At 36.5% G+C, this 111,166-nt stretch overlaps 4 protein-coding genes across 7 annotated transcripts; 1 reads left to right on the top strand and 3 right to left on the bottom strand.

The window, feature by feature from the left end:
* Positions 1-3,629: 3,629 nt before the first annotated feature.
* Positions 3,630-10,006, bottom strand: gfi1ab (growth factor independent 1A transcription repressor b). Of its 2 annotated transcripts, XM_059341902.1 has the most exons (7): positions 9,975-10,006; positions 6,918-7,229; positions 6,185-6,370; positions 5,344-5,723; positions 4,915-5,052; positions 4,636-4,801; positions 3,630-4,454 (listed from the first exon to the last, which is right to left on the bottom strand). In XM_059341902.1, the coding sequence occupies exons 2-7, from the start codon at positions 7,027-7,029 to the stop codon at positions 4,276-4,278; spliced, it is 1,161 nt and encodes a 386-aa protein (XP_059197885.1). In that variant the 5' UTR covers positions 7,030-7,229; positions 9,975-10,006; the 3' UTR covers positions 3,630-4,275. The 2 variants fall into 2 exon arrangements, with proteins under 2 accessions (XP_059197885.1, XP_059197884.1); XM_059341901.1 differs by lacking the exon at positions 9,975-10,006 and having other exon boundaries at positions 6,918-7,373.
* A 231-nt stretch (positions 10,007-10,237) lies between these two features.
* evi5b (ecotropic viral integration site 5b) lies at positions 10,238-69,934 on the bottom strand. 3 transcript variants are annotated; one of them, XM_059341898.1, is made up of 20 exons: positions 69,729-69,934; positions 60,108-60,340; positions 49,360-49,549; positions 44,762-44,986; positions 42,832-42,906; positions 42,593-42,718; positions 42,350-42,493; positions 38,939-39,028; positions 38,586-38,683; positions 37,292-37,352; positions 37,147-37,200; positions 35,422-35,454; positions 33,931-34,083; positions 31,378-31,509; positions 29,744-29,884; positions 28,381-28,539; positions 27,402-27,548; positions 26,769-26,864; positions 17,551-17,646; positions 10,238-12,027 (listed from the first exon to the last, which is right to left on the bottom strand). In XM_059341898.1, exons 2-20 carry the CDS (start codon positions 60,257-60,259, stop codon positions 11,749-11,751), a joined length of 2,451 nt encoding a protein of 816 aa, XP_059197881.1. In that variant the 5' UTR covers positions 60,260-60,340; positions 69,729-69,934; the 3' UTR covers positions 10,238-11,748. The 3 variants fall into 3 exon arrangements, with proteins under 3 accessions (XP_059197881.1, XP_059197882.1, XP_059197883.1); XM_059341899.1 differs by lacking the exons at positions 60,108-60,340; positions 69,729-69,934 and adding an exon at positions 54,733-54,863; XM_059341900.1 differs by lacking the exons at positions 33,931-34,083; positions 35,422-35,454 and having other exon boundaries at positions 69,729-69,933.
* A 9,071-nt stretch (positions 69,935-79,005) lies between these two features.
* On the top strand, positions 79,006-86,818 carry LOC131978059 (large ribosomal subunit protein uL18). The gene is made up of 8 exons (XM_059341564.1): positions 79,006-79,115; positions 79,598-79,667; positions 79,753-79,868; positions 80,174-80,308; positions 80,900-81,102; positions 84,222-84,399; positions 85,616-85,704; positions 86,660-86,818. The coding sequence occupies exons 1-8, from the start codon at positions 79,113-79,115 to the stop codon at positions 86,757-86,759; spliced, it is 894 nt and encodes a 297-aa protein (XP_059197547.1). The 5' UTR covers positions 79,006-79,112; the 3' UTR covers positions 86,760-86,818.
* Positions 86,819-88,593: 1,775 nt separating this feature from the next.
* Positions 88,594-104,002, bottom strand: LOC131977961 (divergent protein kinase domain 1A-like). The gene is made up of 5 exons (XM_059341446.1): positions 103,864-104,002; positions 90,628-90,762; positions 90,389-90,496; positions 90,127-90,303; positions 88,594-89,606 (listed from the first exon to the last, which is right to left on the bottom strand). The coding sequence occupies exons 1-5, from the start codon at positions 103,915-103,917 to the stop codon at positions 88,794-88,796; spliced, it is 1,287 nt and encodes a 428-aa protein (XP_059197429.1). The 5' UTR covers positions 103,918-104,002; the 3' UTR covers positions 88,594-88,793.
* Between the last annotated feature and the right edge of the window lie 7,164 nt (positions 104,003-111,166).

Here is a 111,166-nt window from a genome sequence, read left to right as displayed (position 1 = left end):
ACCGCTCCTTGCATGGTGTGTTCACTTGTGTGTAAAAAAGGATGGGTCCCATTGTGGGATTAATAAAGTAATCTTTTTCTTCTTCTAATACGGCCATAAAATACAGAAAAACACCATATTATGGGTTGTCCTTTCTGCCACCCATTAGGCTCCGCCCACAAAATACATCATCATTGTTGGTAAACAGTAAATTGGTCTATTGGGAATTGATGAAGGGGTAGCTTATGTGAACCTGTCAGACAGAGCTGAGGGGGAACCATAACAAATTAAGTCCAGAGTGAGAGTTAATCTAGAAGATGCAAAAGGAGAGAAAAAAAAATCAAAATCAAACATTAAAGTGTGTCTCTAAAATCTCTCTTTTATTATTCATGTTAAATTTGACATCAATAATGAAACATCCAAAACCACAAAACCCAGACACTGAACTTTCTAATTGCACAACTATGTCTGTCAAGAGAAATTAATCCAGTCGTACCTCTGGCTGTATGCATGTGTGGTTGTGTGTTTTTTCAGTGTGTGCACTTACGGAGCAGGATGCAGGCCTAGATTTGAGCCTTTAGACTGCAGTGCTCTGATTACTCGCCCACTCGAATCGATCGAGCCGTATTCTATTCATATTTGATATGCCTCGGGGCAGTGGGGTAATGCTTTAAAAAATCCAGCCGTGCCCTTGGAGGAAATCTGGTCAGGCTAATGGCTCATTTGGAGATTTTTTTTGCCTGGAAAGCTTCTCTCTGTGATTGTGCTCGAGGAGCCTCTCAGAGGGAATACGTTCTGAGACATGGCAAATGATTCTTAATAACAAAGAAAGTTATAAGAGGAGTTTAATGTCAAAAGTTCAGCTGTCATTTGGCTCTTCTGAGACATCAACCTTGAAGTGACCCACCTGCCCGTTACTTTTGAGGTGCCTCAGAGTACTATGCTCCTTTTTGTTTCACTGATTTATCTTTAAAGTGTATTTTTATTCAACCCTCTGGAGTCCATCTATTTTTGAAAATACATGTGTTTTATTTACAGTAATAACTTAATTTATATATGATATGGAGACAAGCTGAGAAAGCCAGTTAAAGTTCAATCATAGGAGCTTTCACAGTGTGTCATTTATGTTTCTAGACCATTTTTAAATTGTGAATTTTCTTTCCACAATGAAAACTATTACTGTTTTTAATTTACATGCAAATAGACTGTTTTGTTGTTTATTTCTTTCTTTTTTTCTTCTGCTGTTTTTGTGTGTATAAATGGTTTTAAAAAGTAAATAAAAATGGTACATTTCCATAGACACCTGTGTCTTTTGTTTGTATTTTCGGTTCTTGGCAGCTTTATACTTTGGTAATTAAAATAATGATATAATAAATGACAAATCTGACTGATAACCAAGTTTGTGTGGAGAAAAAGGGGCCATGCATGTGATGTAAGGACAGACTGAAAGATGCTAAACAGAGACAGAAATTAATGCACAGGAAGTTGACATATTTGAACCAAAATCTCCTGGACTTGAGAGGTTTAAAGAGAATAAATGACTCACTCCGTGCAGCGAGGTGCACAGTTCCATTAAATCTTGCTTGAAATGAGCTCGCCCTTTCCCTGTTCTCCTTTAGTCTGTTCATCTTGGGGTTTAAAATATTCAGTATTTTCGCAGGCCTGGATGTTGTACGATTTTGAGGGAAGTGAGGCATAAAAAAATCCTTGTGAGTCAGTGATTTCAATCAATGTTGAAGGAAGACGACTAACTGATTGTTCCTCTTTTTTTCTCTTTTATCTTTGTTAAGACTAAATGTGAAACAATCAATTGAGGATTATCTTTTTTTTTTTTTTCAGACGTAACCTGATTTTTTCTTGCATCCCAGTAGCTCAACAAATACATTACAATCACCGAAGACAATTCAAGAGCCTTCAGTGTATATTTTATCTGAGATTAAGCTCCAGATTTAGTTTTAGGATTGACTGAGGCACAAAACAGTGCTTCAGCCTCTGATAACAATCCACATTCACTGTTGTTTGTCAAGATTTTACTTTAAAGTGGTAAGGAAAAAACACTAACATTAATCACAGAAAAAAATAAATAAATAAAAAAATAAAGATTTGTCTTCTCTTCAAAAGACAAATTTGTTTTTAATCCTGTGATGACAGTAATTATTAAGACAGCTGCTGTATACACAGTGGCCCATAAAGTTGGAATAAAATATTTTTTTTTACCTCTTTCCATGAAATGATTGTGACAACGTGATTTATTCTTGACAGATAAAGTTTATATCTTCTCAAAACTTTATTAATCAATCTCTTCCAAACAATGAAAATGAAACCACAATTAACAGAGGATTGTGTCTGAAAACACGATTATTCCAACTTTATGGACAGCTGTGTATATGATTTAATATATGATATGCAGATGTATTTAAGCATATGTTCAGATTGTCTATATAATATATATTAACATCTGTATGTAAGTAAAGATTTTATGTACCCATATGTGTTGTATATATGTATACACACACATATATATATATATATATATATATATATATATATATATATATATATATATATATATATATATATGTATACATATATATATATATATATATATATATATATATATATATATATATATATATTTATGTATATTTCACTCAACATTTATAATGCAAAAATTGAAATACATTTTGTAAGTATATATATAAAAACACTTCTGTGAATAAACTCTCTTCTAGCAGTTTTATGTAGAGTATAGAGTATGGATTGATGGCATGATGGTGATTATGTAAAAAATAACGATATCTGGAGGTAAAATTTGTTTTCTGAAGTTGATTATTTTGTGTCATATTCATGAATTATTCTTCTAATGATTGAATGGAAGTTAATCTCATCCCATTAGATCTCTTTACCACCATACTTTGTGTCACTGCCCAGATTTGACCACTTTGTTGTAATTTGTTTATCTTTTGTGTCACTATAAATCCTGGAATGAACCACAGATTAAATTCATTTCTGCTCATCATTTATCCCAGAAATGCAATAAACTGTTTTAACCTCCAGCCAGCAGCAGCAGCACCCCCCTCACAGCTGCTGCTGCTTTCTGACAAAACTCGTTTTTTTTATTTTTAAATAACAGCCATGAGGGTAAAAAGCATCTGGTTAACGGTTAAATCTGCTCTGACTGTTTGGTGTTCAAACACATGGCAACAGTGGTCAAAACAAACAGGAGCCGCGTTTTGGCCTCTGGGCATTCCCAATCACGGCAGCAGCGTGCGTAAAAGTCCCGCCCCGAGTTTGTTTAATTCACCTCAACATTTATAGTGTAGTGTTATTCTGTAGGTGGAAAATCATAATATAACTAGAGACAAATTACTGCCCAATGATAATAATAACAACAGATAAGTATAGCCTGTGGAATTGCGCATAATAAATTGCGGGTACTTGCTATAATTTGGGGAATCGAACCTGAATTAAATTAGATAATTCAATAATAATAATTTAATACATTTAGACTGATTTTATTAGTCACTTTAGATTCACACATTGCCTTTATTTTGAAGTATTTTTTGTTCTTTTATCATTCCAAGATTAGAGTTTATTGCATTTTAGTATCAATTAAAAAACAAAACAACAATCAGGGAGCAAAATTGTTTGGAAAAAAAAGTATATTTATTTGACAAATTCCGACAATGAAATGTGCAAAATGTAAAAGCTGCAGATGAGAAGTTGGTGATAAGGCAGTAACCCTCCTGTTTATTAAATCACACAGGGTGAGGAGGCTGTTTTGCCAGCATGTCTCCGCACTGAAAACAAAAAAACCACCTCTGTTCTTTGGAGAAGCGCAGATTTTCATCTCTGTCGGCTTTATCGTCGATCCGGTTATTTAAGTGTGAGCACAAATATTTTGGGTTTAAAGCTGAAGCTGAGTCATGTCAGCCCACATACAGACACGATACATGCTCCATCATATCTGCATTCCTCACAGCTTATCTCTGGTTCTCTGGGCCTTTAATAATTAGTGTTGATGTCTTCTCATTGTCTGTCGGTTTATTCGTGAGACATAAACGTTTTCTTTATTAAAATAAATAAATAATCTGCCAATCGGCTCAGATAATTATATATATTTCTAAAGCACTTTACAGCTAAAAGTGGATCAATGTTGATCCAAGAAATGTCCTCAAGCTTCGCCATTGGAAAAAGAAAACTGTCTTCTGTCTAAAAAGTCTTTGTCACATGTCCTCACTCTTTTGAAGAATAATGATATAAATACTCAGATTATATGACATGATGTGCGCAGCTTCATTTTAGTCCGTGCTGCGTCTCTTTGTGTCTCCTCAGATCCACTTTCCTCTGGAAGCCTTTCCCGCAGAGGTCGCAGCCGAAAGGTTTGTATCCGGTGTGTTTCCGGCTGTGTGTGATGAGGTTGGAGCTCTGGCTGAACGCTTTCCCGCACACCTGACATTTGTGTGGCTTCTCACCTGAAAAACACATTTATTCGGGTTATTTTTTTATTTATTTTTTTATCGAACTTGAGCTAAATAATACAGAAATTAAGAAGATTTTGCACTTTTACGCACAAATTACGCACAGATTATTTAAGGAACACTTTTTAACTTGTGCCACATGTTTTGCAACATATTGTGCCTTTTCTCCACTTGCCTGTGTGGATGAAAGTGTGTTTCTTCATGTCTGACTTCTGGTGGAACCTCTTCCCGCAGTACTGGCAGGGGTAGGGCCGAGTGTCGGAGTGGATGAGCAAGTGCGTCGACAGAGTTGACGACCTCTTAAAACTCTTACCACAGATCTTGCAGTCGAAACTTCTTTCCTGAAACGTGAGCAGAAGCGTCATGATTTAGAGTCAGCGCTCGCATCCTGACAGGAAAACAAGCTGACAACAACAACAAGCGCAGCCAGAAGAGGTGTGAACTGTGTGGTTACCTGCGAGTGCACCGCTTTGTGCTGCTCCAGGCTCACTGCGTGGCCAAAGGTTTTGCCGCAGATTTCACACGCAAATGGCCTCGTGCCGCTGTGCGATCTGCGGACGTGTACTTCCAAACCGTGCGGAGTAGAAAACACCTGGTGGAGACAAAGAGATAAATTATAGAAGTTGTGGAAATAACAGCAAAGTTAAGATGAAAATATCGTGTTTTGGTTAAATAAATAGCTCCAGATGTGAAATCTCTTTACATAACTATTTATCACAGAGGTCAGAGGTCATCCTCAGTATGTGTGCGTTTTCTTAAAGCCACTGTGATCATTTTGATTTTGAAGAAACGGTTTTTTAAATGCATTTTAGATGAAAACCACCTATAATGTGGCCCATCCATTTATTTATCTGATGCACAGCACATGCGTCTCCATCCTCACCTTACTGCACTTGATGCACTTGTAAGCGCCGTTCAGGATCAGACTGGAGCACAGCAGGTCAGACGGGCTCTTCACGGTGTGCGCTTTTCCGTGCAGGCCTGAGTCCGGAAACAGCAGAGCAGCAGCGTGCCTCCGGTAGTCCCCGTAAGTCTCCTCACCCAGAGTCCGCTCCGCGTACAGGGCCGAGTGAGCGCTGCTCCTGTCCCCGTAGAAGGCCAACGCCGCCGGGCCCCTGTCCGCCTCCACACCGGGGTGGAGGCTCTGCTGCACCAGGGGCCTCAGCCCCGTCCCCGGGTAGCTGCTCCAGGCGTACGGCCGGAAGGGGATGGTGAAGGGCTGGGTCTCATCCACCAGAGGGGACAGGGATTTCTCCGAATCCACTGCAGGAGGGTAGCAGATGAAATTTTAATGAAACCAGGTTGAAGCACAGGGCCCGACGGGACACCAGGAGTCAGGCAATGTTTTTACACAGGATTCACACACGATGATACCACATGCACGATAATAAATCGATGAATATTGGGGGAAATGGCTTAAAGTTTGCTCAAGGCCCAACACTCTTTTATATGTAGCCTACATTCACGAATAACCAACTTAACTCCATATGACAGAAATAGATTTATTCTAATTAGGTGACAATATATGAAGCAAAACTCTTCATAGTATAGTCAGCAACATATAGGTATATTTTTGTTATTCATATATGATCATAACTCACCACACAAGCTATTAACCTATTATAGTTTATAAAATATGCTCAAAAAAGTAAATCTTATCATATGTTTCTGATACACACAATGCAATAACAATAATAATATTCCTCTTTGTGCCTAGTGTGTACCTGGGGACGCAGAGGGGGACGGAGGCCTCCAGAAGTCCTCATAATCCGGGGAGCGACCGCACAGACTGTCGGCGCAGCTCAGAGGAGACTTCGGGGAGAATTCAGCCGCGTCAGCCAGGTTAGAGTCCGGAGACAGGCCGTACCTGTCCACAGACAGGTCCGGGTCCTCCTGGAGCTTATCTGCTTCTAAGAGGACACACGGAGGACAGTCAGGAACCGAAAGGAAGCGAGGAAGTCCTTGTGTTTTTAAACGCACTGGGCAACTGCAATGTTAGGATACTATTTAGGATTAAAAAACTATAATAAATTACAATATTTTAGGAGACTTGTTAAAATATTACAGTATTATTTTGCAAAATGACAAAATGGTAGGCCTATATTACCTATTTTCTAGCAAAAACCTATACTTTATTATTAATAAAAACAATAGTATAGGTTGAAATAAACACTTTAGCCTACATATGTTTGGGGAAAAAATGAGTGATTTTTCGCTAGTTCGAAATCTGGATGTGCCAAATATAGATCAGAAAGAGAAGAAAAAAAGAAAAGAAAAATACTAATTTAAATCTTAAATTAAGTTAGTTTTCCCTTTTGTTTCATAATAAATCTGCTGACAAATATCTGCAATAATTACCGTAACATGTGTAGTAGCCTACAGTGGTACAAATGTAACATTTGAAGACACATTTTACGCATTAAGTAATATTTAAAAACGGAATAATTTTGCACACACCTGAACAAATGTGCGCCAGAATAGTGTCCAGCTTGCTGTAGTCATCCTCCAGACTGCGGGGCTGGTGGTAACTGTGCGCCTTCTTACTCTTCACCAAGAAGGAGCGAGGCATCTCTGAGCCGAGAGCAGACAGACAGTGACAGTAATCCAGCAGTAGAGACGCGGCTTCTCGCTCTCACTCTCCTCTGTTAGTGACGAGCTGCGGATCCAACTGCTTTAACTGAGTTCAACCTGGCCACGGAGCATGCGCACAACGCCCGCCCCGTCTGCCAGGTGTTGCACAGTACAGGTGTCACTGCAGGGACTCCTCCGCTGCAAAAAATATCCGTCCGCAGTGTTTTTAGTCAGCATGAAGGGAAGTCTTTTCACCTTTACGCGGATTCACTCATTTCTGGACCAAACACGACGGAGTGATTGACCTTTGTTCTGTTTGTTTTTCAAGAAACAACTCTGGATTTATCATTTCTCAGACAATAAGTCAGTTTGAAATCCGGACTTTTTCTGCAGCGTGGAGACCACCGCCTGGAGCTGCTGCTGGTCCCCCCTCCGATCAGACTGCGGCTCGTGTCTCCAGCAGAAGTGATACAGGCCTTATCAGCGCCTTACTCAATCTGACAGGAGAGGAAACGCGGAGGCGCACCCCAGGGTGTCTGTTACTGACAGCCTGCTTGTGGTAAAATAAAAAAGGGGCGGAGAAACGATTAATATAGATCATCAGTTAGAAATACACAAATTCAACATTCCGGCCGGTGCATCCATGCAGGGCGGACAGGAATGTGTTTGCTGGGATTTTTTCGTAAAACACAATTGAATAAGATAATATATGGGCAATTATTAAGTTTATGACTCCTTTTAGTGGAATAACTACTTCTCTTGAGTGAGAAAATGAATCAAAGAGCACGTCGAAGTTCCTTTTAGTTTTCTTTATTATCAGATCTCAAATTACACGAGGAGAAGACTTGTCAATTTTTAAGGGCTGCTGAAAAAAGGTGTCTCGAACTCCAATATAGTCCTGAGTTCTCTCCCTTTTCTGTCTGTGTCTGGGCGTTTTTAAACAATTTTGTAAACCACAATTGTAACATCCCACACCTCCAACGTATGGGGCAGGTTTTCCGTGAATGTGCACGCTGCTAGTTCTACTTAAAAGGATACAACTTATACTGTTTATATTCTGCCCCTAAACGCCTCTAACATCTGACAAATCCCAGATCCTACAGCACGTTTTTTCTGTTTTAAACCAGCGGTTACATGATCAAGAGGTCATACTGAGGCCTTTTAGTAAAACAGATCACTTATGATTCAAGTGACAGAAAATATACCACATCCTCACATGAAACGCATATCATTTTTGGCTTATTTTGGGGGTGTGGTGGAGCTTTGTCCCGGTCTGCTGCTCATTCGGCCCGGAGGCTCTCATTATGTGACAGACACTCGCCGTGCTCGCGCCCGCGGTCACAGTTTCACGTTACCCTGAGCTTTGTGCTCAAAAGGAAGAAGCTCAGAGCGGACAATTTGTTTTCTGTTCGACCAGGACGCAGATTAGCGCGTTAAGCGTCATTACGCACCGGACAATAGGATAATAGGAGTCGTGCGTCCTGGTGCCTTTTATCCACTGCAGGTGCCACAAGGGAATCCCAAAACTATTGCAGAGATAATGTGATTATCATAAGGCATAAATTAATTATTCATATTTAATTGAAAGTCAAGGTTTATGATCAGAATTTTCTATTTATGAGTTTTAATTATTTTAGTTGAGTGTCCAAATTTGTGTCAAAATTTAGATTTTTTTTTTCATAGACCACTCATTTCACGGACTCATTACTAGATCAATTCTCCTCTAAAACACAGTATTGGTTTCTACCTGCACGAGGCGCGCTCTAACAGCTGCAGAGGCAGCTTCACTATCACAGCAGCACGTTTCTGCTGCAGACAGCAGCTCTATCAGTAAGGGCAGGAAATCAAAGCGCCACATGCGTCGGCTCGATTAGACAGCACACACACACACACACACACACACACACACACGGTCGAGGCTTCCGGACACAGTGCGGGTGAAGATATGAAGCTCTAACCGATAAAAGTAACAGCAGGCCGGCCCGGCTGCCCGGACGGAGCCGATAGGCCTTTTGTAACGCTGAAATCCAGCGGCCAACAACTGCATCCTGTCATGTCACAGTGAAATACAACTGAACGAATGGCACAATTAAATATATAGAAAAAAAATAATAAGAATAATATTAACAATAAGCCACATACTCACAACAACAATAATAGCAATATACCTAATATTAAAAATAACAATAATATGCCTAAAACTCACAATAACAATAATAATATGCATAATGCAACAATACTATAATAAAAGGCCTAATACTCAAAATACCAATAATATACAATCACTCACAATAATAATTATTATAGGCCTAATACTCACAATAACGACAATATTGACACCGATAATAATTATAATAAATATACTATTATTATAATTGACCTAACATTCACAAAAATAAAGGACTTAGTGTGTTTTACCTGCACAAGTGTTTGTCTGGAAGTAGCTTTTTGTGTGGCTGTTAACACTGCATAGTTTAAATTAAGAGCATCATTTATGCAAATATTTCTACTGAAACTTAACCTTAAAAACACCTCCAAACATGAAAACACTAAATGATTCATGCCAACCCACACTGCACTTTAAATGTGCTCTGTAATGTGGACATAGTTAATACAAGTCTGTTTAAACAAAGGGAATTCAATTTCAAATTAGTATAATAATGATTGTAAATTAAAAAAACAAAAACATAAACGCAACAGAAAGAGACAAACATGAGCTGAACTCAAGTTGTTAGCTATTAAATTTGAATAAACTGTCACTGCTCTTCACTGCGTCATGCATGTTCAAAATATCAAGCATCATCAATCACTGCAATATAAAATATATAATTAGAATGAACTAACAGTATTTTGACCATCACAGCTAAACAGACTGTACTAATGTCTAGTAAAAAAAAAAAAAAAAAAAAATCACATTCATCTGCATTTATCAATAATACAAACCTGGTTAATGTTTGAGAGTGCCCGAAGAGAAACAGAGAAATGCTCTTTTAAAATGTGGTTTTCTGCATGAAATGATTGGTAGTTGAGGCTCGGCTCTGAAAACCGCGAGAAATCACTTCCTGAAAGCAGTCAATCTAAGCACCAATCTTCACAGAGGAAGGCAGCGCTGACACACACACACACACACACACACACACCCCCCCTCCCCCTCATGTGCTCACACTCACACTGTCTCAGGTTAAAAACGCATCAGTCGTGGAGTTTATCAAACGTTTTATTGTGAACTCATCACACACACACACACACACAACAATCTCATTTAGTCTCCAGAGTGTGCCGACTGCTCCATAGTGTTGCCTTGTGTGTCCTTTTACTGCACTGCAGACTCAAAAAGTGCCATAACGTGTTCCTGTCCCCGTCGTTCATCAAAGGGACATCAACTCAAAGTCAGAACCTTTTTTTTCTTTTTTTCTTCGGTTTCCTGGACGTGACAGACAGCACAGACGGCTGCGTTCGCTTCCACATCAGGAGTTAGTGTTCAATACAGACATTCAGAGAAATTCTTACACATCTGGGTTCCTTGCGCGTGAAATGGAGTGGAACTGGCCCGTGGATGAGCACGATGCAGAATATAGTGCTTGCTTTGGTAACACCTTACGGCCCCGTTTGTGTTGTGTTGTCTCCCAGGTTACGCTCTCTATAGGACCGTCATCCATTTCTGTGCAAATTTGTGATACACAAAACCTTTTGATAGACCATTACTCATGTTTGACTCATCAGCAAATCTTCTCAGAGCTGAATCCACTTACTGCGAGGGCTCATTTTGAAAGTAAAGTCTGGATGCTTTCAGAGAAGTCAGTGCGACAGTAGTTAGAAAATAAACCTGTTTCTGCACTAATAGTGAACCACTCTGAAGAAACAGCTTCTAATGACGCTTTTTTTGCTTTTTCTCTTAACAGTAATTCACCTCAACATGATTTGTCACTTGTGTTACCGTCTTTAACTAACTCATAAGTCCCTTTTTTTTATTTACTGAATTTAACAATATATTCTAAACATCGGATATGCAATAGATACATATTTTCAAGTTCGAAAGGAATTGGAAAAAAAAACAAAAACATAATACACATTTACATATCTACAGGTATGCAGATGTCACATTGACCTCGTGGTGAAAGGCGTGTGGCATGTGCTAAGGCCAAAGAGTCGACATCACCTCCATCCAGCCAGCCAGCGCTGAGCGAGCTCATCAGTACAATAGATATATATATACACACACACACACAGCACGTACAGTATACAGTCCTGCCTCTGCATGATGGACACTTAGTAGTAACGGCATCAATACATGTTTGATGTTCATTTATAAAATGTTTTAAAAGTATAAAAACACACTGGATGAAGTGTGTAATGTAGCATAAAAGGTTTTATTGCACAGTCTCTTTCTCTGTGTGGTACCTGCAGGAGGAGGAGGAGGAGGAGGAGGAGGAGGGGGCCTTCCTCCATCCCTCCATCCCTCCATCCTCCGTCCCTCCATCCGTCCTCCCCATAGTGGCCCAGTAGAGTTTGATACACTCCACACTGATGCTCTGCTTTGCTGCCCTCAGGAAGAAAACAAAAACTACGAAAGGGAGGTAAACGACATAAACTAAATCCATAAGTGTGATATGAAATGATGATGCACTTCCTGTCTGAGAACTCCAGATCCAGACTTCTCCTCTGAAATGGCTGCTGGGAACACCTTCCTCCTCCTCCTCCTCCTCCTCCGTGCTGGTCACACTGTAGTGGACTTGTGGTTGGCGCTCTGAGGGACGGAGAGCCGCAGGGCCTCGTCGTCGTCCTCGTCTTCGCTGTCGGTGTCCACCAGGTTTGGCCTCAGCCTGACGCGGCCCCCGCTCCTCTGCTGGGCGTCCTGGAGGGCGGAGCTCTTGACTCCGTCTTCATCTGAAGACTGGTAAGACCCGTCATCGCCCCCCACGTAGTGGTTGACGATGTGGATCCCGTCAAAGGTGGGCTGGCTGGCCGAGCCCCTCTGTCCTTTTAAGCAGCGAACCTGTGAGGAAGCACGATGAGCGTCAGGAGCGACACAAAGACGTTTTTATTCCGGCATGCAAAACTCAACGACACACACATCTAGGCCTGTCACCATAATATCAACTTATCGTTTGATATATAAAAATGGACGTGATAGTTTTTTTCTGGACTCAATATCGTCACACTGTTAAAATAACAGACATAAGTCATTTTTCGTCAAAATTGGGTTTTTTTTGGCTAAATCATCTCCTCATAGCCACCTACGGTAAAATCACCTACATCCTCAGTTGATCAGATCATGTGATTTTGCCCCTTTAAGATAATGGCCTATGTCAAGTGTTTGACTTATCCCTAATAGGGCACTCGTTTGAAATACTTGCAAATTCCAAATTTCAACCCTAGAGAATATTGGAGGATATTACATACAGCCAGAATGTGTAAAAAAAAAAACATACAAACCCGGGGGAGGGGGGTAATATTTTGAGAGAATAAGGTGTCAAATCTATGAGAAAAAATGTGCAGATTTATGAGATTTAAAGTGGTGAATCTGGGAGAAATAAGTTGTTTTTTCCCTACTTTTGTCTCGTAAATCTGCGACTTTTTTTGAGCAGATTTGCCACTTTAAATCTCTTAAATCTGCACATTTTTTTCTTGTAGATTTGGCACTTTAATCTAGTAAATTTGTTTTGGTTGTAGTTTATTTAGTTATGTTTTATTTTATATTTTAATATTTCTTTTCCACTTTTCAATTCCAATGTTCAATATTCTCTAGATGTAAAAATTCATTGCTGTTGAAAAGGATGAACTTAATATGCTCTAATATGGTTATAAAACTAAAACTAAATCAATACGATGACACTAACGTTTATCGTGATAGTTTCTGGGAAGATATATCGTCCTAAAAAATGTGTTATCGTGACAGACCTGCACACATCTGGGGGAACAAACACTAACAGATATGACATCAACACAACACAACACTTTGGGATTCAACAGTAGAGGGCCGTCCACACCAACAACAATAACTATAATAATGTGTCCTAAATACCATCCATTAGCTTACAGAAAAGGGGAAATCAGAACAGAAGATACAAAGCACTTGATTAAGCGTTTATCTTTTGTTATTCTTATGAAAAAGACGATCAATAACAACAATAAGAAAACAAGACGAGGTCAAAAGCTAGTAAAGGTGTGGGGGGGGGGGGGAAATCGATTCAGCATAGTATCGCGATAATTTGTGTGGCAATATTATATCGATTCATGGCCACCAAGTATTGATATTAAGTGTTTATTTAGCGTCTGTATTTTCACAGTTTTTGTGGTCCTAGCGGGCTCAATTTTGGGAATATACTGGATATACTGGTATCATATCAAACTAGAAGATCTAAGGCACTATGTGTGTCAGGATATTGTTTCGGGAAGTTGTCAAAATAACGCGCTGGTGTGGACAGCACTGGAACAAATAAAAGAATATGTCTTTCACAAGTCCAACATGCATGCAGCAATTCCCAAAAAAAAACATGGGGGAACAATGTTATGAGATATGAGTTGTGTCCCGTACTACATCAGTATGCAGTAAGTACATAAGTCGATTACATTGTATACTGTATTTGTTCCCAAGAAACCAGTATCATTTAACACTGTGTTGCAACAGGAAGCGATACAAGAAAAAAGTCTGTACATTATATTTGTAATAATTCATTTTGTTCAGCTGCATACAGACGTGACATGTTTGGGGAGTTACCGTCAGTGTGTACAGAGCTTCTGTATGGTGGTTTAACGGGTGTAACAGTGTGGGAGACACTAGACGCTTCTGAACGCCTCTGCTGTTTGTCAGAGGTGGAAGTTAACCCATTTAGGCCTAAAACGGCTGTAAAAAATGCCTGTAAAACCTCTGGGCGATTTTAAAATAACCCCCTAAAAACTGAAGTTTTTCTGGAAATTCAACAGAAGTGTCAACACTTCCTACTAAACAATAGATTTTTCAGCCTCTGTAGCAGATAGAAATGAAATTCAAAAAGTATCTGAGAGCTTATACCCATGGCTTTCATGAGAAGTTGAGTTTATTTGCCCAAACCTTCAATTTTGTGTCTTTTTTAGTCATTTTCTGTCTTTTTTTAGTCATTTTTTGTGGGGTTTTTGTGTCTTTTTTTGTCATTTTCTGTCTTTTTTAGTCATTTTCTGTCTTTTTTAGTCATTTTCTGTCTTTTTTTAGTCATTTTGTGTTTTTTTTTTTGGTAATTTTGTGTCTTTTTTTTGGTGATGATTTCAAAGTTCTGGAAAAGTCCCATGTTGCATTGTGACACTCCCACATGTATTCTGATGCATTTCATTGGCCAAGAGACCGAAAATAGGTGGAAAACACTACAAATACTACAAAAACGACGTATCCGCTTTCCCGGCTTTAATGGTTAGAAAAATGCAACAGCGCCCCCGGTTTTAATGGTAGAAATGCAGTAATGCTTTCCCGCCTTGTATGGGTTAACCCAGACCTGCAAGTTTTTTCTCTTCTGTTGACCTTTCAAATACATTTTTTACTTTGCACCTTTCTCTTGCACCCTGACAGAATGGGCTCACTGCCCTTTGTGACAGATGGACTTCCTCTGCACATGTGGGTGGCTGTTTTTTTCCCTCCATAAGCTACAATGATGAGCAGTGAGACTGTTAAGGTTGCACGAGATTCATGCTGTTAGGGCTTTTTAACAGCTACTTTTGGTTTTACAAGTAAAAGTGCGATAAGGATGAGAACTAACTGGTTCATCTGATCAATGTTCATCAGGTTGCAATATAGTGCAGTGTTAGGGATGTCATGACAAGCAATACTTCTGGACCAAGTCTATGCATAAATTCTGAAAACGTGACCGTACTTATTTTTTTCTGTATCTGAATCTGAATGAAGTGAGCTCTGTATGCTGCAGCAGGGAGAGTATGAAACTAGATAATCGTTGTGATGCGTTAAAAAATTGACGCATTTTAATCATACTTATTTTTGCACCGCGGAACGTTTCTCAACGGATGAGTTTCAGGCGGACCAATTATACTGGAGCACCAACTAGCGTTGATGAGTTCAGACAAGAACAAACCACAGTGAACATGAAGGAAGAAGCTGATGAGACGCTTTGGTTGGCCCCGTGGATGATGGGACATTTAGTTACTAAAAACCAACGGATGGAAGCGTCGATAAGAGCATGGTTGTGTTGCTATGCAACAAGGAATTCACATATCACCGCAGCACATCCAGCCTCAAGTATCACCTCAATGCAAAACATAGAGCAGCTAGCGCTAGTGTGGTAGCTAGCATGGATTGTGTTTTACTTAAAAAAACAAAGTATTCTAGTTTACAGAAGGTCTACCTACCTATAGGCTACCTGGATTTATGAAATGTACTATATTTATAAATATGCTATTGCTACACTTAATGGCAAAAATTGCTCTGGTCTGTTGGACTTGAACAAAAGTAAACAATATTTTTGTTGCTTCAGCTTATGTATTCAGTCATTATTCAATGGTATACTAAAAATCCATGTGAAAAAAATGACTTCTCACTGTTCTCAGGTCAAATATTTATATGCGATTAAAATGCGATTAATTTCGATTAATTAATTACAAAGCCTCTAATTAATTAGATTCATTTTTTTAATCGAGTTCCGGCCCTAAATAATACATTCAATTTTTTATAGCGGTTTTAAAGGTATTCAAAGTCGCTTCACATAACAGGAATTAGACACACACAAACACAAAATGCAGAAGAAAACAGAACTAAACAGAGATTCGAGTTCAGGTCTTGTAAGCTATTTTGAAAAGGTGGGTTTGGAGTTGGTTTTTGAAGACGTGGATGGAGTCAAAAATGGGATTTATTGTTTTGTTTTTTACTAGAATTGAATAAGGGAATGGAGAATGGTGAAATTTCGCTGTTATTTTAAAATTTCTGGTCTCATGACCTCCCTAAGTAGTGCACCGTTGCTTCTCTACTCTTTCCCACGGGAACATCCAGGACCGCCTCCCACACTGTGAGTTAAACAGAGCCAAATGAAGCAGGATTGGGGTGCACATGATGATACATGAAGTTGCATCTGTACCAACTCACCTGAGTCGGCCTGCCATGCAGCAGCCAGACATGTGGGAAGAGACGCATTCAGAGCAGAAGGAAGAAGACAACAAAAACAAGCCTAGTCTACTTGCACCTGTCTATATTTGTCCCTCTGCCTTCCTGTTGTCATTGTGCAAAAAGGAAAATGTGATCTAATCAACATCTCTCTGGCTGCAGTCAACATTTCCAGCCATATGAAGCAGGTTAGTTTGTGAGGGAGGAGGATGGGAGGAATAAAGCCACTTCACTTTCATGTTTGCTCACTGCAGACACTTCGGCGACCATGATTCATCGCTGTCTACTCTTAACCCAAAATGACCACAAGGTAAAACCAACTGAGGGGGGGAATGACTCTTTCAGAAACTTGCAGTTCATGCAGTTCAGTTTAATCACAATTCATCATCTCTACTGGACAAGAAGTTTGTTTCATGCTCGCTTTGATTCAGCAACATTTCATATTCTTCCTGTAAGTAGTTTTATCTGCTGGAAGACAACAAGGACTTCTCTCTGCACTTTAACCCTCTGGAGTCCATCTATTTATTAAAAATACACGTTTTATTTACAGTAATAACTTTATTTATATATTATATGTAGACAAGCTGAGAAAGCCAGTTGAAAGTGCAATCATAGGAGCTTTCACAGTGTGCCGTTTATGTTTCTAGACCATTTTTAACATGTGAATTTTCTTTCTACAATGAAAACTATTACTGTTTTTAATTTACATGCAAATAGACTGTTTTGCAGTTTTATTATTTTTTCTGCTGTTTTTGTGTGTATATATTGTTGTTGTTTTTTTTTAAATGGTACATTTCCATAGACACCTGTGTCTTTTGTTTGTATTTTGGGTTCTTGGCAGCTTTATACTTTGTTAATTAAAATTAAATGAAAAATCTGACTGATAGCCAAGTTTTTTGTGGAGAAAAAGGAGCCACGCATGTGATGTAAGGACGGACTGAAAGATGCTAAACAGAGACAGAAATGAATGCATAGGAAGTTGAGAAATTTGAACCAAAATCTCCTGGACTTCAGAGGTTTAATGATAAGAAGGTTCTCAGTCAGACCTTCATGCACAGTATATGCATCACAAACTGTAATAAAAAGGTGAATATCTGAGAGGCTTTCACTCCTCTGCTGTCAAGTAAAATATAAGCTATTCGTGTTATGTGTTTTTCAGTTATAACATCTGAGCTGAAACATTGTTATCTGTCTATGCCTGGTGAAAACCCTTTTTTAGAAACATCTGTCAGGTTGTGCAGGAGGTGTTTGGTGTAACCTGTACACAGGAAGTCTCTGGGTGTAGTTGACACTCTACTAATCTGTTAGCCTCAAAGAAAAACCATATCTGAGGGAATATTGTGAAACCTTCTGAAATGCTACATCAAAGAAAAAACAACAACAAAATCAGAATCTTTACAAGAAAGGGACGTGCTGCTTGTTTTTCACAAGTCTCACCTCGTGTTTCAGCTCTGCGATCTGGTCTTTGAGGTCGCGAATGTACTGACTCGAGTCTGTGTGGTTCAGCTGGCCTTGGACCTTTCCCTCTTCTTTCTGTTGGTAGAAAAAAGATGAATAAAAAAAAAAGATGATTGCAGCAGTTAGTGATATGCATGGTTTTCCTTAATACTGAGGAAAGTGAAGATGTATTTTAGCATTTGCAGAGCTGCTAAAGAGCATTTTAAGCACTTTTCAAGCACTTAGAATGAACATAAACTAAAGCGTTTTAAGAGTTATCATCACATCTTAAATGTTACTATGAATGCAGTTGCGAAAATATAAAGTTTCCAGAAATGGATGGATATTTTACCAGCTGTGTATATTAATTTTGTGTGTTTCTATTAGGGTTGTCAAAAGTATCGATACTCAGAAAAGTATCGATACCAAAACGTTGTATCCGGATACAATACTCATTTTCAAAAGTATCGAGTATCTGAAGCTTGTTATCATAGTTGATCTTTTTGAACTGTTTTTTATTGGTGGTATCGAAAATGGTATCGAGTATTGAATATTTCCCTGAGTATCGGTATCGAGTTCAATGGTATACTAAAAATCCATGTGAAAAAAATTACGTCTCACTGTTCTCAGGTCAAATATTTATATGCGATTAAAATGCAATTAATTTCGATTAATTAATTACAAAGTCTCTAATTAATTCTTTTAATCGAGTCCCGGCCCTAAATAATACATTAAATTTTTTTGGCGGTTTTATAAAAACATAAAAGGACTTAGACACACACAAATACAAAATGCAGAAGAAAACAGAACTAAACAGAGATTTGAGTTCAGGTCTTGAAAGCTATTTTGAAAATTTTAGTATCGTGACAACCCTAGTTTCTATCATTTAATGGTTGCTAACTTACAAGGCAAGGGATCAACAGAGGACTTATGTAGCTATTAGCTAACTTAGCAGAGGCGCTGCTTAGCAACAGGCAACGCAAGCAACTGCTTGGGGCCCCAGGCCAGTTGGGGGGGAAGGGGGGCAACAAACTTAAAAATAACGCAGTAGAAATACGCAGTGCAAAGTTTCCAGTGTCTGTAGGAGATCCCCCTTAGTCAGATCAGGTTAGATCAGAAGCCTTTATTGTCATTGCACAGGATAGTACAATGAAATTTGCCATCAACCCGTCCAAAACGCATAAAAAAACAAACAATATGACAGGTGGACAGGACAGGAAGACAGAGATGAAGAGAAAGAAAATACAGCACAACGTGAGGAGAGGAAAGGAGGAAAAAACAATGAAAAGGTGAAGTCGCTGCATGATTGTGTATGTAAACAAACGTAACATGTTTTAATTAATTAATCCATTATTATAAAAAATAATGTTAACTTTTCTACTAAAAAATGCTTGCATTACGTTTTTTTTTCTGTTGGTGTTAGTTTATTTATAATATAAGGGTAATGAATGCTGGTTTGACGTGCAAACAGGCAATCGGACCAATTAATTTCAAATTTATTGCGTAATATTATTAAATATTTATTAAACTATTATTATAAACTATTATAAACTATTAAATTATTATATTTTTGGAAATATAGGGATTTTTTAAAAATGGATTGAATTACAGCTCACAGGATCATAAAGTTGAGATAAGATGTATGAATACATGCACATGTACATGTTTGTATGTAAAAAATTTAAAATGTTTATTTGTATTGTAAGGATAGCAAGTGAAGCTGATTTTTTTGGTAAACTGACCTTTTCTGATTAAAAATAAAAGAAAATGCACATACTTAAAGAAAGGGAGTATTTTCTATTTCTAACCTTGAAAAACAGTGTTTCAAATTAAGCATGTTTCAATCGCTTTTTTTTGTCTCATTTTTCTCCTCTCTCCTGTAATTATGATTATTAGTATTATTGTTACTCATGCATGCTCTTTTAAAAAAAAATATTATTAGTATTATTATATATTTTTTATTTTATTTACATTTTAGTACGACCGCTTTCTCTGCCTAATAATGATACATAATATTTATTATCATATATTAATACTTAATTGGTAGATCTACAACTGAAACACACATGCACACACACACACACACACACACTGTCTGTCTGTCTATGTCACTGTATTGTATTATTGCACAATAATAAAAAAAAAAATTAAGCATACCATTAAGCATAACTTTCAAACCCTCGTACGAGCCCGAAAGCATGTAGACATATGTGATTATTGCCCAGGGATTAATGGTTGTCAACTACTGCACAAGCAGGACACACACCAGCGCCCCACCACTACTAAAAAAAGCAGCATTACAAAGTAGCAGCTGTCAGGGGAAACACTAAACATTGTCATTGATGCTTGATTTCCTCCTGGGGCCCTGGGGAAGAGGCTGCATGTTAGCTTCAACAGTTAACAGCCCATGTGATGTTTACCTTCCTCAGTGAAGACATCTGCAGGCAGCGAAGACAAAAAACACACAAGCTCTATTTCAAACCTCAATCACAACCCTTGAACCTGACAGTTTCACAGTGAGACCAGTGAAAGAAGGGGTGGGGTGTCGACGCTGAGTCTTCTCTACACCCCAAAATACAGATGAGGGCTTCTGATTCCTGTGGTAAGGTGGGGCTGAATATAGCAGGTCTCAGTAGGCGTTTTTTTTTTTTATCTAAACGAGTGAGATTATTCCAAGAATGTATTGTTTTTGAGGTTTCGCCACTCCAAAACACTGCAACGATAAAGGGGCAGGCAGTTAATGAGACTTCCTCCTTCCTTCCTTGTTCAGCTGTGTGAATCAACAGGTGCCAGGACATCAAATGTCTCACGTCCCTGCACACTTAAAGTCTGTTAAACTTTGTTTAGTTCCAACGGAAGAGGAATAGAATGAAGGAAAAACAGGCTGTTAATAAGTATACTACGTTTAATCAAATGAATGAATGGCGTACTGCAAGTTAAATGTGTTTACTTCACCTACAGAGGGGTATTTAGCTCAGAATTTTTAGCAAAGCGAGAAAACAATTTTGGTGATCCATTTTCTGATCTAAATTCTAATTCTAAACGGGGGAAAAAACATGTATTTGCCAGGATACGTTCTTTTTTTTTTCTATCCGTGAAAAATTCATAGGTGGGAAAAATAGTTTTTACCAGAAAATCTTTCTAAGTTACTTTACTTTACTTTGTGAAAACATGTAGGGATGCACATTTTCATCAAAATGTTATGTAAATGCATTGTATATATTTTTCGATATAGTTTTTGACGCAATGCTGAAAAACCAACAGGCTAAAAGAGTTATGGCAATATTTACATGACATTTTCCCTTATTGTAAAATGCTTTTTAACTCAGTTTTGAACGGTGGTATATAAATAGAGTAATTATTTGGAATGGATGTTCTGACCTTTGCATATGGGAGCAAAGCTGGAGCAAACTATAGAGGTTCTGTTTTGCTAACATGAGTTTGGAGTATGCCAAAATAGGCTTTACCATGTGTTTAATTCATATTTGCTACTGGCTGAAATAAATGCTAATTTGGTGAACTCACTAAATAGTTCAAGATCATGAAGTCTTTGTTGTTGTAACACTTATTTTAGCCACAAGGGGCTTCCCAATATTCTAAGGACTTTTAGCCAAAAGAAACACATGACAGTAATGCTGTATAACTTGTGAATGCAGAATCTACCATCACCGGTCACTTTATTATGTACACCTGTTCAACTGCTGGTTTAGCTAATATCTAATCAGCCAATCACATGGCAGCAACTCAATGCATTTAGGCATGTAGACATGGTGAAGAGGAGCTGGTGAAGTCGAAGCGAGCATTGTAAAAAGAGGAAGAAAGGTGATTTAAGTGACTTTGAACGTGACATGTTTGTTGGTCTGAGTGTTTCACAAACTGCTGATCTAACGACCATCTCTAGGGTTTACAGAGAACGGTCCCAAAAAGCTAATAAAGTGGCTATGTACCTTGCATTTAGAGTGCAGAGAGAAATTAAAACTCCCCTGGAAGAAAATATGAATGCTTTAATGTCCTATTTAGAATACGGGGTCTTTACATCACAGTGTGTTATAAAGTCAATGAATCAGTGTTTGTACACTTTAGCAGTGGTCAAATTCAAGCACTTTTCAAGGACTTTCAAGGTCCATTTTCAAGCTTTTCCGGTACCTTACACCGGTTGTAAGTTGCATGTTTTAGATGAGTACTTACATACTAAAAGGGGGAGATTTCACTGAACCATACCAACAGCGATGGTATTACACTTTTAGGAGGAACGGTCTTCATTTCAGATAGGCTACTCATTATTTTTACATTGAACATGTGATTATCTATAGTCTATAGATGGATATAGTCAGATTGCAAGAGAAATACAGTAAGAATTTCAAGCATTTACAAGCACTTTATCCAAAATCCAAGCACTTTTTAAACTTTGAAAATACAACATTTAAATTCAAGCATTTTCAATTATTTCAAGCACCCGTACCAACCCTGATAAATGCTTTATAACACATTATGGTGTGGTACTATGCTAATATACAGACTTTTTAAGTCTTTATTAATGTTAATATTTGCCAACAATTGTAACTTTTCTTAGAAAGACATCCATTGAATTATTAATTATATTTCAAGGTTCATACACTTTTTGAGTGGTCAAATTCAAGCACTTTCAAGGTCCATTTTCAAGCTTTTCCAGGACCTTTCAACGGTTGTAAGTTGCATGTTTTAGATGAGTACTAACATGCTAAAAGGGGTAATTTCACTCAACCATACCGACAGCGATGGTTTTACACTTTTAACAACCAAAAGTACAGTTTGCTAATCTCAATATTCAATTTGTTTTTCATTGAACATGTGATTATCTACAGTCAGATTGCAGGAGAAATACAGTAAGAATTTCGAGCATTTTCAAGCACTTTATCCAAAATCTAAGCACTTTTCAAACCTTGAAAATACAACATTACAATTTAAGCATTTTCAAGGATTTCAATCACCCGTACGAACCCTGTATTTGCTTTCTTTGTTTTTATACACCAGCCTCTACATATCAGAAGAATTGGACGTAGCCCCCATGATGTCACCCGTTAGTTCAGCCTCTTGTGACTAAAGTAAATTCTGGAACTTCTAAAAATGATCCAGAAACCCCCTTTCTTATTTTTTACCGGTTCTTAAGTCATAACTACCGGTACTTAGAATACACTACACTGGAATAGTTTTCTTTCTCACTTGCCCCGCAGGGCTGCTGTACTGATAGATGAGGTCATCAGCGGTATCACAAACATCATCATCACCTTGACCACATTTCGAGATAATACGCAAAATCATGGCTCATGAGAGAAATTCAAATGAAATGCACCAGAATATTAATTGACAGCATGCGTCACCATGGTTCTGTGCATCGCTGTTGTTATGGCAACAAAAATCATCAAAGACATCTGTGAAGGATGTGTGGAAAAACTATGATTAAAGTTTGCAATATTACTATGAATACATTTTCAATACCCTGATGTGAGATTACAAATAGATAGAACACAGATTAAACGTGAAGATGTCCTGAGTGGGCTGCAACATTGAGTATAAATCTCTGAGCATGTCAGATAAACCTCAAAATAAACCATGCATGTCACCTTTGGTAGAGTCTCTGCTTCAAGTTGAGAAACCACTTCCTATGAGCCCAGAGACAGTGGAGCTGTGGCGTTTAACAGAGGCCATGACAGCAATAATGAAAGAGTCCTACACAGAAAACCTTTCTAGACATCAGAGTTTCACTCACAATGTTTTCCATCATTACTCAGTAGTGGTTATCACTCATTTGTATATCTCTCTAATCAAATCTCTGCAGGATTTTGTGTCTTAACGAAGGTCGATTGCACACTTTAGTGTTCATAGTGACGGCTCTTGAAACTGTCTGTCTCCTAAACTCAGAACTAAGACTCACACAAAGCTAATCTGATCGCACGGTGACCTCTAACATCATAACGCAGCTGCAAACCGTCACCACCAACATGCGTCACAGTATCTCTGATGAAGAGGGCAAAACTGATTTTTTTTAAAAACTTTTGTCTGGTTATGCAAAGTGTTCACCCACAACTTATAGAGCAAGTAACCAAACCACAGACCAAGAAGCCAACAGTGGCCCGGTGCTCAGCTCAGAGAGAAGTTTGATTTAACATCCTGCTCCCGACAGAAAAAGAAAAACATTTTTTTTATCTAAACGTGTATGTACCTTGTGCAGCACTTTTGCTTGATGCAAATGGTGTAAATAAAGTGTAAGGGTTCTGCTCGTAATTGAGTTCACTATGCAGATTCGAAAGAGCATGAGGGCGGTAGTGGTAAATTTTGGTGTTGCATGTTTTGCTCTATCACTTAGTAACAAACCTCAGACCACACGGTGTGATTGTGTATGCCTGAACGGAGAAGAGGGGGGAGGCTCTCTGTAGGCGTCATACTTATAAATAGTCTCCATGTTAAACACTTTAAACTCTTTTATTACCACTGCATAAACATTTAATAAATGCTTTAGAACACGCTAATACAGGCATTTTAAGTGTTTACTAATGCACATTATTTGTCAACAATTGTAACTTTTCTTACAAAGACATCCATTGAATTATTTAATATATTATTGCTTTATTTTCAGTCTTTGTTTTCATGCAACAGCCTCTACTTACGACTGTATCAGAAGAATGGGACGTAGCCCCTAAGACGTCACCTATTAGTTTGTGGAGCTTGAGTTTTGCATTTTTAGCGGTTTCCTTCTTGCTTTTTTGGAGCCAGAAGTGACCATATTTGGAAAAAAAAAGGGGCAGTGGTGGAAGAAGTATTCAGATCCTTTACTTAAGTAAAAGTACTAATACCGCACTGTGAAATCACTCCACTACAAGTAAAAGTCCTGCATTCAAAACTTACTTAAAACTTAGCAAAAGTACAAAAGTATCAGCATCTAAATGTACTTTAAGTATAAAAGTAAAAGTACGTATTATGCAGAATGGCCACACCCAGGTTGTCAAATATATTTCAAATATATTATTAGATTATTATTATTATTATTGCTGCAATTATGTAAGCAGTGGTTTATTTTCCCAAGCCAGGGCTCATTTCAACCACAAAATATACTGTTATGTGGTTTAATTTAATAAAGTGTCCAATCACTTTAAACTGATCATGTTTTTTATGTTAAATCTCGACCTGAAAAGTAACTAAAGCTGTCAGCTAAATGTAGTGGAGTAAAAATAGTAAAATATTTGAGTCAAAATGTGAAAAGTGAAGTCCAAAGCCACATAAAATGGAAATACTCAAGGAAAGTACACGAACCTCAAAATTGTACTTAACTATCAGGTAGCACTTGTGCTAGCTCGGTTAGCAGGGTAAAAAAACAACAACAGCTGAATCCTTACAGTGTCTCTTAGTACAACCGAATGCTGAATAAGAGATTTTTTTGATGAACTGAAAATGGGTCAAAGCGCTAAAATGAAGCGTGGTTAACACCAGAACTGGACTGTGGTAGCAGCTTGTCAATAATAAGGTTGCCCCTCCCTAAACCATACCCTGTTTTATCATCTATTTTACTCTAGACAGGACCATAATTTACCAAACACACATCATGCTAGGACTTTAAGTGAGTAATTGAGACCATAAACTCATTAGAAGAATGTTTACTGAGGTAATAAATGAAAAAACAAGCCTTTCTGATTGTTTTTTTTTACATCATGTCTGTTATCAAAGGGACTACTGAGTGTTGGCAGTGTAAGAGCAGGCCTTTATTTGTTTTAGTCACCCTTGTTGTGTGTAGCGTTACATTTGTTTAGGGATAAATACTGCTTTCTTCACTCCTGCTAGTTGAGACTTGTTCATACAAAGAGTAAGCTTCTGCCCAACTTCATTAAATGATGTGGCATGTTTGAAGCTTTGTGCTTCAACCACAGCTCTAAAATCACATGTATATACATCTTGAATTGGCACAAAACTGAGATTTCTAGAGAAGCTCCAGTCCAGACAATCTTTCCTCAGGACATCATCATCTAAAACTAAAGTTTAGAACTGTCAAAAAAGATAACACACATCTGCTGTGGCTTTTATCCTACCATGTATAACGTCTGCAGCTTAAAGCAAGTTAAAATCTAAAAACAAATTCATGACTGAATAAGCAACAGTCAAAGTTAGAAATAACCTCAGCTCATCTGTGTCAGCAGGACTGCGTGTGGTTAGATCAGATTTGATTGACAACAGTGTTTCCTTGGCAACAGAAGCAAAAAAAACCAACACATTAACTGCTATCAGATTCAGATTTCTATATCCTGCAAAATTCTGATTGGTGTGTGGAAATATGTGAAACCATCTGTTTTTATTTGCATTTTTTTAAACCAGTGAGAATAACTCAGCTTTTCTTCTCTTTTCTCTAAAATAACTACTGTAGTTTTAAGGTTAGGTATGTACCGTTGGGAGCCCATCACCTATAGTAAGACACTAAGTACATTAGCCGGTCTCACATTAGTCAGTCGCATTCGCCGGTCGCACAATAGCCGGTTGCACATTAGCCTGTCGCACATTAGCCGGTCGCATTAGCCGGTTGCACACTAGCCGGTTGCACATTAGCCGGTCGCATTAGCCAGTCACATTAGCCAGTCGCACAATAGCCTGTCGCATTAGCCTTTCGCACATTAGCCAGTCGCATTAGCCGGTCGCACATTAGCCTGTCGCATTAGCTGGTCGCACATTAGCCTGTCGCATTAGCTGGTTGCACATTAGCCGGTCACATCCGCCGGTCGCACAATTGCCTGTCGCATTAGCCGGTCACACAATAGCCTGTCGCATTAGCCAGTCGCTGAGGTCAACCTGACAGGGCGCCATATTAACCCGATGAAACAACGCATATCGCCACCCAGTGTTGAGGAGGAGGACACGTTCCCGTCAGTTATTTGATTTTCTCAGTTGCATGTAAACTGGGACAAGGACAGAAGACCTATTAGACGCCAATATCAATTTTTATGCATAGCTTGATTAAACTGTGCATGTAAACGCACTGACTGACTGAGGAACATTCTGTCCAACATTGACTTCCATCAATGAACATAAGAATATAACTCAGCTCTGGATGGGACATTTCTGTGTGTGCGTGTCTGGGGGAAGTTTTATTATCTTAAATGTGGTTTGTGAAGGTGTTGAGGAAATCCAGTGTTTGATGCAGAGGCAGAAGTGTGATGTTCGAAACAAACATAGCAAACAATGTGTCGGGACTTTACCTGAATCTCAAGCTCTGAGATCTGTTGCTGGAGTTCAGCCATTGCAGCAATGTTGTCGGCTTCCCGCAGCCTCACTGCCATCACCTCTTCCTTACTCTGCAGAAAAACAAAAGCAGCAAAAGAAGCTGGAGACAGTTCTACCAAAGCCCCGGGGAGGAGAGGAGTGATGCTGAATGGCCAGTATAAAAATATGCATTGTACAATATTTATCTATTTTTGTATGTGTGAATCTTGCAGGGGGAAATTCCTCAGAGATAGAGGGTGTTATTGCACTGTAGACAGCAGTTTAACAGAAATCTAGCAGCATCTGCAGACCCATCAGAAATAAACACAACATGCTGCTTCCTGCTTCTGGATCTCAGACAAAACAGATTACACATGTAAACAAAAACAAAAAATATAATGTCTTATTTTAAGATTACGATTGTATTAAGATTCCCTTATTAGTCCCACAATGGGGAAATTCAACCTGTGCATTTAACCTATCCTTTTCCAGTAAACACACTATGCTTAGGAGCAGTGGGCAGCACATTTCTGAGCTTTTCTAACATAGTGATAAACTTTAAATGTTTTATATTCAATTAAAGCCACTTGTAGTGTTTTGTACCCATGCACAGTGTGTTAGGTATGTACCTTGCACTCAATCTCAGCTTGTCTCCGCTTGATCTCTTGCAGTTGCGAATGCAGATCTTTATTTTGCACCGTCAGTGTTTGCACGCACTCCTGGAGACCGCGACTCTCCTGCTCCGCCCGCCGCAGCTGGTTACTGTGAATTTGATTCTGTGAAATCACACAAAATAAAAAAATATATAAATGATCAATTTAATTAAAAGAAATCTGAATTGCTAAATCAGATGATGATAAGTGCCTGCACAGTAAAGTTTCTGAAAAGTTTGGACCAGGTGACTGCTGCCCTCTGAAGGATGCTGTGTGACAATACAGGATGCAACACAACTTATTTACTATTAATTAGACAAATTGTAGCTACATCTCACTTACTAAGTATCAATACACCAATCAATCAATCCACCAGACTTTATTTGTATAGCACTTTTCATGCAAAATGAATGTAACACAAAGTGCTTCATAAAAAAAAGGAAAATAATAATAATAATAAAACATAAAAACAAGCAAACACCCTCCGCCCATCGCCCAATAAAAATAAAATAAAGTAAGGTAAGATAAAATAAAAACAAAAGTAAATAATAATAATTATAATAAAAAGTAATAAAGCTCGATAAAAAGATTAAAAAAATAATAAATAATAAAAAAAATATAAATAAATATATATATATATATATATATATATATATATATATATATATATATATATAGATATAGACGAATAAATAATAGCAAATAAATAAATAAAAGAGAAGATGTTGTAACAATAAGATGCATGAGCAGAAAAATATTTGAAAATGGTTCAAGTAAAAGCCAAATTAAAAAGATAAGTCTTAAGTTTGCTCTTGAAAAATATGAACACAATACAATACACAATACCTTTAATTTAATGGGATTAATAGCATTATAACGACAGAAAAACTAAGAATCTGCAAATGCAGTAATCAATGAATAAATCAGTGGTTGGGAAGCTGCTGTGACTTCTAACCTGTGTCTCCAGCTCTAGCATCCTTTGCCGCGTCTCTCTCAGCTCTGCCTGGGCCTCGGCCTCGCGCAGCCTCACACTCATCAGCTCGTCCTGCAGCTCACTTAAGGCGTTCTTTCTGGGGCTGTCCTTCCAGCGACCGGCGGTACGAGCCAAGTGACGCTGAGGAGGAGGGGATGCGGTCCGTCACATTTGTGTTACTCATTCAATAAATAAACTCGGGCTGCACGATTATGGCCAAAACGATAATCACGATTATTTCGATCAATATTGTAATCACGATTATTAATCACGATTATTCATCATGTTAGGGAAAACATCTGCATTTTTATTGCACTACTTTTAAACAAACAATAGGAACAGTTTTTAGTGTCCAGTGCTTGTTGTAAACAAACAGAGATCGCCAAGTGAACACCTCCTGCAGCAGCAGCTCATACACACTGTACTGCTACAGAGATAACTGTTAGCCTTTTTAGCAATTTGCAGACTGGACGCTAAGGGGGTTCACATCCCCTCCGGCTCTGCAGCTGGGAAAGTCTCCAATAACACCAGAAAAAGTGGATTTGTTGCCAGTCGCTTTTTTGAAAAATAGTCGCTAAGGGGGTCTGAAAAGTCGCTAAATATAGCAACAAAGTCGTTAAGTTGGCAACACTGCTTAGCCGGCTTTTACAAATGGCTCGTGTTGTTGTGGCATCGAGTACTATGTCACATCCTGCTTAGCGATCTATCCCAGTGATCCCCAACCGGGGGCCGACTCCCCCCAGGGGGGATTTTAAGGGTTGTAATCAATCTAATGGGTTAAATATATACATTTATACCTATAAATTTGAAAAAAATCTACAAGCTCACAACAAGCTCATGCAAGTTTGAATGTCTGCTTTTTTTAAGTAAGTAATTTAGCATACAAGTGTAAATGTAACCTCTTCAAACCGAAAGTCCACACAAACTTGGTGTCCCGTGAAAGCAGAAACTACGCTGATTACAGACGTGTCACATCACTGTGCGGCGAAAAATCTGCGAGCTATCCCCCAAAGAGGGGGGGGGCTCGCCAAAGTTTACAATGGTAAAAATGTGGGTCCCTCAAGAAAAAGGTTGGGAATCACTGATCTATCCAATCAGCAACCAGGCTTTTATCAGGGGAGAAAAACGGCCCCGCCCCCTGGTGGTTGATGGACTACTGGTGTCGAAAGTGCTTGATTAGATATGCAGGAGAGCCGCATCTTAAAATGGAAATATTGCCAACAATCAGGTTAATTTAATCGTGGCGGCCAAAATGGTGATCCCGATTAAAATTCCATTAATTGTGCAGCCCTAAAATAAACTGACATTAAAACTTTTCTGTGACATTTTGCACTGTGGCGCTCACCTGCCAGTGTTCCTCCAGGTCTCTGACTTGCTGTCTCAGCTCTTTGAGGCCGGTCAGAGCCTCAGCCTCCCTCAGCTTCACCCCGATAAGCTCCTCTTGAAGACGTGCCACATTGGTGTCATCTGGTAGCGATGTGTTTCTCTGAGGAAGGAGTGGGACAATTACATGTTTTTCAAGGTTTAGGCAATAAATCATGTCTTGAAGAAACACAACAGGGATGCACAATGGGTTTTTGTTTTTTTCAACTGATACCAGTAATCGATAATTACTTCCTTCTCATGGTTGATACTAATAAGATGAGTGATCATTTTGATTTTGGGGGATTTTGAATGGATGGATAATGTAAAATTCAATAGCTCTAACCTAAACAAATCTAACTGACATCACTATTTTAACAGTTCTGACTCTTCAAATGTTCATTTTTTATATTTTTATGTAATATGTCAAAAAACTTTGGCTTTAATTGAGCATTTTGGCAAGAAAAATAAATCAAATTAAATGCTTTGGCATAATCTGTCAAATCAGACATGTCAGTGTTTCTATCACTCAATCATCAGAATAATACACAATAATATCAATTTCCCATTATTGGCTGATGATTTGTCTGTTCAGATATACAGTCATGGAAAAAATTATTAGACCACCTTGTTTTGTACAATGGTTTTCTTGACAATAACCAAAATCATAATCAAGAAAACCATGGAAAATGTCAAGATATCAGCTCTTAAATTAAACTCTTATGAGCAATTTTATTGTTATCATTATATTTGTCCTAACAAATGTACATTTAGTTGTAGAAGGCATTACAATGAACAAGAAATTGAAGAAAACAAGGGTGTTCTAATATTTAGGGTTCGTACACACAGCAGTGGTCAAATTCAAGCATTTTTCAAGGACTTTCAAGGTAAATTTTCAAGCTTTTCCAGCAACTTTCACCTGCTGTAAATTGCTTGTTTTAGATGACTACTTACATGCTAAAAGGGGGAGATTTCACTGAACCATACCAACAGCGATGGTGTTACACTTTTAGGAGGAACGGTCTTCATTTCAGATAGGCTACTCATTATTTTTACATTGAACATGTGATTATCTATAGTCTATAGATGGATATAGTCAGATTGCAAGAGAAATACAGTAAGAAATTCAAGCATTTACAAGCACTTTATCCAAAAGCAATATCAATTTTGTGTCTTTTTTAAATTATTCTGTGTCTTTTCTTGTCATTTTGTGTTTTTTTTTTATTTTGTGTCTTTTTAAAGTAATTTAGTGTTTTTTCAGTCATTTTGTGTCTTTTTTGTCATTTTGTGTCTTTTTTAAAGTAATTTAATTTTTTCTGTCATTTTGTGTCTTTTTTCTTAGTAATTTTGTGTCTTTTTTTTTGGTCATTTTGATACTGCCTCCAGCGGCCCCCATGGTAATTTGAGTTTGAGATGCTATAGATGGATATAGTCAGATTGAAAGAGAAATACAGTAAGAATTTCAAGCATTTACAAGCACTTTATCCAAAATCCAAGCACTTTTTAAACCTTGAAAATACAACATTTAAATGTAAGCATTTTCAAGGATTTCAAGCACCCGTACGAACCCTGAATAATTTTTTCCATGACTGTATGTTGAACATCACAACAACACACCTTTTCAATATCCAGGATCTTGTCTTGCATCTCCTTGAGCGCGCACTGAGACTCGGCCTCCTTCAGCCGGGCCTGCACCAGCTCTCTCTCCAGCTGCAGGACGGAGTCCTCAGAGTACCGAGGGGCTCCCTTCTACAACAGGACACGTGTGTGAGCACAGGCAGCAGAGCCAGCTACAAATGTTGATGCCTGTGTGTTCTCAATGTTGGCATTTAATAAAAATAACAAAATATACACATAACATCCAGTTATAGGCCTGTCACGATACTTTAGGACGACAGAATCGTTGTATCAATGTTCTTTTAGTTTTATAAGGATATTAGAGCATAATAAGTACATCCTTTCCCACAGTGATGAAATTTTAAATCTCAAGAATATTAAACATTGGAATTGAAATGTGGAGTGTGCAGGAGTAATAGAAATTCTCAGATCTAATTTGTTTGATATACTACATACTTTATGTTGTTGTTTATTTTCTCGGTTCGAAAAGAAAAATTAATGAAATGAAAAATGAAATGAAATGACAGGGAATATTAAAATACCCTTGATAAATAAAATACAAACAAATAAACTACAACCAAAACAAATAAAACTTTCAGGCAAAAACTTCCCCATTGAAATAAACTTTATGTATTATATCATTTTATATTATAAATAGAATTTAAACAGCTGGAATGAATGCTTGGGTAATATAGTTTTATGTAGCAATTCGTGCTGCCTGTCAAACATTTGCAGCTTTACTTTAAACACAACACAAAAAAGCACAAAGAGTCTTGAGTGGCGTGAAAAAAAGAGTGCTGTGGTTCCTTTAAGAGGCAGGGCTGTCGCTTATATAAACAAACACGCATGTAAACGACAACATATTGAGTCCTGAAAAAAACTATCATGTCCATTTTATACATCAAACGATAAGTCGTTATAGTAATTATCGTGACAAGCCTATCCAGTAATGTAAATTAGGGTCCCGAAATAAATCCAGTCCATAAAATATGCTAAGCTAATGCTACATATATTCTTCTTTAAGAAAATACACCTCTCCAAGCTTCTTCACATTCTCCACTTCAAAGAATTCAACCTTAATTGCAGCTGACACAAAGCATTTCATATTCCACTTTCACATGAATAATTCACAACTGCTCATCGAGAAGCAAGATGGCAAATCATGTAAAACAATGTAATGCTTACACATTATCATCTGGAGTCCAACCATCAATAATTGAGAATGTTCAGTCAATAGATTCTGTGAACAGGGAGCGATGTGTGAAGAGACGACTGCTTACAAATTCATGACTGCATTTCTGAGAATGCAGGAGATGTAAATGCTAGGCTGAACTGTGTAGTACTCCATGTTTCAATTTGAATTCATGCATGCCAGAACAGATCATTACCCGAAGTGAGAAAAGCCCTGCTTGGATTTTGTTGCTTGGCAACATGAGTCAACTGTCACAAACATTTTTTACCAGCCCAGGTAACAGTTATACGACACCGCAAGATCTTGAAATGGTCAGCCTGAGCTAGAGATAGACCGATATATATCGGCCGATATTTGTGTTTTTTTTACTTGTATCGGCATTGGCCGATACGTGCGTGCGTTCTCCGATCATTTAGCCCATTTCACTGAGCCAACACCAGGCAAGGCTCGGTGCAACATCTGCCATTCTCTGGTGAGCTGCTGCCGATACCGGAAAAAAGAAAAACACATCAAATATGTGGATCATCTGAGGCGCCATCACCTCGAGGCCTAGAACAACATACACATTGTTTGCTATCCAACTGTTAATGTGTCAATGACGTGATCTAACCCAGTGTAATTTGGTGTAACCAGTAATATTCTTCCCATAAAAATCTGATTATATACAGGAAAATAAATGTGAACTAAAATGAGAAAAAAACACAATCCACGTTTACATTGCAACACTATGGCATAACAAATTTTACATAATTTGTCAAAACTTTAGAAAAAATTGGTTGTATTTAGAATATGGTCTGCTCAATATTAACGGAAATGTGTAAATTTTGAAATGTTAAAAAAACATTTAATTTGATGTTTTTTAAATTTAAGTAATTGCATGTATAAGTCCACTAATATATAAAAAATAATATAAAATACAATGTAGGTGGATTAAGTATTTAATATTTATCAAATTTTTGTGGTTACACCATTTGATATCTTGCCAATCCTTATTTGACACTGACCCTAATATGTTTTGTTTACTTTGCTATTAAATGTTTCTTTTTTTGCTTAAATTGAGACTTAACAAGATGTAACATTTGTTATCATTGTGTCATTTTTATAATGTAAATGGAGGGAGAAAAGGCAATATTGGCTTCAAGAATCGGCCCCAAAAAAATCGTCAGCACATGTCGAGGATCGGTTAAGACTGATGTCAAAATAATCGATATCGGCATTAAAAAACCTGTATCGGTCGACCACTAGCCTGAGCAACACAAATTGACTGGAAACACCCCAGTCTCAACGTCACAGTTCCTGTCCCAGGATCAGGGTCTGAGCCGGAGCAACCTGCCAGCTGGGGACTCTGTGGCCCTCCTTACCGCTTGCGGCTGCTGCTGCTGCTGGAGCTGCCTGATGGTTGTCTTGGCCTGCTCCAGCTGAGCACTGGCCTCTTCGCTCTGCTGTTTGACTGTGGCCAGCTCCCGCTTGACCAGGTAGTTCTCCTCTGCCTCCTGAGCTCGAGTCACTTGTCCCTTGGGACGTAAAATCAACCGAGGAGGGGTGGCGTGAGCACGACAGGAAGTGAAACGAGAAGGGCGGAATGGGTGGGCAGATCAGAGGAGAAGATGAGGAATTCCTAAGGACATGCTTAACCCTTTGATGCACAACATATTGACCCCCCTTCTAATGCACAACATGGGTCAAAAATGGCCCGCATTCATTCCCATTGTTATTTAATGCTTGCTGTGTGTTTCTGTGCTCTATCTTCTCATATCAACTTATTTTAGGATTGAATATTCCAAGTATTCTTTAAATATCTTGTTTTTGATAACAACAGATCATTATTTCCATTTTGCCTCTCATACTTTATGAAGAAAAAAGGTTTTTGTATGATTACATAGCTAACTACTTGGCTAAGTAGCTTGCTAAGCTAACTATTTAGCCAATAAGTTAGCTAAGTGGTTAACTTAGCAAGCTACTTAGCTAAATACCTAGCCAAGAAGTTAGCTAAGTAGTTAGCTTAGCAAGCTACTTAACTAAATACCTAGCCAAGAAGTTAGCTAAGTAGTTAGCTTAACAAGCTACTTAGCTAAATACTTAGCCAAGAAGTTAGCTAAGTAGTTCGCTTAACAAGCTACTTAACTAAATACCTAGCCAAGAAGTTAGCTAAGTAGTTAGCTTAGCAAGCTACTTAACTAAATACCTAGCCAAGAAGTTAGCTAAGTAGTTAGCTTAGCAAGCTACTTAACTAAATACCTAGCCAAGAAGTTAGCTAAGTAGTTCGCTTAACAAGCTACTTAGCTAATTACTTAGCCAAGAAGTTAGCTAAGTAGTTCGCTTAACAAGCTACTTAGCTAAAAAAAAATGGATATGGGTCATTTTTTACCCATGTTTTGCATTAGAAGGGTAGTGACACAAAAAGGGTTTTTATTCAAAAATTGATCAAGGAAAACATAAAATCAGGATGTATGATGATCAAAAACAAACCAATTGAGGAAAACCTGGAATACTGAATGATGAAAATCATTTATTGTAAAGATATACAACATAAACACCCATGTTGTGCATCAAAGGTTTAACTCTAGCAACATGTGATTTATAGTCTATTTCCTTTGCTTTCTTCAGCATGATTTGTGATTCTTTGTCTTTGTCTGACATGCCACATTGTGCTATTTCATGCACTTATTCAACAACATAATAAGTTATGATCTGGTTTAGTTCTTAATTCAGAGAATCATTAGAGTTAATTCCATTCTGCATTATTCTTGTCCTTCATTGTACTAATTATAAGCATGCAATGCTAAAGAAAGAGAAGGAAGAAGGAAGGTGCAACATGAGTAATAGAGGTAAAGAGAAAATGAGGAATATACCTGGATCAATCTATCTGCCAAGGAAGCACTTTCCTACAAAACAGAAATATCAACAAGTGACAGCAGAGAGAGAGAGAGAGAGAGACAATCCAGAGGACAGTTTAAAGCACACAAAAAGAACAATTGATTGTTTGAGAGAAGAAGAGCAATGTTCATTTCCCATCCACAAATATTTGTTTTACAGACTGTATCACGTTTGCATTCAGGAGTAGAAAAGGAACATTGCATGCAGGCATGGTGGTGAAAAAAAGGTGCAAATAAAGCTGGCGACAAAGTGAAAAATGAGGCGGTGCTGATGACAGTGACAGGTTTCAGACAGGAAGAAGCGCGGGACAGCTCCAGTAATAGCAGAGAGTGAAGAACAACAGCACTATATGAGTGTTGAGGAGCTCGGTGTTGTTTAACTGAACAGAAACTCTGAGCTTTGATGTGGTTAATCTAAGATTCAGAACAGTTTCAGTTAGTCAAGAGTTAAAGTGAGTTAAAGTTTGGATTTTTTGAAATGGGGTTGTATGAGGTACATATCCATAATCAGTGTATTACTTTCAGAAGTTGCAGTCGACATGCCCCAGTTTGGAGAAAAGCAGGCAGACGTATTAGCACAGAAGCTAAACAATGTACTCTTGTGGATGGAGGCAGCAGATACAGTCATGGAAAAAATTATTAGACCATAGTTTTCTTCTAAATTCATATTTTTTAAGAGCAAACTGATGACTTATCTTTTTAACTTGGCTTTTACCTGAACCATTTTTAGAGATGTTTTTAATAGGATGGGTGGGATGAAGGTGGGTGGGGTGGAGGGTGTTTGTTTCTATGTTTCGTTATCTTTTTATTATAATTATTTTCTCCTTTTTTTTATGTAAAGCGCTTTGTGTTGCATCTCTCTTGTATGAAAAGTGCACTACAAATAAAGTCTGATTGATTGATTGATTGAATTACATTCAGCTGCTGCCCCTTCCACAGCAGTACATATTTTTTTGTCTTCTGTGCCGGTACTTTTGCCTTCTGCTCCAATCTGGGGGCACGATGGCCTCCATCTTTTGTAGCCAATACATTTTTGATAAGTGCTTGATACAACTTCACTTCAAAACTCTGAACCACCTCTTTAAAAGGGCGTTACATGACAAAGACGCATCAGAGAGCAGCAGCCTTGAGCTGGTTTTAAGTGACGGACTTATTCAGCCCACAGTGTTTCCTCCCTGCAGGCAAACGCGGCATAGCCCTTTGCAATCCACGGCAGACCTCATGCATGGTGCCTTTACATGGCAGCTCATTCAAAAGAGACCCAAAAAGTTGCAGAATGATACAAACAGTGCAACTTAGCATGCAGTGCTTTGTATCAACTGGAACAGCATCAAGCAGCCACTTTCACATTCCAAAGTGGCTTGTTACATACAGTCCCTGCTTCAGTTAGTGTCTGCCACACAGTCACCATGACAACAAGACAACTTCAAGCCCAACTTTGTCTTCAGTTTCTGATCGGAACATGTTCTCCATTCAGGACATGTACCATACTGTACCAGCCGACCAGTGATGGTTTATAAACAGACTTTCGACTAACAGCCCAGTTAGTGAAAGACAAGACTCCTTCATTAGGAAGAGATGCATGATGTATGAGCAGACACAGCTGGATGGGTTAATGTAATGTTGATGAGCAGGGAGCGTTGTCTGATTGGTTGGTTGGTGTGGTGACGGAGCACCTGTCACACACATTGCTGCACTCACTTTTTCTAATGTGTCTATCCTCTGCTTCAGGAGCCGGTTCTCTGTCCGCAACCTCTGCAAACAAGAAATAACAAAATCACATGAAACCAAAACAAAGTGGATGCTTCAGAACATTTCTTTAAACAATCAATAAATCTCCACGCACCTTAATCTCCACCTGCTCCTCCATCTCTTTAGTTTTGATTGTAGTGTAATCTTTCTCTAACCTGAAAAAATTTTCACATATTAGCATTTCTCATGAAATGAAGACATAAAAGCTGAGCGTGGGTCAGAGATCTCCAAATTTGTTTCCACTTAATATATTATATTACATGGGTCTAGGGTTGTCAAAAGTATTGATACTCAAAAAAGTATCGATCCTAAAACGTTGTATCTGGATACGATACTCATTTTCAAAAGTATCGAGTATCTGAAGCTTGTTATCATAGTTGCAGTTTCTCTTTGCACAACTGTTTTTTATTATAAATATTTAACCTGTGGTTCTGTTAGTTTTTACATGTTGCATTTTTCTTGTTAATAAAAATATTTCTGTTAAATTTTGGGGTCTTTGTTTTTATCCTTGTGGTATCGAAAATTGTATCGAGTATCTAATATTTTCGTATCGGTATCGAGTTGAAAATTTTAGTATGGTGACAACTCTACATGGGTCAGTGACAAATAAGGGTTGGCAAGATGGTGATGGCAATGGTGTAACCACAAAATAATTTTTAAACTTTTTTTTTTTTTAAAAGAATATTAAACTTTTTCCACCTACAGTGTATTTAAGTGGACTCATACATATAATTAATTCACTTTAAAAAAACATATTTCTGAGTATTTCTACATTTACACATTTCATCAATATTGAGCAGAACATTATTCTAAAAGCAACCATTTTTTCTAAAGTTTTGACAAATTATGTAAAATTTGTTATATACCATAATGTTGCAATGTAAATGTGGATTGTATTTTTTTCTCATTTTAGTTCACTTTTGTTTTCCTGGATATAATCAGATTTTCATGCAAAAAAAAAAAATACTGGTTACACCAACTGACAATGGATTTGATCACGTCATTGACCCACATTACAAATAAGTTATTAGGTTTTGTAGCCTATAAATACAACAAAGGCAAGCAAGCTAAAATCTTATGAGTCTCAAGTACAAATTTTCACCATCACAGAATCCTGAGAGGCTGCTGCAAAATAAATTGCAGTCATGACTTAAACGTCAATACAGAATATATTGTACTGCTTTTCTGTATTCAGTACAGCTTTTTAACAGTGCAAGCAGAAAGAGTATAGTTTACATTACACAAGGTGTGAATCAAACCATGCATCTAGAGAATCGTTACATGCTTACGAACTACAATGAAACCAGAAATGTTTTGATGTGCAAAAAATGAATGCATAAAGGAAAGGAGTGGTTGTTAGGTGTTGGTTTACTAAGAGTTGTGCTTACTTTTTCATCTTCTTGGCGTTGTATTTAACTTGATAAGCAGCCTGGATGACCTTATCGGGTCCACTGTCCAGCTGGTGTGGGATGATCCTCTGAAAGTGCTGCAGCGATGGAGGGAACAGAGGGAGGATAAGTGCCACACACCTGTAAACCAGCTATGCATGTCTCGTTCAGATGTTTCTCTGACCTCAAAGCACTACATCAAACATCAGCATGAACACAGTAACAGCTCGGGAGGACACATGTAATAATTATCTGGGTGTGGTGAAGGTTCCTCCCTTGAGGGTGCTGCACATTTTAGTCCAGAAATCTGAGCGTCCTGAATGACAAGTTATGTGGAGGTCACTGTGATTTACCTGTAACATTCCCTCCATGTCAAGTTGGATGAGTTCAGTCTGGTTCATCTGAAGGATGGCCAGTCCCACACGGAAAACTATCTCCAGGCCCTGAAGAGAGAGATCACCAGCAATCAGTGAAGGGTCCACTTTTGAAAAAACAACAAAAACACTTTTTCAGTGTGCTGTGAAATCTTGTTAACCCTTTGATGCTCAACATATAAACACCTTCTAATGCACAACATGGGTCAAAAGTAACCCACATTCATTTCCTATGTTATTTCATGCTGGCTGTGTGTTTGAATATCTTTTTTTCTTATTATTACAACAGATCATTATATCCATTTTTCCTTTCATACTTTATGAAGAAAAATATTTTTTGTATCATTACATCAAGTTTACACCAAGGGTCAAAAATGAGCTTGTGTATTAGAAGCGTAGTGATACAAAAAGTGATTCACTAAATTAACAATTTGAGTTTATGTGTAACTATGTTTGTCATATTTTTAAGGTTTAACTTTAAAAGAATTGTTAGAACCACCAGATAACATTGGAAATTCACAAATTTTAACATTTGAGACTTATTAGAGCCACCAAATAATGTTTCCCGTTGGAAAAAACACCAATTTAACAAAATAGGATAGTTAATATTTGTGTCTTCTGTGTCAGGTTTTAAATTGGTGACAACATATAAACACCTTCTAATGCACAACATGGGTCAAAAATGACCTTGTGCATTAGAAGCGTAGTGATAAAAAAAGGGGTTTAATTCAAAAAGTAAGACATCAAAACAAAAAATTAGGATGTATGATGATCAAAAACAACTTATTTGAGGAAAACCTGAAATACTGAATGATGAAATTAATTAATTGCAAAGATATAGAATATAAAAACATCAAAGGGTTAAAGATGACTGATAATTAAAAAGATTTGTTGTCTCAAGTCTCAAAGGAAAGGGAAACAACTCAAGAGTCACTATTAAATGCAGACTGTAGTGTTTCAATTTTCTCCAACAGGTGGTGCTAATGGATAACCCTTCCATGACAGTTAACTTCATGTAATCTTCAAACACAGTCGCTCTCAGAGAAATCTCAACCTCTTTCCTAAGTGGAACCACTTAGCTCTAGTGCAATTCTTAACTGATCATTATCACTTCAAAATGCATTTTAGAATTTTTTTCTTTTTAGCCCAAGCGACTACAGTAAGTGCACCAGCAGGATAATGTTCAACCACTAGATCACAAGTATTAGAGATAATAGAAGGAAGAAAAGTGTAGGGCCCCTATGATATCCGCCATATAGAAAAACACTGGATGTGATAATTAAAAGTGGAATTAAATGTGAAACACTGAATATTACAGAATTTGCCGAAAATGTAGAGGCAATCCATAGAAATAAGGGGTTTCCCTACATTTATAAGGTGCCTAAATTTTAATTTCAATACTCAAAATTAAAAGCGGGATCAGAAAAAATGTAAAAATTGACCATACGACCTTAATATGGTACCTTACAGAATTGTTTTAAATGGAAACAATAGCTGTCAGGGCATAAAACTAATAGTCTGTTGATCTTGATAGTCTAACAATGGCAAACTCTTCATTGTGACTTTAAAATAAAAAGTCTTATCGAGTCATGGATTTGGAGAATGTGGACCCTTTTTTCACAGTGTTCAAGTTGAATAAACAGAAAAAAATGATGCTGTTGTTTTGGTGTCATTAATGGGCACACTGCTTCTGTCCCCTGCTTGCTGCTTTGGTGTTTCACTGAGACTTGAAAAAGTTAAAAAAAATATATATATATATAAATATATCCTTTCACTTAATACATTTTTCACACATTGCTTTGCAACCAATGTTACTGTGTCTGCTCTACTCGCCAGGACTTTGCTGTGCTCTAGCCATTTCTTTTTTAACACAGAATATATATCTATCATGGGTCTCAAACTCGCGGCGCGCCAGCCAATTGTGGCCCTCGTGATGATATTTTGTGGCTCCCACCTTGATATGAAAGTTTAATGTGAGTTTTAAATGAATGGCACTTTACTGTGTTGTGTGTGGAAGGTCCCTTTAATTACTTTTTTTGGTAATTTTGTGTCTTTTTTTGGTAATATTGTGTTTTTTTTTAAATAATTTTGTGTCTTTTATATATTTATGTATGTATGTATGTATGTATGTATGCATGTATAAATAAAAGGGAAATCAGATTAATTGGATTATATTCTCAGGAAGAATAAAGCATCCTACCAGTGTCCCTAATAAATTAAGTAATCCCGCTAAACTGTGAGGGACTTTATTCTTTGATGTTGGGTTGCTGGACAAAAAATCCTGACAGTGAACATTATTATTAGACCCTGCGGTCATGTCGAACAGGCCCTCTGAGTTGGCAAAGTCATCGAAAAAACTGAGGAATTCAACACGAGCAGCTAAATTTAGAACAGAGCAGTATGAAGGTCAGATGTGGTCAGATGTGAAGCACAAAAGAATGGAATAGTTTGTCTCATAACTGTATTGACGTACTTTCTTTGATTTAAAGAAAAGTGCAATGTTGTTTTATGCCAAATTGATGAAAGACTTTTTCTGATGACAAAAAGAGTCAAAGACAAAGCCCTGGGAGTCTTTCTAGAGATTGAACAGAATGACAAAGATAAAAAGATACAAATTGTTTATATACGGCTATATCCAAGCAGATATATGACATCATTCAAAGCAGGTGACAGCTCCTAAGAAATCGTTCTTCCGTCTAACCCATTTCAGACGGGAAAGCATTACCGCATTTCTACCATTAAAACCAGGGGTGCTGTTGCGTTATTTTATCATTAAAGCGGATATGTCGTTTTGTAGTTTATTCCACCTATTTTCGGTCTCTTGGCCAATGAAATGCATCAGAATACATGTGGGGGGGTCGCAATGCAACATGGGACTTTTCCAGAACTTTGAAATCATCACCAAAAAAAAACACAAAAAGACACTAAATGAATAAAAAAGAGACACAACATGACCAAAAAAGACACAAAATGACCCAAATAAAAGAAACAAAAAGACACAAAATTACCAAAAAAAGACACAAAATGACAAAAAAAAAGTCAAAAAGACACAAAATTACCAAAAAAGACACAAAATGGCCAGAAAAAGACACAAAATGACCCAAAAAAAGAAACAAAATGACACAAAGTGACCAAAAAAAGACAAAATGACTAAAAAAAAAGACAAAATGAAAAAAAAAGACACAAAATGACTAAAAAAGGACACAAAATGACTAAAAAAAAAGGACAAAATGAGAATACATGTGGGAGTGTCGCAATGCAACATGAGACTTTTCAAGAACTTTGAAATCATGGCAGAAGATGACTATAGCGGAGGGCTTATTTTAAAATCGCCCAGAGGTTTTACAGGCATTTTTTACAGCCGATTTAGACGTAAATGGGTTAACTGACCTCACACATGAAGATGTCAAAGATCCTCGTGGCGACTGGCAGAGGGAAGGAGGTGAGGAAGATGGTGAGGAACCACGAGGAGGCATACATCGAAGTGTGAAAGCTCTGAGCCTGGAAATGCATATGCAGCTCCGGGAGTTGCTCCTGCAAGGGCAAAAATAACACGGATTGAAACCGTTACCACTGGACCCGGCTACATTTCCTTATCAGCCCTCTCCACAGTTTTATAACAAAGCTCTCTACCTGGATCATACACTCAAACTGGTACATGCAGAGGCCCAGCTCTGCCATACTGGGTTTGAAGAGCTCCCGTAATCTGTAGTCTTGCATCAACTTCACGAACACACAGAAAGCCTCCTCTTCTGGCATCTACGGAAATAACAGGATGAAATCAAACCTCAATTCTGTCTCGCTCACTTGAAAACAGGTGAAACTGTTTGTTGGAAGCTTTAGTTGTGAGCATATGAAGATTGGATTATTACCTGCATGAGTAGCAGTCCCACAATGAAAGCACTGCCTTGACAATAGCCAACCTCTCGGTCAACCAGAGAATATGCCTGAGGAAAGAGATCAGCTTTGGGTGAGTCTCAAATATCTTTTTCTTCTCATTTTGACCTTATATTCATGATTTCAACTTTTTTTTTCATTTTGATTTTTTTCTCGTGACTTTGACTTTTTTCTTTTCATTTTGACATTTTCTTGTGATTGACTTTTTTTTTCATTATGTTGAGTATTTTCTTGTTATTTTGACTTTTTATTCATGATTTCAACTTCTTTTTTTTCCATTTTGACTTTTTTCTCATGACTTCAACTTTTTTCTTTTCATTTTGACATTTTCTTGTGATTTCGACTTTTCCCTCGTTATTTTGACTTTTTTTTCATTATGTTGAGTATTTTCTTCTAATTTTGACCTTTTATTCATGATTTCAACTTCTTTTTTCTCGTGATTTTGACTTTTTTTTTCTCATTTTGACATTTTTATTATGATTCTCGACTTCTTTTCTCGTTTTGAATCATTTTTCGTGACTTCAACTTTTTTCTTCTAATTTTGACCTTTTTTTTCATAATTTCAACTTTTTTTCTCATTATTTTGACTTTTTTCTCATTTTGACTTTTTTTCTCATTTTGACTTTTTTTTCTCATTTTGAATCATTTCTCATGACTTCGACTTTTTCTTCTCATTTAGACTATTTCCTCTTGACTTCAACTTTTTTCTTGTTATTTTGACTATTTTCTCGTTATTTTGCCTTTTTTTTTAATGAGCTCGACTTTTTTCTTCTCATTTTGACCTTTTTTCATGATTTCGCCAAAGAAGATCATGCATACAGTATATTGTGTCAAAGCTAAAAATTAAAGTTAAAATTAAAATTGAAATTGTTAAAATTGAAAAAGTTAAAATTAAAATTAAACTAAAGTTTAAAAATCTAAAAAAAAAAAGTTAAAAGTATTTTTTTATGAAAAGGAAAAAATTTAAAATATAAAATACAATTAAAAAAAAAAAAACAATGTCATGTGTAGGTCTTTCCAGTGTACATAAAAAAAGTTTTTAGGTGCATTTTTTATGTAAAAAAAGAGTGAATTAATGTCATTAAACTTTAATCTTTGAGAGGTAAAGAACACCAGTGCACTAAATATTGAATGAAATAGTTAGTAATGGGGTTATTAATGAAAATAAACAATGTTTATTGGGATTTTTAAGTTTCTGACACTTTTGGATAATAAACAATGCCCAGGGTTATTGCTGTTCCTGTAAAAAAAAACGAACATAACAGGAGGGTTAACAGTGTATAAGTATATGCTAAAGCTCAGGGACTTCTATGTGTAAGATGTGATATTGTGGGTCTTTTTTATTTATTATTTTGTTTTTATTCTTTTTAATTCCACATCACCCCATCCAAAACAAAACAAAAAGATACAAAAAAAAACAGAATGAGCACGCACACACAGAGAAAAGAAAGATATATAAAAAAAAAAAGTAAAAAATCAAGCAAAATTTAAAAAAAACCACAAGACATATCCAGGTAGCAATCACAAGTACTGGTGCAGATATTCATACCGCAGTTACAGGTGGCACAATTTTATCTTTGACATGATTGATAAAGGGATTCCCCAGCACAAAAAACCTTTTAACAGAGCCCCTTAACGAGTATTTTATCTTTTCTAGTTTAAGGAAATATGAAACATTTTCGATCCATTGTGTAAAGGGATATTGTGGGTCTTTTAAAACTTAACTTATCCTTTATCTTTGGATGTGTCTCAGTGATGGTACACACACCATTTTGGATTTACTCCACTCACAGTTTCTACCCTGAAAATACAGCTAAAGTCAAATAGCATTTTCTGTTATCTGTACACATGATTATCAGTTTATCTGCATACAATCAGGTTCCTTGAACACAAATGGAGACCAACCTTCATGACATTGAAGAGCACCTCCTGGCCCAAGCTGTCTTTCTCCTTGAAGAATTCGTGTTCGGGATAAGTGCGGGCGATGTCTCTGCGAATCAGCTTCTCGCAGGGAGACGTCATCTTCAGGAGTTCTGAGTACTGATCCTTGATGGGCATGTTTTGGGCATTGCACAACAGCTGCCACACTATTGCCCGGAAGTGGTGAGGAATCCCTTTTCTGACAAGGTCCTGTGGGAAAAGGACAGAACAGATACTTTGTGAAACTGATTAACCCATTTAAGGCGGGAAAGCATTACCCCATTTCTACCATTAAAACTGGGGGCGCTGTTGCGTTTTTCTACCATTAAAGCCGGGAAAGCGGATACGTCGTTCTGTAGTATTTGTAGTATTTGTACCCATTTTCGGTGGACTAAATTATGGAATACCTTTTCCCATCTGGCAAAGAACTCCATCTCTTTAAAATGTTTTAAAAAGATGTCTAAAAGCCCATTTAACTGCCGTTTTAAAATTGTAATTCACACACAAATACACTTTTATATCGTGTTCAGTTTTATATTATTTTTGCTATTGTCATGATAACTTGTTGTTGATGTTTTACATATGTTTTTTTCTATCATCAGTTTATTACTTTTTTATATCTATGACATTTTAGGTGGAGGCTTTTAACCCATTTAAGCCGGGAAAGCATTATCGCATTTCTACCATTAAAACCAGGGGCGCTGTTGCGTTATTCTACCATTAAAGCGGATATGTCGTTTTGTAGTATTTGTAGTTTTTTCCGCCTATTTTCGGTCTCTTCGGCCAATGAAATGCATCAGAATACATGTGGGAGTGTCGCAATGCAACATGGGACTTTTCCAGAACTTTGAAATCATGGTGGAAGACGACCATAGCGGAGGGAGCTCAGATATAACAGCTATAAGCTCTCATATACTTTTTGAATTTAATTTCTATCTGCTACAGAGGCTGAAAAATCTATTATTTAGTAGGAAGTGTTGACACTTCTGTTGAATTTCCATAAAAACTTCAGGTTTGAAGGGGTTATTTTACAGGCATTTTTAGGCCTAAATGGGTTAAAGTATTTTAAAGCCATAAATGAGGAATTTAAACATGCATTTGAGGGACTGTCTGTTCATTGATTGAATGTGGAAAACAAGTGTAAGAGAGTGAGAAAATACGACGGTTTCCTGTGGAGAAACAGAATTTTACAGAATTTATTTTCCCATTTTAGCACTGGGAGCCTTAATATAATACAAGGTTCATACACTTTGAGTGGTCAAATTCAAGCACTTTTCAAGGACTTTTCTAGTATCTTACAACGGTTGTAAGTTGCATGTTGACTACTTGCATACTAAAAGGGGTAAATTTAACTTTTTTTTACATTAAATCCTCCCTAAAAACACACTTTTTCTCCCTGGCTTTTAATCAAGTTTAAGTGGACATCATGCAAAAACAATATTTTATTCACTTTTAAAATTTTTATTTATTTTATTCTATTGTTGCACTGTGTTTATGTATTTTAGCATTTCAGTTTTTACCGTATTTCCTGCAACTGTTGTACAGCACTTTGGTCAACCCCTGTTGTTTTAAATGTGCTCTATAAATAAAGTTTGACTTGACTTGAACATGTGATTATCTATAGTCTATAGGTGGATATAGTCAGAGAAAGAGAAATACAGTAAGAATTTCAAGCATTTACCAGCACTTTATCCAAAATCAAAGCTTGAAAATACAACATTTAAATTCAAGCATTTTCAAGGATTTCAAGCACCCGTACGAACCCTGTTGCATTAAATAACCCTGATAATAGTGAGATTTCCACAGACAAACCTTGTCAGTGAGATCATTTGTAGTGTGGTTTGTTTCCATCTATTACTGACAGTACAATTTGATTAAGCAATTTCCTGCTGACAGGGAACACTGGTCTTTCCTGCTGTGATGGGATCGTGTGTGTGTGTGTGCATCTGGTCAGTGCAGGGTGCATCTGGAGCAGAGGTCCACCCACACAGGCTTTCAGCAGGGGATCCCTCTTCCCTCTGAGAGGTCAGTCAAGACAAACCAAGCTTTGTACAGGAACAATGCACCGTCTCATATCTGGACTGTGTCTGAACGAAGCTGCATTCTGAGGCACACCACTACGGATTCTCTGTAACGCTTTGTGACAGGCTCCAACATAGATATCAATAAAACCATCAATGATTCAATCAATGCACTGTTCAGATCTTATTTGGTGTAGATGTCAAGGAAAACATCTGACACTGTTTTGCTGACAAGGACGGAATAGTTAACGTCCCTGCCTTTACGCAACAGAAACTGGGTTTCTCTGTCAGCCAAGGGGAAGAAAACATACATTTTGTGGAGGCCTCAGCAGTTATGATTAACATCCCAGACTAGTTGCAGCCATCTGGTCATTACTACTTCTGTTAAATTACATAATAACACCCATGTATGTTCACAGGCCCTCGCAACACTTCCCCATTTACACACGCAGAGGCAAGAAGAACAGAAACCCCGCCCGAGCAGAAGATGTTCCATCTCATCTGCACGTGTAAAACTTCATTAACAAGTTCATGCAACATCGACTCCATGTCCACACTTGTTTCTGGATGTGAAAACATACATTATGGATGATTATCATGTAGGTATGAGTGTCACTGTGACTGCTGAGTTGCAATTTCAAAGCTGAACAATGAATGAACCAAAAGCAAGTTTCCTAATAGAGTACAAGAATCACCCAAGAATGGTTTGACATAAATAATAATACTGAACTTCAAATGTTTTTAATTTTTTTTTTTATCTAGAACCTCCATAGGCTACAAACAAAAGCAACACATTAGGCATTTGAGTTTAAAAAAATAGAGTCAAATCAATAAAAGATAAAAATTCTTTCAAATTGAAAGCTTTTAAGGTTCCTTCATTTTAAGTGTCACTAGGGCTGGGCGATATGGACCAAAAGTCATATACCGATATAATTAGACTAAATATCGATATATAAGATATATATCCCGATATTTATTATCGCAAAGTGAGAGCAAATGCTCCGTCAAAGTCAAATATGACATGTCACAAGTAGTTTTATTGAAACCGTTTATTTAAGTGAATATAAATACTGTATAACAACAGAACATCAGTCTGTCCTTACATCACATGCATGGCTCCTTTTTCTCCACACAAACTTGGCTATCAGTCAGATTTTCATTTTATTTTAATTAACAAAGTATAAAGCTGCCAGGAACCCAAATACAAACAAAAGACACAGGTGTCTATGGAAATGTACTTTTTTTTATACACACAAAAACAGCAGAAAATAGCCCATCCCTGACCTAGTGAGACAGTCCCCAAGTTGGCAACATAGCATGTTTGGCTTTGACTGTTACTGCTGCTGTGTGTGTATCCTGAATCATCATGCAGCGCATGTGTGTAATTAATAATTGTATTTTTTCAACTTTACATGTGCAGTCTAAAACAAAAACACTGTCATTGACAGTGATGGGGCATAGGGTTATCACAAGACCTTTAGAGAGTAACTGTAAAAACAAGCAACCCTAAAATTAGCTTCAAAATGTCAGCAACTAAAATAACCAGTTCAAGGACAACACTGCAGGGTCACCTAGAACAAAGATAGCCTTAGAAATGATTTGTGAACCAAGTAAACATTCAAACAGATATGGCCATTGTTGCATTCAGCCCAGAGCTGCTTACCAATGCCTCTGAACATATGCATCACAAGAGTGAGAGTAGCCTACATTTTAACTTTTTAAGTTCAAAGTTATTTCCATTAGGGGTGCACCGATTGCAATTTTCTGGCCGATCACCAATTTTTCACAATGTCTGAGGTAGTTAATGAAATATTGAACTTAAAAAAAATAGCAACAATTTACAGGACAAACTAACAAAAGAACTGCAATCATAAATAAAGTGCCCTGAGTTTTTGGTTTCGTTATAGTACAACATACATACAACTAGGGATGGGCATTGATTTTCGAATATTCGAAGCATGTGTAGCATTTGATGATCCACAGTGTGGCGGGCTGGATGCCAAACTGTAGAAGAAGAAACAAACAGAGGAGAGGGTTTTCCACGGCGGGACAAGTTAGCCCCCATAGGGATTTAGAGACTCTGGAGGTGACGTATGGTTTTCACCGTCATCAACTGTGAACAACGTCAGCAGCTGAAAGCAGCATGGCTAATTATGCACAGAGTCTCCGCTTATCATAAATATAGTGATTGTGAATTAACGGCAACGCTAACTGTGCACAGAGTGTCCGGTGCTTGTTGTAAACAAACAGAGATCGCTAAGTGAACACCTCCTGCAGCAGCAGCACATACACACTGTACTAACACAGAGCTAACTGTTAGCCTATTAGCACATACACACTGCACTGCTACATAGCTAACTGTAGCTAACTGCCGCTAACGGCGGCTTTCCTAACAAGCCGGCCTCCACAGCTCTATGATTGCCTTTATCTATCTCTTCAGCATACAGGTGGAAGGTGTCTCACTAAGCTCTTAATGCAGTCGTGTCTCACTAAGCTCTTAAGCAGGTCTGCTGCACCAGACTCGGCTCTCACTTCACAAGTAGTCCCGTGCACTGGTCTCACCTTAAGCTGCTTCTCCTTTTTCTTGCGCACATCCTCCCACTCGTTGACGATTCGCCCCCACAGGATCCAAGAGTCCTCCTCCAGGTGGGAGAGGTTGGAGGAGGCGGAGGAGCTGGACACCAGGGAGGAGCCACTGTTTCGCCGGGAACCGTTCATGGAGCGCAGAGACTTGCAGTCTGTCTCCAGCAGCCTGTAGTAGAAGAAGTAAGACCGGACATCAATAAATAAAAAAACAGCTATCCTTTTCAAAAAGTGTTGAAACACATGTAGGTTCTAACCCATGGGTCTCAAACTCGTGGCCCGCAGGCCAATTGCGGCCCTCGTGACGATATTTTCTGGCCCTCACCTTGATATGAAAGTTTCATATGAGTTTTATATGAATGGCACTTTACCGTGTTGTGTGTGGAAGGTCCCTTTAATTCCTTTTTTTGTAATTCTGTGTCTTTTTTTTGGTAATTTTGTGTCCTTTTTAAATAATTTTGTGTCTTTTTAAAGTAATTTTGTGTCTTTTTAAAGTAATTTTGTGTATTTTTTTGGTAATTTTGTGTCTTTTTGGGTAATTTTGTGTCTTATAATAATTCTGTGTCTGTATTTTTTTTCTTTTTTGGTAATTCTGTGTCTTTTTTATAATTGTCTTTTTTAGTAATTTTGTGCCTTTTTTAGTAATTTTGTGTCTTTTTTAGTAATGTTATGTATTTTTTGGGTCATTTTGTGTCTTTTTTTAATAATTGTGTGTCTTTTTTGGTAATTCGGTGTCTTTTTTAAGTAATTAATTTTTTTCTGCCATTTTGTCTTTTTTGGTCATTTTGTGTCTTCTTTTGTCATTTTGTGCCTTTTTTTTGTATTTTTTTTTTCTTTTTTGGGTCATTTTGATACTGCTTCCAGTGACCCCCAGGTAATTTGAGTTTGAGACCCCTGGTCTAAACTGTTCGAGTCCATTACTAACCACAAGATAGTGACCAAGTCAATATGTTGCTGTATTCTTGTCCCTCTTGGCACTTTACATGTCAGTAGTATGAAGTCGGTTTTAACCGATGCAAGAAGAGGCAATCACAAGTTGCAGATCAGCGTCAAACTAACATCTTCCAACAAGCATGCTCATCTCTGATTCAAAGCCAATCAGCCAATTGTCCAACAAGGGTTAAAATAGCATTAAAAAAAGATAAAAGTGTTCTAGACTGAATAAATATCATACCAAGTCTACTGGAAAACAGAAGTCTTAATGTCAAATTAGCTTTTTCCTCCATGACACTTTCAATGACAACACACGTTGAAATGTTTAGCAGGAGCCAAAGTACCAGACATTTAACTTTTAGAGGCTAAAAGAAAGACATGTTCACAGATAAATCAAAGTCTGAACGTTTAAGTGGAAATATTCAGGAGCCGCAGTGTTTCTCCAGATCGGAAGTTTGCAACTTGCACTGAATCGGCTACACACTGAACAGAAGGACAATCACCACTCTATTATGGTTCAACATGTAGAAGAGAATTGATTTTCCGGGTGCCAAGGCTGTTTGACACCCAAACAAGAGGAAGTGGAACCGATTGCTTTACCCCTCACAATCTCCAGACCTTAACCCCATTCAAGATCCCAAGCAAGATTTCAAAAGAGAGATGCAGAAACACACTGCTCATCACCAGACAGACATGGATGTGCATGAGTGATTCTCATGAACATGGTACAGCTTATAGCAAAAATCCAAGCGCATTGAATACATATTACCTTTGACCCTTTATAACATATACAATCTAAAGTCACTGTTTAATAAGTTATAAGTTTAATAATTTATAATCTATTTAAAAAAATGTTAAGGTATTTCTGACATTTTTAGAGACAGAGCTAAATTCATTACTGTAACACATTCTTAAATAAAAAATAAAAAAAACAACAAAAGGTTTTTTTTTTCTTTGGCAAGCACTTAAATATGTTCAAGGGTAGCTGGTATCACCAACATGTATTTTATTAAAATATACACATTTTAATGCAAACAATTCTATCATTACCGTAACATTTAACCATTTTTTTCTCATCAGTTTTCATTCATATTTTGTTCTTTATACATTGTTAAAACACATTAAGTTTGATTATATTCTGTCAAATTATACATTTTTAAACAATTTTTTTTTTTTTTAAATAAAGTTTATTAAATATTTATTGTATATAAGTGTTGGGGAAATCATGACAGATTTATCTGGACGCATTACAGTAATGAATTTGTAAATCAAAAATTATTTAAAAAAAAATCAAATGGTGAACAGAATCAAAAATATTATTTTAACACAAAACAATTGTGCCTCATTATGGCTATATTGTTCATATAAAAGTGAAATATATTTAGTTTGATAAAGTATGTCCTTATAATCTTCACAGACAGAACTTAGACTGGCTTCATGAGAATCACCCAGATGAGTGCAGGGGAGCTAATATGAGTCCTAAAATTCAGAACAAGAACAAGAATCAGTGCCAGGAAATTTGCAAGCTGTGATTGTGGTAAACAGACAAACCTCACCAAGTGTTGAAATTAAAGCCGCCTACATTTCCAGGGTAGTTCTAAAAATGGACACCTTATTCTAAAAGCCACTTTGCACCGATGTATTTCAGCTTTGTGACTGTGAAATAACCCAATGCATCACAGGGACTAATAATAATCAGCAGTCAATTTGCAGTTGCCCTCACCAGATGAGTCAAGGAAAGACGTCACATCTGATTGAGTTGCTCAGACAGAATAAACCACACTATTATGAGTAGGGCTGTACTAAATGGTTGAGCCTCGGACCTGTTTCTTTTGTCACTGCAGTGGATGCAGCACATGCAGGAAAACAGCACCTGCTCTCATTCCCTCTGTCATCCTCTAAACCAAGGGTCTCAAACTCAAATTGCCTGGGGGCCACTGGAGGCAGTATCAAAATTACCAAAAAAAGGCACACAATTACTAAAAAAAAAAAAAGACACAAAATTACAGAAAAAAAACAAAATTACTTTTTAAAAAAGACACAAAATGACCTAAAAAAGACACAAAATAAATAAAAAAAAGACACAAAATGACCAAAAAAAGACACAAAATGACTGAAAGAAACACTAAATTACTTAAAAAAGACACAAAATGACCAAAAAAGACACAAAATTACAAAAAAAGACACAAAATTACAAAAAAAGGACACAAAAAATACACATGATGACCCAAAAAAAAGTAACAAAATAAAAAAAAAAAGACACAAAAATTACCCAAAAAAAGTAATTAAAAAGGGACCTTCCACACACAACACGGTAAAGTGCCATTCATATAAAACTCACATTACTTTAATATCAAGGTGGGGGCCACAAAATATCGTCACTAGGGCCACGAGTTTGAGACCCATGATCTAATGGAATATTCTGCCTTACTGCGGCCAAAACTGCACTCAAAATTTCAAAATTAGGGTCATGACATCAGTAAATATAAGGACATGCACCTGAAGCTTCATTTAAAAATGTCATTACAAGGTTCAACTTTAAAAACAAACTAACATCACTGTTAAAACTATGACAGAGCTTGCCCAATTATATAGTGTTTTTTTCATCAACAGTCGTCATAGTGTGGTTATAAAGAGCATTTTAAATAATGTAAAATCCTCTTATTCAACATTACCAGCAGGTTAATACTGACATTAACCCACTTAGGCCTAAAACGCCTGTAACACCTCTGGGCGATTTTAAAATAACCCCCTAAAACCTGAAGTTTTCCTGGAAATTCAACAGAAGAGTCAACACATGTTCCTACTAAATAATAGATTTTTCAGCCTCTGTAGCAGATACAAATGAAATTCAAAAAGTATTTGAGAGCTTATAGCTGTTATATCGGAGCTCCCTTCGCTATAGTCGTCTTCCGTCATATTCTAATGCATTTCATTGGCCAAGAGACTGAAAATAGGTGTAAAAAAACTACAAATACTACAAAACGACGTATCTGCTTTCCCGGCTTTAATGGTAGAATAACGCAACAGCGCCCCCTGTTTTAATGGTAGAAATGCGGTAATGCTTTCCCGGCTTAAATGGGTTAAAAACGACACTCTAGTGATCCTTTTAAATGATTGAATGAATAAAAAGCAATTGAGGGGAAAGTGTTGGAGCTCATTTAAATTCTACTGGCAACAGCTTTAGGTAACTGGGTTTGTTATGAAAGCAACAATGAGTACTGGAGGTCAGTAAAATATTAATTTTATTCATGGTCAGCATTTGAAGTGAACTGTGGGGGATGGGAAGCTCAAGCAATGTGTTTGTCAGCAGATTAATCTTGTACTGTATCACCCTTATCAGTTTGTCACTGGAGTTCCTCACAGAATGACCCAATCAAGGATCAGCGTGCAGAGAAAGGAAGCTGTGACTGAAGCACCGAGGAGCTCACGACAGACACACAAAGGCTCAGACACCTGATCTCGGAAAAAGGCCTGGGCCTCGCCACTGGAGCCTCCGACGTCACTGAGGGTGCTCCCAGAATGGCTAGTGTTACAGTTTGGGTCGTGTGGGAGGGAGTGAAATGGGCGGCCAGAAAGAACAGCCTACAACAGAGCTTCTTCACTTGTATTCAGCTCTGACATACAGCTAAAAAGTATGCATCTTATAGCTGGAATTTGGCGAGAGTTTCCAGTTTTTTGATCATTTCTGTCAGTCCATTACAATAGGTCAGGGATGGGCAACTTAAATGCTGGAGGGGGCCACAATTTTTCATGAACACTATCACAGGGCCACATATAGGACCGTGCACTTCACCAGATATGATGAAACTGCAATTTTAAATATGTTTACAGTGCAGTTACTTAACATATCTCATGCTCAAATGCATGTATAACAGTATAAATAGGAATACAAAATGTTTGAAGCAAATAAAAAATAACCACTTACTGTGATTTCTTTTTTTTTTATCAGTGCAAGAACAGCAGACCAACATTAATTGCAAGAAGTAATTTTGTGCATTTTTATACTGCACTGTTAAGATTTCATGCTCAAACGCATGTAGTTGTACTGAGGGCCACTTCAAGTGAGGGTGCAGGCCATATGTGGCCCCCGGGCCTCCAGTTGCCCATCCCTGCAATAGGTCAAACACACTGCAGTAACAGGCAGTGTACTTACAGCCCTGCTAATAATTCACCAGTGAACAAACACATGTCTGAAGCTTTAGAAGCGTAAAATATGGAAAAACCACAGAGAATTAGCTGTGGTCAAGCTACACATACTGTGATTAAAAGCACATTTTGAAAAACATTTTGAGCTAAGACAAAAAGCCAAAAAATAGAGGTAGATTCTCTTCCAAATGTGTTGTTGTTACAATGTCCTGACTTCAACTTGTAGTTCATTACAGCAGGAGAACAAATCTGAAATACTATGCACCTTACCAAGACAAACTCATGATGTACTCCTCATGTCTCTGGTTTCTTGGAATTCTGAAGCAAAAACATTCCTGATCTACAGATTGTAGCAGTCAGTGTGGAACGTCTCTGTCCGTCTGACACTACTGAACCTATGCTTGTGCCTTTTATCTGCTCTGTAGGGTCCAAAGGCCTCACCAAACTCACAAACACTTGGCAAGCAAGTGCAGGATGCATCACAGTGTCTGAAACATACATGTACCGTATTTCCTCAAATAGTAGCCGGGGCTTCTATTAATAAAAAATCAGTTTGGGACCCGGCTAATAACAGGGGCAGGCTATTATTTGAAGGAGGCTTTTATTAAAAAAGAAAATCAGAGCAGCTCTGACCGGCACTTTTTAGAGTGTTTTACACAGCGCATTGTAGCCAGTTACCCGGATGTCGGCCATATTGGAAGTACTCGGATGTAAACAGACAATGAACAGCACGCTGAATGTTCATTTTAAGCAGGATTTAAAATGTCTAAACTACTAAAAAGGACAGAAGAACGTGCGTAAACGGCTCGACTTTACAGAAAATGACTAGGACAGCGGGAGAAACAACCATATTTACCTACAGTACTAACTTGTGTGGCCAAACTTCAAAATACAGGTGTTGTGTCGAAATCTGTTACCGTCAAATGATGTTTCCTGAATGGTGTTCTCCGTAGCATCACCTCCGCGGTTGGAGTTAGGATTTAAGTTTAAGGTTAGGCCTTGTAGAGAGAACTGTTTGGGGTTAAGGTAAACTTGGGGTCATGTTAACAACTTAAAGGAGGACTGGTTGGGGTCAGGGGTCAGGTTGGTGCAGGTTAAGGTAAGTGGGACACATATCGACGGGGGAACAGACTTTGACATAACACCGGTAAGACACCCGGCTTATAAAAGAGGCCGGCTTTTATTTACTAAAAATTGTTTTTACACCCGGTTACTAAATGAGGCCGGTCATTAATAGGGGCTAGGGTTGTCAAAAGTATAATCAAAAAAGTATTGATACTAAAACGTATCCGGATACGATACTAATTTTCAAAAGTATCGATACCTAGCCAAGGAATGAACACTTAAGTTATTGTTATTTTTTTTATCAAGCTTTCCTAATATTGTGCACAGCATACAACCTCAAAATATTGTTCTAATTATTATTGTTTATTGTATTTATTTTTTTCACTACCTCGGACCTGAAGCTTGTTATCATAGTTGCAGTTTATTTTTGAACAACTATTTTTTATTATAAATATTTAACCTGTGGTTCTGTTAATTTTTACATGTTGCATTTCTTGTTAATAAAAATATTTCTGTTAAATTTTGGGGTCTTTGTTTTTATCCTTGTGGTATCGAAAATGGTATCGAGTATCCAATATTTTCCTGAGTATTGGTATCGAGTTGAAAATTTTAGTATCGTGACAACCCTAATAAGGGCCCAGCTTTAAATTGAGGAAATACGGTAAGAACTGTAGCCCCCCCTCCTGTTGTTGCACCTGCACACTTGGTAACAAAATGATAAAATCTGCATGTTTGGTAGGTATCAGTGTGTTGCAGAGATTGCATTGTCAGTGAGATGCAAAGCGTGGCAACAAAGAAATGTGAAAAGACTTGAGTGAAAGGGCCCAGCTGTGTGTTTGGGTGGAGGCAGGGGTCAAAGGGCAGATGAACTACGAGCCCCTGGACACTAGGCCTTCTGTTCACCAGATGGGAGTCTGCAAAGAGCTTCATGAAGGGAAATTAGGGAGAAAATGAAACACTTCCCTGGTTAATTTTGATTCCCTAATGAGGGAACCATCACAAGTGTCACTTGGCATTCTGGAGCAGTAGCTGTTGTGGGCGTACTGATGAGTCACCGACTCCTGCATTCAACAGAGCTCTGCTGTCTTCTTCACTTTAGTTAACTGTGACACAGTCCCAAACTCTAAACTGCACGCCTGGTTTCCATGCTGACACGGAGTGCACTAGCCATGGGTGAGAGTCACAACGGAGGAAGAATTCACAAAGCTGGCAATAGAGAAGTGTTGCGTCACCGTCTAACAGTATGAGAACAATAAGCACTTCAGGGACAGCACACACAATACATCTTCTTTTAGAAAAGGTTTTAACTGTTCAGTGTGTAGCTATTATTACAAACTCTGACTAATCAGACATGCCCTGATCTACAATCTGTCTCTCTCTTTCATCAGTGGTCAAGACACATATTGCATGAATACAACCAATATGCTTGAAAACATACAGAGACAAGGAAGAAGAAAGAAAACAGCTCAACCTCCTAAATTCTTACCATAAACCAAGTTTTTTAGGATATCTCTCAAAAATCAATCCACCAGTCTGTATCGTAAAGTGCATCAAAAGTTGCCAGCAATCAAATGCACAATCACAATTGCTCAAAATCACAATTATCTCCTTAACAATCAATAGCAAGTTCCTGCCAATTTTCACCAATGAAACATCAACCATCAGTCTATACAAACACTCTGAGCTTCTTGTTTTATGTTTATGTTTTATTAAAGGATCCCCAAGTAATACTCAACAGTCCTACAACAACTTTAACAGTAAAAATAAATTCCAAAATACATTAGAAAAGTGCAGCACAAAAGTACATTACAAAAAGCAGCACAAAAAACATTACAAGCACTAAGTGCAGCACGTAGTGCATTTGATCAGAAATCAAATAAAATACAAAAAAACAACAATACAGCTTTAACCAGTATCATTGATTGTAATCCTGGACATCATGAATCCAGGCAACCATTGCTTCTATAAAAAGTAGCGTCCTTTCAACCAGAATAAACGGAAAATAAATAAATAAACCCAAAAAATAAAAAATAAACCCAACACCTGACATTTACCACTGACAAAGTACATCTTTAATTTCTTTTTGAAGGATATTTTGCTTTTTTCTTGACTGATATCAAGTGGTAATTCATTCCATATTTGACTCGCTCTATAAAGCACTGTTCTTTTAAGAGAATTAGTTATTGCCCCTGAAAGTGCATTCTGATGGCTAGAGTCCACGTCAAACACCCTGCAGACAGCACATAGTGGAAACAAAGCAGACAAACAAAAACTCAAAATCCTAACCAACTAACCAAAGCAAATCCCTGTAGACTGAGATTTCCTCCCAACTATATTTTACTCTTTTCGTTCCAGTTCGCTAGTTGACATGTCACAACCTGTTTATGTGTTCAGGAGGGGGATGGTAGGGAAGTATCGAATGATTCTACATCTGTCAGAGGGGTGCAGATGTGTAAAGAAAAGAGGCCAAAGACAAAATAATAAACAAGAGGTATGAATACTGATTTGAAAAGTTAAAGAAAATGTAATAAAAAATTCTTATATTTGAGCCCATGGTTCAACTTTGTATAAAAGTTACAAAATTACTAGATTTTTGCAGCATGTAAGTATTAGAATTGGGGATGAAACATTTTTTAAAAACAAACCCTGTTCAGTTTGCATGTATCCATTAGTAACAGTTCATTTCTGATAAGATCAGATAGAACTTTATTAATCCCGAAGGAAATTCTGGTTCCAGATTGCTCCAAGTTACAAAAACAAATTACAGTCCACTGTTCAACACTTGTTGCTTGTGTTAGCAGCAACCATTCCAATATGATGGAGCATTCACAAAGAGAGGTTAGAGATAAAGATATGCAGCCTTATGCAGTCGTGGAGGACGCAAGACTTCAGCACATAATTGTATAATTTGCATCACAAAACAATAAAAAAGATACATTTTTTATTTGCACAAATTAAAAAAGCTAATGTAAGACTAATTAGAAAAGATGTGACAATTCAACGATGAAGAAGAATTTAAGTTTCTTATGTTCTTAGCCAGAATTTGGTTAAGGCAAACAGTTGTTACCTTTATTTGCCAAATATAAACATCAAGGTTCAGACACTTTTTCAGTGGTCAAATTCAAGCACTTTTTTCATTGAACATGTGATTATCTATAGTCAGATTGCAAGACAAATACAGCAAGAATTTCAAGCATTTTCAAGCACTTAATCCAAAATCCAAGCACTTTTCACATATTAAAAATATAACATTAAAATTTAAGCATTTTCAAGGATTTCAAGCATCTGTATGAACCCTGATACATAAATGAAAAGCATGCTACTGCCTCAAGTTGAACCAACTACCGTTACCCTTAAAACCAATGTATGAACCAAACAGTGAATTTTATAGAAAAATTCCAACCCAACTAGAATCGATTAATCGTTAATGAAATTATCGCTCTAGTCTGCACAACAGGCCAGCAGCAATTTTACTTCCTGAGGAACTTTAACTTGCTCATAAACATCCTACAACTCTATCACATTTCTAAGCATGGAGAGAACAAGCTGCACAGCATGATACGTGTCCAGTTACAGTATATCACAGGCCTCACATTTAAAGCAGCAGGTCGAGTATCCACTCCATCCTGAAGAGTCTGAGCCTCTTCCCTCAGGACTTTACATTAAAGTTATTATGAGCCAGGTCATACAGGGTTAAACTGTTATGACCTGTGCCATCAGCTTGCTGAAGTCCCACTCACTAGTTGATAACCACTGCATGATGAGTTAGGTAGTTATTATGTGATAACTGTTGATTATGGGCTGAGTAGTTGGATATAGGGGTGGGCGATATGGCCCTAAAAGATTATTACAATATTGCAGGCTATTTTTGCGATAACGATATTCTTGACGATATTAGGAAATACTTAAAAAGATATAGAAAATATGTTTGTTTTTTTAGTCTGTATAAATAAATAAAATTCTAACATGTAATTTGAAGTGCAAATCTCAACAGTTGCCAAATACAAAAAATGTACTCTTGGCTCTTGAGTATGAGCAAATAATAAAAAATAACCATTTAGGGGTTCCGGGGGCATATCTTAATGACATTTTGTAAAGGAGAATAAGGGTTCTTGTATGTTTTATTTAAGGCATCTTATTTTGACAGTCTTCTTGTAAATTCTGTGGTGGATTCTGTTAACACACTGCTCTTATTTTGAAAGCTGCATGTGTTTAGTGAGAGGGAGAAAGTAGCTTTTTTGTGATTAAAACAACTTTAACCACTACATCAAGAAGTAGGAACATTGCCAATATCATGATATGCATTTCTTTAACCATAAAAAAAAAATACTTACGATACGATATTATCGTGAACGATAAGATATGGCACACCCCTACATTGTACAATTGTATTGTCCACAAATCTGCTCATATAACTGTCTGCCAAACCGCCAGACTGTGTTCTTTACGGCTTTGCAACTAGCGTATACATGCTATTGAACCGGCTGAAAGTCTAACCTCTACCACACAACCACAAATCAAGAGCTGTTAACTTGACGGGCAGAAGTGGCTTAGCGTCTAGACGCTAGACTGCTGCTTACCTGTTTTGTTCCTCCAGCTTGGCAAGCAGCTCCACATCATCAGGACTGAGCTGCGCCGGCGAGGACGGTGAGAGGGCAGGTGAGGACAGAGACGTAGAAGAGGAGGTGGCAGTGGTCTGCAGGGACGTGGGCGTGGCCACCTGGCTAGCCATCTGACTGACCGTGTGGGACACCGAGTTCTTCACCCATGAGAGAGTAGAACTCAGCTTACCAGCAACTTTGTCTGTCGCCACCTGCAGAAGATGGAGAATACCTCTTTATGTTTAGTTTAGTTTATTATTAAGATCCCCATTAGCTGCAGCAAAGCCACAGCTATTCTTCCTGGGGTCCAACAGTATAAAATATACAATTGAAAACACAAAACATCATAAAAATAAAAAACAAAACAAAAAATATTCATATATTAATCCATATTACACACATTTCTACATATCATATATGTATACATCATTACAAAATCTACTAACACATAATGCATATGTTGTATATAAATTCGTTCTATAGCATATACATTATAAAAACACATATCAAATATCTACAGAAATGTACTTTTGATAAATACTGCTTTATTAATATTTTGAATTGCTTTATGTTAGTGGTGAGTTTGATATTTTTAGGCAGTGAATTCCATTATTTCATAGTTAGATCTTGCTTTAGGTAATGTAAAGTTTCCTACAGCTGCATGTCTGGCAATATTTTTATGACTCTCTGCACTAAAAGTGAGGTTTTTAAACAAAATAAAAGGTGCTTTTAGGACAGATATATTTCTAATAACAATTAACAGTGAGTACAATAGTCTGTCTTTGACCAATAACCAATTAAGTTTCTTGTGCACAGAGATATTTGTCCTGTAGTCACACTTTAGTATTGTGCGGGCAGCTCTATTCTGTATACATTGTTGTTTATTTAACATGTCTCCAGTGGCATTCGACCAAACTGTATGTAACATGTAATAACCATTTTTCTTCTATTGAACTTCACCTGCCAACTGTACCACCACACAGAAGGAAGAGTGCATCTACTAATAGACTATAACATTAAAAAAACACTATTAATGATTACACTAGGGTTGTTAAGATTTTCAACTCCATACCGATACTCAGGAAAATATTCGATACTCGATACCATTTTCCATACCACAAGGATAAAAACAAAGACCCCAGAATTTAACAGAAATATTTTTATTAACAAGAAAAATGCAACATGTAAAAATTAACAGAACCACAGGTTAAATATTTATAATAAAAAAAAGTTGTGTAAAAAAAAGAAACTGCAACTATGATAACAAGCTTCAGGTGTGAGGTAGTGCAAAAAAAACCATAAACAATAACAATTAGAACAATATTTTGAGGTTGTATGCTGTGCACAATATTAGGCAAGATTGATAAAAAAAAATAACAATAACTTAACTTAAGTGTTCATTCCTTGGCTAGGTATCGATACTTTTGAAAATGAATATCGTATCCAGATACAACGTTTTAGTATTGATACTTTTTTGAGTATCGATACTTTTGACAACCCTACTGCCAACTGTACCACCACACAGAAAGAAGAGTGCATCTACTACTAGACTATAACATTAAAAAACACTATTAATGTTTACACCTAGCACTGCATCTTGTCCATGAGAAGATGCACACTTTCTTCTGCACTGTGATACAGTTGGCGGTTGTAGTTTGGTAGGAAAACTGTTTGGAAACTGCTCTCAACAAGTTCAACTATCTTAAGAGTACCAGGGTCATAATAATCTGGGAAGGGACATTGCTGTTATGTTTTATAAATGTTTGTTTTTGTTTTTGTTGAGCACAACAAGCCAAGTGCCATCTAAGTTTGTTATGTTGTAGAAAAGGTGGATATCTCCAACAACACACACCAACTGAATTGATAAAAAGCACTTAAGGGTAAGAGTAAAAATATATATATATTTGATGGCATGTGAGAGCTGTGCATTTAAGTAAACATTTATGTGGTGCTTACAGTGTTTACCATGCAGTATATTTAATTAAGTTATCATTCCTGCCAAAACTATGAAAGAAAAATGTCCACCATTCTTATATTGCAGCTACTGAACCTTATAACATCCAACACCGTTTAGTGCTACAATAGCAGTTTTTTTAGACGTCAGCATCAGCTGGATCAATACAGCTTAGTTTTCAAACTCAGCATTAGCAAATTATTGTGTCGCTTTCTGATGCCAAAATCAATAATAACGTTAACTTTATGTCAATTCATTAGATTTTAAAAAGTAACACAGTCCATATAGATCTTTACTCTATCTAATCAACACATATCTTTACTTGTAACTTTAACAAGTAAACTGCAAAAGTGAAGTTCAGTGATTTCTGTCACATGAGTTCACTCAAACTCAACACAATTATAACTATGAGCCAGTTTAAAACTATGATAACCAATAACTCTGCCTTTCACTGTAACTGTTTTAATGTTTTTGCATGTTTTGTTGTCTGTGCTGTTTTGTGCTTTCTCTGTACTCTCGACGTCATTGTAAATGAGGGGTTGCCCTTAATGATTCCTCGAGAAATAAATAAAGGATAAATGAAATGTAAAACTTCAGTGCTACTGAGAAAGAGCTTCTTGTGCACAACAGGCCACAGCACCACCGTACACCACAATGAATCACACTGCACTCTGTTACAATGTCACAATTACAAATTGCTGACATTTGAAACTCACACAAACTATACTACTGAGAACAGCATGAAAAACGGCTAACAGGTACTTGGATCAGTGCTCAGCAACTGGCCCAATCTACCGTCCACAAAAAGAGACTACAGAAAGGATTTGAGTACTTAATACCCAACTAACAGCCAGGAAAATAAATGCAGAAAATCGTCTATATATATTCCTACCTGCTAGTCCAAATAATCCAAAATCATTGGCTTTCAGTTGCTTTCATGCTCCATTAGGAAATCCAGCACTCAACAAACAAAACAATACATTTAAAAGTCTGTAACAACGTTGAATCCTGATGGTAATCCACTCTTCTGAACCTTCGACCGATTTAATGACACGCTGCCCTGCAGTCATATGCTGCTCACACTGTCAGGACGGGTCAAAGTGCTCAACTTAAGATAGGACTCCTTTAAGTTTCCTGCTGAAATCAGTGCACAAGAGGAAATGGACTTCTGCACTCAGCAAAAAATGTCTTGTTCTGAAATTCACCTCCCATCTGAGGGGAAAAAAATGAATTTGCCTTTGGTTTCAACCCAACAGGAAGTCTGGATACTGAAACCAGGCGGGAAACCAATCATTTCATGCATCTTACTCCGTTTAAATTGATGAGTCATTTTTTCTGTGAGTATCAGGCTGACAGAGGGCCACGGACATAGCAGAGAACGAGCGAAAAACAAAGGAGGTGGAGGATAAGATTGTGGTAAATGTGGTGATAGGAATGTGCAATAGAACAGAGTGAAAATATGTTGGCTAAGGTGTTTGTTTTTTTACTCCTGTACACAGACAAATTTGCCAAGTCTATTTTAAAATGGAAACAAAAGCTTTTTTCTTTAACTTTAACTGTTTTCTTAACAACACCCTGTTCCTGAGTTGCCACTGCATGTTTACTGACCTTCATCACCAATATGACATTACAGCTAAACTAACAGATTCACATCCTGTAGATACCATGACATCTAACTATAGAACACAAAACACACCCAGTAGAAAAAACATGATACGCTCCACAGAATAACTGCACTAGTGTATGTGGTTGGAAGATGTCATTTATTAACCCATTGAAGTCGGGAAAGCATTATCGCATTTCTAGCATTAAAACCGGGGGCGCTGTTGTGTTATTCTACCATTAAAGCCGGGAAAGCGGATACGTCGTTTTGTAGTATTTGTAGTTTTTTCCACCTATTTTCGGTCTCTTGGCCAATGAAATGCATCAGAATACATGTGGGAGTGTCGCAATGCAACATGGGACTTTTCCAGAACTTTGAAATCATCACCAAAAAAAAGACACAAAATGACCAAAAAAAGACACAAAATGACCCAAAAAAGACACAAAATTACCAAAGACAGACAAAAAGACACAAAATGACAAAAAAAAGACAAAATTACACAAAATGACCAAAAAAAAGACACAAAAGGACAACAAATTACTAAAGAAAGACACAAAATGACCAAAAAAGATACAAAATGACACAAAAATGACCCCAAAAAAAGAAATAAAAAGAAACAAAATTACCAAAAAAAGACAAAAAGACAGAAAATGACTAAAAAAAAAGACAAAATGACACAAAATTACCAAAAAAAGACACAAAAAGAAACTAAATGAATAAAATGACACAAAATGACCCAAAAAAGACACAAAATTACCCAAAAAAAAGAAACAAAAATGAACAAAATGACAAAAAAAGACAAAAAGACACAAAATGACAAAAAAGACTCAGCTCAGATATAACAGCTGTAAGCTCCCATATACTTTTTGAATTTCATTTCTATCTGCTACAGAGGCTGAAAAATCTATTATTTAGTAGGAAGTGTTGAGACTTCTGTTGAATTTCCAGAAAAAAATTTTTAGGGGCTTATTTTAAAAGCTCCCAGAGGTTTTACAGCCGTTTTTTACAGCCGTTTTAGGCCTGTATGGGTTAATATTAAGGCATCGTGATTTTTTAATAGAGGGTTCTGATCACACAAAAGATTTTACATTACTTTAAATACAAATTTACCCATATCAAAGTCCAATCATTCTCTTAATAATGTATATTATGTTCTTATTTTTAATCAATTTTATTTTATTGAGGGATGTAGTAATAAGTAGGCCAAATGTATCCCCACATGAATTTTATTTTTGTTCCAGTTTGACTTCACAATATCATGCAGTTCACCAACTGTAGTTAACTGGCAATAATCAATTAGGAAAACACCTTTAAAGATGTTTTCCCCATTACAACCAAGTTCACTGGTCACACAAAAGAATAAGACAGTAACAATGATTTGGAAAATGTAGGTTGCATACACCCACTCTGACTGTCTATAAAAAAAATAGCAGGATCTGCACTAGTAACAGACGCATCCTGCTCCTGCACAGAATGAGTCTGTGAAGTGAAAACTGACTCAGATGTTGATCAGCACATTTTTCTGCTTCCACGGCAGAAAACGAGAAGCATATACGGTACCGTAGTCCAATTAATTAAAACACTCAATTCATTTACAAAGAACTGACAATCACTCTGTGACTAAATTCACCTCAACGGCTCAATAAATGTAGGACATCTAATCTTCCATACAGCTACATTCATCCAGCTATAGATAACTGCAATTAACTCAGTTTTTACATTTTAAAAGGATATCAGAAATTATGACAATTGTATAACTGTCCCCAGTGGAGTTTTTCTGAAAGTTTTTTTAAGCTTTTTGGGTGTTCTTTTCTTGGTATCTGCTCAAGCTTTTCCACATCATTGTACATATGTATGTCAATAATTATGGGATGTAAAAATGCATATTTTCAATTGAAAAGTAGAGCTGCAACAATTTTTCGATTAATCGAACAATAATCAATTCTTAAATTAATCGTCAACTATTTTGAGAATCAAATAACTGGTTTGAGCAGTTTTTTTTAAAGACAATAAGTCCAAATTCTCTGATTTCAGCTTCTTCAATGTGAATATTTCTGGTTTCTTTGTTCCTTTATGACAATAAACTGAATATCTCTTTGGTTTGTGGACAAAACAAGAGATATGAGGACGTCACCTTGTGGTTTGGGAAACACTGATTGATATTTTTCAACATTTTATTGGCCAAACAACTAATCGATTAATCGTTTAAATAATCGATAGATTGATCGATAATGAAAATAATTGTTAGTTGCAGCCCTAGAAATATGATTTTCTTGGGGGAGGATCCTCAAACATCCCACCAAATATGTGCAAGTCTGACACAAAATTAGGGAAAACCCTGATATATTGTGTGAAAACAGTACATAATGGTTGTAATATGGGATGACTAAAAACAGCTGATTGTAAAAAACAATTGCACGCCCCAACTTTGAACATGTTTTCCCCTACCCAACTGTTTTTTTGCATGTCTGGTCCAGGCTAGCATTGGGCCTGTAATCGTTCTCTTTCAAAGCAAAAAAGGACAATGTAGGGCATGAGGTTTCTTCGCAGACTGTCTGCAAATGTGTGATGCCATGCAGAACTAACTGGGGAGAGAAAAGATGACCACATGCAGACTAAACACCATGTGGAACAGAGCGGAGGTTGGGCCTGGACCCTGCCTTGTTTATGTCTGCTCCTATTAGGTCTGGTTACTGATGAAGCTCATAAATAATTAACCTTATGTAAATTGATTTCTTGATTTGGAAAAACTTTTTCTTAAAAAAATAAATGGCAGTGTGTCTCATTGCAGTTTTTAAGCAGGAAAAAAAATTTGAATACCACATTAACCCTTAATAGGGCACTCATTGAAATACTTGCAAATGTTATACTTTTATATTTTATACCTGTTTCGTGCAGATTTTTTTTTCTTAATTTTTCATTTTTACATTGGAGGTAAAGTTAATATTTTTATATTATTATCATACTGATTGGTCAATTGGAAGAAATCCATTTGGTTCTACGACCTCACAGAGAGACATGGGTACCTCATTTTGATATCCACTGAAGTTACCAAATATAGTTCTTTGCCCGATAAAGTGTTAAGGGAGCAAAATATGATCAGACATACAATCGACAGTCAGGACAGGATTGCTTTGAGAGATACCAACGTCCAGGTGGCCTTAGAACAAATTCCTTCTAACAAGTTCAGCCAACTGAAGCAAGGCTTCCCTACAAATCCTGGATACATAGAGATTGTTTCTGCTTTTGTTTGCCAAAGAACTCAAAGGGGCCCTGGGATGCAGCGCGCATAACTAATGAAACCAACAGCAAGGCAAGAAGAAAGCCTCAGTGAAACAACTTCAAGAAGATTGAGGAACTGAGAAAGACCAAAGGCTGCACAGAGAAGCATTTCCTTTCTACTAATTCAACATGCACAGCACCCAACAGATACCTTACAGTGCTGTAAAAAAAACAAAAAAACAAAAAAACAAGCAAATGCACTGTCACTTTCACAAGCCAGGAGAAGTGTTAAACTCTATACTGTGTTTATAGTCTTCATCTGATTGAAAAAAAGCTGAATTTATCTTGCCTTTCTCTCTTTTACTTCTCTTTCATTGCATGCCATTTCTCAGCAGAACAGAGTAGTCTGGCCCAGCAGGGGAGAACAAGAGAGCATGACTATCTTCAGGGAAACATGCTGGCCATGTGCTGGGTGAGGGTATTAAAACACAGGCCTGACTTACAATAACACACTTACACGGAGGTAGAAAGGCCTTTTACTTCGCTCACATTTTACAAATGTACAATCAGCATTTCACTGGTCTTGCTGAAGGCTATTCTTTATTATGCAGCCAAACCATGAGAGCTACAAGCACTGACTGATATGCAAAAAGCAGCCTAATACTAGTGCAGGAAATGTAATGTTTTTAATAATGCCAACACATAAATCTCAGCCTTGGTTAGGTTATTCTGTGGAAGTGACAGCTATGGTGAATCTAACACACCACCTAAGCATTCAAGTGAAAGTGTGTGTAATCTCTCATTGTCTACAGAGGCTGGCATATATGGTCTTCCACAGACAACCTCCAGATCCTTGCAAAATGCCCATATGTGGACGTGAAAAGGTCTCTTCATTCACTTGCGATCACTTATAGTCTGACAGATGTCCCTGCAGCTTCTCAAAGTGTCTCAACTGTTTTTTTCTCCATTTACTGTTCATACATTATCACTGAAACTTTTTATGTGTCAGAAAATGCTCAAATAATGTATCAAAACTCCCTAATATGCTTCATCTATACTAACTATACGACATGGTCATCTCTAGTCTCACAGATAAAACTTGCTAAACACACAAACATAAAAAAAGTGAAGTGTATTTCAGTGTAGAGCTTATTATTATTATTATTATTATTATTATTATTAAATTAATCGTCAACTATTTTGATAATCGAATAATTGGTTTGAGCAGTTTTTTTTAAAGACAATAAGTCCAAATTCTCTGATTTCAGCTTCTTCAATGTGAATATTTCTGGTTTCTTTGTTCCTTTATGACAATAAACTGAATTTCTCTTTGGTTTGTGGACAAAACAAGAGATTTGAGCATGTCATCTTGTGGTTTGGGAAACACCGATTGATAGTTTTCAACATTTTATTGACCAAACAACTAATCGATTAATCGTTTAAATAATCGACAAATTAATCGATAATGAAAATAATCGTTGGTTGCAGCCCTAGTTCAGTGTTAGTTACAGAAACATCTGGTTTTAACCTCCCCAGAAGAAAAATAACATTAAAAAATTACACTCAGAAGTGTCATTACACTTGCAAATGTAAGCACTGTTCTGATAATATAAATGTATTTAACTGAGATTATCTAGGTGTAATTAGAGTTGCAGAGTAGTGTATTTAAACAGGATACATTTAGCTAAAAAATAAATATTCAAAAGCACTAGTACTTTTATATCCAGTTGGCAGGATGAGTGATCATGTCCTACTGTATTACTTTAATCTATTAGCTCCATTCAATCAATCAAGTCCCATCACAATAAGGTTCAGGGAGTTCAGAGCTCATAAAATATTATCAGGTCAATCAATCTAGCAACATATAAAACATTTAATGGAGTATTACTAAACTGTGGTTGGTGCTGGTCTGCTCTGCCTAATAGCCCACATCCCATTGTCCCAGTTTACTGGCATACAAGTCATGACCATCAAATTAATTAAAAACCTATTCCACAGCAGTACCAGTTTCCCTTTTCTCTCTTAAAACTTTGCTTGGTTTTAATAATTACTGACAGTCCATTAAGTATTACTTTCTGCAGTTTTAAAGGTGTTTAATTTGGCTTAATCTTCCACCACATCTCTGGCCGCAGAGCCGCGGTGTTGTTGTTGAGACTTGCAAGTCACTTCTCCACAGTTTGAGTTAAATATATCCTTGGCTTGAACACAGCCAATGCCACTGCTGCAGAGCAGTTTAAATCCTTTGCTTATAGTCAACACCTCATGCTCTCGCCATTAAAAAACATTTCTGTTTACAGGCAGAAACCATGCTCAATGCATTAGACACAGGAGGATAAGTCTTTATGGCTCGCTGGTGTTGTGGGCTGTAATGGAGATGTAGCATCAGATGCAACAGTATACAGTGTCTTTCTTCCAGAAACATCTCACACTTGTGGCGAGTTCGACGAGGGTTACAGCAGAGTTAAATACTTACATTAGCTACATTTTCAATGGCTAATTCGACACTGCCAAACAGAAAATAAATGTCATTCACCATTAAATTAGATTTTGTTTCCAGACGATAGACGGAGCCCGTAGCAAGCCAATTAACTAGTTTTTCAACACTAAGCTAAGCTTTCACTAACAGGACTGGCAAACAGTTATAAAAAAGCTAAAACTGCGACTAAACAAATGCAAGAGTTCAATATTGATATACTTTTATAAATGTAATGCCATAAACCTCGTCTGGACTGTTACAGTGATAACTACAAGTCGTTTTATGAGTTAGTGTTCACTCCAGTACTTAGTCGTAGCCCGAAAAAAAACAAGAACATCCTTTTACCTTGAAGCGTTTTTGACCAACCGCAGCAAACGTCGCCTACTTCCCATGCACGAAAGTATAGTCCTTCTATTATGAGAAAAATACTTGTTTCCAACACTTTATCCGAAAACATTAGCTATAATTCCAAGTTAGCATAGCTAGTTCCCATTGACTCTTGGGTCCAGCCCATGCAGCCGTATAATACGTGTACACATATAATGTCTGCAGAGCTCAGACAGTCGGCGGCGGCCTACCAAATGTTTACATCGCACGGAGCATGCGCACTCAGATGAAACATGAAACAACACCACCGCCACCAAGTGGTTATGATGAGAAACTGCACGCCAAGGACACTTTACTATTCGTTTCCATTCATTCATGAAGAGGAAATGTGTTTCCAAATAAACAAAGCAAAAGTGTTTCATCATAATCAGCAGGGCTTTTTACATATTTTACATATTTGTTGGGTCATTTTACATATTTTTTGTGGGATAATTTTACATATTTTTGTTTAATTGTACATATTTTTGGTAGCTATGTTTTTGGGATAATTTTACATATTTCTGTTTAATTGTACATATTTTTGGTAGCTATGTTTTTGGGGTAATTTTACATATTTGTGTTTAATTGTACATATTTTTGCTAGCTATGTTTTTGGGGTAATTTTACATATTTGTGTTTAATTGTACAATTTTTTGCTAGCTATGTTTTTGGGGTAATTTTACATATTTTTTGAGTTAATTTTACATATTTTTGGGGGGAAATTTTGCATCTTTTTGGGGGGTAATTTCACATATTTTGGGGGTAATTTTACATATTTTCGGGGGTAATTTTACATCTTTTTTAAAGTAATTTTACATCTTTTTTAAAGTAATTTTACATATTTCTTGGGGTAATTTTACTTATTTTGGGGGGTAATTTTATATATATTTTGGGTAATTTTTCATATGTTTTGTGGTAATTTTATATCTTTTTGGGGTGATTTTAGATATTTTTGGGGGTAATTTTACATCTTTTTGGGGTAATTTTACATATTTTGGGGGTAATTTTACACTTGTACTACTGTATCTTTATTCACAGTACTCTTTTTTTTATACTGTAAAATAAAAAAATAAACACTGTGATTTTAGTTGTATTGTATATGTAATATGGCACAGTAAACAATGTTGTTAATTTGAAAATAATTGCATCATTATTTTTTATAGAAAAAACGAGTAACTGCAAGTAACTACTCTATACGCCAAAGAAAATAATATTAATACATTTACTGTTTTATAATTGATTTCCATACTGTGTTTTGTATGAAAAACTTTACTTTAAGTTAATTATTTAAAAAGCATCTGTATAGGACTGATTCTGATGAAAAATTCTGATAAAAATGGAAAAATACAGTAGTCTATTTTAATAGTTCTAAACAGTCTACTGTGTTTTTTCTACAGTAATTTTGTCACAAGGACTGATTTTTATTGTAAATTATACAGCGCTATACTGTAAAAATCAAACACAATTGTGAATAATACAGTAAATAACTATAGATTTCACAGTGATTATTTACAACACATTGTGAGAAAAGGCTTCATCTAGTTCTACTATATGTGTAATGTGCATTAGTTCAGTACAAGATGTTCAATAACTCACCTGAGATTCATTGCTGAGGAAAAAAATACTTCCGTTGGAGCAGACTGGATGTCCGAACACTGTTGTCTCCGTAGTACAATCCAAAAATACCTTCATCAATTTGTAAAAACTCTGTTCTTGTGGTTAGTCGTCAATAGATACTGTATACAATCAAACTGAATCTCTATTATCTAACATCTAAAACAGTCCAGGAGTGGATTCACTTTCACACAGCTGGTTTTCACTACGTAAAAACTGTCAATAGAAACTCAAGATAAGGTCACACTATCCAGCAGGAGTGCTCTTATGAAAGTGTAATAAGCAGACTGCTGTGATTCACATACCAGACAGTCCTAAAACCTACTTTTCAGGTTTTACATGGGAGCAGTGACGCATGTCTTTTGTTGCTCGTTAGACACTCCTCTGCTTGTAGAAGTTGAACAGCTGACGTTGTTGTAGGTTTAACTTGGCAACAGCATAGACAGTGTAGGCCGATGAATTAGGGCTGGGCCATATGGACCAAAAATCATATCCTGATATATTTAGGCAGAATATCGATATACTATACATATCCCAATATTTTTAGCGCAAATTGAGAGCAAATGTTCAGTCAAAGTCAAATATGACATGTCACAAGTTGTCACATGTTTTATTGAAACATATTTAAATGAACATAAATATTGTATAACAACCTTTTTAAAATAAAAAAAAATCAAAGCTCCGTAAAGTGCATATTTAATTAGAAAATCTCTCAAATGAAAATAGTCTATGAAAGAAAATAGGCCAATCTTTTTCTTATATATATATATATATATATATATATATACATATATATTTATATATATATATATATATATATATATATATATATATATATATATATATAATTAACTACCTACTTGCCTACTTGCGTCTCAGTACATTAGAATATGATGGAAAAGTCAATTTCCAGTAGTTCAAATCAAACAGCCCCAACCAAGTATTGAGTCATACAGTTGGACATACTTTTCAGAGGCCAACATTTCCATATTAAACCTACTTTTTAAAATTGGTCTTTTGTAATATTACATTTTTTTGAGACACTGAATTTTAGGTTTTTATTAAATGTAAGCCATAATCATTATAATTAGAAGAAATTAAATAAATTAAGACATGAAATGTTTCATTCTGTGTGTAATGGATCTAGATCAGGGATGGGCAACTTAAATGCTGGAGGGGGCCGCAATTTTTCATGGACACTACCACAGGGCCACATATAGGACCGTGCACTTAACCAGATGTGATGAAACTGCAATTTTAAATATGTTTACAGTGCAGTAACTTAACATATTTCATGCTCAAATGCATGTAGAACAGTATAAATAGGAATACAGAGGTTTGAAGCAAATAGAAAATAACCATTTACTGTGATTTCTTTTGTTTTCAGTGCAAGAACAGCAGACCAACAATAATTCAAGGTTCATACATTTCTTGAGTGGTCAAATTCAAGGACTTTCAAGGTGAATTTTCAAGCTTTTCCAGTATCTTACAACAGTTGTAAGTTGCATGTTTTAGATGAGTACTTACATGCTAAAAGGGGTAATTTCGGTCAAGCATACCAACAGTGATGGCATTACGCTTTTAGCAACCAAAAGTACAGTTTGCTAATCTCAATATTCAATTTAGTATTTTTTCATTGAACATGTGATTATCTATAGCAGGGATGGGCAACTTAAATGCTGGAGGGGGCCACAATTTTTCATGGCCACTACCACAGGGCCACATATAGGACCGTGCACTTAACCAGATATGATGAAACTGCAATTTTAAATATGTTTACAGTGCAGTAACTTAACATATTTCATGCTCAAATACATGTATAACAGTATAAATAGGAATAAAAAATGTTTGACTGTGATTTATTTGTTTATCAGTGCAAAAACAGACCAACATTAATTGCAAGAAGTCATTTTGTGCATTTTTACACTGCACTTTTAAGATTTCATGCTCAAATGCATGTAGTTGTACTGAGGGCCACTTCAAGTGAGGGTGCGGGCTGTATGCGGCACCGGGCCTCCAGTTGCCCATCCCTGGTGTAGGCCAATGAATTTGATATATTGTCACAACAATCACATCTCAGCCTGTCAGGCACAAATAATTAGATGAACACAGAGGGAAAAACTTCTCAGCCATGAGGTAAAATCGGTGAGTCACTCAGCCCCTAAAATACTTGAAAATAAATGCAGCAAAATAGTGAAACACACACATTAGTGAAAGGGAATAACACGATTTTAGTGTTGAAAATATACTTTAACCCTCTGGAGTCTCCAAAGCTCCAGATCCAGACTTGTTGACTCCATCCAGACTAGAAAACAAAGCAGCGTGGAGCCCTACTGTAAATTTACCTCTAAAGTTCTGGCTGTAAACTCCATGAGGCCAGTTTCAGTTTGATGATGATATACCAAGTAAAACTGGAGATAAGCTCAAATATATTTAGTATAAAATGGTAGAACTGGATGTAACCCTCTTACAGTTGAAACCAGAAGTTTACATACACTATATAAAAAGACATATATGCTTTTTTTCTCACTGTCTGACATGAAATCAGACAATCACTTTTCCTGTTTTAGGTCCGTTAGGATTACCAAAATTATTTCTATTTGCTAAATTCCAGAATAATGAGAGAAGGATTTTTTTAGACAATTTTTTATTACTTTCTTCAAAGTCAGAAGTTTACATACACTAACATTATTATGCCTTGAAACAATTTGGGAAAGCCCAGATGATGCTGTCATGTCTTTGGAAGCTTCTGATAGGTTTATTGACAACATTTGAGTTAATTCGAGACACATCTGTGTATGTATTTTAAGGCACACCTGAAACACACTGCTTCTTTGTGTGACATCATGGGAAAGTCAAAAGAAATCAACCAAAATATCAGGAAGATAATTGTGGACTTGCACAAGTCTGGTTCATCCTTGGGTGCAATTTCCAGATGCCTGAAGGTTCCACATTCATCTGTTCTAATAATCATAGCCAAGTATAAACACCATGGGAATGTCCAACCATCATAGCGCTCAGGAAGGAGACGGGCTCTGTGTCCCAGAGATGAACGTGCTTTGGTCCAAAATGTGCATATCAACCCAAGAACAAAAGCAAAAGACCTTGTGAAGATGCTGGCTGAAGCTGGTAAGAGTGTGTCATTATCCAGAGTGAAACAAGTACCGACATGGGCTGAAAGGCCACTCTGCCAGGAAGAAGCCATTACTCCAAAAGAAACATAAAAAAGACAGATTACAGTTTTGTCAGACCAAAAATTAAGGTCTTTGTCCCTGTGTGCATTTGCAAACTGTAATCTGTCATTTTTATGTTTCTTTTGGAGTAATGGCTTCTTCCTGGCAGAGTGGCCTTTCAGCCCATGTCTCAGGACTTGTTTCACTCTGGATAATGACACACTCTTACCAGCTTCAGCCAGCATCTTCACAAGGTCTTTTGCTTTTGTTCTTGGGTTGATATGCACATTTTGGACCAAAGCACGTTCATCTCTGGGACACAGAGTCCGTCTCCTTCCTGAGCGGTATGATGGCTGGACATTCCCATGGTGTTTATACTTGGATATAATTATTTGAACAGATGAATGTGGAACCTTCAGGCATCTGGAAATTGCACCGTAGGATGAACCAGACTTGTGCAAGTCCACAATTATCTTCCTGATATTTTGGTTGATTTCTATTGACTTTCCCATGATGTCACACAAAGAAGCAGTGTGTTTCAGGTGTGCCTTAAAATACATCCACAGGTGTGTCTCGAATTAACTCAAATGTTGTCAATAAACCTATCAGAAGCTTCCAAAGACATGACAGCATCATCTGGGCTTTCCCAAATTGTTTCAAGGCATAATAATGTTAGTGTATGTAAACTTCTGACTTTGAAGAAAGTAATAAAAAATTTTCTAAAAAAATCCTTCTCTCATTATTCTGGAATTTAGCAAATAGAAATAATTTTGGTAATCCTAACGGACCTAAAACAGGAAAAGTGGTTGTCTGATTTCATGTCAGACAGTGAGAAAAAAAGCATATGTGTCTTTTTATATAGTGTATGTAAACTTCTGGTTTCAACTGTATATGTTAGATTTGCAACCTTTGTTCACATTTGCAACATTTAAAATTCTATTGAGCATGATAGTGTTTTGAAAGTAAAAAAAACTATTCAAAATCACATTTTATTTTGGACTAAAGGACTAAAAAAGACACAAAATGACTAAAAAAAAAAGACACAATATCACTAAAATAAGATGCAAAATCACCAAAAAAAAGACACAAAATCACCAAAATAATATACAAATTGACTTAAAAAAAGACACAAAATCACCAAAAAAATATACAAATTGACTAAAAAAAGACACAAAATCACCAAAAGACACAACATGACTAAAAAAAGATACAAAATGACTAAAAAAAGACACAAAATAACTATAAAAAGACACAAAATGACTAAAAAAGACACTAAAAGACCAAAATTGTTACGCTAAACACACAAGACACAAATAAAAGAGTCCCACTAGAATAAAAACCAGAGTTTGATGACAGGATCACACACAATCACAAGATCACATTTATGTTGTTTTTTCTTTGTTTCTTTTTGGTTCAAAATGTTGATCCAGTAAATCAGAATAAAAATCAATTATTATTAGGTCATATAGGTGAGGTTGTGCTGGAAAAAAAAATACCGACATGGCATTTAATTTTTTATTTTAAGTGGTGTATACAGTCAGGATGAAAATGGACAAAATAGCCCATAAAGACTCCATAGAGTTAATGTGTCATAAAATAGCATGATGTATGTTAAAAATGAACACACAGTGAAAGGGAATAACACAGTTTTGAGTTAAAAATGCATTTATGTGGTGTCATAAAACAACACCAAGGGTCTCAAATATTTAACACTACTGGTCGACAGATACGGTCTTTTAAAATCGATGCCGATACCGATTATTTTGACATCAGTCTTATCAGATCCCCGATATGTGCTGCCGATTTTTTGGGCCGATTCTTGGAGCCAATATTGCCTTTTCTCCCTCCATTTACATAATAAAAATGACACAATGATAACAAATGTTACACAAGTCTCAATTTAAACAAAAAAAAAAAAGAAACATTTATTAACAAAACAAAGACATACGAATTTAATGCTTTTACTTTAAAATAGCAGTTTTTCATGTAGTGCATTACTTAGTGATTGTTTGGTATTATTTGTCCTCAGTTTTGTCTGTAAATTGAATCATTCGTTCCAAGTAATATTCACTAAATCAGTTCATTGGCTCAATTAGTTGATATTTCCAAGTAAAATATAATTGAGGGACATCAGTGAATGTGCAATTTACTTGTGTATTTTCATTAAAAAAATAAAAGTGGTTCTATTAAATAAATATTACTTAGAAACAACCTGAGTAAAGATTACAAACACTTTCTGTGCGGAAAAACTTGCCTAGCTTTTTTTAAGCCGATATATATCAGTCAACCTCTATTTAACACTATTAAAGAGTTAAAATATTAACACTTTTCAAAGTGTCATTTTAACTTAGAGTCTGTGAGAATTATATAAACTCAGAAAAAGTGTTAAATTTAACACTCTTGAATTAAGACTCCCGATTTTGCTGTGTAGATTTCAGGAATAATTCCACAAAGATGACCTGCGCACTAACTGTGTGGGTGGAATAGCAAAGGGCAAAATCATTATGTATTATCATAAACTCAGTTAACTGTGACGATACCGGTATTGTTGTAGTCACACCCATGTGAAACAATTACCTAACTGAGTGTTGTGACATCTGAAGACTTAGTGGCAGATATATTTTTAAATATCACCAATAAAACTGCCAGATACCAGATATCTCTGCATATATTTAAATATATTTATTCATTGGTGTACATACTACTACATGCAACAACTTATTTAACCTATTTAACATGCTAAAATATATTTTCTCCAATGTGCAATATCTGTTAAATGAAAAGTACTTTCAGGAAAACAAACAAACACAAAAAAATATATTAAAAATATATGCCAAATAGCAGAAATGTATGTATATAATGTATGTATACGTCTTATTGTTTATATTCTTTATTGTGTCTTTTATATCTATGTGTTTGTATAAATATAAGTATCATATAAATATCATCATCAAGTCATATCTTATCTCATCTCTTTAACAAGTGATTTAATCTGTTTTTCTGGATCAAGATCAACTCTTATATTAAAGTGTACAACACACAAGAAATATTTAGATTTTAGTGTGACATGCTGACATGAATCTGTACAGATATATTATTATAGCCTAGATATCAGTTCAGGATCACAAATGTCAGGTATTTTACTTGCTGTATTAGTTTCTCAATTGTTTTGGGAGAGAATTTGCAATATCATGATACTGATATCATGATATAATGTTACAAATACAACAATGGAGGTTTTCTATCCACATGGTCGCCCATAAAGTTGGAATAGTTTTGTTTTCAGACACAATCCTCTGTTATTTGTGGTTACATGTTCATTTAATTTTTCATTTTAACCAGGTAATAAGAATGGAATGTTCTAAAAAATCAATAAAAAGGCAGTACAACTGGAAAGAAGGCTATTATTGGTGGTTGTGGTTGATGAAAATGTATTGAAAAGGTTCTGTATTCAAAATTTTCAGTCTGAAAGTATTAGCATCCAAATGTGCTTGAAGTATGAAATGTAAAAGTATTTTTCCAAATATATTATTGTATAATTATTTTGGATGCATTTATATAGGCAGACTTTTACTGTTGTCTAGGTAGGGTTCATGCTAACTACTTTTTTTTCATGTGGTGTAATTTATAAATATGCATAATCATTTAAAATTGATCATATTTTTTCATATTAAATCTTGACCTTAAAATTAACTAGTAACTAAATCCGGCAGATAAATGTAGTGGAGTAAAAAGTGTAATATTTGCCACTAAAATTTAGTGAGGTAGAAGTATCCATCCATCTATCTATCTATCTATCTATCTATCTATCTATCTATCTATCTATCTATCTATCTATCTATCTATCTATCTATCTATCTATCTATCTATCTATCTATCCATTATTTCAGTAAAACCACACTGTGAAAAAGTCCTGCATTGAAAATTTACTTCAGTAAAAGTACAAAAGTATCAGCATCAAAATGTTAAATTTGTTAAAATAAAATATTCCAAATATATTATTGGATTATTATTATTGATGCATTTATGGAAGCAGTGTTTGGATTTTCTCATATGGCTCATTTCAACTACTTATTATACTGTTGTGAGGTTTAATTAAAAATGTCTAATCACTTTAAATTGATCATACATTATATGTTAAATCTCGACCTGTAATAACTAAAGCTGTCAGCTAAATGTAGTGGAGTAAAAAGTACAATAATTGCCTAAAAATGTATTGGAGTAGAAGTATAAAGTTACATAAAATGGAAATACTCAAGTTCTAGTGCTATCTATCTATATATCCATCTATCCATCTATCTATCCATCCATCCATCCATCCATCTAGCTATCTCGCTATCTAGCTATCTATCTAGCTAGCTATCTAACTAACTAACTAACTAACTAAGTAGTTGCCGCCCCAGTCCGCTAGGGGCAGCGTGGTGAATCCGGAGCAGCATGGCGTCTCTGCGGCTCATCCTGTCACACGGTATTTACGGCGCATGCGCACGAAGATCTTCCTTTTTCCAGTGCAGCGGAGTCAAGCCCCAGTCTTTGGCTCCGGGCTCCTTTCATAAGGAGACAAAAAGACTGCAAAATGGTTTGTAATCCGTCCCAATATGTGTCTACATGCATACCTAAGACATATATGATGTGCTCTGTGGTGTCAAACGTTTTAAAAGATGCTCCTGATGTTCAGATGAGAGTAGATTAAGTCCTGCTAATGCTTACCGGGTCTGCTTAAACGTGGCCTAATGGCTGCCCTGACAAACTCACTGCTTCCTTGTTCATACAGCCTGCCTTAGAGTGGTATTTTCCTTCGTGTGTGACCAGTGAGTCCCTTGGTCCACATTCCCTGAATTACCAGTATTTAAAGCTAACTATAAGCCTGTTCGCTTACCTTTGACACTTTAGCAATTATGCTAACTACCCGTTCAGTTCCATTAGCCCAGTTGGCTAACGGCGCCTAGATGACAGTGACAGTCCAACTACCCTGAACACAGCAAACTATTGTGCAGTCAGCTTTTGTGCTTGTGATGCCAAGTCCCTCATGTTAAGTCAATGCATTATGTTTTCTTGCAGGGTTTTGTTAAAGTGGTGAAAAACAAGGCCTACTTCAAGAGGTATCAGGTCAAATTCAGGAGGAGGAGAGGTAAGAAACAACTCCTTGACAGCCATCATCCTAATGTTTAGCTTAAGAGTTGCATATTTAAAGTAATTGTGTGTTTCCCTTCCAGAGGGAAAGACTGACTTCTTTGCTCGTAAGCGCCTGGTTGTACAGGATAAGAACAAGTACAACACACCCAAGTACCGCATGATTGTCCGCTTTTCTAACAGGGACATCTGCTGCCAGGTGAGCACACACCTGAGATTACCATGTTTTTGTCCAGAGTGTTACACATGTTAACATCTTTGCACTGATGGATATCTTGCACTGCAATAATGAGTTGTAAATGACCTATTCTGACTAACTCCAACAGTCAAAATATGGTTAAAGCACAATGTAGAGATTTCTAATTTTCTTTTATCATGGATTAATGGAACATTACAATAATCTGAACTGACTTGCAATGCATGTTATGGAAATACTTTCAAGTGTTAATAGTGAAGACTCTTTGCAGTCCATGTGCACTAAGGATTGTTGTGATTGCTTTGCAGATCGCCTATGCCAAGATTGAGGGTGATATGATCGTGTGTGCGGCCTACTCACACGAGCTGCCAAAATACGGGGTCGCCGTTGGCCTGACAAACTACGCAGCTGCCTACTGCACTGGTCTGCTGCTGGCCCGTAGAGTACGTATAAAGTAGGAAGATGTTGAGAGTTGATAGTGGAATTGTCTGTGCTCATGCTGCATTCATGTCCTACTCAGATGCTCTTATTTCCCAAGTAGGAAATCGTTCTTCCGACTTGTTTCCATGCGCTTTAAATCATGTGAAGATGTGTTTTTATTGCTCAGTTAAAACATCCTAAAGTTAATGCACTCCATGGCTTATAAGGGTTAATGCTAATCCTTTTTTCTAAATCTACGTCACTGTGGACAGCAACTAACAGTTATGACTTATAACCTTTCAAGTTACTTTGTGGGCCGTAATGTGCTGTTTAAGTTTGTTACAACTTGCTTTTGTCTGGCATTGGCAACTCGTACCTAAATTTTCACCTACATTCCTCATTGTTCTTACTTTAGTGGCCATCCTTGTGAATTTTCCAAGTTGGGATCTCATTTTTCCAACAACACATGAATGCAGCATTAATCCAGGTTTGCTGAAAATTTTCAGCGGGAACTTTGTCATTGTGAAACCAAATAATTGGACACAAGTTAATTCTGCTTAAGGAAACCTGTGGAAATCAAAAGCTAGATCTTTAAATACCCTTTCTGTCCTCAGCTGCTGAACAAGTTTGGCCTGGATAAGGTGTATGAAGGCCAGGTGGAGGTGACAGGCGATGAGTTCAACGTGGAGAGCATTGACGGTCAGCCAGGAGCTTTCTCCTGCTACCTGGATGCTGGGCTCGCTAGAACCACCACAGGCAACAAGGTGTTCGGTGCCCTGAAGGGGGCTGTGGATGGTGGCCTGTCCATCCCACACAGGTAACCCACCTGTCACACTTCCTGTCAACACATGTTGGGTTAGATCAGGCCTGTCCAAACTATTCCAGAAAGGGCCGTGTGGCTGCAAGTTTTCCTTCCAACCAAGCAGAAGCACAACAGGCACGAGCCATTTAATCCGGGTTCGTACGGGGCAAGTGAGAGAAACTATTCTGGTGTATTCTAAGTAGTTATGACTTAAGAACTGGTAAAAAATAAGAAAGGAATTTAAATGTTGTATTTTCAAGGTTTAAAAAGTGCTTGGATTATGGATAAAGTTCTTGTAAATGCTTGAAATTCTTACTGTATTTCTCTTGCAATCTGACTATCCATCTATAGACTATAGATAATCACATGTTCAATGTAAAAATAATGAGTAGCCTATCTGAAATGAAGTCTGTTCCTCCTAAAAGTGTAACACCATCGCTGTTATGGTTCAGTGAAATCTCCCCCTTTTAGTATGTAAGTACTCATCTAAAACATGCAACTTACAACAGGTGTAAGATAAAGACCGGTGCTAAAGTGTATGAACCCTGTTTAATTAACTCGGGGTTCAAACAGCTGATCCGTAGAATCAGGTTTGTTCTTGATTGGTTGGAGCAAAAATCTGCAGCAGCGCGACGCCCTTTATGGAATAGTTTGGACATGGCATGGATTAGATGCTGTGCTGGGCTTTTGGGGAAATGAGGTGTTCCAAAAGATTTTTTAGTGGGATTGATGTATGTGATTGATGTGACACCTTGTATGCATCGAGTCGTACTGTGGGAAGCCCTAAAATGTCTACAAATGCATATCAAGTTTGTAAATGCTAAATGCACACTGTTTGCATCTTAAACTATATAAATGATGTACTTCTGGTGAGAATTTTTTCATGTAGGATACATGGCAGGCCACATTAGGAAAAACAGGTGTATCTAATTAACTTAACGACATCTGGATTCCATTTAGGACAGTTAACTAGATCAGAGCCACTGTTATTAATAACATCTATGATCCAAAGTTTTTCAGTGAAATAGGTTTTGTATTCTAACTGGCACTTAAAGTGTGCATGCAGCCTGTTTATGAATGAACTGTGTCACAGATGGTGAGGTTAGCGTTGTGTTGTAAAGGAAGCAGTTAAGTTATATGTAGTTAACTGTTGTCTGTCTGGATGTGACTGAAGGTACTGAGGCTGCTCCGTCAGATGTTGAGCTGTTGGTTGGTTTTATGTCTGCCAATTGCTTTTGTAAACGCTAACATGAAATATCTAAATATAGACTCGATAAATTAGGGCAATCAACCAAAGAAAATCTTGGTTGGCTTAGATGTTAGCTACTCTTGAACAATTGTTTAAGTATGATATCTCCACATTAACTAAATCACCAAGCACAATGTTTGTTTGTTTTTAAACCCAGTGCTGCTGTTTTACACTGCTATAAATGCCAGCAGTGTGTCGAGGCATTGAGGGTAAATTTTTGGCTGATCAATGCACATTTGCTGTTTGTTTATTTATGGTCGCTGAGAGTTGAAAATGTTTAACTTTGTCTTCAACTGGAGGAAAAACTTATCAAAGTAACACCAGAGCATATCGACCAACTGACCAGCAGGTGTCAGCACTACAAGAAGTTAGTTACTGCTTGAAGTCACAGCTAACAATTAACCCTCTGGAGTCTCCAAAAGCTCCAAAGCATGACTTCTTCATGACATCCAGACTAGAAAACAAAGCAGCGTGGAGCCCTACTGTAAATTTACCTCTAAAGTTCTGGCTGTAAACTCCATGAGGCCAGTTTCAGTTTGATGATGAATGATATACCAAGTAAAACTGGAGACAAGCTCAAATATATTTAGTATCAAATGATAGAACTGGATGGAACCCTCTCGTATGTTATATTTGCAACTTTTGTTCACATTTGCAACATTTAAAATTCTTTATTGAGCATGATAGTGTTTCGAAAGTAAAAAAAAGATTCAAAATCACATTTTATGTTGGACTAAAGGACTACTTGCAATGCACAGATGTGATTTGTGTACAGAGAAGATGTTCAGATCTGAGGGAAAAAGGGCAAGAAAAGATTGGTTAAACATGCTTCCACTCATTTGTTTCAGAATTGAACTGAATGCCAGTTGTTTGTTTACAAGAGATCCATATAGTGGGTTCAGTTCCCAGTGTAACTGTAATCTGTTCATGAATGCAGAATTAATTGCAGGTCCAGTGTAGAGGTGGCTTGTGTGAATATTGACCGTATAGTCTCAGCATAGAGAAAGCATCTTAAACCTCTGAAGTCCAGGAGGTTTTGTTTCAGATTTGTCAATTTCCTATGTATTCATTTCTGTCTCTGTTTAGCATCTTTCAGTCTGTCCTTACATCACATGCATGGCTCCTTTTTCTCCACACAAACTTGGCTATCAGTCAGATTTTTCATGTTATTTTAAATAACAAAGTATGAAGCTGCTAGGAACCCAAAATACAAACAAAAGACACAGGTGTCTATGGAAATGTTTTTTTTAACCATTTATACACACAAAAACAGGAGAAAAAAATTAACAATAAAACTACAAAACAGTCTATTTGCATGTAAATGATAATAGTAATAGTTTTCATTGTAGAAAGGAAATTCACATTTTAAAAATGTGCTCATATGATTACACTTTCAACTGGTTTTCTCAGCTTGTCTACATATCATATATAAATAAAGTTATTACTGTAAATATGTGTATTTTCAAATGGTGTAATTTATGTAAAACTGTTCTGTTAATGCATAAGAAATTATGATTTGTACATTTAATACTTAACTTTAATACTTTATTTTTGGATAGGGGCAGTGCACATTAATGAACATCGGAAAAAAAAATCTTTCTAAATATGCAGTCTTATAGCAATGCTGCTAGTTTGCATCCATAGTCCCCCCAAAAAAAATAAAAATTAAAAATATAAAAGACGGCAAGTACATAGGTAAGATAGAAATAGAAGAGACAACACACACACAACACAAACCCATTCCATTCCATAATGCAATGCTGTTCATTGTGCCTTCAACTGGCAAAAAAAAAGTTGTGGTGATTTTTGAATGTTGTCATAAAAACATTCCAGCAAACCACCCAGGGATTCACCTCTTCTGTCCGTTTTTTTTTCCCCCCCTCAGCACCAAGCGCTTCCCTGGATACGATGCAGAGAGCAAGGAGTTCAACGCAGAGGTTCACCGCAAGCACATCCTGGGCATCAACGTGTCCGAGTACATGAGCTACCTGATGGAGGAGGACGAGGACGCTTACAAGAAGCAGTTCTCCCGCTTCATCAAGAACGGAGTCGCCCCTGATTCGGTGAGTACTCTTCATGCATTGTTGAATTTCCTGCGGACTGTGTTGCATCAGGTGACGGAGCGCGAGTCGGGACTCCTTCAAATATGTGATGCTTTGAAATTTGCCCTTGTGTGAACTTATTAGCTCGTGGTCTCACAGCTTCTATCTATTAACTGTCTTACTTGTGGCACATTTATTGTTCTCATAGGAAAGATCTTGAGTCGTGGCACAGTGTTGTTCACTCAGGAAAATAAATAAGGATTATTTAAGGCTGGGCGATATATCGATATAAAAGAGATATAGATATATTTTTAAATGTTATATGGAATTAGACCATATCGCATATCGATATAGTTAAAAAAAAAATGCCTTTCTTTCTATTTAAATGCTGCCCTTACTGGGGTTTGTCATATTTACGGTAGTTATTTTGTAATGTTTGTTTTTCTTTTCTCATAAATATAATTTCAGAAAAAGACAATTTTATTTCAGTCTATTTTTAATTACCATATTTTTTTATTTAAATGTGCACTTTATGGAGCTTTGACTTTAAAAAAAAAAAAAAAGGTACTCCTGTTATACAGTATTTATGTTCACTTAAATAAACTTCCAATAAATGTCATATTTGACTTTGATATTTGCACATTTGCTCTGTTTGTGATTAAAAAAAATATCAGGATGGATATATATATATATATATATATATATATATATATATATATATATATATATTTATTTATTTATTTATTCAGCCTAAATGTATCGGGATATGACTTTTGGTCCATATCGTCCAGCCCTAATAAGGATCAAATAATATATTTGGTACATATCATGTGCCCCTGTTAATAATTGCTTCATATAAGGCAGAACAGGATTTGAAGTGTTGACTTTGTCCATAAGCTATAACAGCTGTTAGTGCAGGATAGACGCAGGATTTAACTATTTGTAGAAAATAGACAATCTTTAGAATGCTTATAAAATATTTAACATGAAATGGACCTGATTTGAGGAGTAACATTCTTACATGCTAAGTTGGTAAAAGCTTACTTGAAGAATGACAAATATCTTGTTAAAATTATTTTCTTGGATACAAAACTATACATATTTTCCTCCTCAAATAATCTGCAAAAAGTATATTTGTTTGGCACGTCTAAGTGCAAGTGGAGTATGAATTTTACCCAGAAATCAGATGTGAAATAAACAGTTGGGCATGAGTTTGACTTGGTCATCTTTGTTTCAGATTGAGGAGATGTACAAAAAGGCTCATGCTGCCATTCGCGAGAACCCAGTCCATGAAAAGAAGCCTCAGAAGGAGATCAAGAAGAAGAGGTGAGAAACACTGATGCTTTTAGGTTTATTGTGGGGATGCATGATATTGGATTTTTTGCAGATATCCAATACGCCAATTTTTTTTACAACTCATTTAGCCGATTACCGATACATTTTTTTTTTTTTCCTGCACAACTAATATCCACAATCAGGGTAAATTTGGCTAATTTCCCAATTGACATAATAAGTAAACATAACCTGTGTTCACTGGGAACATGTGAAAAGTGCAACTGTACAGCAATTAAACCCAAATTGAATAAAACTACATGTACCTTACAGACTGCTGCTGAAATTCAAATTTAACTTTAAACAGGAGCCCAATATGCGACGACTCAATCTGCACTGCAAACAAAATCACAAAGTACAAAAAATATCAGCAGCTTCAGTCCCTAATCAGAACATAAATAAATAGGTGGGCTCAGACTACACTGCACTATTCTATGAGCTACAAACAAGGTGCAACAGAGATGTGATGTGCACCCCATTATTTAATCAGTAATTATATCTGCAGATATCTGCTTGTCCGATTCCCTAGAATCCCTAGTTTATTCTTGTTTTCACACACAAGTTGTTAAATTTTGCAGTAAAATTCAGCTGTAGTGTGGGCTATTTATTTATATATTCACGCAGTCTGAGCTTTAACTGCCAGCTCATATATAGTATATTGGAGACACTGGCGTAACAGTTTATTTTGGTCGGTCTGAAGATCATCTTTTTGTATTTTTGGTTTCTGTCATGTTTTTGTCTGCTGTGTAATTTATTTTCTGTATTGTTCCTGTTTTCAATATCTGTCTCCTATGGACCCTTAGTCTTGAATACATTTTGAGTTGATTGATATGGTTATAGTAATATTTGAAATGCAGGTTAGGCCTATTGAGACCTTGAAGGTGCAACTCTGATGCAACTATTAAAAACAAATCCTGCAAATGCTAATTGTCCTTGTTTTGTGACCTAGGTGGAACCGTGCCAAGCTCTCTCTGGCCCAGAGGAAAGATCGTGTCGCCCAGAAGAAGGCCAGCTTCCTCCGGGCTCAGGAACAGGAGGAGGAAGATTGAGGTGTACGGCTGCTCCGTTCCTCAAATGGAATTTTGTTCTAATAAATCTATCAAAAAGAGTTGAATTCTCTGGTGTACTTTTTCGTGTATTATACTCATAGACTGTATAAAGATTACACTTCATCACACTACAAGGAGTTTTAAACTGGTAATAACATAGTCTCAATTTAGGATGTTTTTATGGCCATTTTTAACCCTTTATCGGGCGAAGAACCATATTTGGTAACTTCAGCGGATATCCAAAATAAGGTCCTCATGTCTCTGTGAGGTCGTAGAACCACACGGGTTTTGGGTAATATCTCGAGAAAAAAGTTGCAAATTTACTAGATTAAAGTGGTAAGTCTACAAGAAAAAAGTCACAGATTTAAGAGATTTAAAGTGGCAAATCTGCGTGAAAAAAGTCATATTTACAAGAAAAAAGTGGGGAACTTTTTTCTCGCAGATTAACCACTTTAAATCTCATAAATCTGCATTTCTTTCTCGTAGATTTGCCACTTTAATCGAAACTTTTTCTCAAAATATCACCCCCCCTCCCCCGGGTCCGTTTTTTTTTTTTTTTACACATTCTGGCTGTATGTAGTATCCAATATTCTCTAGGGTTGAAATTTAGAATTTGCAAGTATTTCAATTAGTGCCCTATTAAGGGTTAAGGCTTTTATTGTGACAGTGTATACAGGGTGAAAGTGGGAGACATGCAGGAAAGGGCTCAGTCGGATTCAAACCAGGGGCCGCCCGCTCTCGAGGACAAAGCCTCTGTGGTTTGCTCTCTACCACTCAAAATGAACAAAATTTACAGGGTTTGTACGGGTGTGTGTGTATGTGTATATATATATATATATATATATATATATATATATATATATATATACACACACATACACACACTGAATAGCCTATCTGAAATGAAGACCGCTCCACCTGCATCTTCTTGTTTGAGATGTTTCTTGTTGCTCTACCCTGAAGGGAGTTTTTCTAATTCATAGTGGATGTGAGGGCTCCTGAAGTAGGCCTATTTGTGGGGCTTTCCTCCTAGTTTGGGTCGTGTTTAGTTCCACCAGCTGCCGGTTGATGATTTTTGTGAGCTTACTTTTGCTCCTAGCCCCTAGATTCCCATACCAGTATGTTTTATGACATTAGCAAACTACTTTTAGTTGTTAAAAGTGTAATACCATTGCTGGTGGTATGGTTAAGTGAAATTTCCCCTTTTAGTATCAAAGTACTCATCTAAAACATGCCATTTACAACCGTTGAAAGGTCCTGGAAAAGCTTGAAAATGGACCTTGAAAGTCCTTAAAGTGCTTGAATTTGACCACTGAAAAAGTGTACGAACCCTGAATTTAATACTGATACCGATCATGCAGGTTCTCCATACCCTGCTTCAGCTCAGCTCAGCTCCAGCAGGAGCTCTGACATTAACTCAGCTGGACAGACTTGGATCCTGCTTCACTTTCAACCTGCTGTTGTATCTGCTGTTGGAGGCTCTTGGTTTCCAGCAGGAGGCAGAGCGCTCTGTGTCCTCTCCTCCAGCCAGCAGCAGAGCTTCAGCCTCTTGGGAGCCAAAACTGGCACCATGCTGCCAGAAACCCACGCTGTTTTGCTGGAGGGAAGGAGGTGATGGAGAACAAGGACTGAGCTGGGCAGACTGTCAAACTCTGCTGCTGTGAAATTAGTTTCTAACTGCAGTCAAAGCACTCGCTTCTGTCCACAGGGGGCGCCAAACAACACTAACATTTCTATGCATCTTCAGTTGTGATTGGGTTGTCAAATTTTACAATCAGTCTTGTACAGTTAAGTAAAATGTATTTCTCAGTTTCAAAAAAATTGCACTTGCTCATTTTGCTCCAGTATATTAAAGTTTCCTTTGATTTATTAAAGTGGTTTTCCTTGACAACTGCTTCAGGATAAAACATCAGTTACACAAATTAAGATGAAAGGGGATCCTATATGTTTCCACAGTGCAAATGTCCAATATTTAATTCAGAAATAAGGGACAGGAATCGGTCTTTGTGCCGCTGTGTATGCTTGCTTATTTTATTACGAGTCTTTTGTATGAGAAATTTTCTTCCATAGCAAAGTCTTGAGATTGTTCAAAATTAGTGAGTGCTCTATTTCCATCTGTTCTGCTGACCCTTTCAGTGCGATGCAAGCGTACAGCTGCTTCTCCAGCTCCTCCCTGACGTCGGACGGGGCTCCTCTCAGGATGTAGTCTTTAAGTGCCTCGCAGGCTTTGGCTAAGTTGGGCCTGGTGACCTCGGGCGTGCAGCGGTGCTTGGTGAGGTCACAGGAAGTGAGGCAGTCTGAGCCGTAGACACAATCCTCGTCCACGTCGCACCGTTGCTGCCTGACATTTTCTTGGAAGATGGCTTCGGGAACAATGTATCGTGCATCCATCACCTTCAGGTCGTGCTGATCGTTGTAGCCGAATCTGGTGGCGCTCACGTCGCACATGAGGAAGCTGCCGAAAGTGCCGTGGAAAACATCTTCCACCAGTTCCAGCAGTCCGATTGAGATCTTGGCCTTGTGCGGCCAAGAGGGAGTGAACCATTGGTCCATGCTGCGGCGCAGCCCGGCAGGAATCCACACCTCGATGATCCACGGTAGACTGATCCCGTACAGGGGAGAATGTGGCACCTTCTCCATCACGTACAGGTCTCCACAGAAGCCCAGCAGTTTGGGAGTGTGCTCTCTGTCCTGCAGGACTAAAGCTAAGAGGAATTCATTGAGCTGCAGCAGAGCCCACGTGGAGCGAGCCTCAGGCAGCGAGATGTGGCCGTCTTTGTTGGAATCTGTTATGGACAATACTTGGGTTGCCAGGTCAGCAAGGTTGGCCTGATCCCCCACTTTAGCCTGTAAAAAAAAAGTGAAGACAAAACAAGGCTTTTAGTAAGATTTGGGTTGGGTATTAGTGAAATGACATGGCTTTATCTACAGGTTCATCTCAATAAATTATTATATCATAAAGTTTAATCAGTAATTCAATTCAAAAAGTGGAAATAACACATCTAAATAAATTAAGGTCCCCCTATGCTACAGGTGAAATGGAACCATACAGACATTCAGCTAAATAATTATACACACAAAAAATATCACACAGGTTTTGAGAATGTTCACAAAAATAAATAAAAATAGAAATAAAATGAACAACATATTGGCTCAGCTACACTTGCAGCTTTAATTTATCTTGTTTAAGAGTTAATTTCTTATTTTAAGTGTTCAACATGCTCATTCCTAGATTTAACAATCTTAATTTAAGAAATCTTGTCAAGTAAAATTATCTGTCCATGCAGCAAGATCATCCCCCTTTTTGCAGTGAACTGCTGCCCGACTGTATTTTATTTGATCTGGTGTTTAAAGAGCGCTTCCTGACCTTTAGGTGGTTGATGATCATCTCTCTGAACTTCTCCACAGAGGTCCCCTTAGTGGGCTTATTGAAGGCCGCAGCCTCCTTCCGGGGCTCCATCTCACTTCCCAAATCATAATGAGGAGCCTCCTCCATCTGGCACTTAATGACTCCCTCCAAATCTCCCCAGCTCCCAGAGTACACCTAAAATAAACAAGATAGGCCTCAGGTGAACTGGATGCAACAACAAGCAGGACCTGGGAGGAGTGTTTGATTTAAAATGACTGACCTGGTTGTTGGGCTTGGCAGTGAAGCACTTCCCCAAGTATAGTGTGCCCTTCTCACACAGGCTGCTGCAGGCTGAGCCGTCAATGACTCCTTTCCTGTATTTGTCACACTGAAAAACACAATGGAAGTATGGGTAAACTGCACAAATAGGACTGGGAAAAGAATATAATCAGGAGTCAAGGATATAGGGCAAGGTCTGGGGGGTCGGTCAATGCATGATGTGAGAAATAAAGTACTCACTATTGAATTTTTGCATTCGTGCCCACGACACAGCTCTGTGTAGGACGAGTACTCTACGTACACTATCCAGCTCCCCACAAACACCGCCAGCCAGGAGAAGAACAGGTACTTCATGTGCAGATAGGAAAATTTGGCCTGTTGGAAACATAAATCAGAATTATTTTTTTTAATCACTTTTTAGGACAAATAAAAGGTTAAAAAGTGGCACAGAACCAAACCAAACGATTCTGTAAGCTCCTATATTAAGGTTCAGAAGTATATTTAGTGTTTTAAATAGAAAGCTGCATTCTTACTCATTACACTGTAAAAAATGTCTGTAGATTTTACGGTGGAAAAACTGCTAAAACATGACAGTAAAAGACCGTAAAATAATAAATGGGTTAATTCAATTTCAGTAACAATGAAACACTGTAATTGTACTATATATCAGCCAAAACAGTATTTTTTACAGTTGTTTTTTTAAAAATACATTACTCCACTGTAAAATACACTGGCACCGTGTTTGTAACAAAAATATACTGTAATATATAAGCCATCACTGTAATTTTTGCATTTATTTTTTGTAAAAATACTTTTTCTCACTGTTAAATGTACTAAACACCAATTCTCTAGCAAAAATACACTGTAATTTTTAATGGTAAAACCATTTATAAAGTATTTTCTTGTCAATTATATGGCGGAACATTGTTTCTTTTTATTTTTTTTATGGTAAAATATGGAATAAAATGACTTTTCTTAAACATGAAATCAACAGTGCTAATATCACTTTACCGTAATAGTAGAAAAAGTTGCACCGTATTTATTTCTGGCAAGTTCTGGCAACCACAGCTGCCGTTTTTTTTTAAAAAAACAACAGTTTATTTTTTTACAGTGTACATTATCTGTGGTGTGGATGTTTCAGTGCATTAAATGGGTCGGGGTGATGTGAGGCCAGCCTCATTAACTGGATTTTACAGATGACACTGTACATTGTAATGGAGATTAATGAGAGGATGAGAGTCATGCTTGTTACTTAAGGCCGGGTTCATCAGTCCCTTCTTTCAAGTGAAAATCACACAGTGTTCCCTCATCATGACATTTTAATTTTTTTTTCTAGGAAAGCAGTAACCTTTGAATTACTCTGAATATTCTTCAAAGCAATGTTAAGTCTCGGGACTTGCACATTATTAGACTAGGAAATAAACAGTATTCAAATCTCTTTCTTAAGTAAAAGTACTAATACCACACTGTGAAATTACTCCACTCCAAGTAAAAGTCCTGCTTTAAAAACGTATATAAGTAAATGTAAAAAAGTATCAGCATCAAAATGTACTTAAAATATCAAAAGTAAAAGTACTCGTTATGCAGAATTCAGTTGGAAAAGAATATTATTTAATTCATCTAATTCAAATCCTTGCAAAGTTTTACATCCATAAATGTAAATTTGCCAAAGTGAAACCTTTCTTTTGTGTTTTATGAAAGAACTGGAGATGTACTTCAAGTCAATATATAATGCTAAAAACAAGAAAGCTATCAAAACTGTGAGATTATGCTCCCACTTCAGTATTTTTGTTTTCATTTAATTTGTCTGTGCTTGTGACCCCTGGCATTTTTTATTTTGTGTATATATATATATATATATATATATAATTATTATTTTACTACTATTATTATTTTCATTTTCATTATTATTTAGTTATTATGTTTCTAAAATATTATTAATGCAATGTTTACCCTGCTCCTTCTGTTACTGCACTACTGCTGTATATGTTCTATAAATTAATTTGAAATAAAGGTTATATTTAAAATAAATAGATAAACAAATGAAAAAAAAGGAGGAGGAGGAGGAGTTTTGTAAACGGTCAATTCGGAGCCGTTTATTTACTCTTAATAAACGGCTCTAGGTCAATTTAGATACTGTCACCTTATAACGTTTCTATGGCAAAAGTTGCCTATTTATTCTGCCCTACAAAGTCTAACTGCAGTAACTACGCAAAAGGTAAAATTGAGGAAAAACTGCTTTGAAGTTTTTTACATGTTTTAACTGGCTGGCCAAATGTTTTATAGCTAGGTAAGTGATATGACTTATTTCTACATGTATTGATGGTGATGTAATTTTTATGCTAGAAAATCATGACGATTTATTTGACCCTTGACCCCAAAAACGTAGTTACTGCATTACTGTAAAATGTTCTAATAGTGATGCAAAACCAGAGTGCAGTAACTACAGTGTTGTTGTCTTCTTTCAGCTTTTTTAATTTGGTTTTTTTGTGAATAAACATTTTCAAATTGATTTTGTTATAAGTGTATTTAAAAGTGTTGAACAACTCTATTCAAAGACTTGTGTATTTAAGACTTAAAATTATAAAGAAATGTTATAAATATTTTAGTCTTAATATAATTTTATCTCACTTTTTTGCTAAATCACTATCTAGATATTAATTTCCCTTTCAAAATCAACTTATAATTTCTATAATTTTTATGTTTGAATTAGTATATATATCCAAAGCAGACTGTGGTAAGTGCAATTACTGCTTGGTTTTGAGTTGGATTTTGTGATTTTTAATAATAATAATAATAATAATAATTATTATTATTATTATTATTATTATTATTATTATTTTAATTATTTCTCTGAAATAAAGCAAAATTGAAATCTAAAACTTTGTTACAAGATAAAACAGACATCAGGGAGTTCATTTTAGTTACAACTTGATTTTGACCAAAAATGTAGTTACTGCAGTTAGACTTTGTAGGGCAGTATTATCCAGCAAATCTCTATAAAATGATATCTGTATAAAAATAAAGAATCAGTAGGCAACAGGCCAAGGTTTGGTATTAGAAGTGTTCCGGTTTCTGTTTGTAGTTATGTGGAGAGAAAAACAAGATTACAACATAAAAGTCAATAAAGTAATCTTTTAGTGTATGATTATAATAAAGTAGTTTGTCCTATGAGCGAGGGAACGGGCCAGTGGGATACAAATGAGCTCCAAACTGAGTTGTACCACTGAGTACATCATTAATGCAATTGCTTCTAAATAGGTGCTCAGTAATTAACAGTAAATGCTGTTTGTGGTCTGGCACAACAGCGGAACATTAAGAGCGACTCCAGACTCATTATCTTGTCATTTGATTTTCTTTCTAATTCCCCAGCTGATAAATACAGTCTGCTTGAATCAATAATGGCATTCCTCCAACTGGAGAACATTAGTATATAATGACAGAGTTTTTAGCAGTCCTACTATTAATGATCCGTGCACTCAGTGCTCGACAGTGATGGACTCTCCCTGTATCCACCCTCTGCCCCTTTCACTTCTAATTTTCTTTATTGGCCTAGTGTCTCTATCTCCCCCACCCCCTACTTCTACTTTTCCCTTTCTGTAACACTGTGATTCATCCTCCTCTGGGATCTCTCTGACCCAACTTTACAGTTTAACACAAAATAGCTTGACGGTCACTCTGCTCTTTCCCCATACACTCAACCTAATAAAATTCAAACTTAGAAGCACAAAATGTGAGGGTTTTTTTTTTCAGTATTGACAAGAGATTGCATTTGTATCTGTCTCTAAATGGATCTTACATCCATTTTCTGCTTTTGACACCACAGATAACACAGAAATCAAGCTTTCAGACAGCCTCTATATGTCACTCTGTGATCTAATTTTTCTCCATGTAGTAATCTCATGTTAGTCTATATTATCCAGAAAAAAGCTTGTCAGTATGTTTCTCTGCCATTGCCACCAGGCCATTAGCTTCCAGTGACGACATTATCAGTTAAGAAAATCTTTGAAAAATCTATATTTTTGTGACATAAAAAACAGAATCATGTTCCTCTTTAAATGCTTTTAAGACCAAGCTTAAAAAATCCCTATAGATGTTCTACACCTTTGTATTATTTGTTTTGTTTATATTTTGTTTGTATTTTTTATTTTCATCTAGCTATGTAATTTAAGTAAAGTAGAGTTATTTATAGGTTTAAGAGGGAGGGTCGCATATAAGTCCTTTGGGCTTTTTGATCTTTCCTGCATTTTTTTAACTGTTTCTTGTGCTGTTCTTTCTTTATGATTGTATGTTTTTTAAGTGCAAACAACAATAAAAAGATCACTACTTCAATAACATATTATAATTCTTGTTTCATTGCTATGTTGTGCCTTTGTTTTGTTTTTCTAGTTTCTTGCTCTGTATGATTCTATGTTCCTTGTTCTTTTTATTTTTATGTTATATTAGGGAATCCCACTATTCAAGCCCCATGAGGGTTTTTTATTGTTATTATGTTATTTTCTTTCTTTAAAAACTGTGCCAAATAAATCAAATCAAAAAGATGTCATGTTTTCACTATTTCTGATAATTTCTTTATTATTTATTCTCTCAGAGAATTTAGTTACACAAGAATTGTGTCCTAAGGGTAAAAAAATGACCCACCATTATTAAATCTCTAATATAAAGCAGTTTCTTTGAATTACAAACCCCAAATCTTCATAAAGTTTTTCTATCTTAACAGTTCAGTTCAAACTGAAGTGAAACAATGACAAACTTCTTTGGCGTTATAGTTATATGGTCTTATATGATACAATAAGGACATTGGCTATAATACTCATCTTCTCTCATTTGTCAATCATTGCCCCCAACCACCATGTGTATAAACAACAACAGTTAATAAAATGATAACCTTTAAACCAAAATAAAGATCATTTAGGTTGTTTTTGTCCTCTGTTCAACATAGTGGTGGATCAATTTGGACCCTTAAGACAACTAAAGGGTTAAATAAATACACTGCAAAAAAAGGGGTGTCTAAAAACAAGATAAAAACACTAAATCTGAGGGAAATGATCTTGCTGCATGGACAGATAATTTCACTTGACAAGATTTCTTAAATTTAGATTATTAAATCAAGAAATAAGCATGTTTTATGCTTAAAATAAGAAATTAACTCTTAAAACAAGATAAACTAAAGCTGCAAGCAGCGATGAACTGGCCCGAGCAGAATGCACTGCAAATTATGTTTCTTACCAAGACAAAAAAACTAGATAATTTATCTTGTTTTAAGAGTTCATTTCTTATTTTAAGCGTTCAACATGCTTATTAATGCTTATTTCAAGAAATCTTCAAGTCAAGTGAAATTATCTGTCCAGGCAGAAAGATAATTTCCCTCAGATTTAGTGTTTTTATCTTTTTTTTAGACACCCCTTTTTGCAGTGTATGTTTACTTTTTTGGCCACTTGGGGGCCTTTTTGTTTGCATCTCCATAACATATATCAAAATTGTGACTTTAATTTGTTCAGGAAATATGGTCAGAACAAGTTAAATGCAATACAGGACAAACTATTAACAGATTAGAGTTGTTAAATGGGTTTAAATTTAGCCTCATCGCAAAAAATAAACTTTTTGAAATTAGGTACTTTTTCACATTTCTTCTTTCACATTTTAAAGTGTTACATGGGTGTCACCATTGGTTCTTATGGGTTAACTTCTCCCATTGGATTAGTCTCCTGACGGGGCATGGCAGTGGAAAAAATATACTTGACACATATTAAAAAGATACAGGAAATGGCCCTTCAGTGAACTATCTTGTTTGTGAATTGTCCATATACTTATAACACTACGCTGACTGCACCTGTATTCATGTGTGTGTAGGTGGTGTAAAACTTGTTTGTGAGAGCTGATGCTGCAGTTAGAAACCACTGATGTGAGCACGGAATCAAAACAGAACAATTGTGGGCTCTAAAAACAAAACTTAAGTTTAAAAAAAGAAGGTGCAGATGTTCCATAGAGCCGTTGGAAACTCGTCATGAGAATTTCCTGTGGGGTGAGTAACCAACAAGGTTAATATAGTTAACGAAAACTAACAAAATAACAAAAACTAGAATTGAAAAAACATTTTCGTTAACTGAAATAAAAATAAATAATAGAGTTTTTGAAAAAACAATAACTAACTGAAACTTTATTTTGTGGTTACAAAACTAACTAAAATTATAGTGAAAATGTCCTTCGTTTTCGTCTTTGTCAACTTTTTTTCATACATAAACCTTTTGGTTGAAATGAAATCTATTTGATCTATCTGGTTTTATGACTTAATAAACTTATTGTGGCTGAGATTGATCAGACAAATAATATATATAAAGGCTTTGACTTTTATTAATCTGGCACCCAACAAATACCCCATTACAAAAAACTGAAACTAATCAAAACTAAACTAAAACTAAAGCATTTTCAAAGAAATAAAAATGAATTAAAACGGGCAAACTCACTCTAAAAACAAATTAAAAGTAACTGAATTTGAAAAAAAAAAAACACAATGAAACTAAAACTAATGAAAAAATACAAAACTATAAGCAACTTTGTTCACAATTTACTCAGTGATTTCATAAAGGTGTTAATATAAAATGTTAGTGCAGCTTTAAAGTGAACTGTTTGGGCATTAAATGAAATCAATTCAAATATTCAATTAAAGGGATTTTATATTTATGGAAATATATTCTTGCAGTGCGGAGAAGGCTTTTAAAAATGTAAAGAAATTAGAATTAACGGAAAACATAAGTTAACAGTTAAATTAAGTAATAAAAATAATCATCAGAATGCTCAGTTCGAAGCAAATAAAGCAACTAAACTCCTTTGTTCTGTGAGGCAAACTCATGACTTTTTGTGAAAGGAGTCTGATTATTTTTAAGAGAGTGTAGATAATTGCTTTATTTCCCCCTGTTTAAACTTAAACTGTACTGTCTGATGGCAGATAAAGCACTGAAAATATTCTATAGCATACACTTAAACTGATTTTTTTCACTCGTAGCTGAAATATTTTTTGCTTACATTACAGGACATTGCTTCTGGTTCCTCTGTCTGTACTTCTGCCTGCTTTTCCAAACTGGGGGCCTGAGCGTACGTCAAACAACTCCACTAAAAAACCCTATCCCTTTAATTAAGAGTGTACAAAAATCACACGTTGTATACTTTAATTCATTTTCTAACCGTTGCTTTGAATGTAATAAGCCCCATTGACGGATGCCTAAATAATGAACATACAAATCATCTTAGAAACACCCCACAGAAATGTGTTGAACTTATAGATCTGTTTCTATTTTCACGACTTATGTGTGACACTGCCCAACCGCAATCTCCAATACTTAATGACTTATTTGTTAAAAGACTTTACTTCTTTTTCTTTTTAACTAAAACTAGACTAAAACCTTTTTGACTTTTCGTCGCCTAAAACTGGACTAAAACTATAGAAGTGACTAAAATTTGACTAAAACTAATAGGCATTTTAGTCCAAAAGAAATCTAAGATGGTTGTTAAAAACAACACTGCACAGAAATAATGATCCAGTTATCAATGACAAGCTATTTAACTAATGCTATTTAAATAAGATTTCTGCTGCTTTATTTATCGATTGGTTGCTTACAAATCTGACCATGCAGACCCACAGCAAATGTAACAGCAGTGACCACACAAGTTACTGCCGGTACCTCCTATTGATTTTTCCGTAGGTGAAATGCATCAACAGCAAAAGCATTATGGAAATAACACTCTACGGGGAAACCAATGTATGATTGGCCTCCTTCTAATCAATAATTTGTGGCTTTCATTTCAACTCTGGCCGATGCATTTCTATCTCTGAGGTTATGTATTGACCCTTTGTGAAGGGAGAGAGTTACACAAACATGGCTAATGAGGTGATATTGATTGTGGCTGCTGTGACAGCTATTAATTAGAGACTGACTGGGAGCTGTGGCCATGTGCTGAGGTGGGCGGAAATAAATGGTCTGCCTTGATCTGGTTCAAGTCCTCCCTCTGCACCCTCCCACAGCCTGATCCATTTTTAACCCCTGAAAACTCTGTTACATACAAAGAACCAAGGAACCTGGTCTCACAGGAATCCGTGAAATAGCCACGGATTTGCTTAACTCAAAATCCGTGGAATAGCCACGGAATCACTCAAATTTCCGTGAAACTGACACGGATTTCGCTACAATGCAAGTTAATGACAGTCATATCCCGTGGCTATTCCATGAATATTTTTTCCGATTGGTTTTTGTCCAAGTCACGTGACTTTCATGGTTCTGGCGGTCAGAACAAAAAACATGGCGGACAGTTCTCTCATTTTTTTGTGAAAAAATCAATATTTTGACTTAGTTTCTGCATAAAAATGGATTTTGATCACATTTCTAGCAAGAAATATATGTTTTATTTTCTAAATTTCACTCAGTGAATGTACATAATCACTTTGTATGTTGGAATAGCCACGGGATATGACTGTCATTAACTTGCATTGTAGCGAAATCTGTGTCAGTTTCACAGAAATTTGAGTGATTCCGTGGCTATTCCACGGATTTTGAGTTAAGCGAATCCGTGGCTATTTCACAGATTTCTGTGAGACCATGTTGGAACCAAGTATACTGAACACTTACTAACTGATGTTGAACTACTGAGGCAGAGAGAGGAGATTAAAGCTGATCAAGAGCAGCACATTACTGTTCTGACACTTGTTTTTTTTGCTGCCTGCACACCATTCATCCATTATGTATGATTATAAAGCTATCCCTCAGAGGTTGCCGGTTAATGGGCTGCCGTGCAGAGCGAGAAAGACGTGAAAACAGAGAAACAACAAGATGGATGGGGCCAGAGGAGTGAATAACAGCATGTATCTGTGAATTTGTCTGATATTACTGACAAAATATTTAAAAGAAAACAGCCACAGCATGTGCATGAAATGTCGGAGAAAAGGAGAGAGTTATGCACCAGGAGCAGCCCAGCATGACTCTCTTGTCACAGACTCTCTGAAGGGAAAAAGGATGCCACACTCTCTGCACAGACACCACAAAGATCTGACTCATCAGAGTCCAGACAGCAGGCAACCCCCCGCCACATGCACACACACACACACACACACACACACACACACACACACACACACACGCACCACCTCCTCCACCCACACTCACACGAAGCACCAATTTCCATGCTGACTCAATACTGCGACATTAATGTGAACATAACTTCATCAGCAGTTGTTCTGTTTGTCATGATGGTGTTAATCTAACAGGAGCATGGTGTGCTCACAATAATAAACACAGGCAAGGACTGCAGCTTCCTGTCAGGGGAACCCCCCTCCAAGGTCTGAACCAACAAGTAATGTGCTAAAATATTCCAGTCAGGCTGTGGAAGATTTATCTCCATCATGCATCTGGTCTGATTCAGCAGCATCTCAGTTTATAAGTGATGGGGTTTATTTATATATACTCATACTCATATCAGTCAGATGCTGTGTTGACCAAAGTGGAGTCCATCTATTTATTGAAAATACACATGTTTTATTTACAGTATTGACTTTATATATATATATATATATGTGTGTGTGTGTGTGTGTGTGTGTGTGTGTGTCGACAAGCTGAGAAAGCCAGTTGAAAGTGTAATCATAGGAGCTTTCACAGTGTGCAATTTATGTTTCTAGACCATTTTTAAAATGTGAATTTTCTTTCTACAATGAAAACTTACCATTTTTAATATACATGCAAAAAGACTGTTTTGCAGTTTTATTATTTTTCTGCTGTTTTTGTGTGTATAAATGGTATTTTAAAAATGGTACATTTCCATAGACACCTGTGTCTTTTGTTTGTATTTTCGGCAGCTTCATACTTTAATTAAAATAAAATGACAAATTTTGTGTTGACAAAAAGGAGCCATGCATGTGATGTAAGGACTGACTGAAAGATGCTGAACAGAGACAGAATTTAATGCATAGGAAGTTGAGAAATTTGAAACAAAATATCCTGGATTTCAGAGGTTTAATAACCAAGTCATTTATCTCCATCTCTTGCACTGCTGCCAGGGTTTTGTTCCATATTAATATGCAGAAGAGGTTATAATAGGCCCAACAAAGTGTCAACACTTGTCAGTTTGTGCAACTCATTTGTGACTGGAAATTAAAGGTCAACATAGTGTGCTGCTGACATTATTATAACTTTTAAGTTATATAAGTGGTGGAAGTAGCCACCATGACGTCACCCAATGCTTGGTGAACTCTGGTTTTGAAGCCTCTAGTTTGGCATTTTGGCCATCGCCATCTTGGTTTTTAGCCGTCGCCATATTTATTTATTTTTTGCAACCAGCATATCGTCACCCTGTTAAAATAATCGCCTAACTCATTTTTTCAAGTTTTGCAGGAAACACAAAAAACTTCACCAAAAGTGTATCATATGACATTTATTGATAATTTCACTCAAAAAGGATGTAACAAAGGATGGCTATTGGCATAGTAATAACACTGTGTGTAAATGATGTAACTTAAGAGAAATAAATGACTTTGGCAATTTTTTTAACATGCCTTTGTGACTTAAACAAGATATGGTAACACTTTATTTTGAAGGTGTCTACATAAGAGTGACACAAGCCTGTCAGAAACATGACATGACAAGTATCATGAGCATTAATGTTACTTAAGTCACACACTTGACATTGGCCATTATCTTAAAGGGGTAAAATCACATGATCTGATCAACTGAGGATGTCGGCGATTTTACCATAGGTGGCTATGAGGAGATGATTTAGGCAAAAAAAAAACAATTTTGACAAAAAATGATGTAGGCGATTATTTTAACAGTGTGACGACATGCAAAGAACAAACTGGTAGCTGGAATGATGCCTTGTCAGTAGCTGGCTGCTTAGAGTGTCTTTTATCCAACCGAACAATGAACAAGATATTTTTAAGCTACCAATATCTTAGTCTACTTTGATGAAGTGAAAACACACTGTGAAAGGGTCCAAGTAAGACAAAAAACAAACCGTTTTCTTCTATTTAGTCCAAATGGGACCATAATTTACAAAATAAACATGATGTGGTATTGAAGAAGACTTGAAACTGGTGATGGAGACCACAAACTCTTTATGTCAATGTTTATTGAGGTAATAAATCATGAAGTAGGGTCATATCCCTATTGACTTTCATGCAAACAGGCTCAGTTTTGCTACCAGTTAAGTCGCCCCCTGCTGGCCATTAATCAAATGACATTTCAGGGCATGTCCAGAAACGAATAAAATAGAGACGAATACCATATAAAAATACCATATAAAATGTAATCTACCACATGAACACAAGCACACATGTGATAAAACTACTGCAGACTTAAAATAGAAATGAAAATAATATAATACTAATAATACTAACCATTGCCTGGTAATTTGTTGAAATATCAAATAGATAATAAATATAAATATTATATAATAATAATAATAATAATGCTAGTATATCATAAATTGCATTCCAAAAGGTTAATTTTATTATTATTTGTTATATATTAATGAAAATGAGTCGCAATCGATGACACTGTACATAACATCAGCTTGACTCATGGACACTAAGGATTTCATTTGGGATTACATGCTTTTTTTATTTTTAGATTTATGATTACAGTCATCTGACTCCATCTAAATGAGCCCATTTATTAATTGTCTAAATGCCAGTCACAGTATTCCACATCATCTAAAGAGGACTGTACTAGAGCCACACCCCCAGTTTCAACAAGAGGAAATGCAAAACACATTTAAGTCATATTGGTAAATTTCATTATTCTTGTTCAAACTGTCTATTTTAACATGACATGTTATATTATTTATACATGGGTCCATGATGTGATCTAATCCATTGTCAGTTGCTGTAACTAGTATTTTATCCCATAAAAATCTGATATCTATATACAGGAAAACAAAAGTGAACTAAAATGAGAAAAAAATACAATCCACGTTTTTGGTATATAACACATTTTACATAATTTGTCAAAACTTTAGAAAAAAATGGTTGTTTTAAGAATATGTTCTGCTCAATATTGACGGAATGTGTAAATGTAGAAATTATCACAAATATGGTTTTTAAAATGAAGTAATTAAATGTATAAGTCCACCTAAATACACTATGGTTGGAAAAAGTTATATATATATATATATATATATATATATATATATATATATATATATATACATCATGATAGGGTTTTGAAAGTAAAAAAAAAGATTCAAAATCACATTTATGGACTAAAGGACTAAAAAAACACAAAATGACAACAAAAAAAAGACACAAATGACCAAAAAAGACACAAAATGACACGAAAAGACGTGAAAATGATTAAAAAAGGGAGAAAATAGCCCTATAAGACTCCATAGAGTTAATCAAACACACTTTGGTTTTGTACTATCTGTGCGGGATAAAATAGATCTAAAAGACAAACATTATCTGCACAGCAACAAAACCAACATTTCCAGCCTTCAGGACCTGTCAGTTTTTGTATTTCAGTGGAAATAGCTTCTCTCTGAGGATCACTAAATGACACTTCTTAAGTTGTCACTGGAAGGCTGAGGTGGCCTAGAAAACTGAGCGATGCTGGTGGCTGTCCCCTGAGACTGGCTGTTTCTCCCTCTATTCACTGACAGTTTTTGTCTCTAACATGCAAAAGGCACCGACGGGAAAAACACAACAGCAGCAGAGATGAGACGATAATATTCAACCACAATGAGTTATGCAAAAGGCTGCATCATGTGTCAGTGGCACGAGGAAGCAGCTACATATTCAGAGAGATTCATCTGATCATGGTACTTTCTATTAATGATTAATGACTCTGTGGCTCATATGTGGGTTTTTGAGACCTCCACATGTCCTTGAGGGGCTTCCCTAGCAGAGTTTAATTTTACTTATGAGGAAAGCCACTGTGGACTTCACCTAATTCTACTCACACCAGACTGTTACATAATGTTCTTCAACATCTTCCAAGATGAGGATAACCAGGGCAGCCCCCATGTCAAATAGCCTACAGGTCTATGATTTCATGTTTATTTTCATGAATGGGAATGTTTTATCCAAGCGAGAATGCATTTCTTGACACAAACTCCTCTGTGAATGACTTATGTAATGCAAGGTGATGGTAAAGTTTTGCAGCCTCTTTTGAATGTACCAGCTAGATGTATCACGGTCGTGGTTGCTACAGCAACGGGGATCAGGAGGATGGTTGATTCCTGTCGAGCCGTCGAGCATCAAGTGATTCAGTGTGGAGAAAAAAAAACCCTCTACAGTCATGCCTGCAAATTCCCACCAATGCATATGCAATATGAAGGTCAAATAATAAAGTATAAAAGGCTATAATATAGGAATCACTCGCATTTCCGCAGCTATCTCCCGGTATATCTAAGTGCACACACACATATACATACACACAGAGCCGGGTAGATTCCCAGTTGCACGTTGGAGTGAAGAGGGATTTCCCAGAAGCTTACCTGGATGTACAGAGGCTTTCTGAAGAACCCCCATGGAAACAGACCTCTTGCCATGGCAGATGAGGAACATCTCACAGAAGCTGTTGAAGGGAAGAAAATCGGCGCACACTTCACACGGTCTCAGGCAACGCCTCTGAGACTAACCCCTGGAAATGTTCCACATATGAAACATGACTAATTCTGTCGGCGGCAGCACCGGGAACGTGTGTTTGGATGGTGCGTCGCGGCACACTGAGCTGCGCCGTCGACTGCAGAGAAGTGAGTCTCATATTGGCCATGATCACTTCTGGGGCGTTTGGACCAATTACAGCCCGAGGATGGGTAACAGTTTGTAACCTCCCGTGGTTCGTGTGATGATATCGCTTGGATACTGAGTATACAGGCGTGCTGGGGTTTCTAACAACAATCTTCTATCAATCTTTCTAATAAAAGTGCAAAACATGCAAAAATATATCCATTTATTTTCGTGTTGGATACATGTAAAACATGCAGAAAAATTTATAATCATAACAATGTGCATGAATTGCATGTGAAAGTAGGTAATTGCTTGAGAAATTACAGCTGTAGGCTATTTATTGCATTCTAATTGTTTGTTCTCATTATCGTCATGCTAAAGGCTTCATTTCAGTCTTTACAGCATGCCATTAAACATTTCATTAAAGCTGCAGTACGCAATTTTTTACACTAACAACTTTGTATGGTTGAATACAATATGTCACACATACAGTTATCAATGTGAGATGGATCTTATTATGTTTGACCCGTATAAATAATGGACATAGTCACAGTGACGTCACCTGTTGGTTTGTAACCTCCCGTGGTTCATGTAATGATATCGCTTGGATACTGAGTACAGGCGTGCTGGGGTTTCTAACAAAAATCTTCTATCAATCTTTCTAACAAAAGTGCAAAACATGCAAAAATATATCAATTTTTTCATGTGGGAAACATGTAAAACATGAAGAAAAATGTATAATTACAACAATGTGAAATTACCCAAATGGGCATAAATTGCCTGTGAAAGTAGCCTAGGTAATTTCTTGAGAAATTACAGCTGTAGGCTATTTATTGCATGCTAGTTGTTTGTTCTCATTATCGTCATGCTAAATGCTTCTTTTCAGTCTTTACAGATTCCATTAAACATTCTATTAAAGCTGCAGTATGCAATTTTTTACACTTACAACTTTGTACGGTTGAATACAATATGTCACACATACAGTTATCAATGTGAGATGGATCTTATTATGTTTGACCCATATAAATAATGGACGTAGTCACGGTGACGTCACCAGATGGTTTGTAACCTCCCGTGGTTTATGTAATGATATCGCTTGGATACTGAGTACAGGCGTGCTGGTGTTTCTAACAACAATCTTCTATTAATCTTTCTAACAAAAGTGCAAAACATGCAAAAATATAGCCATTTATTTTCGTGTGGGATACGTGTAAAACATGCAGAAAAATGTATAATCACAACAACGTATAATTACCCAAATGTGCATGAATTGCATGTGAAAGTAGCTAATTGCTTCAGAAATTACAGCTGTAGGCTATTTATTGCATTCTAATTGTTTTTTCTCATTATCGTCATGCTAAATGCTTCATTCCAGTCTATACAGGAAAACACATTCCATAAACATTTAATTAAAGCTGCAGTACGCATTTTTTATCTTTATTTTTATCATTATTTTTTATCGACAATTACTAACTTTGTATAGTTGAATACAATATGTCACACATACAGTTATCAATGTGAGATGGATCGTATTATGCTTGACCGCAGTTATTTGTGATATAGTTGAAAAGTAATTTAGCATGATGTAAACATGATGTAGGCAACCTAAGGTGGAGGTGCAAAGAATTGTTATTATTCTTGTACTGATAGTAAGCCCCACTAGCTATTTAATGTAGATCCTAAAATTTCTGCCCTGCTACATTTTAAATGGGGAATTTCAGTGTCTCTGCACCATCATTGCAGCTGGGGAATGACTGTATATACACTATAGGTGTGACATCATGAGCTTACAGAAGTCCTGATGGCTCGTTTAAAGCCACAGTGTCTGATTACAGGCTGTGTGCATTTCTGCGTGGATGAAGCTACTTTCACAGTTTTATAGCATATAAGCCTGCTGGAAATCTCACTTTTTACAATATAAGTCCTTAAAAACAAACTGGCTTTTGGAAAAAATAACACACAAACACAACGTGTTATCCCAGGGAGACTATCACAGTGTCACTGGGGATGAGTCAACTCTCTTGAGGCGATTTTTAGGGACATCTCACAGCTCAGAGGGAATTTTGTTTCAGGAGGAGGATGGAGAATAAGAAGCTGTCAGCTCCAATAACCTACAACAATGGGATCATGTATCATCATTGTTTTGATTTATATTCTATCATTCATTATATTTCATAGGGCTTAGCCTGCATCTGTATTAAATGCATGTATTTTCTGCTGTCATTGAATCTTAACAGTGACTTAGTGGAGCAAACAGGTGTAGAACATCTTCTTCTTTGTGTACCCAAATAGAGATCTGCATATTAATGTGACATGCAAAGGCATAAATATTGCATTATTGCTTTGCCTATACTTTCGAAGTGGAGCTTTTTTTTTTAAAATTTGGAAGATATCTTAAAGTATATCCATTATATTCATCCATATATAATATCCATTCGACAGTGGGATGTAATATGTCTTGCTGGTATCTTTTAAATGAAAAGATATTAGACTGTAAAGCTGCATCTCAAGGGAATGCACCAGCAAAAGGTAATGGGCACTCATGCACATTAAGCATGTGCATTATCATCCATCACAGACAACAGCCTAACTTTCTGTGATTGTATTTCATGAAAAAGCATTGGCGAGTGTGAAAACACAAATGCAATTTGTCTCTACAGTTTGAAATGACAGATTCGATTGCCCAGGAATAAAGAATTCATGCAAGACAACATAGCTGCATTGATAAATTCTACAGAGAGAGCATTAGAAAAGGCAAAACAGAGCTGGCATCAATGCCTGGAATATTGGATTTTCTGGAAGAGGAGCTTAGAGTTTGGAGGAGAGTTATATGCGCCTAGAGGACAGAAACTGGATGCAGATAAGGTATTTCCTGCGATTATGTAATGCTGATTACCTTGAGGCACTTTGTGTGGGCTGATAAAAAATTCTATTGCCATATAAGAACAAACAAACAACAGCCTTTCTGGTGCAGAGAGGGAGGCAGTGGCACCACTGGAGTGGGCAGAGAACAGAGTACAGAGATAGATGGCCTTCATAGAGTCCTTTCTGAATGTCTCATTAGGGGAAGTACAGATAATTATGCACATGTCTCACATAATGAAGGCCTTCTCCATGAACATAACCTTTCAGATTCATTTACATTGGAAAACATCTGCAGAGATTTCCATGCCTAAATTCAGTTTACCTTTCATCAAGAACAATAATCCCTGTTTAGCTTGCAGCCCACACCTGCTCATTATCCTGCCATGCCATTAACATCCATCACAAGCCAATTAGTGGCTGAGGTAACAAATGACAGGACGTGTCCGTCACACAGCCCACCAGAAGAAATTTCAACATTTCTGATTTGGAAAAACCACACAAAAACAAGATAAAAACACTAAATCTGAGGGAAATTATCTTGCTGCATGGACAGATAATTTCACTTGACAAGATTTCTTAAATTAAAATTATTACATCTAGAAAGGGACGTCTGGAATGCCCTGCTTATCCTGCTGCCCCCGCGACCCAGCCCCGGATAAACAGAGGAAAATTGATGGATGGATGGATGGACATCTAGAAATAAGCATGTTGAATGCTAAAAAAAGAAAGAAAAGAAATTAACTCTTAAAACAAGATAAATTAAAGCTGCAATCAGTGATGAACTGGCCCGAGCAGTGACCTGGAAATTATTTGTTTCTTACCAAGATAAAAAAAACTTTAGATTTAGAAGTGTTAGATCATTTATCTTGTTTTAAGAGTTAATTTCTTATTTTAAGCATACAACATGCTTATTTCTAGATTTAACTAGAAATATTTTGGGCAAGTAACTGATAGTAGAACTTTTTTAAATTTTTTAGATCACATGAAAATACACAATTTTATCAGGAGCCAAAGTCAGGATTTTTTTTAATAATTAGGAAAAATTCTAACATTCCGTTTATGAAATGTGCCCCATATGAATTTTTTTTTCAATTTTTCACAAATTCACAGATATCACTTGATTGTGCTCCTAATACTGCAGCTTCTGAGATATCATATTTATATATTTATACATATTTTCTTGTTTTATTTACTCTAGGCACATGGGACTACACAATTTTTTTCATCAAATCTAATAAAATATACGGTAAAAATAGTCGCATGAGCCCAAAGACTAAATAAAGTATCAACACGTCTTCAGATTTGTGCTTAGACGAGCCCAGAACTCACTCTTCCTCCAAATAAAATTTCAGTTGTTGGCATACAATAATTTTCAGTGCCTTAAAGCTGAAAATGATCCACAAAAGAGAAATATTTCTTGATTAAACCTGCTTTGTTGAGAGAGAAGTGTCAGATTGGTGAGAAATAACTGTCCGTTGTTAGCCTCCCCCCTCATGGTGACATGGTGAATTACAGTTTCTTAAGTCACTGATCGCTGGAAGGATGCAAGAGACATCACACCAAGAATGTGTTTTTTTTCTGCAGTGGCTAATTTTTTTTTAACCCTTTGGTGCACAACATGGGTCTAAGGGGACCCAACTGAGTTTTTATATTCTATATCTTTGCAATAAATTAATTTCATCATTCAGTATCCCAGGTTTTCCTCAATTATTTTGTTTCTGATCATCATATATCCTAATTTTATGTTTTCCTTTATTCATTTTTTAATAAAAACCCTTTTTTGTGTCACTAGCCTTCTAATGCACAACATGTCCCATGACCCATATCCATTTTCAATGTTATTTCATGTATGGCTGAATGTTTCTATTATACATCTTTGAAATAAAATATATTAAATAATTCATTATTCCATGTATTTAGTAAATATCTAATATATATATATATATACATATATATATATATATATATATTATATTTATCATATATATATATTAGCACAAATCATCCTTTTTATCTTTTCCTTTCCTACTTTTTGAACAAGCACAGCTGTTGTAATTCTACTTCAAGTTTATACACATGGGTCAAAAATGCATTGCATTTATAATAGAATTTGGCGGGGAAAATATCTTTGTTTGGGAGTACGAACATATTCACAGCTCACCACAGCTCCCTTTACACATCTGGATCACGTAAGTCTTGTTGTTGTTTTTTTTCCAATTTTTCTAACGTTACCATAACAAAATATTTGATAAGTGTGAAAGATAGCTGTACATAAAAATTATGAAGTGTATATCGTTAAACAATTTCTAACAATTTATATCACTTCAAATCAGTTTTGGGCTAAATTGACAAAAAACTGGAATGATACACATAATAAATATTGCATGGTGAGCTCTATCCTTTTGACTGATTAATGTGAAGTGTTCTTTTCAGACACACGTATAATTCTGCTCTTACACTGAATCAGTTTTATCTTTCTCACAGTCAGACATGTTCTTAAAACTAGTGTAATTCTTCACAGATGGTGGATAAAGTCATTCACTCTTATATAAAAGTTGACAGTTTGCACAAAATATTGACACACCACATATGGAAAGAAAAATGTATTTATGGAGCAGCATTTCTGGAAATATGCTGTAATCTTGAATTTACATAACAGATGGTGTGCTTCACTTTAAGTGTGTTTTATGTAAATGTGGTGACTAATGTTTTCACGATGAGCCTGTGGAGTGAGACAGTGAAATATAACTTAGTATATTATGTAATATTAATTATTTATGTCTGATTCTCCTTCCTCTAATGTGAAAGATTTTGGAGAGCACAGTTCATGACAAATTGAACTGTTGAGAGCAGATTTAGGAAGCTAATAGTTGGGTGAACACTTATAATTAATAATAATTCTACCAACTACTTCTGATAAATTTTCTTTTTTGGGATTATAACCCCAGTTCCAGAAAAATTGGGATGTTGTCTAAAACATAGTCATGTACAGTCAAAAATTATTACACCACCCTTGTTTTCTTCGGTTTCTTGTTCATTTTAATGCCTGGAACTAAAGGTACATTTGTTTGGACAAATATAATAACCATAAGCAGCTCATGAGAGTTTAATTTAAGAGCTGATATCTAGATATTTTCCATGGTTTTCTTGATAATGATTTTGGTTATTATGAAGAAAACCATTGAAAATGTCTTGATATATGCTCTTAAATATAATTAAGTTATATTTGTCCAAACAAATGTACTTCAAACAAGAAATTGAAGAAAGAAATGGTCTAATATTTTTTTCCATGACTGTAGATTAAACAGAATGTGATCATTTATAATCTTTTGTAATATATATAATATACATTAAACTGAGAACTGTTCAAAGAGAGGATATATGCTTTATTGTCTATTTTACCTAACATAATTAACAAAATTAGGGTCATGATAAATTGACTTTAAACTAGCAATTGAGACCATAAACTTGTTAGGAAAATGTTTACTGAGGTAATAAAACAAGTGAGAAGTTGGTACATTTTTTCCAACATGATCTCACAGAAATCCGTGAAATAGCCACGGATTTCGCTTAACTCAAAATCCGTGGAATAGCCACGGATTCGCTCAAATTTCTGGGAAACTGACACGGATTTCGCTACAATGCAAGTTAATGACATAGTCATATCCCGTGGCTATTCCAACATACAAAGTGATTATGTACATTCACAGAGTGAATATTTAGAAAATAAAACATATATTTTTCGCTACAAATGTGATCAAAATCCATTTTTATGCAGAAACTAAGTCAAAATATTGATTTTTCACTAAAAATGAGAGAACTGTCCGCCATGTTTTTTGTTCTGACCGCTGGGACCTTGAAAGTCACGTGACTTGGAACAAACCAATAGCCACGGGCATTTGTAGCGAAATCCGTGTCAGTTTCACGGAAATTTGAGCGATTTCGTGGCTATTCCACGGATTTTGAGTTAAGCGAAATCCGTGGCTATTTCACGGATTTCTGTGAGACCAGGTTGATTTTTTCATAGACCTCCATACAATTGGACTTCTTTTTGCAACCAGTTGAGTTGCTTCCTGCTGGCCATTTCACGAAGTCTTCACCTGGTGGCCAGATGGATGTACTGCAGGTGGAGGTGAGAAACAGACCCAGTCAGTATCCTCCTTTTGCCTAAATTCCAAGGATGCATGTGTGTATCCTCCGTGC

Source organism: Centropristis striata, chromosome 9, assembly GCF_030273125.1.
Source record: "Centropristis striata isolate RG_2023a ecotype Rhode Island chromosome 9, C.striata_1.0, whole genome shotgun sequence".
In the NCBI taxonomy this organism is placed as follows: domain Eukaryota; kingdom Metazoa; phylum Chordata; class Actinopteri; order Perciformes; family Serranidae; genus Centropristis; species Centropristis striata.
The sequence above is the reverse complement of the archived record's forward strand: the minus strand, read 5'-3'. Positions and strand labels throughout refer to the sequence as shown.

Coding starts and splice junctions, on each gene's coding strand:
- LOC131977961 (XM_059341446.1), bottom strand. CDS start 103,917: ATGGCAAGAGGTCTGTTTCCATGGGGGTTCTTCAGAAAGCCTCTGTAC. Junction 90,763..103,863: donor GAAAGCCTCTGTACATCCAG/GTAAGCTTCTGG, acceptor TGTTTCCAACAG/GCCAAATTTTCCTATCTGCA. Junction 90,497..90,627: donor ACGAATGCAAAAATTCAATA/GTGAGTACTTTA, acceptor TGTGTTTTTCAG/TGTGACAAATACAGGAAAGG.
- evi5b (XM_059341898.1), bottom strand. CDS start 60,259: ATGGCTAGCCAGGTGGCCACGCCCACGTCCCTGCAGACCACTGCCACC. Junction 42,719..42,831: donor TGGGACTGCTACTCATGCAG/GTAATAATCCAA, acceptor TTATTTCCGTAG/ATGCCAGAAGAGGAGGCTTT. Junction 39,029..42,349: donor TTGACATCTTCATGTGTGAG/GTCAGTTAACCC, acceptor CTCTCTCTTCAG/GGCCTGGAGATAGTTTTCCG.
- gfi1ab (XM_059341902.1), bottom strand. CDS start 7,029: ATGCCTCGCTCCTTCTTGGTGAAGAGTAAGAAGGCGCACAGTTACCAC. Junction 5,053..5,343: donor AGTGCATCAAGTGCAGTAAG/GTGAGGATGGAG, acceptor TGTCTCCACCAG/GTGTTTTCTACTCCGCACGG. Junction 4,455..4,635: donor ACACACTTTCATCCACACAG/GCAAGTGGAGAA, acceptor TGTGTTTTTCAG/GTGAGAAGCCACACAAATGT.
- LOC131978059 (XM_059341564.1), top strand. Junction 79,668..79,752: donor CAAATTCAGGAGGAGGAGAG/GTAAGAAACAAC, acceptor TTTCCCTTCCAG/AGGGAAAGACTGACTTCTTT. Junction 79,869..80,173: donor ACAGGGACATCTGCTGCCAG/GTGAGCACACAC, acceptor ATTGCTTTGCAG/ATCGCCTATGCCAAGATTGA.